The sequence below is a fragment of the Hydractinia symbiolongicarpus genome, chromosome 12, assembly GCF_029227915.1.
Source record: "Hydractinia symbiolongicarpus strain clone_291-10 chromosome 12, HSymV2.1, whole genome shotgun sequence".
In the NCBI taxonomy this organism is placed as follows: domain Eukaryota; kingdom Metazoa; phylum Cnidaria; class Hydrozoa; order Anthoathecata; family Hydractiniidae; genus Hydractinia; species Hydractinia symbiolongicarpus.
Genome location: NC_079886.1, coordinates 15,257,031 through 15,376,316, shown reverse-complemented (window position 1 = coordinate 15,376,316; position 119,286 = coordinate 15,257,031). Strand labels below are relative to the sequence as shown.

Genomic DNA, 119,286 nt, shown 5'->3' with positions numbered 1-119,286 from the left:
ATTCTTTTTTTTCCTTCTCATTCATCTCATAACATTTCAGAATTTCCTGATGTACATATCTGTTGGCGTTTGGGTTGAACACCCTTATATCAAAAAATGCCATTTGGCCTGTACACCAAAACCCACGAGCACTCACATCGCACCTTGCCTCATCAATACAATTTGCTGTTGCTTGATCAAAAGTTTCGCCTGTTAACGGTTGCAGCTTGGGTTCAACTTGAACATCTTTACATACTTCATTCAAAAGCGCAGCAGTAATGTTTCTTATGTGGTTGTGCTGAAGGCTAACAAACCCCCCCTTTTTACAGGAAAGAGCATGCTGAATATTAAATTTCGACCCACATTCACACAATTCAGGGAGCATTGAAAGCTCCCAACCATATCTGATACGAACGAGATCCCAAAACTGTTGCTTAGTTAACACATATCCTTCATCTTTTAAAGATAACGTTGTCAACCAGATTGATGCCCGGTTTTCACAATTCAAGTCATTTAAACGTTTCTTTTCTGCATCCAAACTTTCTCTAATCTGTGATAACTTCTCTTTATTTCTTTCTTCTTTTTCTGATCTGATCTTCGCTTTCTTAGCAGCAGCATCTGCAGGTGATAATTTACGAATTTGCTCTACAATATCGGATCTTAAAACTTCCGTCATCATCATAGAGTTGGAGTATTCAATTTCACAAATATCTGAAAACATTGGGATACCTAAACCACCCAATTTCGGAGGCAAGGACAGCAGTCGTCTTTCCATTTCCGAACATTTAATACCTTCAGTCAACGCAGGAATAAATTCTAACAAAATGATATTATCCACCTGTTGTAAATAACTGACAATGTTCGGAATCGTACGCATACAGTAAGTAAGTTTATTCTTGTATCCACTTACAAAGCAGCTGTAGGCTGCATGCGGTTGTATCTTTGCAATTTCGGATAACATGGAAATTTCTTTGCACCAATTTTTGATCTTATGAGCCATGTATTCATCTTTTACCTGTTATTGTGATGTTCACACTGCTATCACTGAAAACCAAATTTGCTTTTTTAAATACGTCCTTTTTTACTATTAACCAAGATTTTGTTGCCTCTGGAAAATATCCAAACTTTGATCCCAGTAAGCAGAGTTGATTTCACCAACGTCTTAGACTGAACAGCTCTCCAGCTGCAGTAACATCGTCAGCATAAGCTACTGTCTTTGTTTCGTCCACTACCTCCATAATCATGAATATCAGGGGAATTATGGCAATTGCATAAACAGCCATAGCGATGGGATCACCCTGCGTTGTCCCTTCCTCAGATTTCAGCTCCATCCCTCCTAACACAAATAACCTAGATGCTATAGCATAACAATTGTGCACGAACGTTGAAATTAGTATGAAAATTATCTTTATATTATGTAAGAAAACGTTTCTGTTCACAGAGTTGAAGGCATTCGCAGCATCCACTAATAAAACAGCTTCTGTATTCTCATCCTGAAATCATTGCATGAACCGCGGCTTCACAGGTTGCGTCATGTCCAGCACATGTCTGCAACGATCCAACCGATGAAATGATATCATCGCCTACAGCAGATATAACAACTTTGCCCGCGATTCTTCTGAGTACCTCTCCAACACCAATAAGACGAAGCCCTGGGCTCTTATCAAGAGGAATCAATCGACATGCTAAGAATGCTTCCAATGATGCAGAATTTTCCTTGCTAGAGCATAACTTTCATATGACTTTCGAAAATGATTCACATAAAGTGATAGAACTTTCTCCGAAGTTGTTAGAGGCAAGTATCTTTCTCTATCCATCCGCGTCAATTCCAGATGGTCCAGATCATCCTTTTGTCCTGATCGCCGCTTTCCTAACTGCCTCTGCATCAATGCATTCGTAACGAATTTGATGAACGATGGACGGTTCGTCTGGTAACAAAACGTCAGGATCAGCTTTCTGTGCAGTAGGATGCTTCATCCGTAGCTTGGATAAAGTATTCTCATTAAGGGGTAAAATACCATGCTGCATCTTGGTCAATAATTGGATCGCACCGTTAACATTGCTTTTTTGCATCTCTGCCGCAAATTTCTTCGATATTTCCGCCACAGATTTTGGTTTGTTAAAGGATTTTAAATTGTCCTGGATAGTTCGACTTTCCAGAAAAAATTCTGGTAAATTCCCTGCATACCACAATTGCAATCGTCTTTCCAATGCTTTTAGATGATCCTTTGCTTTGCTGTTTTTCGACGGTTTTTGCAGCAATAAATTAGGCATTACCATGATCGCCTTAAACGATATGTTTTTCAACGCCGTATTATCAAGCCAATCATTCATTAGTCTGATCTCATCTATATATCGTTTACCAGCAGTACCAGTAGGTAACAAGAACAAGTTCTTCCTCCAATATACAGTCTTTTCATATACATCCGATAATGTCTTTTCAAAGATTTTGTCATCAAATGATCCCCATTTGGATTTTATATCTTCTGCATAACGGAATGCCACAATACAGTGAGGTTCAGGTTCTATTAGTGAATGTTTTTTATTTTTACAAGATTTTCCATGTTGCTTCAAACCTTTTTCTGTTCGAAAGGTCCTCTTACAATCTTCACAGCTGAGTTTGTAAATAACGTCTGAAGTAACGTTTTTTTTTCTCTTGCAACATATTTCACAACAAACAGTTTATGAACAAAGTTAACGTTGAGTATCAACAAATATCAAGTTTAATCTTCTCTTTTTCGTATTTGTATACAGAGTTTAAATTTCGATAAAACTGCGTCATTAATATATATAGATATATAGAGACAGCACAAAGCCTAGAAGCAGCGGATAGTCAGTCCTAGTAATAGATACTGTGTACTTTTTCAGTTTATTGCATTGTTTATAGGCTAATAGTTTTCAACCAATGACAATACAGTATTAACATTTACGATCCGTCCCCAAAGTCGCAGCCATTTTCTTGTTGGTGAAAGACTAGAACTGCTATATCTGCATTAAGAAAAACGACGAAAAAGATACGTATTAATATTGAATTTCTATCTGTTAAACATTTCAGAATCAACCGAACATACCGAAAAGTTGAGCTAGGTATTACTAGCTTAAATTTTGGTGGTGTTGAACTGAATTATAGGTAATTAATATTTTAATTTAAAACTTCCCTGTAGCTACAGTATTTTTCTAACTTAACAGGGAATAGTATTTTAATTATCTAGGCTAGATATATAAATTTTAAAATATTTACAAATACAGTTTATTATTTGTTGGATTTTATTACAGCTATATATGAAATAAATGATATAAAAAACAGTCTTTCACTACCAATTCTCGACATTAAAAGAACAAATTATACATGGTAATAAATGTTTAAAAAATGTTGTTTCGGGTTGATTTCGGGTTTCTCCAGGCGAAATTTCAAGTTTTTGCGGCGTTTTTCGGCGAGTCGGCACCCTCCTTTATGCAGTTGATAGTTGGAAGAAAGCGCTTGAAGATAAGAAGTTTATAAATTTAATATATAAGTTTTTTTTCAAGTTAAATCTGATTGAAAACTATCGAAAACAGTTCTTTTAAGAACTTCGCTACCATATATTATGTTAGTATATGTTATTATTTTTTGAATCAATATATAGAGTCTGTTTTTCTTTGCTTTTTCGAGCATTATTCGGGTTTCGAGCATTATACAGGTTTTTGTCGGGCAAATACTTGAGATTAAGAATAAGAATTTTGGGGCCCTGTTTGTGGGATATCGCCGTGTATTTCACAGACGATATCCCACAAACAACTGCAATATACTGCTAACAGGGCCCAAAAAATCTTCAAAAGCCCCTTAACGTATATACCTAACGTAAATGTATGTTTTTTATACAATGAAATGCGTTATATAAAAGTAGGGTGACCCTATGGATTTTTCCATGGGTAAACTATTAGTTAGGCATATTTTGTTTGTTTGTCAGTGCGTATTTTGTCTGTTTGTCTGCCAAAAGCGTCTTGTGTAGAACCACACGAAATGTAATGCGATACATTAAGGATGGGCAACCCTGTGAATTTTTTCCATTGGTAAACGATTAGTATATATTAATAATAGCCATATTTTGTTTGTTCGTTGGACACCCTTTCGTATGTATAGGAGTCTATACTTAGCTATATTTTGTCTGTTCGTTGGACACCCTTTCCTATGTATAGGAGTCTATACTTAGCCATATTTTGTCTGTGAAATCACGCACGAAATGAAATGCAATATATAAAGGACGGGTGATATGCAGATAGAATATCAGATTATCATGGCAGAATTGAAGTTTTTAGAGAAATATAATATTCTGGTTAGATTTTATTTAGATTTGAGGAAAATAATTATTTTGAAAACGAGGCTATTCTTAGTAAGCTCGGCTATATAAAGGGTTTGAACCTAGCCTCTTATTTAGGAAGGTATGATAGATTTAGTGATTGCGTATCAAAAGGGGATGAACTGGGATTTCAAAAAAATGTTATACATAGCCTGAATATTACTTTGACTTACTCTTAAATTAGAATATCGCCTAATAGACCTTTCCCGAATTTCCTAATTATGCCAAACTCAATTAAAGAGGTCGATCCTAAAAATGACTCTTATCCCTATGTTCCTTAGCAAAAGGTAAAACAAATTACCTAATTTCGTAAATTTGTCTGTTCGTTAAGTGCCACAATTGTGAGATGAAAGTTACGGTCAGGGCTTTACCAAGTCATAAATAACCAATGTCATAAATTTAAGTCTTTAAGAGATATATTGAGTTAAAGTTGCCGAATTTCCATAAATTTTGTGTGACTTCAACTCAAAATATCTTTTAACGACTTGAATTTATGACTATGGTTACTTAATAGTCCTTTATATAGTTTTTTGAGAGCTTTCTAATGAATTAGAAGGTTTTCTCTGAAAATGAAGTAAATTTTATCCCTTTTTAGACCGGTGGTCAAAGCTATAGCCCCTTTAAGTTAACCAAGAATAAAAAAAATGCTCAACACCAGTGTATGGAGGCATAAGATATTGTTTATCTACATAAAATTATCTTTCCAGTGATACCAAATATGCTTTAAATCTGGAATTAATTCCGGGTAACACCGTTTTTAAGCCTAATTCGCCCATACTACATTGCTTACCCGCAAAAATTAATGTCGTGAAGTTTCTTAACAAAAAGTGTAGATGATGTGACATCATGGACGTATGCGAAAGATTAGAAAATATGACGTTAGTTTTATTCTATCCCCCATCGAAATAGACAAGGAATTTTCGCGAACCTGTAGTTTAGCACTGATGGATTATACTATATGTAAATTGGTTTCAGATGACCTTCAAGTTGAAAACTCCAGAATATGATTACCCCGTTGAAATCTATATACAGTTTACGACGTCATGTGTGAGGAAACTTTACCTGATGATTCCATATAACCACAACTAGTAAAACGAACACTTTCCACCGCGGATACCTCAGAATAATATTAACCTACAAAATGCAAGCACACTTATTGTTCCAAGGCTTATCTTACATCATCCGATTTCGATCGGGCGAGAGTTTTTTCAAAAACATTTAATTTTTTTGTGTCCTCGGAAGAAGTAGACGCGAAAGTTTGAGTTGCAAAAATATACACACACAAAGTTTCAAAGTAGATTTTTAATTTTTAATGTAACTCAAAAATCAAAAATATAATATGATTTTTAAATTTCTATTTAAACCAAAATTAACAATTGAACTTGAATTTCAATTTTTCATTCAAATCAAAAATCAAAAATTGAACTTAAAATTCAATTTTTGATTTAAACGAAATTTGATTTAATTTTCAAATTTGAAATACATGGAATCACAGTCCCGATATTTACTTGCGCGCGCATCTGAGTGATTACGTAATACCCGATGCGCCCGCAGAAATGGAGGTAAAATTGTAAACAAACCAAGCGGACACATTACCTCCATATTTGCGCACGCAGGAAAAACACGGCACTCTGATTGAGTGTATGAAGGATTTCTCTGGGAACTATCAGATCTGACTTGGTAGTATTTAGACCACATTCAAGTGATGTAAGCTCTGAACTCAACTGCTTTCATATCAGACAATGAAAATATGCACTGAGAATTAAGTAACAAAAATTTCACAGACTTTTCATTTCAAACACATGTTTTACGAACTCAGTATGGAGGTAGAAAACCTTGATCAGCAATACAGCGTTAGAAAACCAGATCAGCATTACCAGGAACGTTGTATGGAAGTGTCGAACCACGATGTTTTTAACACAAACATGTATGTGTATGCAATCCAAGCTACTGATTTTTAAAAAAAATCCACAAGTCATACCAGATGAAAATATTGAAAAACGGATTTGATATATCATTAAGCTCTCTCTTAGAGAGAGCTTAATGATATATTTACCAAAATCTTTGAGCTTATTTAGTACTGCTAATAAATTTACATCATATGTGGTAAAAATCCTTTCTACCTATGGCTCAAAATAAAATACTTTTTATCATTGAAATTTGTTGATTTTCGCCAGCGAAGGCGGAATCTTTAAATCGCCTGAGGAGATAGAGAGAGAGATAGATACAGCAGGGGCGGATCTTGGGTTAGGCAGCCTAGGCATTTGCCTAAGGCTAATTTTGTGACCTAGGAAAAAATTCTCTATAGATACAATAATCTATAAAAAATTAAATTTTTTTTGGCATCCGCCGATTTTAACTTCATGACGATGCAGCGCTTTATCGATTTTTGATATTTTACTCAAATAAGAAAAGATCTTAGGCAAAATGTCGATTCGCCTAAAACGTTCGCGTGTTTTAAAGTTTCGATTGCATTGAATGAAAATCACAGATGGAAGAAAAAACGCCTAAAACTAGAATATCAAAGAACTTGAAGGCTATCCAAGTTAAATGAAGATGTTTTGAATTTGGAAACCCTTTCAGATATTGAAAGGATTGGAAATGCTGGAGAGAAGTATTATGGCCACGAGTGCCATGTTGTTGTCTCAAACCAAACCTTCATCAGCCTCTGCAAGAGACAATAAATTCATTGCTTTAAAGTAAGTAATACTTGAAATATTTTAGTTTTTGCTGCTCCTAAATTTTTTTTTCACTTTTGTGTCAAGAACTATTCCTAAAAGTGGTAAACCACCAGATTCTTACAAAACGTGGGATTTAAATCTTTTTCTTATCAAAACAAAAGGTTTTAACCTGACCTCGATCAAATGCATTGTTTGTTTATAAAAGCCCAATGCTGAACGAGATAACTGAGGCAATTTATGTAAACACTGTCTTGGTGGTCAAAAGATGTTTTAATGTGTATGTTAAATTTGGTATAGAGTATTACTAGCTACCTGTATGTGTATTAGTTGGAATTTTGTTAGTTTTTTTGATTTATGTCTTAAGGTCACGGGCTTCGTGTATGCAACTGTGTATATCTTTGTTTCTGTTTGAAAGAGGAAATATTCTGGTAAGGTAACTAAAGGGACAGCTCTTTCATGAACGCAAAAGTTTAACCTTAATGTTAATAGATCTGTAGATCCCCTTTCCCTCCTCTAAACATCAAAATCAAAAAAGTTAATATTTAAATGTCGTCAGTCCTTGAAATCATAAGCACTCGGCAAAGTGTCCCTGTTAAGCAGGTAGACACTACAAGTTCAAAATACTTTCTGCTTTCTAAGAACTCGATGTTTACAGTATAAGATATACTTTAATGTCAAAGGATTCTACCTCGTCCCACCGCCAAATTTATATACTTTATATAATTTATATAGCATATACTTTTTAATTGTAATAGTCCCTAAGAACTTTGACTTTGTTGAAACTTTTAAACAGTGCATTTTATATACAACATCCCACTGCTCAATTTAAAACTTAAGAACACAAAGAGATCTTTAACTTTCCCATGCTACTTTTAATTGTAATGAAATTGCTAAAAACAAAAGAATGAAGCGATACCTAATCTAAGAATAGTCCAGGTTTGTTGTATAATATTTCCTATTTTCTTGTTGAGCAATACAACGTACATAATTTTGTTTTAGGATAAGATATTTTGATGTTACCTTGGTACCTATGATGAATATTCTTCTGACAATGAAAATCACCATCAAGTAAATAACACAGAAGATTCGTTATGAATCCTTATAATATTGAAAAACTGTAAATAATAGATTTATATTTGGTATATATAAGTTGTGTTTTATAAGAGGAACTAAGAAGGTGAAAAAAATCATTCAAAATAATTTGTACTGATAGAAAAGATTTTCACGTAAAACAATACAGATCGAAACAAGAATGCATGTTAAAGAACGTTCTGTTACAGACTGCAAACTAATGAAAATGTCATGTTTACTTTATAAGTAGGATTTGTAAATACGTTGCTTTTTGTATTAGAATATTCAGAATTGGCCTATAGTTACTAAAGATTTTGCAGTATTAAAATATTTTTCGAACATAGTTGACAGGGACATGTGAGGGTAAACAATATACATAAAATACTTTGATGTTATTTTTCTGATTTCTAACTCTTTTCTGGCTTAATAAACTGCTTACTCTTATGGGAATTTCATAACATTAAAATTAATGCTTAATAGAAATTGGTGCAAAACTATACCAGTAACCTTAATATTAAACTATCTATTTCTAACTGAATGTCTGACTATCTATTCCTAAAATTGTCTTGTAATGTAATTCTTTTTATAATGTTAGTTACTAGACTTATTGCATACTTTTGAAATAAAGCAACTCCCTAACTTATTACTTGTACTTGTATTATGTGCGTAAAACGTAAAAAAATGCTTAGATGATGATACTTAATACCAGTATGTCATTCAAAGAAACTATGGAAACGCTAACCCTGTTTCGAATCTAATTTTCTAAACGGACGCATCTTCCAGCTGCATGTTTTAACAAGGATAAAGTGTTAAAACTACGGATGTTACTGTTATTTATTTGCCTATAAAGAAAGTTTCTAACCTAGGAAGGATTTTTAATAACTAAAAATCTTCTTTTTAGGAAAATTTTAGCTCCTTTTACAGCAAAAACACCAAACGGCTGACTTACCTCGTACAACACCACAACCCTTGACACTACAAAAAATCTATCAAATTTTCCCTAACCAGAAAAAAATCCTAGATCCGCCCCTGAATTCTGCCTAGAATTATCATATGTAGATACCCAGGGCGATCGCAGGTTGGACATTGTTGTCGTTGTTTTTCGTTGAAATAGCGCTTCAACTGGACTGACTCCGGTTGTTGAATGTGTACATGATGCATTGTTTTGTTGGTTGTCCATTACGTTCGTTTAGCTTAAAATTTTCTAGTGGCACAGAGTGATTACACTTTGTGCATTGCCTTGTCTCTTCCATGTCTTTTTTGTTGTTTTGTGGAGATAACCTCACAGAATCAATTGCAGAGTCATGGATTTTTAGATGTTCCTGACACAGAAAGCAAGTGGAAAGAGATAGCGAATGAGTTCAAAGACCGATGGAACTTTCCACATTGTTTAAGGGCAATAGATGGCAAACATGTAGTAATGCAAGCACCAGCCCGAAGTGGTTCAGACTACTTTAATTACAAAAAAACACATAGCATAGTGTTGCTTGCTGTGTGCAACGCACGTTACCAATTTACGTTGATAGACATTGGTGATGCTGGGCGTCAAAGCGATGGAGGTGTGTATAAAAACAGCAATCTTGGCCAGGCTATAGAAACAAACTCAATTAATAGACCACCCCCAGCTAAAATAAAAGATGAAGGAAATAAGCTATATCCATATGTTTTTGTGGCTCATGATGCCTTTCAATTAAAACCACATATGCTAAAACCATTCGCTCGTCTGGACTCTTGCATTAAAAAGAAAATATTTAACTACCGTTTATCAAGGGCCAGAAGAATAATTGAAAATTGTTTTGGCATATCAGCAGCAAGGTTTCGCATTTTTAGACGTCCCATTATTGCACAGGTTGAAACTGTGAATTTAATAACAAAAGCAGTAGTTGCTCTACATAATTTTTAATGAAAAGCCAAGAAATCCATGGTGAGTAAAGGTACTGTCCACCAGGATTTGTGGATACTGGAAATGGCGCGGACTCACAGCTTGGAGACTGGAGGAATGAAACCAATGGATATACCTGATGAAGCCCTTGTTTGTTAGGCCATCCCTTTACCCAAACATACGATACTTCGAATCCTCCACTGGAGATTAGGGACACCCAATCAAAAAACATGGTATACTGGCTTCGTTAGTTTGTGGGCGATTATAAAAGTGAGCCAATCGAGCTAGATTGTTAACGTTTTCTTGTGAGCTTTCAAAAGTACGTCTCTCTGCCATCTTGATAATTCCTTGAACTTGTTATGAAAAGGAATTGCGCTAAAATTTATGTCACTGAAAGGATTACGCAATGTTTACATTTTTCTTGAATTTCATTGGCCGAAAAGCTTGAGAGAAAAAATACGCGCTGAAAAAGTTGAATGAGTTCAACTTTTTGAGAGAAGCTCGGGAGCATCTTTTTACGTCAGGTCAGCGGTCATTCTACTTCATTGCGCATGCTTGTGGGAAAAGCTCTTGAGCTTTTTTTCGCTCGAGCGGAAAATGCAGTCGTATGGAAACCTAGCTACCTTTATATGCCGCGAGGAGAGAATGGAGACGCTCAGGAATGTGAGTTGTACGATCTCGACGATATGGGTCAAGCAACTCTACAAAATTGTCGATCAGATGAACAACACCAAAACCGCTTGAATCAAGATGAAACCTATCGATGCAGTCAAACTCGACGAGGTTCCACAAAAAGCAAGCTACAAGCCTGACAAGAAGCCTCTTTCAGAAGATGGTCTCTACCGATATTTGGTGCAGCTCGGCGAAGACCATGGAGATCAGAGAAGACGTGCAACTGACATGATTTGGTCGAAAAAAACGTTCCGTTTGGACCGCATCGTCAACGAACCAAACAACCGAACGATGTACTACCTTGCAGATGGTCCAGAGCGTGTGTTTGTGAAAGAAGAGCTTTTGCGGGCTCCTGCAGACACGAAGCTGCCTCCTGACTCGGTTAAAAAATGGTAAATTTCACGAGCCATTAGTTCCCCGCTACGGGGGAACAGTTGATACCCATAAGCGTAGTTAATGTGAACCTGTGGCTCACATTAATACTTACCAACATAAAGTCTTAGTCATCCTCGGAGTCCTCAGAGTCGTCAATCGGATGAAGGCGGGTATAATCAGAAGGATGTAGGGTATAGAATGGATAGCTATAGACGATTCCCTTGAAAACATTTAGCTCGCTATCAAGGTCGATGATGTCAACCAATGCCCTGTCATCGATTTGAATGTTTAGTATGTCGCCAATTTTCTCCAAGTCCGCCAGATCCAAGAGCCTTAAGTCCTTATCCTTGATAATCTCGTAGCAAATTACCCCCCACTCGTTAACGTTCGCTGATACAATATGCAGACCCCTGCGATCCTCGATATCGTATTCGAGCACTTCATCCTCCTCCTCACACGCAATTGTCGCCCAGGGCTTCTTTCCTGATTGCACTCTGTCCAAAAGCTCATTATCATCCGGATGTATAAACCCCTCCCAGTAGTAGCCATTTCGATAACTAAAATTCTCCAAACACTGTGAACAATAACCGGTAGTGGAACCTGCATTGATACAGCATCGCAGAACCGGTACCGTCACATCGTAATACTTTGTAAATTGCAAGCTCTCTACATAGGCCTCCATTTTTTTTTCTTAAAGTGTTAACTATCTTTTAACACTTGAAGTGGTCACGAAAGCTTCGTCCATAGCCTTGGTGAGTAGTGTATGATATCAGGGCCTCGCCCGTCTCCGCAGGAGCACGGGTTACAAAAAAAATCCTAGATCTCGGCAAGCTCCATCAATCTCTGATTTGTATAATTACGACCTAATCGAAAGTGTTTTAGACGTTCGGGATTTATTTCGATGCATCCACGCTCTCGGAGCCAGTTGTAATGTACAATGGCATTTGGAGTTTCTGCAAGAACGACGAGTTGACCGTTGGGATGATCTGTTAACTTGTTGCGAATCTTTTGCGCTACATAGCCCTGTTGCCCACATATAGCGACATACGGATATTCATCTTTGTTATTCTTTTGGATTATAACCATCCTTTCGAGGATCTTGCGCACATGGAACATGTCGCTGTCGTAGCTCTATGATTTCTTGCTCTTGTGCGGCTATCGTTCGATCCTTGTACTCCAAGTCGTTGTTGCGCAGAACCAGCGCCGCTTCCTTTTCTTTAACAACCCAATCCAAAAACGGTTCTGCTTCAGGTCTACCACACCTCAAGAAGAAGCAATAAAGGCCTGGCTCTGTCAGCAAAACTGTGTTTGGGTGGACAGATCTGTCCACCTCATCGAGCTCAGCAACAACAGCGTCGCCAAACCGTATTTTGTACTTGTCGGGAACAAGTCTCTGAAGGGCTTTTACTCCCGCCTCCCGCTTATGGCCCGCGGCTCTCCAAACATCGGAGGCAACGATGCATTCACCTTTATAATGAACAAAGAATGATCGGACTTGCTTTCCTTCAAAGTAATCAACCACAAGAGACATCTTTCTTATACACGCCAAGGCTCAACCACAGTTTTTTTGTGAATCGCAAAAAAAGTCACAAAATTACTGGATCCAATAATGAGCACCAGGCTGAGGAAGCCATGGATATTTTTGTAGCCTCGTGAAGCTACAAAAGAGTCTCGCTAGTCTTCGAGGGCAGGCACTCCCAGGTCATACAAATCGTCGCGAGTAAGATCGATGAGTCGAATGTGGCATTGATACCGTTCCACGTGTCCTTCCTCTTCGAATCGATTGAACGCGTGAATCCCGTTGGGATTATCGATGATCACAATCTCTTCACAGTTTGGATAGTTGTCCCTAAGCCATCTCCTTTTGGTGGAGATTTTCGTCTTTAAACACGTGCACAGTAGTAGGGAAGACGATGGCACTGATCATCGTCTGGTGCAGTATGCTTGCGGTAAATCATGATCGCGTTGTCTTTTCGAGGATCTTGCGCACGTGGAACATGTCGCTGTCGTAGCTCTGTGATTACTTGCGCTTGTACCGCAAGTCGTCTATCTCTTTCTTTAAATCATCCTCCAGCACCATAAGTTGTCTATCCCTGTCTTCAAGATCTTCGTCAAGGATCGCAATGGCTACGTCTTTTTCATCGATAGCTTGCCGTTGCTCTCGTACTTCATCTTGCAGTTTTTCTATACCTTTTCGCGCTAGCCACTTGGTAAGCTCGATGGCTTTAGGTTTTCTAGAACAATCTGCAATCTCAAGAGCTCCACCTAGTGTCACAAACATATTGTGAGGATTAGCATGTTTTGGTTCTTGAAAGGGTTGGTTCACGATGAGGCGTTGTTTTTACGTCTCTGTAAGTCGTCGCAATGTCAGGGATTCCTAAAAATCTACCAAGATCAGCACGCTTGAAGCGCGGCTGCGAGTGCTCGTCATACAGGGTTTCGATCGCTCCAGCAGGCACGGCGTTGCACAGGTCAAGTTGAGAAGACATTTTTCTTATACACGCCAAGGCTCAACGAGGAATCAGTTTTCTAGTAGAGCCAAGTTTTGCTCGAAATTATCCCATACCTTCACCAAAGACTTGCAGACCATCGTGTAGAGTAGCGATGGTCTCTCTTCAAACCTTTTAACAGCCTGAATGTAATGGCGCCTGCCGCGTTTGTGGAACGAACTAAGCAAAACTGGAAAGAGACTCATTCCACTCTCCACAAGTACATGTGAGATAACGAGCCTACACAACCTCCCGTTCCCATCTTCGAATGGATGGATATTAATCAAGTCTATAAACAACCTCACCGCGTTCCATATCGGATCGTCAGTCTCTGTAGAGTAGTATCAATTCAGGGCGTCTGTCACTAACCTTGGGATTGCAGAAACAGGGACAAATTCGTGAAAACCAGCGTTAATCGTCCTGTATTTCCCTGTCAGCACGGGTTTGCCGTCCCTGTGTTTTTCTCCGCGCATCATGATCTCATGGACAGTCTGGATTTTTTCAGGCGTGAGGCGCCCGCAGCACTGCATCCAGTTTAGAGCGCGCATAAAGTTTATCATCTGCCTTTTGAAACTTTTCGTCTTGTCGTCAAGATGTGCGTCTTCAGGATCTTGCATCAGGTTCCAAGTCTCAGTTGCTGAAAAGTCCACCTCCCCTTCGGATGTGTAGGTTCCGTACGTAAACAAGACTTTCCACCCTTTTAAAAACTCCTCTACGTATGCGTGGTTTTTTCGCTTTCGCGAGAGTTTGGCTAGCGTCGCAGTCTTTCTCAAAACATTTTGGTACTCGTCTTCGTCTGCCATCCAATGCTGCCTTTTCAATTTTTCCATTTTGTTAAGTACCTGGCTCCAAGTAGGAAATGGTTAGTGATCTCAAAATGGAAGACAAGCAAATCTTATACACGCCAAGGCTCAACTAGGGATTTTGTGATTCACAAAATGTCACAAAATTACGAGGTCCAATAACCAACACCAAGCTGAGGACGCCATGGATATTTTTTGCATAACTCTTTAATATCCCGTGCCGTGTTTACCAGTTTGCTGTCATCGTCATTATGCACTGCATCTATCAGTCTGTCATGGGCTCTCAAAAGAGCCTGATACACAGCTTTAAGTACACTCTCATTATCCATCTTTTCTTACATGTCAAGAGTCTAACCAACAATCTTGTAACTTCTAGGATGCTCCAGTCTTATGTACAAGCATGCATGCTTGGACTTTTTCAATTCAGTCTTGATAGTCTCCCAGTCTTCGATCATATTGGTCTCTTCGTCTACCATTTTAATGTCGCTCCTTTCCGAGGGGTACCACATGAATAGCTGCTTTTTTGCCTTCGAAGGTTCTTCGGGATGGCCGTGTAGCTTTGAGTGAGTAACCAGAGACTGTGTTTGCGATGCCTACCGCGGATGGCAAGCTCAAGCAGGGATTGACGTTTTTTGTCGAGACTCTCGTCGGCTATCATATCGTCAATGATGAAGAGCGTCTCTTCGCCCGCCAGCAATGACGACAGTTTTTGAATCCACTCGAACAGCTGCTTCTTGGGCTCCACCAGAAACACGTAATCATCTTTCCACAGTGAGGACCTCTCGAGATAGGTCTTGTTCCAGCGGAGAGTAGGGCAGAGAATTACAATATTGTCGAAATGATGTCTGTACTCGTTCTCCAGGAGGTAGAGGACACGCTGCGTCTTGCCGCAACTTGTAGGCCCGGTGAAGATTGTCGTATGCGGGTCTTTGATAATATTGGGCAGACACGAACCTTGTAGCGCTTACTTAGGTTTTGGCACGATGCTCGCAGGTATCCAGCCTTTACTCACAAATATCTCACGGGTTCCTCTCCCAGCGCTAAAATAAGTGGTCATTTTGAGAACGTCGCTGGTATCCATCTTGGTGCTAGGGCTCGAGATGCCCAGAAACTTTTTATCTGACACCGCGTAAACGAAAGTAAAGCTCAGGTCGACGACTGTTTCGTATACCATGTCTATAATCTCTTTTTCCTGAGGGGTTACACTCATTTATTAGGGTTTATCGCATGTGAAAAATGTCAATTTTTAAAGTGTCCTTTCGGTCCTGCTGATCGCCTGGCGACCCGCTAGGCGCTGTCGGAGGAAGGCCCTGCGGAGCCTGCTTACGTGTAATGTAGTAGATTCCACCAACTGCTATGCAAGCAAGTACGATGCCTCCGGCGATCGTAAGACCTGACTGTATAGAAGTGCCTCCAGAAGAGGTTTTGACTGTAGATTCTACAGCACCTTCTTGGAACTCTGTTCCGCGTTGCTGTTGCTTCAGATCTTCCTTCCTCTTCTTCATCAGTGCCGCCAACTTGTGACCTTGCGCGACTCTCTCCGGATGCTTTACTGGCTTTGTTATGACTCTTTCTTCTTGTGATTGAACTTCACTCATTTGTTATAAGTCGTAAGACTTGTAACAAATCTGTGTACTGTGCTCTTGTTCTCCCCCTTGCTTATCAAGAGGATTGATCATCTTCGAAAGACTGATTGTTTTCTTGCTGTTCGTGCTCTCGCTTTTCATCTGTCTTGGACTTCACAGAGAGCTGAGTGTGATTAATGGTATGAGCAGCAACCAAGAGCGGAGCCGGAAATTTTCCAAAGGCAGAGTACACAAGGATCCCCAAATCTGCCATGGTGTCCTTGATAATTGGATCTTCCTCGATGTCTTTTTTCAGACCCTCCGCACTATCGAGTTGAACAACATTACCTACAGCCTTCGTGTACATGCTAATTGCATGTGAAGATAGTGCCTTGGCTGTCTTTTCTCCTTTCTCTTGAATTTCACGTTGAACGAATTCCGCATACGTTTTTTCGATCACCTCCTCAGGAGCTTTGTCGACAAAGCTTTCAGTACATTTCTTCGGCAAGAGATGCTGTTTACCTTTACTTATAGCTTCTTTCAAAGCTTGACGTTTGTCAATTTATTTAACAACTTCTGCTGCTGCTGTGTCGACATGTTAAATATAGCTGTAATCTCACTCATTTTTATTAATACCCTTCTATAGTGCAAAAAACAGATCACGATCAAGACGTACGGAAGAATTATTGCTATAGTGAGGGCTATGTCATTCAGCATGTTTTATTTTTTATAAATTTTTGATGCATCCCGCGAGACTCAAAACAGTTTAACATGGTCGGGATGCCACACTCTGGTGAGCAATTCTTGCTTGCAAACCAGACCAGGACTGCTTCCATGTGCAAAGGTGAACCCACCTTGAGCTTAAAGTCGCTTGTCATCATCAACACTCAGCGCAATTTTGTTCAGCTTTTCGGTGAAAATCTCGTGTTTTCGACTGATAAATCTCAGTTGCGTGCGATACAAATTTTGACAGGTCTGCAGGCTGTTCAAATAGTCTTCGAACGTGATCTGTTTCTTGACGACACACTTTTTTGTACCTTTTGCCTTTTTTGTCTCGTGTCCTTCGAGTGTCTTGTACGCATACATTTTTGACCTCAATGCAACAAATTCGATCATGATTTTGCCACCAAGTTCATCCTTCATTAAGCACAATTTTTTCTTGTTTTTGCCAATAGGCAAGGGACGTTTGTCTTCGGGACTGTAATTCGATGTGTCAAACCTTGATTCAACGTCACCTGCGATATCTTTATAGACATCGTCTGTTTTGATGTGGTAGACGAAACTATCTGTGTCCATGTAGCAAAGCTCTGCGCTTGCATCAAACTTCGGCTTGATGTAGTCATAGTGAAACTCATACATCGTGAGTTTGCTCAAGTCCAAGATGGAGAGGCCGAGGTAGACAGGTTTGTTCATGACGACCTTCACTTTGCCACAAATTTCTTGTCAAATCTTGATGTGCTGTGATAGTTTGGAGCTGATGCGAGCTTCTTGCGCCTCCATTCCGTTGTCACCAGTTTGATGTCACGGTGCTTGCGAACGTTCTCCATGGTCTTGCCAAAGACGCTATTATTCATCAGCTTAAAAAAGTCTTTCTCAAAGTCATTTTTGGCATCCTTTCGCAGCTTTGTGTTTATGTCAATGTAGGGTTTCAGCCAAGCACTTTGGTTGAACTCAATGACTCGGTGTACCTTGGTGAGAACCAATCCATGCTGCAGTGCCTGCTGCAATTTGCGAATGTGCAGCACGTATTTTTCCTTGTCAAACACATTGCACGTCAACTTTTCACAGTCGTTATTCAGACGCATCTTTTCAGGCAAGAATGGAAGTTCGTTGTGGAGTTTGTGCAGCTTTTTCGGGTAGTGGACATCCACTTCAAGAAAATAACCATCATCTCCATTTTTATAATTTTCTATAAAAGCTTGAGTAAAATTTTCGAGGTCTTCACGCCACTTAAAGCCGTGTGTTGGCAGCTTTTGTGACATGGCACCTCCGTACAGATTGTTGGCATCGATGTACAGCAGATACGAGATCAACAGGTTGACATCAAACAATTCCCCCATGTACGGATTGTTCACCTTAGCATGGCGCTTGATTGCTTGGCAAATACCTCCTCTGAGCCCCTTTTCAACCATCAGTAGCATGTCGATGTCTGTGAGAAGCTCGAGCATTTGCCAGTCACTTTTAGAGCTGCTTGCCATGCGAGGCCTGGAGCAGTGTAAAAATACGCTGGATCAAGCTCGTAGATGTTTTGACAAGTGTCTCGAAAATTTTCAAAAACGTCTGCTAAAAGAAGCGTGTCGCTTATCACGTAGAGACCGTGGTACTCTCCAAGGTTTTTGATGTTGAGAGCCTTCCACACCTTTTGAGCATGCTTGTAGTCGTTTTCGGTGATGTTTTCAAGGTTCAAGCTGCTGTAAAATTGTGCTTTTGGAGGAAGTGCTGTCTCTTCAAAACGCTCCCACGCATCCATGTATTCGTAGGGGTAAACACCCTTACGCAGCAAAAGTCTAAAGTGCTCGTCATTGCCCTTTGCATGCTTGAATGTGTTGGAAAATTTCTTCTTCATGGAATGCTCATTCAGTTCCACCGTCTTGTAAGAGCAGTAACAGGTTTGGCACTTGAATTGCGCCTTGTACTCTGAGTCAATCTCGATGAGTTCCATGTTTGATTTACAGTCGTTGCAGCTGACCTTTTCACTGTTGGTTCCAGCTAAATTATCCACAAGGCATGACAGTGAGCTTTGCATAAACCGGCAGCTGTCGATAAACTTGATTTTGCAGGTCGTGCTGATTTCTTTCATTTGGTTGGTTTTCTTGTTCTTCTTCATCTGCTTCAGCGGTTCGCCGTCTTTTCCTTGAAATGTGACGGATTGCTTGATGGAGAAGCTGATGTATTTTTCGCTGTTTTCACCCAGACATTCAAACTCGTGGCTTTTGAATTCCCTGGCCAGTTGCTTGATGATGATGTGATCGTCATACCGTGAGCGATTGTGCATGACCACCGGAATCTCGTTGGGGATGCGATATTTTAGGTTGCACGAACTGTGTGCAGCTCCTCGATACTGACCAGTGTAGTGACAGTGATCTCGAACTTTGCGCATTGTGATGTCTTTGTTGTTCTTCTTGAAAAGCCCATTGCAAGTGAAGCATCTATTTGCAGACTTGTGGGCTTCTTTCTCTTCGTGTGTCAACGGGATCATCTTCTTCTGTGGATGTCTGATAGCTCTATTGACTTGATCTCTCAGTCCCTTGCAAAACCTTTCCATGCAGTCTTTTCCACAATAGCAGTCGGATGATTCTTCAACTTCTCCATGTGCAAATTTGGTTATGAAGGCATATCCTGAAGCCACATGCTTGCTGACGTCTCTGGTGTGTGATTTTTCAGGGTCTCCATCACAACCTTGAACAGGTTCCAAGAGGCATTCTGTGTCTGCATAGATGACAAATTGCATTCTGAGCGACTTTTGCCCATCTTCGTGTTTGAGGACTGTTCCTTCTTTGGGTATGACAATCTCGCAAAAATCATGGTCCATGCACACTTTCATGTGATTGTCTCGTGTCTCTTGACCGCGGAATCCGTGCATGCAGTTTCGACAGTAATGATCACCTCGATGTCTAGATGCTAAACCGCGCATGAGCGCAGAGTATCTTTTAATGGCAACGTAGTGCTTTTTCCCTCCTTCTTGAATGATTAGCACATCTGCCACCTTTTTACGTGTCGTGTTGTGTTTCGAAACATATGCCTGTCTGACCTGAAAATCTTCTTCAGAAAAGTAGACATTCAGCGCCACGTTGGGGTTTTGCCTTTCAAACTTTTTCCAGTGTGTGTTGGGAGTTGGAAACTCGATGCCACTCCAATTGTACTGTTCAACAAACGGTTCGAGCTTCGAGATGCGCTCAGGATGTGCTCCAATGCCATCAAAAGGGAGGGCTGCAATGACAGCCCATTTGAAGCACTGCTCGTCTTCATTTTTGGGATTGATGATGCAGTGCTTTTTTTGCAGCCATTCGGGTGTCTTGAACCATGATCTACCTCTCATAAGGTCAATCATGTGGCAGTGATGCGTCATTTCTGTGATTCGGTTGAAGATGTAGTCGCTTTTTTTGAGTTTCTCCGATGTCATTTCAAAGCGTTTTAGCAGGCTTTTATACATCTCTTCGATCAATTCTTCGATGTCGCTTCCTTCCATGATTGTGACAGCTTCACTCCATATTGGTTTTGTGAACTTGTCAGAAGGATTTTCCCTGTGCACAAACTCCACCACGAGATTCAGTTGAAACTTCCAATTCTGTCTAGTGTTTTGCAAGTCTGTGATGACTTTCTCAAAATGTTGTTTTTGTTGATCCAGGTACTGTTCAATACTCACCACTTGACCTTCTGGTGTTCCTTCACTTCGGAAATGTCGATAATTACCATCAAATCCACCTTCCGTTTCAACAGCATCGTGATCCACTTCTTCCACTTGTTCTTCTTCCACAGCAGCGTCTTCGACAGTCTTCCTCAAGGCTTGACCGTAACCAAGCCTCTCCTTAGCCTTGTGGTATAATAAAGAAGCAGTTTCACGCACACTCTGCAGTCTCTCTGCGAGTGCATCACGTGTTGCTGCCACTGGTGCAGATACAGCCTCATAGAGACTGCTAATCATGCTTCTCAAGTAAAAGGTCATTGCTTTATTATATGTTGGAAAATTTTCTGGGACGCTGGACATTTTATTTTATGTTGTGACCCCAACCAGGGTGATAACATTGCGTTCGTACGAGAGTGCTGCAGCACAGCGGTAATTGCCCGCGGTGTTGACCCTTTGCGCAGAGGATCAATATAGCGAGGAAACAGTGCTGTCTCAGACCCTTGAAATTAGGGAAACAAGAGTGTCCTAGAAAGCTCCACTTTCATTGTGTAAAATCCACCAACCTTTTTAATTCTAAAAGAACACAATTCCTGTTTCTTATAAAAACGTATTATGCTTGTAATTTTCGAATAATGTTAGAACAATTTTTGTAACGAAAAATAGTAAAATTACCCTGGCTCCATCAGTCTTGAACTCGATACTTTGTTTAGGAAGATTTGATTGTGCCATTTTGTGTTTTATTACAGTAAGGGTAGTGTCTTTCAACTTTCTTGAAATCTCTTCTCTTTCGTTGAGTGGAAACGTTTGGTTGGGGGTTAGTTTGACACCGTAACATTGTGTTTCGTGGTCACTTTTCCCGGTTATGTTTTTGTTGGGGAATAGTCTGCCACATTTCTTTTCACAGCTTAGCTGTAAACAGCTAACCATATCTGCATGTGAACAAGAAGGCAAGACCATTGCAACTTTAACTGGGCGGAGGCAGATGGGACATGTTGTGTCGGACTCTTTTTTGCCCTCAAAACGTTTTACCAGAAACTGTGCTGACATGCTAATAACACTGGCCTGTGTAGGATGTTATTGCACAGTTTGCATACACAAAGATTTAAGTGGGCAATCAATGTTTTATCCAGGTCTGAGGGAGGAGGTAGCTGGTCTTCAGTGGGAGTATCTGCAAGTAGATTTAAAATAACCTCCCTGGTCCAAATAGCGTTGTTGCTGGATGGCCTCCCAGATTTGGTCGACTACCAGACTTGGTCAACCACCAAGGGAAACTTTACGTTTATGGTTGCATGTCTTGTGCCGCTATGCGGTTCCCAAACAACATTGCTATGAAAGGGAGTGGAGCCTTTATCTCGTATATTTTTAGTCTCGAGTGACATTTTAGGCATATTTTATCCGGGTGTAACGCCGGGTTGTCCTGTGTCACACCACTAAAATGGAAACTCTTAATGCTTTCACTAAGATCTGCTACTTTGTATGTACACTTAGTATTAGAAAACAAATTCGGCATAGTTTTGACAAACTTGCGGCATGTGTGTAAGCCATTTTTGATAACAGGAAAAAAATCTAAAAGTTGGATGTGTTTGAAAATCTTTTCTTACTGCCAGTAAAAAAGTGGCTAGAAGTACAAATTGTAACCACTGAAAGCTAAAATGTTCTTCTTTACTACCTTAGTTTTGGTTTTGCTAGGAAAACTCTTGAACTTTCACACCAGCCGTAGAAAAACAGCGTTTAAGATTTTTTTTAAAAGTTTAAAATATTCCCGCAAAATCACTCTGTTTGTTGTAGCAACTGAAGTATGCGGTTAAGACATACGTGCTGGACACACGTTCTAAACTTTATATCAAAAGTCACACTAGTTTTTTAAGTTATTGCAGTCCGTGCATACCCTACTCTTATCGCTTGGGAAGAAAATCACGGATTTTGTTCACATGTTTTGACGTATGCAGAGTCTGGATAAGGTAACGGTTTAGGTGCACTGTAATGGCTTCATTAATTTAATATAAGATACTAATCGTTGCCCGTGGAACAATCCACGGAATCGCCCGTCCTTTATATTAACCTGTCGCAACAAAGTGGATAAAAATATATCGCATGTGATATTCGTGTTTCCGTAACATCATTTTCTAACTCAGCGGGGGTTCGCGCAGAGACAGACAGACGGAATACAGCTACTATAAGAGATTGAAGTTAAAGTAGTGTTGTTGACGTTGCGTCGTAACGTTAGAAATTTAACATTTCGGACATACCTTTTTCGGCTACATCAAAGGAAAATGAACACGTACACCTTGCCTGTCACAGACAGACACACACATTCTACGTATTATTATACAGATTTTGATAAAATTTGGCGACTAAATTATTAATTAAACAAGAAAATAAATATGCGTTTCACATTAAATATATGCATTTGCGAAATTTATTTTGCGATTCGAGTGCGCATTATACAAACAACCCCCCCCCCCAAAAAAAAAAAAAATAAATAAAAAAATACATATAAACAAACTAATAAAAAATAAATAATAAAAATTATTTATAAATATTTGTTCTTGTTTTTATATATACGAGTAGGAAATATTTCTTAATACTTTGTAATGATAAATATATACAAATCTTATTGACGCTTTCTCAGTTATATTCTTACTTTACAACCTTATTCCCTTGTAGTTTGTTATTTTAAATAAAATCTTAAATACACAAACCAGGGTGGGGTTTTATTAAAGTTTTTTGTGTTGGATAAGGTTAGTGGGCGTAACAAAAAGTAATTTAAAAAATAACTTCGAAAGCTGCTAACTACTTTTGTGGTGTGTGAACTCTGCAAGTCTTCTCCAAGCACATGGCTGAATTTCTGCATCTAGTACCAGTACGAGTAAACGCAGTGCATTTTATCGAACCACCAATTGTATTGTTTAGCCCTGGCGATGGGGTCATGGGAAAAGATTTACGTTTTCCTTTGGGTGTTGAAATATTGTTCGATTCTATGTTTTGGTCATTTGCGCGTTCTATAAATTTAGTGGTTGGCTGAGAAGTAGCATTTGACATTAATTGCTTTTCTTCAGTGAGGACTTGTTTAACTGGAGATAAGTTGAGGAAGTCAAAGCTTTTTTCTTGGAGCTGTGGTGTTAGATCTCTGCTCACTAAAACAGATGTATCACAGTTAAAAATATATCTTCACAATCAAGGTTGTTTTTACCTTATAGAAGAACTAACAAAAAACCCTACATATATGCTTTTTTATAATTAAAACATTCTTACATATCACGAAAACAACATGACATAAAAAAAAATTGTGTCTAAATTTCGTCCTTCAAGATCAATAATCACAGTAACGCTTGTCGCCATTATCGAACAGAAAGCCAACTTTGTTTGTACATATTTTGTTGATTTGCGACGTAACATAGCTCAACAGGATTTGTAAGACGATGAACGAAGATTCAGTCACTATTTCATCTTCTCAGAGTGATTTAAATTTATGGCCAGGTTCAAGCGATTAAAGCAAGCTAAATTCTAGTAGAAAAACATCCTCGTAGGAAAAATAATTTCCAAGAATTTAACATGCGGAAACAGGTAAAGAAAAAACAAAAACATAAGACTGTTTTTTGTTTTGCATGGCTTTCACAAAATCACTTCCAGTACACTTCATTGCACATAATCATTTGAACTGTTGTTTTCGAAACTAGCAAATTAAAGCACCTGTGTCTTTCAAGATGTTTTAATACAAAAAATAACACAGGAAAAATTTCATTATAAAATCAAATACACGTATTTATTTTTCAAGTGATAAACTCATCCCCAAACTATATTTATGACAGTGAAACATTAATAAAAAACTATGAATAGAGGTAGAATGGAAAAAACCACGAGTTTGCTTTTTTCAAAAGAGAGGGGTGTACAGCTGCTTTGTTAGTACCACCTACCGGTACAGCGTGTTAACATGGGTGGTTCTGGGTATAATTCATGATCTTTCAGCACGACAACATCTTTAGATGCACGAATATTTTCCACCAGCCTAATCATTTTCTTGGCCGCAAAATCCACTAAATATTGCAAATAAAAAACTAGAAGAATGTCACACATTATACAATAAAATTGGATTTAATAAATGACACATCCCTTGGATCGCCGAAAAAGAATCTATAGTTTTTGAAATTTTATAATTTTAAAATTCATCAATCGCACTCCCTCAAAACAATTATTAAAATGAAAATTACTAATCTTAAAACAAACCTGGAATCGTTAAAGCTAGAAACCATGACAGTTGTACATAGGTAAGGTGGTGGAGATTTTGCATAGCAGACATACAATTGATAGGAATAACGAGTAACATAAAAACCCTGGTCAAACTTGGTGCATTCACAAAGATTATTGCCATGAACGCAGTGAAAAAAAATAAAGCATGTCCCGTAATGAGGGTGACCAATGCTAGTTTGTCCAAAGTTCCGCCGAACATTTCGTGAAGCCAGGGTAACTGCTCATGAACGGATGAGTATAATTTTGTCAGTACCTACAGTAAAGAGACAATTTGTACCGCTCTTAAAGTAAACAACTATCTCAGTATTAAAAAGGTGCAACTAAAATACATTTACAACAGTGACACACCCAATTCTGTTGTTTAATTAGCCTGTGGCCACAAACTGTGCTAGGTTTTGAAGCCTCTTAAATGACTCTGGTAAGTTGCTAAAAGAACATTTTGGACACAATAAAAACTTGAGACGTCTAAATGGAGTCACGAGGTTTGCACAAATTTAAAGCAGCTAAATGGGGCAACCAGCAATATTTTTTAAAAAATAATCTTTTGAGGAAACGATTTAAAAACACGCTTTTTTTGTAAGAATATCAAAATTCAAACCGGGCCTGGTTATTATTTCATTTCTCTATTGCTTTGCATTTATTTTTATTTTTCTCAACAATAGGCCTATTCTTTAACCTGAAATACAAGAAAATCAAACCAAATTCTTATAAAAGCATCATACATTATAACCAAAATAAACAAAGGGGCAGGGGTGGTTATCCGGACGAGTGTTAAGGGTTGGTAAAAAAAGCAAAAACGGGGAAAAAGGTTGGATAGGAAAACTTTAAATAAAGTAAGAATAGTGTACACCTACATGCTTTTTCTTTTATAAGAAAATACTTTATCTTTTTGTTAATCCACATGCGAAAGAATTGTCCGTTGTCAGACACCGCGATTATTAATCAACGCGAACATAAATCCATAAGTTATATTTTTTTACAATTAGGTAAAAATACATTTTGCAAAACCAAAGTAATGCTAATGCATACTTTTAGAAACTTGTGATCTATTCACAGAAACAATAGCAATAATAGCAATAGCAATAATATTTATTAAATTGATACGTTTTAAAATAAGTTCTGCACGTTATTTTAATTGTCTTTTCATTAATCTGCCCAATTGTTGTTTCTGTTTTTTGCACAACAGAATCGTCATTCCTTTTTTATTTTGCACACAGGAATTTTACCGCATTTTAAAAATGCTGAGATGGGCGAATACGCAATCGGACAGTAATTAGAATTTTTTCCCGTCATACGTCTTTTCCCTTTAAAGTTTACCGCGTTGTGATACAAAATGTTATACTACGAAGATCAAAATTATTTTGCTCAAATAAACCAACAGTGGTAAAAAATAATGTTTTGTATTGATTAACACACCACTCTAAAGAAAACAAAAACGAAAAAGATAAAGGTTAGCAACTCAATTACATATTAATTATTCACAAATTAGTTCTTTCACGATAGCCCAGTTGGTTAGCGCGTTGCACTTAGATTTGTTGTTCTGCGGTGCTGGTTCGAATCTCCCTTGGAGATGTTTTTCTAAAATAAAACTATGCCCATGAAAGCTCGTTGATGGCGTTGCAATTGACCGTTTGGGACATAGTCAGTTAGGAGTTAAAAACCAATACTATCGTCGCAGGCGAGATAGTAACGATATTTTTTGTGCAGTTGTCAAATGTTGGTTCTAGAATACAGACATAGGGGATTCATTTGAGTAGCTGCGAAAATAAAATCTTCTGTCAAAATTACTAACAGTGCCAATAATTCCTCTGTAGACTTAAGTAGTTTCAGCCTTAACAACGTGTAGGACTGAAATTACTTCAGTACCATGATGCAAAAAAAGGCCAGAATTTGAATGCTGATAGTGCAAAAAAACCAACTCAACTATCAGAATGTAATTTATTTACTAAAAGAGATTTAATAAATTACACTTCATATTGCTGTTCTATTCCCCGATATCATCCTACGATATCATACCATGCTGTAACAGCACAAACAGTATTAGCAAAAATAGTGAAGCTAGCCACTCAGATTGTAAAATAGAAGCATCTTTAGTAACCCTTTTTACAATTTCTTAAACAAATCTTACATCATTCATAAATGATATGGTTTCTTGTATTTCTTCTAGATTTTTTAACGTTTTGTTTTGCTTCACTTCAAGATTTTCATGGTAAACATCCAAATCATCAAACGCAAACTCTAAAACAACATCGATAAATCAAAAGAACAATAAACAATTCTTCCCTATTTTTCCTTACACGAACCTCGGATTTGATTACTTTCATGAACAGCAGATTTTGTCTTTAAAATGTCACAGAATACAAAAAAATCAAAGAGAGCAGAGTAAGCCTTTAATTTATCAAAAGCTCTAGTTTATAAAATTCTTCAGGGAGACCTTCATCAGCCCCCCAAAAAAACATTACTCAGTAACATTTTTTTGCATTTTTTCAGTATTATTTTCTCTAACATTTAAAGAGGCAGGTGAATCGATTTTTACACAGTCGCTAGCACCAAAATTTCCCGAATTATGTGTCCAATCTTCAGTACAATGTAAAGGTATTTTTTTACACACATTAAGGAATGCTTTATTTTAAAGTTCATAATTTCAACGCAACAATCATGCAGAGAAGTACTAGATTTTTATTTGAGCCATCCCTTCAAAGTTGTAATAATTTTTATTTGTGAGCACCAATCTTAATCCAGCCTTTTTCACACAAACACCAGGTAAATGACATGTGATAGGGGTGGTTGACCTGAAATGACATGTGATCGTGGTAGTTGACCTGAAATTCGGGAAGTATGCACGAAGCTTTCATTTAACAAGAGTAGCTTTGCAAATTACAATCATGAAAATTGTAGCAAGATAACTGATTATCATATAAAAAGTAAATAAAAAAATACAAACCTAATTTCTTCAAGACTTCGTCAGCTTTCAATTTAACTGTATCCAAACCTTTTAAAATTTCCTTTTCACTTTTCTTCTTGAACATTTCATGTGTTTTGATTTCTTTTACTAAAGAGGCTTAAAAAAACCACAATAACGTTATAAACACCTTAACTATAATATAACCAGAATTTGTAAGAAAAATCGACTGAAATTTGCCTCGTTATATTCAAATTAACCCCTGTCCATTTTTTTTTAATTTTTTTCTTATTTAAGAAGGATGTGTACCTTAAAATCTGATTTTCGAACAGTTTTGTGAATCTTAAAAATGAATGAATGCATTTTTTTAAAAAATCCACCTTAACACATAATACAAAAAAAACAAACAAAAAAAAAAACAGATACCCAACTGATAGTTAATCATGTGAGTATATTCTTCCACTTGTTTGTGTCTGTGCGCAATCACTCTTTTCTCTTTTAACAAAGTGTTCATATTGTCGTGGAGAGCACCATTGAGAAGATTCTGTTTCTCCTTGAAGTCTTCTTGTTTAGCAAGCAACTGATCTTGGTTTTTTGTTATCATATTAAGAGCATCGTCTGTAACTTCTTGAAGTTTTTTTTGATCAGACTAGTAAAAAGGATCAACAATTTACACTGTATACAAATAAACTGTATTTTAGTCAAATCTCAGAATTTTATTCAAATACAATCTTTAAGCCATGGAGTTTTACTTGGTATAAAATATAACTCAGTGGCGAAAAACTTACTGCGAGATTTTTTAACACGTTTACATTCTCTAAAGTTGCTGATGCTAAATTATTCACAGTCATTTCCGTTTTCATTCGAAATTCAGTTTGGCGAACGCTGTAGCAGATGGCGCGAGCTCTGTTACTGATGATATGGTAAGAATTCCAAGTGTCTGAATCCATTCCTTGTGTACAATCAGCTAATTTCTAAGTGGAAAGAACCATGAAAAATGCATAAGCCAAGATTATTTCACGTTTTGCCATTTAAATCAGTGACTCTTTTTAAAAAAAATCCAGGTAATGTTTCTTGGTGGTTTATCTTAATAGATTACATCTACAGTTAACACCTGAAACTATAGTTAATCGAATAATGCACAACCGACACTTCTACGATTTTTAAGGTAGTATCGTTTCTTGCTTTCTCAAGAATGCATCGATTCAAAATTCTTTTATGGAAAAGTCTTTCTACTTCTTGGTTATTGATTTAAAAATAAATTCACGAGAGGAAAATGTAACCAATACTCTTACCATGGTGTCAGTGCATTTGTACAGCGGCCTTCCTTCCACTGCACTTTGACAGTTTAATAAGTTTACGCTGAGTTTAGATAACTCTTCATCATTCAAATTTTGACACGATGTTTTGATACGGTTGATAATCTGAAGGTATTTTTTATAAAAAAAGATAAATATAATACAAGTATTAGCAGAATTCAATAAGATTGAAAAATACAGACACCATATAAGTGTAATGGAAGATTTTTCAGAACATTGCAAAATAAAATTGTGACTTTCCCTGGCCAGTATGTCTCAATAGATATAATTTCTCCAAATTCATAAAACTTATGTCTGTATGAAAACCAGAACTTAGCATCCAAACATGAATATTTAAAAACATACCCTTTCCATCATCAGAATAAATACTGTTCAAATAATATCACTCATCAGTTACATATAAGCAAATGTCTTCTGATGTGGCTTTAAAAGACACATTCAGGTTATTTATTCGCATTTTTCAAATTTTGTTTGAATTTTCTGGTCCTGAAAATATGACAATTTCACTTTTTGGGAAAAAACAAACAAAATGTTTACTTTCTCTGACATAATCAAGCGCTCCGAAAAATAGGGACTAACTGTTTGTGGCCACGCTAAACATGTGAGATCACAATGGTATGTGTGTTGTACTGGATGTACATCAGGTTCCGACTTATCACGTTTCCTTTTGTTACTAAAACCCTTGATAACAGCACAGTAATAAATGAAACCACAAAATAAACCAAATCTGTAGGTACAACAAGTCTAACCCCCCCTTTCGCCCCCCCCCCCCAAAAAAAAGGCTTAAACTTGCACTAAACGCCTGGCCAATCAGAAAATCCAAAACAAAATTCTACGGGCCACAACAACAAACGGTAATGTTAACTCACCAATAAATTACACTGATCAAGCATCGGTAAATTTTGAAGAAAATGATTTGCTTCAGATAAAAACTTTTGCTCTCCCACTGATATCTCAAACGGTGCGAACATGTTAGCCACAGCTGTGTCCTCCTTCACAGCATCTGATGAGTGCTGATAGTTATCATTTAAATCCTCATCATTAGTAGACCACCACCAGAATGAAAAGGAAGAGGGTAACCATAGCAACGATAAATACAAGGAATATCTCATTGTTTTCTTAATGATAAGATTTCAAAAACAAATAGTTTAACATTATAAAGTTTGGTAAAAAAATCACTAAAGCCTGATTCCCAATACCATGCCTCGATCGACACTCCTCATCACCTCAGTGGAAACTCAGAAGCGATCTTTGACCTTATTTTTAGCTATAACATCATTTTTTTACATTGTTCGTTGTTCAAATTCTTTCCACATTTTAATATTTTGGATGTAACAAAAAAATGTTTTTGTTTCTTTTAAATTTTAAAGGAATAATTTTGTGCATTTTATGACATTAAATATTCATTGAAAGTTCATCGTTATTTGTGGTGTTTATGGAAAGGTTACTTACAAGAAAATGAACTTTCATGGAACAAAATTTTAAATAAAGTAATAGTGTTAATGAGAATCTATAATCAGAACAAAAAAAGTTGGCACATGACTGCAAATCTTGAAGTCCGTTCCCACAAATATTAGTTTAGGCAATTTTTATATTGGATTTACACAATTTGAACTTGTCAATGTTAACAGCTGACTTAGGACGTTAAGCTGTGTTAATTGTCCCTGACATCGGCATGACTTTTCCCCCAATATTTCGGCTATTCGTAGGACCTGATTTTGATTATTTCGTAATTCTGGCATCTAGGGCATTTTAAACGCTGATTAGCAAACCTAGGTATATACAAAAGCTGCAAATTTGAAAAATGGCTCTGAACCAAAATTTTTCTCATCCAGATATAGTACAAAATTCAGTGGCATCGGTATTTAATACTCACACATTATTAATAAATGATCATCTGCATCGTTTTATGATCTCTTTAATCACGTTTTCTCGTTGCAATAATAACAGATAAAGCAATAAAGCAAGTTACCGCACCTTCCTATGTCAAAATCATTACAATGACAAAAAAAAAATATGACAAGATCAAGTAACGATCCTTGTTTTCAAAGACGAGTTGATACCCGATTCTACCGCGCTGAATATCTGTTTTATCATGCATCATTGGAAAGGAATCATTATCTAAAGCGGCAAACCTCTCCATATTTTATTTTGTTTTGCTTTTGTCTTTTTTCGTTGTTCTTGTTTCTTGTTGTTTTAAAAGTTCGCGCTTCAGTTATTTTCAGCTCTCCATCTAATTGCTTATCCTTTGTGTACTACTATCGAGAACAATAAAAGATGGAGTGCGATATAATAAATTCTTTGTTTGATAACTTTTTTATTTTTAATTAGTTTTAACTCTCCATCTGATTGACTTGCATGTTATTTTTTAAATGAACTATATATATAAAAGAAATACAAGTGCCGGAGAGACTATCGAATATCTCGGGTAAATATTCGATATTGGGTATCTGTTGAGATATTCGACTCTCGGCTAACGACTGCACGAATACCCAAAAATATTCTGTCAGCCGCTCCCGCCTAAGGTGCATGATAATAAGATTTATCCACTCGAATAAAATATTGTCTTTCCGCGGGTTGATAAAACTGATATTCAACAAGAATGGGCATGCAACATCTGTTTTGTTATATACCCAAACAAGAATTTATGTGAACTAAACAACTTTTTCAAAGCGATCTGTTTTTTGCTTCCAGAAATGCATATATGTTTACAAAATTTCTGCCTCATCAGTTTAAAATACTTTTAACCAATCAGGTGTAGTACTTAATTTTAAAACAAAAAAACTTAATGCTTCAACAATTTGAATGATTGATATCAACATGGAATTGATATCGACATCGAATTGTGCGATAGACGGTTTTGTTTAAAGTTATATAATAATAGTTTTTATAACTCAAAAGAAAAACTATACGAATGTATAAATTTTAATTTTACATTTGCTTTTCTTCACAAGGCTATCAAAGTATTGCGTTCACATTTTCTATAGTTCTCCAAAAGTTTTTTTTTTTTTACTTAAAGGTACATTTTCTTGAAATACCTGGTAAATATGCAGTCTAGACATTTAAATATTCAACATACTTTGGCAGCACAATGGACGTGTTTAGCACCACAGTAAAGGGTATGCAAATGAATTTTGATTAAACAAAAATATGTTATGTCCCTAAAAATATGTATATACTATTTAAATACAGACATAAGTTCCTTTTTAAAATATGCATAAAACGTTTGAAATTGTTGTACATTGTTTGTTCTATTAATTAGTTCCACAGAAAGCTTACATACGTCTTTATCACTTTTCGCTGTTTTAATGTGGATGATAAACGAAAATAATGCATCATTTGTGGAATAATCTTTAACATTGTTTACTCCAGTCATACTGTTGTCAATACATCCATTGGTTTTTTCAAGGTGTTGCTGTCGACGATGCTTTCTTCTGTTCGTCCATGTATCTGTATAAGCGCATACAGTTAAGCTGAGACCATTATTCTTGTCAAGCTTTATCTTTTTCGAACCAAAATCTTCATTGCATATGTTGGACTTCCATTTTCGTTTTTTACTAGGTGCATCAGTGTCCTGTCTAGGTGCATCCGTGTCGTGTTCAGGTGAATCAGTGTCCTTTCCAGGTGCATCAGTGTCTTGTGGAGATGTCTCTGTTTTTTGCTCAGTAAAATTTACTGCAGGATTAACACAATAACTATTGATACTAACAACATTCATGGCTAAATCATCTACCAAAACATTCGTCACAAACTCAAAACAATACGAGTTAACATCTTCACCAGTAGCATGCAAACAATTTGGTAAAGTTATCGTATACACATTGCTACGATTGCGTTTTTGTTTCTGTTTTGTTCGCGTTTTTACTGTTTTATCTGGCGTGAACAATTTAATAATACTTTCAGCAGAACCACAGATAATCTTTGAAGCTTTCGTGAACATACTCACAAGTAATTTTAAACCTGCTGCAGATAAATTCTGTGCAACATTATGACTTAATTTAAAAGGGTCTTGTACTAAAACAGCAGCATCTATGTTTAATTCGGAGCCCTCTACTTTATTTGCAGCAGTTTGACATTCTGTCCTCGATTTTTTGTTGGTAGAATGTATAACAATTCCATATGAATCAAATAAAAAATCAGCAAAGTATACGAAAAACCCGGATAACAACTGCCCTGTAAGATAGAAAGAAAATACTCATTGAAAACAGATCATAAACAATTAAGTATTTACCATCTTTTATTTTCCCTTAGATTGTCCATCTAAGTTATGCAGAATATCAGTAGTTACCATGGTATAAGTCCTTCTATTTAAACCGTTAGTTTCTATTGCTTGCACTTAAAAAAATTAAATGTTTAAAGTTACAGGAGAACGTCATATAAAAGAAGAAACAGAATGATAAAGAAAACAAGTATTAGCCCAGCAGTAGAAATTTCTATAGCACAACTATTACATGCTTATGACTTTCCCAAACGGTAAAACATCTTTCTGTTCTTGCAAAATTGGGAACAATGTCAACAATTATGAGATTTTTACGATTTAGGTTCAATTGTAACTGTTAATTGCAAGATCGATGCTCCATTACGTTAATAACAACACAATTTTTAGTTAATCTGTTAGGGCCGCCTTACCTATTGTCAGTACATTTTTACTGGAAAAAGTAGTATTCACAGCAAAACCACAATTCCAAGGGCCAATAAAATCTGCTTCACTGCATTGCTGTAAACAAGGAAGAAGAGGTGGGTCCAACTGTTGCAAATAATGAATGGCACATAGCGTCATAGCATAACTAGTGATCTGTAAACTATTTCTTCCAATTAAATTATAGCATTTAGCCCATATCCGAATTGCATATATTAAAAGTTTTGCCCTCTGATCAATTTGCAGATATGTCTGAATTAGTTTTGTGTTCTTCAGAGCAAGTCTATATAAATTAAAAGATCCTCATAAAAAAAGGAAAACATGAAAAAAATTCCTAACAGAATACAACAATTACAACCTTCAATTTAACAAAGTTGTACAACTAAAGAAGTTGCTTTACTAGTAAAGTAAACTTTGTTAAAATAAAATAAAAAAAGAAGAAAGAAATCGCAGTTTATATTTTTGTCAAGTAATATTCTCTTGATATGATTTATCTAAGCACTTCCTTATTAAATACACAACTCCTTGTATGAAGAGGAAAATGTTCACCTGTTATTCAAGCTCAAATCCACACTAACTTTTGAATCTGTATGCAAGAACTTTACAATGGTACACACTTTAGCTGACTGCACTATAGATACATTTTTACAACCAGGTGCAAATCTTTGAATGATTTCTCGAACTTCCGTCATTATTTCTTCCTCCTTGCTTACTGCCTCAGATAACAATAACGTCATGTCAACATCACTGCCTTTAATACCAAGTCCATTTACGCTGGAACCAAAAAGCTTAACCTTACAACCAGGATGTATCTCTTCCAAGACATTTTGCAGTAATACGCAAAGGAGTTTACGAACTTCTATATCGGCAGGAGACAACTTGTAATAATCTTGAAGGGCTTTAAATTGTGCTGATTGCTGTAAAAAGATATGTTATCACTTACTTAAACGCTTAACTTTATCAAAGTGTTAAATCATCTGGACACATAATTTTTAAAAGTGCGATTAAACAAGATTTTAATTTTGCAAAAAAAGTACATTTTTGAGATGTTTTATACATCACCTGCTAATCTAGTACTCCCAGTGGGGAATATTGTGGGTCTCAATCCAAGCCGACTAATACAAGAACTTACAAAAAGTGTAAATTGATCATTTCTACCTAGTATCAGAACCGTTATTAGATTAATGATGCTTGCAACACTTCCATGAAATAAATGGAAGCAATGAGCTGAGACGTTCGCATGGTCCAGGAATTTTTATTTTAGCAAAATAATAAGTATACTATAATAAAAATAATGCTAAGTCTTACATTAGTTAACTTTGAAAGACCCGCTTGTATTTCAGTTGGCAGCAAACAAACACCAGAACTAGCACAGGGTGGTGAAATCGCGTCTGATAGTAGCGTTTTGTGGTGTGTTTCTTTTTTCTCCGGAATCTCTCTTCGCTTGATGATTATTTTTTTTCCATGAAAAAGTTTGTGGTCAGCATTTACAACAACATCAACATCATTACTCTTCTCAAATTGTATGATAGCATAACTTGCCTAGCAAAAATATAGAATTTAATAAACCTGGCATCGTTCAAAAATACTTGTCCAACAATGATTTATCAAGGTTTTTTAGTATGTAATTAATCTGATCCGTAAAGTCAGGAATAACATTTTTGACATTAATGCCTACCCTCTGATAAAAACAAATCATTATGGCACTTCTGATAAAAAAGACAAAAAAATGGCAACTCTCAATACAATGAAACCGAATATGCAATTGGAGAAAAGTTACTTATAACAAGTTCATATGATCCATAAACTTTTTGGCGTAACTAGAAATTTTGAAGTGCCTATTAAAAGAACAGTATTTTTCTGTGTACATTGAGGACACGAAAGGAGAGCAATATATATACAACTTCACATCGTTAATTACTAAAGAATTAGTTTGTGCCACCATACCGTGTTTTTGTCAACATAAACATCAGACACTTTCACTTTAAAGCTTTCAAAATAAATTTTTAGTTCTTCTTCTAGTCGTTCAAGATGAGGATCAAAACATTTTACATATACACTACATTTTAAAACGTTTTCTCTTTGGTTTTTCTTGTGTAATTTTTGTTTATGTTTACGACCAGTGAGATGGGATTGAACAAACTTTTCTGAAATAAAAAAGAAATAATGAAAGAATGAAATTATATAGAACACAATTAACATTAACAGGGATAAAACAATGTTAAAAAAATTAAGAAAACAAAATATGTTTTCACTTTAAACGTCACCTGCATTTGCGGGCAGCCAGCAATCACAGATAGTACACTTTAACTGCTTTCCACAAGTGCTTTCAATAAAAATATCTGTTATTTTACTTTTCGTCGTCATTTACAGCGTAAAGTATCTGAAGAAAACAGAACTTGAACAATATTACGGAACATCACTTTCAATAAACCGAAAAAGCTTTCTACCCAATCTTAATAAAATTCAGACAAAGATGAGGAAAATTCATCTATTACATACATTATTGCATTAATTAACCACCTTTCCTATGACAAGCTTAGCTCATGTTGCCAAATAAAATTCTGATAGTTTCCCTCTTGATAAAGCACAAATTCGTAATATTGACTGTTTATGTCTACAAGATAAAATATTACGAAATGAGGCATATAAATAATAGACGTTACATAATAATAACACAGAAACCAGAAAAAACAGGTGTCGCTCAGGCCCTTTAATTCTACACTTGTAAAACAATTGTAAAATAAAACTTATCAAGAAAGAAACAGAGATGTGAAGAAAAACGAAATTGCGGGCCACAGCTGGGGAAGTCATCAGTTTAATTGGGATGAGAAGAAAATCATTGACAGAGAATACAGAACAACGGCCAGGAAGATTAAAGAAACCATCAACAGTGTAGCACGTAACAAACACATAAACAGCATCTCGTATCAACTTCCTGAGATTTGGTTACCAGCCCTACAGAAGAAGCAGTTACCTACATCTAGGTCCGAAAATGTTAATTACTGTAATTAACTGTAATTATCAGCTCGTTTCTGATCGGTTAATTTTTATGAATTTCGATCCTCTGCAATTATATAAATACATGCTCAACATCATTTTACTTTGCCCGATGATGGGAAAAGGATCTCCCGAAACGTCGCCTACTAAACATCATGTTCAAGAAATGATAAACTTTCCACAGTAATATGAATACTGAACAGACAAACCAAATTAATATCTTTAAATTTGCAAATAAAGGACAAATTAATAGATGTCCGAAACAGACTTTTATATTCAACATATGAGTTGTTTAACAGGGTTACCAAAGATTTAAAACTTCATAATTATTTTCCCCACTCGGTTCCAGCACCCTGGCAAGAATCCATATGAGATCGGCCCAGCCCCCGAATATTCTCTAACCTGTTCTTCCGAAATCCTACGATAAGCAAGCAGGACGCGAAAAAAGAAAACCAGATAAGATAAGTTTTCTATTGACTTTCATCTTGGATTTCTGCACCACAGTTTACTTTTGTTTATTCTTTGTAGATTTCTGATACTATCATTTATTTACAACTGATTGTATTTTGAAAGTTTTGACAGTTTTAGTCCCTGTATACAGCTGAAAGCATGGCTGAAAATTCAAATGCAAATGATACTACAGTTACTTCTCCTAATACAACAAATGTCGAAGGCACAAACAAAGATATGAGACAAGCAATTATTGCAGATGTACTACAAAAGAGTTCTTGTTTCTGAGCATGATAATGACAACAATGATGAAAATAACTTACCAAGGCAATCCCTTGAGAACACTATACCTGGAGATAATAGTCAGATTTATTTACTCCAAATAAGCATGGTGGCAAAAGCTACCGTCACTTGGATGCTGCAGAAAACATCCTCTTACAAGTGGTTAATGAAATGCCACAACCATTAGACCTTAGTGAAAAAATCAAAGAAAATGTTGCCACTAGAGTTACGGCTCACTTCCTGAAAAAATGTCTTATTACAGAGGTAAAAAAGAAGATAGGGAAAAGACACTTGCTGCCTGAAAATAGTGCCAAAATGGCTGTGCCGAATATGAACAAATGTAAGGTTTTACAGTCTGATGAGGGGAAAAATCCCATGAATTTGAAGGATGTTGTCATGAATTGCAATAAAATTACTCGGGTCAGTCAATACAGACCTAAATTATAAAAGAAAACAAAATGTTCGCACCTCTTTGAACCCTCAATACAGGGATATATGTAATTTCTACTTGGGGATGATTTACAAAAGGGTATGAGAGAAGCCCAGGAAACCTCGAAGGTTGCCTTGTCCTCATCCAGTACATATAGCTACAACAATAGCAGGAAATATCAATCATATCCTTATGTTGGAAGCTTTAGTAAAATCCCTAGCTCGACGACAACATTTAGGAAAGATAACCAAAATTTTTTAAAGAAGGGCAAGAAACCACAACAAAGTCATCGGAAGCCCTTCAACAGAAGCAGGAAATAACTGCAGCCCTCAATGTAAGTACCTATATATTAAACCTTAAAACTAAGCTGGCTTAAAAAGTTAAAAATTTTCAGGCTGGTGATATTTCTAGATGTTCGCCTGCATGGAAAGAATTGACATCAGACTATAAGGAACCATATCAACGAATATCAAAAATTCTTAAAATTTAATTATGGTGTGTTATACCAGTTCACTTTTCTCCCTAATGGTTTGTGTTCAAACCTTCGAATACCTTGCTTCCATCATTGATTCAGTCAATATGAGTGTATTTAACTGACTCAAAAAAGAAATGAACCACGGAATATTGTCAAAAACTACTACTAGCTCACAAATCAGTCTGAGGGAAATTGCCCAGCTTCTTGGTATCTTCGGCTCTAGTTTTTATGCTGTGTTATTTGGAAAACTTCATTATATAGATTTAAAGCTTCAGAAGATAGACTCATTAAGAAAAAACTGTGGCAATTTTGATTCATACACTACTTTGTCTGCTAACGCAATAGCAGATGTACAGTGGTGGTGTGACAATATTACCTCATCATACAGCCATATCTCATTTGGTAACCACACCGTGACTATTTCCACTGATGCTTGTAAGCTTGGGTTAGGTGCAGTATGTTCTAAATCACAAACTAATGGCTTATTCTCAGAAGTTGAGTCTTAGCAGCATATAAATGTATTAGAGCTGAAAGCTATTCTTTTTGTACTGAGGTCATTATGTGACTCAGTTTTCAACACCCACATCAAAGTATTGTGTGATAATACAACAGCTGTACATTGCATAACCAAAATGGGTAGTTGTCGTTCTGTCCCTTGTGACCATTAGACATGAAAATTTGCTTACTATCTCACACATTCCAGGGTTTCTTAATGTAAAGCTGATGCAGAATCTAGGAAGCATGAAATTAATACAAAATGGAAATTAAGGGAAAAGATCTTTCTAGACATGTTTTACGCTTTCAATATTTCCCTGATATTGATTTATTTGCAAGTAGAATCAATAATCAACTGGCTACATTTGTTTCATATAGACCAGACCCTTGTGCTACACATGTAAATGCTTTCACTATTAATTGGCATGGTCAAAAAGTCTATTGCTTTCCTCCTTCGCCTGTGTAGGTGCAGTTGTTCAAAAAGCAATTCAGGACAAAATTGAAGGCTTGATCATTGTGCCAAATTGGCCAAATCAATCATGGTATCCATTACTTCGCCAGATTGCTGTTACAAATTCTTATGTAATTTTACCTTCTAGGGAGCAGCTATTTCTTCCGAATCAACCGTCGTTACTCCATCCATTACACAAGAACCTGGAGTTTCTTGCAGTGCAATTTGATGTTTCTTACAAGGTACATGAACTTCTGGCACAAGGAAGCAATATGCACCTTATATCAAGAAATGGCTTGAATATTGCAGCACGAAAAACCTTGATCTAACCTCAGCTTCTACAGTTACAGGTGCAGATTTTTTAGCTGAGTTATTTTACTCTACCAAGTTAGAATACTCTGCCTTAAATACAGCCAGATCTGCTCTATCACCTATACTTAAACCTGACCATAGGATAACGTTTGGCAACCCACCTATAATCAAACGTTTATTGAATGGCATTTCCAAGGAAAGACTAACTCTTCCTCGATATACAATCACTTTTGATGTGGATGTCGTGTTGAGGTACCTTGACTCTTTGCCACCACCAGAAGAGTTATCTTTACAATTATTAACGCAACGTTTAGCTGTCTTGATGTGCGTTCTTAGTGGTCAACGATCACAGACACTCAGTGATTTATCTTTACATAGTTTGCATCAGGGAAATGAAATTGTTTTTTTTATTCACAGTTTGCTCAAACAAAGTAGACCGAAAAATCACCAGAAATCATTGGAATTTTATGCATATCCTACTAACGGGAAAGTTTGTGTTGTGCAAAACCTTACAGAATACCTTGCAAGAACTAGTGGCCTACGCAATGATGAGAAAAGGCTTTTCATAAGTTATGTTTTACCCCACAAAGCTGTAACATCAGCAACTATTGCAAGGTGGACCTGTGTAAAATGTTGCAAGCTGCGGGGCTGGACACAAATGTTTTAAAGGCACACTTAACTCATGCTGTCTACATCAAAATCAAAACAAACTGGTTTCTCTTTTTTAGATATTGGAAAAGGGGCTGGTTGGTCCAATGGTAGCACTTTTGCAAAGTTGTACAATAAGCCTGTTACGACCAATTTTGGACGGCATATTTTGATGGAATCCAAAATTTGATTGAACTTTATTTATGTATATGAAGAGTGGTGGTTTAATATTTTGTGGTGTGCATATATATTGTGTTATGATTTCACCATTTAGTGAGTCTTGTTTATTGTTGTTTAAATATACCCTTTACTGGTATTTAGCTTTAAAGTCTCATATGGATTTTTGCCACTATGGAGGTGTTTTATGATATGCATACCATGCTTGGAAGTAGGATATTCAGGGGGGCTGGGCCGATATCACATGAACTTTTGCGCCAGGCTGGGGATTCCATAGGGGAAAATAATTCTAATAAAACTGCACTGTGCTTGTTTAATTTGGTGAATTTTAGGAGGTTTCAGGGGCAAATTTTAAGGAAACTCTAAAAAACGTATAAAAACTAGTATATTTTGTCAAAATTTTGAGAGAAAATAAGAGCCTTATAAATAATCAACCCTATATCAGAGAGGTATAGGGTTGCAGTAATTATGTAAATATATTCATCCGTCCTGTTGCAAGATAATAAATTTGCTCCATTTATGGTCACATTAAACGTAATAGCAAAAAGTTACTTTTTGCAGAAAATGGATCATATAAACAATTTTAGGTGATTTTAGGAGGAATCAACATTTTGGGTCTAAAATTTAGGTTATTCAGGAGACCTCTTTATTTAGAGGGTTTTCATTTTTTTAAAGGTATTTAGGAGATTTATCCTGGCACGCGACGGGATTTAGAAATTCTTGTATATTTCATAAATCGGCGCTAGATAATTTTTCTTTACAAATCTTTTCCTAAACGCTCAATTTCATTAAGTATAAAATCCATGTCTGCCGGGTTAGCTGCTGAATTTGATGTTATCATGCGGAAAAAATTTCCATGGTCTTTCAATGGTTGATAACCAATCATGAGAGTTCCCTCATGAGTCATCCTCTTCTTTATTTCCGGAGGCACCTGAAACAGTAATTATTGATTTGTAGGTTGCCTTAATTCGGGATGCAATAAAGCAAAAAAAAGTTTCAAAGACTTTCATAACAAAAACTTTTACTAACCTTAGCTAATTTCTCTAACTTTTCTGGGCCATCTGCAAGGGTAGAAATACCAGGAGGAATGTAACGAAAACAAACATTAGCACATTCTGGCTAAATATATAATTTTTAGTCTTATGTAATTAAATATTGTGAAAAATCTCAAAACAAAAACAACTCATAAATACCTCTCTTAACAACTCAAAATTACTTCTAGCTTTTACTTGATCTGCAAGATATCTAAAGGAAATAGTAATTTATTTTTACATTGTTTATTATTTATTTCGGAATATTTGAATTACAGCCGATGTAAGTAAGTATGTAAATATATAGCAATGGATCACGGGAATTGAAAAATTAATTTCTGTATGTATCTGTGTACACATGTTTTATTCATTGTACATTTGTTGATGGCAACGTACGCACATATAGAACCCTGTGTACGCAATTCTGGTTTTAGAAATCATTTTTCCCATGTAAGATCCTTGGTGAGAATTGAGTTAGGAGAATTAAAAAATAACGTATAACGTTCAAGATTTAAAATTATACTATGATGATTGTGAAAAAGGTTTTTTTTAAATAAAAGTCAGAAAAAAATTATGCTCACACAATGATTTAAAAAAGTTCAGAACGATGTAGAAAAATCAGCTTCGAAAGATCAACAACTGTGAAACCTACTCTGAGTAACCAAAGCACGTTACATAAATAGCTAATCAGTCGGTAAATAATAATAAAAAAAAGAAATTCTGAAAAAATATATGAAATGTAGTAGCGTACGTTAGAAAAGCTATTATGATGTACATACTAAACACAAGACACAACATACATTTAAAAAAAAAACATCTTAATAAATTCCTTTGTGTACAAAAGGAAGTAAATTTGATTATTTTTTGTACGTATGTTTCACAAAGCTGTTTTTACCTTTCATTTCATGTTGCATATAAAAAAAGTTTTTGCATAGTTTCACCTATAAAACATGCATATAATACCGCTAAGTATAAGTACCTCGCGTTTGAAAATGCTAAATCAACGTGTTCTTCCATGCCAGCTGTACCCTATGAAACAAATATATAATAAATTATTTCGTAAAGACTAAACTTTATGTAGTCTAAAAATATGTTTTGTTCTTTTCAAAAATAAATTTATGTTCTAAAGGGTGATGAGACTAAAACGTAATCTTCACACGAGCTTTCATCAGAAGCAACAAAAACGCTCTCAGATTAGTATAATGACGCAAGAGCTGCAAGCAAGTAGAGTAAAGTTGTTTCCTACTATCAATTATTTGATCGCATTGTATGTGCATTTGATTAGTATACCTCTAACTCTCCATTTTCATTGGAGTTATCCAATCATTTGACTTTCAAAAGGAGCATTATTTTCATTATTGTTCAAGTAAGACCATTAACGTAATGGTACCTTGAACAAAGAAACATGTTATTTTATATTTACTAATAATGCCCAGGCAAGTTTTGGGGCTAGTCTTAGTTACTAAAAAGGCTCATGTTTATCTATGCAATTAAAGAATAAATTCCAACGACTTTGATGAAAACAAGAAAGAAACACATAAACACATAAACAGACAAACCATCAAACCAGGAAAAAACAGATGTTAGCAAGTTTGATTTGCTTTTGATGAATTTATGAAACTTTAAAAAAGCGTAATTTCTAGAATGTGCTAAAATCTATAGCTGCTACTATTTTTACTAATAAGATTAAGTTTTGAGACTTTCCTGTTTGGTAACAAAGAAAATTTTTAAATAGACATTTTATTTTACAGTACACTCGCAGTTATTCGAAGCTCCACCAGGAATAAGAATTTACTTCGAATAAATCAAAATTTCGAATAACTTTCGAATAAAAAATTTAGTTTTTTTCTGCCAAAATTTCATCCAGGCAGGTTTTGGAGGCGTTTGATGAAAAAAAGCATATTTTAGATACTACTGTACTGTTTTAACTAATAATAATAATAGTAATAACAAAAATTAACGAAAACAACTTATAATATAAAGGTTTAAAAAAATCTTCTATTAAAATTTGCTTTTTCATTTCACAATAGTGTTTACTGCATTTTTTGTTATATTGTTTAGTGTCGGTATTTCACCACCATCTTCATCTTCATCAAACATTGACCAGTGTTCAATCAATTCCATGGAATCCTTTTTTGGTTTTTGTGAAGGCATATCGTTCACTTCAATCTTTGCATCATTTTTGATTTCTTCTTCAACGGAGCACTTATCGTCATCACGAATTGATTCAATTATTTCTTTGTAAGTGAAAACAATTGTTTTGCTCGTAAAAATCTCAAAGTCTATGTCAACAAAGTCATCCACATGGAAGGTCTCGTCAACCAAACCAAGATTTTTAAGTACACCAATGCAATTTAAATGGGTCATTCTCATCATTAATACTTGCAGTTTGTGTTTCTTCAGAGAACCCTTTTAAAAGAATTAACTACAGTATTTGCAGATACAGCTTCCTATGATTTGACAAAAGTTCCCATTGGTTCAAGAATGTTGATTTTCGGAACCTCCATGCTAGCATCAATGTGCTTGATTTGATGCTTCATCATATTAGAATGATAATATGCTTTCAATGACCTAATGTTCTGAATATGGTATTTGGTGGCAAAAATACCCACTCTTTAGGTTCAAATTCTGAACTTCTGGGTTCGCAGGCAGTTATCATTAATAAGAACAATTTGACGACCTTAATCACGAAACAATGGGTCAAGAAAAGATTTCAGAGCCCATTCAAGTCTTTTGCTGGGCTTTGTACTGAAAAGGAAGGATTTTTACTCCTTAAAAGCATCGATAACATTGGCGATTTTTCACCAATGGCATTTTCTGCTGCAAGGCCAGTTAAACAGATTTTGCTGGATTTTCCACCAGAACATCGTCCAAGGTACTTGTTGGAGGCTGCTGATAGAATAAACTAAATTCGTCAGCATTAAATATTCTTTATTTTATATCTTGTCAGCATTGTAGGTAGATGTGTCTGCACCCAACTTGCTGTCATTTCAGGTGTGCAAGACTTTTCCTCTCCTGATATAGCACGATGTACAATGTTATTTCTATTTTTTCAGCGATCAAGCCATCCTTTAGATGCCTGAAAATCTTATATTGAGCTGTTTTACAAAATCAAAACCTTTTTCTGGCATTGTTAAGCCACTGAAGGGCACGTTTTTCTCGCGTGCGTTCATGAACCATTTATACACACCTTTATCGATGTCATCGTGTCTTTCAGTGCATAGTTTTTATCTCTTAGCGCTATATTGGCCTAACTCGTTTTACTTATTGTTGCGCTTTTGTTTTTAATCCAGTAGGTTAAGGTGTTTGGGGGGACACCATACTTCAGTGATGCGAGTTTTTGTAGTTCCCTTTTTTTTCAAGTTCTTTGCTTGATACTTTTCCTTGATGGTCAAGACAACTTTCTTTCTTGTTATTGCCATTTTAAAATGTGACTGCTTATGAAAAATGTTTTGAAAATGATGTCATTGCATTGAGATCAAAACAAAACGTAATCAAGGATTTGATACATTCAATCCAGCTTGTTGATTGTGTGAGTTTTATTTTGTTTAAACCCGGTGGCCTTTTAGTATATAAACAGTGCCATTATATTCAGACATTATAAATGAGTATAGTATAACATAGGTATATTGTGTAATTGTGTTATTATGATTTCATCATGAAAAAAAAAATCTAGGATTTAATTGATTACAATGTAATAATATCTTTATGCAACAGTCAATACCACAGCAATCGAAGAGTAGTGTAAAGTATAACAAAAACATCATGGATCTTATTTCAATGTTTATTAACTATGAAGACCCTTTTAAGATAATTCTTCTAAAAAACTTCGAAACCGAGTCAAAAGATATGGGGTTTCATGTTCATTGAACCAAATGGGAACCTGTTATTGGGAAAGTTCTTAAGACACAAATGGGCCTAGTAACAAAGTCGATAAATACGCTGTGGCTGTTATGGATGAGAAAGAGAATGTAGTGGGGCATTTACCAAAAGGAAAAGCGGCAAATACACAAAGACCATATTTTACTTTCTCATATCGGATCTGCTGAATAATTGCAAAGCAAAAGTCACAGAAAAAGCTATAAATCTTGGTGATGACAAAGGAATGAGAATTCCTTGTTTGCTCTAATTTTCTGCAAATGGAGAAGTGATTGAACTGTTAAAAAAGTTGTTTTGTACATAGTTTTATTTTTATGAAAAGGACAAATATTTTCATTAAAGTTTTTTTTAAAGTTAAAAATATTATTTTGCTTTAAATTTCGAATAACTTTGGGCGTATTGGGGTCAAAGAGGTTAGAAAACAGCTTTAAATAACTGAGAGAAATTAAGGTTGTAGTGTGGTAAAAAGTCCAGGGGAAAAAATTTCTTCCAATAACCGAAAGTTTTGAATAAGTGCAGGTTCGAATAACCGGGAGTCTACTGTAATCAAATAAACAGCTCTTTAAAACATTTGAAACAGCCTTTTATTAATGTAAAATTTATATAATTGAAACTTGGTTTGTTTTTACTACCATTTACTGGTAGCAAAATATAGTTCTTATCAATTGCAATCAAACTGCTGTGAACAATATTTTATTTATAAAAAATATAGCATAATTGGAAGCAATTAGCACAATTAAAACTTGTCTTATGTCAACATTCTTTAAAAGGATTAAATCTAATATGAATAACCTACTTTAGCCTTCCACATTAACCATAGCCTTAAGACATCATTGCTGCGTCCACATTGAAATGTTTTATCACCAGTATCCCAAGCAACATCATAAAGTTTTTTGTCTTGCTGGAAAAGATATGTAGCACCTGTACTGTTGCATTGTTTTAGAAGACCCTGAAAAATGAAATGCAACTGTTATTTGATAACACCAATCACATTATCATCTTAAAACAAGGGTATGAATCTAATAAGAAGGTGGAATATAATCAACTGTTATAATATAATAATAAGCTGTCCATGTCTTTATTTTACTTAAAGTAAGCAAAAAATCCACCCTAATCTAAATTAATAGAGCCATTACAATGCACCTATAACTGTAAGGCATAATAACTTGGAAATAGGGAGATGACATCAGTTTAAATTCAGCACCAATGACGATGACGCCATCAAAAAATCTTAAAACCTCAGCATTTCTGTAACCATTTGTCAAAAGCACACCATCCTATGAATTTTATTGACCAACGTTACACATTAGGTTAAATTTAGGAACATTTTTTTTAGTATAATAGGAAGCTCATTGGTGATGTTATCAAAATGTATTTTCCTGCATTATCAAGTGGATACTCCCACGAGCCAATCAACTATACTACTAGTTTCACAATAACAAATTTTAGAAAGCTTACATTTTCCTTTGTTAACAGAACAGAGCATTGAAGCAAGCAATTCATTAGCTTGTGAGGATTCCAGGTGATAGAATCAGCCCTATAAAGAAAATCAATTTCATTATTTCAGATGGCACGAGTAGTGTTTCAGTATAATTTTGGCCATTATTACAAACACTGACATTTTAGAGTACATTACTTTTCTAATAAAGTAAGAAAACATTTTGCAAACTGCATAGTAATTATTGTACCTATGACAACCTTTCATTAAATGCTTATGTTTTTTTGAAATTAAACACGAACCACCCCATGCAGCCTACAATTAAACAAATATTGGTCATTAAACACACAATACTTTCCGTAAAAAATGTTAACCATCCAGGTATGTCATATTTTATTTTTGTCGTAACAGATTGCATATTTTGATTGTGAGATAAACAAAACAGCAAGCTTTAATGTGGTGAGAACATCTTCCTTTTTACATGGATAGTCTGCAGAGTCAGGTAATTAAGCTAAACGATGCTCTTTAAACAGTACATTACAAACATTTACTAAACAGTAACTACTAGTATACGATAGAGAAAAAGAAAAATCAGCATTTAAAGATAACACAACAAAGAAATCGCAAATAACGTAATATGGAAAAATAACTAAAAGTAAAGAGAATAAGTGATAAACAAGCTGTAATGGATTTCATTACTTTCTTTAAAAATTATCTAAACATCACATATAACTTATTACTGCCTACACTGTGACAGCATTCTGTTGAATGTTCCATCTCCGCAATGTAAAAATTAACCTGCATATAAAAAACTAAAAAAAATGCAACATAAATTTTTATTTCCTATAATTTTTAGTTCACTTACATCAATATGCATCCAAATTTTATACTTTTCACAGACATCAGCTATTTCATCCAATGGATCATAAGCACCGCCAACAGTGGTTCCTCCTGTGGCACATACAAAAAATGGCTGCTCATTCTGAATAATAAAATACTATTAATTATATTAGTGCAACAACAATAAAATTTTCTTAGGGAGGTTGCAGATGAAAAATCAATGCTAATTACTAGACATTGGGCGTGGCTACAAAATGTGAATTACCCTTGCAATGGTTTCTTTTATTTTATCTTCTAAATCCTTTACAATAATCTTCCCTCTAAAGTTAAAAGGTGAAGGGGTAGAATTTTTAGTTATCTCAAACAAACTTTTCAATTATCAAATCATACCAGTTATATCTAGCTTAATAGATGATATAAACTTTTTGGTACTTGTTGGTTAAAAAAGCAATAGTTGTAATTTTTGAATATGGAATATGCCAATTGCAAATGGGCACAATACTGATGGCCAAATCTGAAAAGAGTGAAACAATGAATTGTGAATATAATGGTGATTTCACTACCCACTTGAATCTGTATTATAGTTTTTATTTGCCTGTCTGTTAGCCCAAAATATACCAAATTTCCTCCTAAACCATGTTTTTAATCGAACACGCTATTATAATGACATCTATTAAACGCAGTAATGACATCCAGGTTTTTGAAAACCCTAGGAAACATCAATTACAATTAACTTTAATAAGATCCAATACAGATATAGTATATAATTCTTTTTCCTGTTATATGTTTGATTAAGGAGTTTCTATGTAGAGGAATTGTTTCTTTTTAGGTTATCTTTACCAATCTGATTTTTAACTCAAGCTCCAGCTTGGGTTAATGCGGGTTATATATACTTAAAGTAGTCAGATATGGTATGTTTCTAGATCGTTTTGATGAAATGGAGTAAAAAAACTATTATCATAGTTCTTGAGTTCTTGATTTTAGCCGTTTTTGCAGACACTAATGACAGCATATCTATTTTAAGAAAGATTCATGTGCAGAAACAAAAGAGTTTTTAGGATTGAAAAAATTAAGAAATTTTCAACCAATAAAATTCATTTGTAAAAAGGAAATAACACTACTGTTATAGCTCTGCAATTTAACTTAGTGCTCCACACTGGGTTAACGGGCTAGTTAAGAACAAAATATCAAATACCTTGTCCCAGTTTTAACTTTAACAACATTGTCCATTCCTATACCAATAAGTGCTGCAGCTTTACTGATTGAATAATGTCCCTAAATATAATGTCAAAAAAAGAGCTAATTTTAAACTCTAACAATGATTAAGGTATTTTCATTACATTTTAATGATGACTGTAACTGTATGTATACTGAAATTAAATAACACATTGGTCCTATACAAAGCCTAGAATATTTTATTGTCAATATATGCAGATTTTAAGTTAAGGATTGTCATCAAGAGGCAACGCATAAGCAAACGAGTGACATTGTGACATATCTCTATAATAATACAGAGACTGTGTGTGTGTCTGTCAGTCTGTAACAGGCAAAGTGGATGTGTCCATTTTCCTTTGATGTCGCCGAAAAAAAGCATGTCTCAAATGCTTAATCGACAAACTCAACGTCGCGACGTCAATAACATTAATATAACGTTAATATCTTAATTTGAATTAATGATGCCAATACAGTGCACTTAAAACTTTGGAAACGAGGTGGCGACGTCAATGATTTCTCATCGCGTGGGTAACTAGAGACCACCTTGGACCAATTTGGGTAAGTTTCCCAAACCTGGGTCCCTCGAATCCGTTTCGAAATGAACGGGTTGATGACGTCATCAAAAAACATTCAAGCCCCAATATCTCTGCAACCGTTTGTCAAAGATCAAAGTATAGGATCATGTATCCTATACATTTTCTTGATCAGAGTTTCAAGATATATACGATGAAGGCATCAGATATATAAAAAAAATTGTGCTTTTGCGGGTCATTTTTAAACCCCTATATCATCTTACGCGTTCGTCAAAAACATATGATCCTATACATTATTTCGATCAGCGTCTTAACCTCTACTCATTACACAGGCAACGAATAAGGAAATCTTCGCCAATTTTTTCTGCATATGCACTGCTGACGACAGCAAAACATCTAAAACAACCTATTTTTCCATTGCTCTTTTGCCTAAGTGGTATTTCCACAGGCTTTATCGACTAGTCCAATAATACAAAGAACTTTCTCCAAGGCTGGTTTTAAAATTTTTAATCAGTTTGCTAAAAGTAATGAAGTCAAATTACGTTGATGTTTTTCACTTAGGGATAATTTTTTAGGTTAGGATGTTCTATATTTTGTTTATTTTTGGTCAAAAATAACTATGTATGAGGAGTGAACTTAACACATGTTTTGTAGAATTTCCAATATTTAAAAACAAGAAATTTATGTAAAATAATGCGTTTTATAATTGTAAATTTAGAGTTCTATTTAACTACTTACTTCTTCTGACACATAAGATATCAACTTTTTTGCTGCAAACAAGCCAGTCTTCTTTAAATCAGGACAATACCTAAAAATTAAATGTAATTAAAGATAAGTCCGCGCCTGAGAAAAAACAGTAGCAAACACAACTAAGTTTACCAACTTGTAGCGAGCAAGATTCATGGCTTGAATGTTTGAAATTGAACCACCTAAAAAAAATTATTCAACATCCTACAACTTTATGTAGCTTTATCAATTGAGAGGATTCCAGGGAATTTGATAAAAAGCTATAATTATCAATAGCTATATAGCAATAATTAGTTGAAAAACAATAAAATTATCACTAAATAGAAATTGATTAGCAATAAAGCTATATAACGACAAACACTGTTGAGCTATATTTCGCTAAATTGATTTGTTTTCTTTGCCGATATAGATAATAGCGCAATATGACTGCCACATACATTTTATAGCTAATTATGCAGAAAGCAAGTAAGACAAGATTTGTCTTAAATAACTTGCAAAACAGAAAAAACGGTTTGCTTGATGTTTGATCGCTGTAAAAAATAAAACAATAATTTTGTTTGTCTCCCTTTTTTGTTCTGCAAAATACCGCAGGCTGTAAACATGCAGTGCTGTCCAGACCTCTTTCATTTTAGATCCTTTTTTGGACATAATGGCTGCGCTGGAACAATACCATGGTGACCACAGAAGTTAAAATGTATATTCCAGAACATTCAAGGATTTTCCAGGACAAGATTGTTTTATATTCCAGGACAATTCCGAGACAAATTGCTAACCTTAAAAATCACAGGCCTAATAAAACCTTTAGAGAAACAAGTAATTTTTTAAGATGAATGCAACGCAACCTAGAAATATTGTGCTACCACCAGAAACCAAATATATTACAGCATTTTACAAACCTCGTTTTAAATTAACCCTTTCACCCTCGTGACCTTCGGATTAGGTTCTGTGAATACCTTATGTGAAGGCCTTAAAGTTGCCCAAATATTTCCGAAGGAGGTAAGTTATTTTCCTATTTGAAAAATATATTTGATTTCATGCTAGAATCCGATCATAAGATTTAGTCTTAGACAGAGAAGTAGTGATCAATACCGAAGTGATTCAGAGTGAGAATGCAAAGAGGATAAAGGAGAAGTACCAGTGCCTTCAGAGTGTATGAAGCCTCTTCAACAGTTTATGGAGATATAAAAGATCATGTGACCCCTCAAGGATGACAATTTGAAAAAAAACGCACTGAGAGAATCAGTTATCTTTCACACAAAAGGAGCCACCTTATAATAGATTTCGTTCAGTAGTTTTACCTTGTTCTGGGAATTGTAGCCAATTTATTCTTAGAAATAAAGTTAGTGAGAAAGTGTTATAGCTGGACTAACTTTACCTTACTTAGATATGTGAATTTTCACTAATGTGCCCACTAAAATAATACATAGGTATTAAATTAACGTTTTATTTATATCTTTGAATGAAAATTCATTGAAAAATACACCTTGTAGTCATCCAGTAAATTAGGTCTGGAGCATATTTCAGTTAAAGTAATTTAGGTCTTGTAAACAAACTTTTTTGACCATATTGATTGGTTTAGAATAAACATAATATGCAAACAAAACGTTACAGTAGGTGGCTACACAATGCAAACTTCATTTCTAGGATCTTTCATTTATATCAACAAAATTTGAATATTAATTTTCTGAGAAATGTTTGGACTAAAATAAAAAATAAAAAAACAAAATCAAAATCTTTTTTTTCTCAATAAGCAAACCTAACATAATGTAGTTCTAGAAGCTTATTCTCTTAGATAACATATCGGTCTCAAAGAACCTTTAGAATCTTAACGATCGTTATGACATCTCATTCATTGATTATGGGAAGAATAAAAATAATTAAAAATGATGCTCAATGATGTAAAAAAAGGTTTAAGCAACCTCTAAGTATTAACTACTACTAGCAAAAATACTTTGGGCAAAGTTTGTAAAAAGATTTAAATATTTGAAAGTGCAAACATTTTTCTTAACATGATTACTTTCCAGGACAATTCCTGGACATCTTTATTTTTTCGTCAAAATTCCAGGATTTTTAAAGAACTTCCAGGACAAGTGGATTTTTCCAGGAATATCCACGACCGTGGTCACCATGAATACCTTACTAAATTAGCTACCTTATAACGGGTAAGAAACAAGTTTCTTTTTGTATAAAAGTCCACGCCAAGGAATTTACAGCTTTCTAAAACTAAAACAAGTCTGAGTCAGGTGAGCTAGCTAGCTAGCCTCTAGCTATTGGTTTGGAATAGTTTTGGTTGTGATCGTTTAACTTGCCAAACTTTTAGCCAGAAAAATTATATTATATCAGAATATAATAAGAAACTACTGTTTAAATGCAATTTATACAGACAAAGTAGGGATTTTTTGTTTTGTGCCACTTAAAGCCTTGTTTACACAAACCACATAACATACAAAACACTAGTAGAAAGTCCTGTTTTTACCATGTTAGATTTTTTCAGTGCTTTCATGCCTGGAGATTTCTTTATTATGGCACAAAATTGCAGTATCAAAAATATCATTTTATATATGACACAATATAATTAGTGTGTGGTCATTCTGTAACTAATTTTTCCCACACCTGTTAAATTATGTAACTTTTTGTTAATATTTTCTTTGTTTCGTGGCAGTGAAATCATGTAACAGACAGTTCATTTATGGGAGATGGTGTCGTCAGAAATTTAATATTTTGATACCCAATTATTGGGCAAAAATTTGCATTGCATTTTCTTTTAGATTTAGAATTATGGTTCTACATGGTGAAGAGTTTTGTTTGCGACAGAATCCTTGATGGTTCCCATGGTCCACTCCTGAATTTTATAGTAATGTATTTTAACTAAAAAAAGAAAACCTTTCAGTATGAACACACAATCCAATATTTTCTCGGCTAGGAGGACCTCCTCGAAAGGCTCGAGCACCACGATGTAAATTGCTAGCACTCTGGGTTTCTATGGCTAGTAGATCAACTGAAATATGGTCATGAAAATCTGTCGATGCAAGAAAAAGAACTTGTACAGGAATATGAAATATACTTAATAAGATAAACAAGTATTAATACACTATAATAAATACAATATTTTTTCTCATTATAACTGTATGTTATATTAAAAAAAAGTGAGCAGCAAAAAACTTCTGTTCATTCCATGCATTCTTGCATTGGGCATTATGGCCTATATTTTAGAAATTTGTGTGGTGAAAAGGTATATAATTTCTAAAAAAATTAGAATGGATTATAAAACGACAGAAGTTAACTCCTAAATTTATAATTGTGAAGGTCACACCCATTCAACATGACAGTATAAGAACTACCAAGGATTATTTTAATGGATTTATAAGTATATAAGAATATATAAACAACAGATCACCAGATTAATAAAATCCAGTTAAAAAAGTTAAAAAGGAAATTTACAGTCATATTGGCAAAACTTGCATTTTAAAACAAGAGAATAGTTTCAGTATTATAATAAAAAAAAAAATTTATAAGAAAGGAATTTACGCTAGATGATCCGGCTTCTACAAAAAAAATTTTCCTAGTCGGATTGTCACGTAGTACAAATTCCGGATGAGAGAAAACACGAACGTCTCACGGCCAAACTCTCACAAAAGAAGCTTTGATTAAACAAGAACTACAAGTATCTGAATTAAAGTAAAGCTAAACTAGCAAGAACTCGCCGAAAACTACACAATATGACAGGTTTGAAGTTAGAAAACAAAGAATCTGTGAAAAAATTCAGCCCCTATTTTTGAAGAGGTGACCGGGTGAACAGCGTGTTTTCACTCAAATCATATTTGCTACCCTGAAAAATACAAACTTGTGATTGGTTTAAAAAGTATCACGTGACAGGTTCTGACCCGGAGAGTGCCCGAGCAAGCGCAAAAAAGCAGATGTAAACCAAAACTTGTTTATAGCTATATACAATGTAAAAATATAGCTATATACACATATGTATGTTTCCAATACTTCAAAATTTAGCTAATTAAATCAGCAGGATTCTCTGGTGTTATTTTAACTTCACATCGTATTTCTAAATGTCTCAAGAGACAATCAATACACGTTGCAACATTTTTCTTCTTGTATATAAACAAACGACCCGCTGAAGGATTACGTAATGTTTTTATGTTAAAATCCAGTGAAATACACATCCCGCATTGATATCAAAGGGATGCCGGAACAATAGCAATTTGAATAGAATTTTAATGCGCACTGAGTTCAATCTGCGTCTCGATTTCTACCTCTATGATTAAAACAAGGTTTTGTAAACATTCTGGGTACAGGGAATGTAATATACACTTTATTTAACATATAACAGATTTAATTGTGGAAACCAAAAAACACAAACTTGACTAGAAGCTCTTAAGCAGCTAGCTAGCTAATAAACTCTTAGGAAAAATTATTCGAGTCTGTGAAAATAATTTCATAATGTTTGCCATGCAACGACAGCGACAGGAATGTCGAAGGAGGATCTGGGACTTTATTGTAATATTACTCACACACCTATTTGATATGCAGTAAGCTAGCTAATTAGGCAATTCTCTAATTTAAGAGTAAACAAAGCAATATTTAGGTTAACATTTTTTTAAGATCTCAGTTTAACCCCTTTTGATTGAATCTATGATTTTACCTTCTTGAATAAAGGCTAGGCTCTGTAGTAGCTATGTACACAATTTAGAAAAGGCATGGGAGAGATTTGCTCTTTTTTACTTATTTAAGTGATTTTCTGTAGTAGGTGATTCGAGCCATGTACGCTTTAAAAATGGTCAAAAACAACTGACGTAACTTACCAAATTAGGATTCCATGATTTTGCATTTGGTAGCTTAATTAGGCATTCGTCCTCCATTATTTTTTTCTGCAACAAAAATGCTAGCTAAGCAAAAAAAAGGAAAAGATCGACTAACTGTTGCGTTATAGGTATAACGCATGAACAACCAATACTCCTCGGAAAAATGAAAAGAGACTGAATGTTCAATTCACGAAGGTTTATGTCATCATTCGTGCTCGTGCAAAGCACCGTTCGTTAGGGGCACATGGTATGGTTTAAATTATAGAGTTAAAAGTTCGCTTTCTCAAAGCATAGATTAGATGTCTACTTTGCGTAATCCATTACTGAAAATTACTTTGCTAAACAAGCATAAAAAGTGACAACAAAGATTTCGCATAGATGAAGAAGTCAAGCTTTGAATGTATGTTTTATTTGTGTGAATGTTAAAAAATAAAATTGTGCAAGTATAGCATGGTTAAAACATATTGTTAACAAATGTTGAAAACTGAATTTCCCCTACATTTTTAATGTGAATTTTGTTTGTTTTGAACGTTTTCCTCCGTGCCTGCTTGGTTTGTTTACATTTTTACCTCCATTACTGCGCGCGCATCGGGCATTACGTAATCACTCAGATGCGGGCACAAGTAAGTATCGGGACTGTGATTCCATGTATTAGGAGTAGTACGTCTAATTAGCAGTGTTCGCCTAAAATTAGTTTGCCCCTCGATATCAGTGGGTTCAACCAACCAGACGTTCTGCATGTGTTCTGTGTTTGTGTACTGATTGTTTTTATTTTGCATTAGCTTTTACATTATAGGCAGCCAGCTAGCTACAGCAGAGCTAAGATGGCTAGTGGATATAGTTCACAAACACTAGCTAGATAATAATTAAAAAATACACGTTTCACTCCTTTAACAAAATATCTGTCAACAATATTTATTTCGTAACTAGCTCTGCGGAAAAATATAAGTAGAGTATATCCTCACATGTCTTGTCATTTCCACTTTCTTCAAGTTTTTTGTCGATTTCGAATAAAACCTGGCCTCGCAGAAACGATGCATAGCCAGTCATTGCAAATAAAAAGGTTTCGGGGAAGTTAGTTCAGGGAAATAAAAACTAAGCCTAAACTTCACGTATGAACGCATCAGAGCTGGCTTCGCGTAAAAGATTCGCCAGTGTGTTCATTTTTTATCCAGAGACGAAGAAAGGCTAAAACAAATACACATTCCTGCGGATTGTGTGAAAAATAACTTAGCCTCTTCTTTTCAGTCACACACAATAGCGAAGTTACCACGTCAAAGCTTTTCTCTGCATCGGCTTATCATGTTTTTCTGGGTTTTTTTCACAAAGTTACTTATAAATAAATACTATGCAAAAAAAGGGTTTCTTGAGTTTTTCTCTAAAAATTAGTACTACTATTTTCAATAAATGGTTTAAAATGTTAGTGCAGATCATTATCTAGAAATTTAATTGAGCATTAAGACGTAAACTTGTTTCACTGTACAGAATCCCAGATAATGTAAACCATATCAGGAATATTTTTATGGTTTACATTATTAATAAGTAGAACGAATTAAATTTTGGAAAATTTGTCTTTATTTTTTATATCTCTATAATAATACGGAGCTTCCGTGTGTCTGTGTGTGACTTTTGCAAAGTGGATTATATTCTTCACAATTTTCTTTGATAAAGTCTATAAAGTATCGCCTATCAATTTTTTTTGTAAATTACCAAACTTTGACGTTAAAATAATTTTACCATCAAAGGAAAGTATATTAACGTTAGTGAAACCATTACACTGCACCTAAAGCTTTGAGGCCATATAACTTGGAAACGAGGTGGTGACGTCAATGATTTTTCACCACGTGGGTAACTAGGGACCAACTAGGACCAATTTGGGTAATTTTTAATTAATAACCTGCGTCACCAAATCCGTTTCGGAATGGGCAGGTTGATGACGTTATCAAAAAACCTTTAAACCACAATATTTCTGTAACTGTTTGTCAAAAGTACATGTCCTATACATTTCCTTCATCAGCGTTTTAAAATCTATACGATGAAGGCAACAGGTATACCAAATTCCTAAAAAAGAAATTTTGGTTTTTGACGGGCCATTGAAATAGCGTCAACTAAAAAATCCTTGAAACACAAAGAACGACCGATCAAACATTAATTGCTCTATTATGCGGAAGTAAATCTGTTCATTAAAGACACTGGTAAGGATTAAGATAACATCATAGGCGAGTAAATGAACGAGCAGGAATTGGTAGCACTTGTGGACCACTTAAACACACACACACACGAATAAAATACTTAATAAATAAATAAATGAATACAATTAAACCTTAAATACTTGAGTATACGAAAGAAAATCCAGTAAGAATAAGAAGATTGACATGTTGATTAGGATAGGATCATAGCACGTAAATTGAAAGAACAGGAATTGGTAGCACACCACTTATACACACACACAACAACAACAAAAACATCAAATTTTTTTAGCTATGGGAGACTGTCATAATTTTAAAAATTTATATCATTCCCCGTGCTAAGGCTTTGTCAACTAAGTACTTTTTAGTTTTGTTTCCGAATTCAGTAAATTCATCGCAATCTCTTATGGCCTTTGGTAAATCGTTAAAGGCAGTCTTTGCGTCTGCTTGAAATGTTGTAACGCTGTCATTACAGTCGACCATTTTTTCTGTGTTGTTGGTGTTAGTTTGAAGGGTTTGATGATTGATCTTTCGTTTGACTTGCATGTTGTCGGGAACAATTTCATGTAAAGCTTTGAAGGCAAGCACAGCTATCGTATACTTGTATCGCTCAAGCACTGGCAGCCATGAAAGTTTTATAATGTCTGCGATCTTCGCATGTCTTTGTAAAACAAAACCAGCCGCTGCATTTAAGACCTTTTAAAGCCTTTTAAGTAAATACGCTGGAGTCGTGTCAATGTACACCGAGTTGCCGTAGTCCAGCTTAGACAAAACCAATGCGTTTACAAGTTCTTTTTTTAAAGAAAATGGATGCAGTCGCTTTGTGAGCTTCAATGATTTGAGTGTACCAAGCAGTTTTTTACGACCGAGTTGATATGCATTTTCCAGTCGAGATGTTGGTTAAAGGTCACTCCAAGAACTCTGAGCTCCTCTGATGATTCCAGGAGATGGCCATTGCACGTACGCTTTGTATCAGCGTTTTTGATGTTGTGGGTTCGTGAAAGTTGCCTGGTGCTAAATAACATACTTTTTGTTTATTTGTTTAATATTGCTAAAAACAAGGTTGGAATTTGTTGACAAAGACATAAGGTTTTGTAAATCTTTTACGAGCTCGCCAGTCTTTTCTGCTACTTGTGTGGCTTTGCAGTGGTCATACACCGTTGTAGCATCTGCGTATTGGAGTGATCCGGATACATTCAGATGATTAGGGAGGTCGATGACGTAAAGGTTGAAGATTACTGGCCCAAGTATTGATCCTTGAGGAACACCAAAACCAGTATTGCGCATGCTAGATGAGTTATCGTCAATCTGTGTGCTTTTAGTATGTCGTCCCTTAGCTTAAGAAGACAAGTAAGCGTTGATCTGAATTTTCGAAAACCATGCTGTGTATTTTTGTATAATGTTTCGATATATTCTAACAACTGCTATAGTATGACTCTTTCGTATACCTTTGACAGGATTGGCAAGACAGATATTGCTCTGCAATCTACTACTTCGGATGGAGATTTGACTTTCGGTATGGGACTGATCCTTGCTATTTTCCACTCTATTGGAAACGAACCCTCGCTGATGGAACTGTTGATTATATGGCAGAGTGGAGAGATAATGTAATCACTCACTGGTTTCAAGAGGTTAATTGGTTCAAGAGGTTAATAGGTTATCATGTCCTGTTGAACAATCCCCCCTTATTTTGTTTAGGGCAGTTTTTTGTTGTAGGTGGTTGGTTTAATCATGAACCCTTGCGGATTTTCTGGAAATGTTTTTATTAGAACTACACGTTCAGTACTTGTTAGAGACTTTCTGTTCGTTAGTTTTTCCACAACAGTATTAAAGTGGTTGTTCAGGGTTTCAGGATCGTGCTTATCAGTTTTGTTGTTTGGATGCAGTATTCGGATTATTACGTTCCCAACCTCTTTTGGTCTTTTCAATGATAAAGCTTTTCGGTAAAATGAGCGTTTTGTTTCATTAATACACTTCTTAAGTTTGTTTCGGACATTACGAAAGAGTGTCCAGTCTGTTGAATGCTGTATTGTATGGGCTGCTATGTTGACATAATTAAGAACGTTTTTATCATCTTTTAACCAGGTTTCAGATAGAGTTACAATGTCAAACTTGTATGCTTCCACCAAAAGTTAAAACTCGGGAAAGGTTGAACATAACGATCTCGTGTTCAGGAATTTTTAAAATGAAAGGATGATCCTTTGATGCATTTTGAGTGGGTTGATCGTCTGCAGGTTTCACAAATCACCCTTTTTGAGTTTGCCTGGACAGTTTTGTCACATTTGGAGCAGATGTTGGACCTGGGGGAGCAACTTTAGAATACCATCGCAGCTTTTTAATTTGTGACCAACGAGCCAACGAACCAACATAGCCAACAAGCCAACATAGCCAACGAGCCAACATAGCCAACAAGCCAACGAACCAACATAGCCAACGAGCCAACGAACCAACATAGCCAACGAGCCAACGAATCAACATAGCCAACGAGCCAACGAACCAACATATCCAATTATCATTTTATTTTTTAGAATTTAATGAACGAAATTGGATAATGAAGGATATAAAATACATAAATATATAAGATTGATTTTCAACAAAGATATATATTTGCTTTCAAATTATGTAAGGAAACAATATTTTGTATAATGATAAATAAAATTAAAACAGAGTCTATTAGTTCTAATATCAAATAATTACAATTGATAGGCATTAAATCTTTCGATAAACTATAAATATGTTGAATGACGAACGTTTACTTTTTTAAAGTCAAACAAAGAACGACATGATTAGATACTCGAGTTTTTTTTCTTTAATTAAATAATGACCAACCTCGACCCTAGGAGAGCGTTCACATATTACGTAATCAGTTTTTTGCCTTACTCCCCCCCTCCCCCATGTAATCAGTCGTAATCATTTGGCTGACCCCCCTCCCAAAATTACGTCATCATCTACTTAACCCCCCCCCACTCCCACCCCACCCCCCCAAAAAAATACAAATATTTTAATTTTATATTTTACATGCAAGATTTAGAATATGGCGAAAACAAATGCTTTAGATATTTTCCACACTCTTGATAAAATATGCTGTTAATTTTTTTTTTGATTTGCTTATGTCATCAAACCACTTGACCCCTCCCCCATAATCAAGCGTAAGCAATTTCGATGACCCCCCTCTCCCCTACTTTATTACGTAATATCTGAACGTTCCCTAGGTCTTTTTTCACTTATTCGTATCGCCGTCCCATTAAAGAGACCAAGAGTCAGGAACCGTGGTTGAATAATGACTTCTAAAATACCCACGTTATTTAAATAATCAAGAAGAATTTACTTATCTAACATAAGATTAATTGTTGTTTCCAAAATACATTTAGGTATGTTAGCATTCTTTTTCCTTTCGTACACTTCTTTGTCCAAACCAGACTGGATAGCATGCGGCAAAGCTTGGAATTCTCCTTTAATATAAAAGGTAGAATCTTTTGTCGCGCCCGGAGTTCTTACCGAAACGATGCGTCCACAGTCGTTTTTTATCAGATCATGAACGACATTTGTGTATTCTGATAGCATCACAGATCGATACTTTCTGTCTGTTTAAAGCTTCTATACAAATTGACAGGCCCATTCGTCTTTACAATTGCATGAGCTATTTCATCCTACGATGGTGGAATTTTAGTTTTGTCTTTTTTGGTTGCAGTTAGTTCGCTTATGAACTAAATAAAATAAGAATTAATACAACAAAATACAAAAGAAAACAAAAAAATATGATGTCATGATGCAAAAGAAAATGTTCTCTATCAAAATAGTGTTAAGTTTTACTACTTACATGATGAAGAACTTCCTTTTGATCTTGTAACGTATCAATATAGTATATTGCCTGATTAAGGACTGTTAGGGTGATTTCCTCTGGAACCATAATTGGTGTGCCAGATAATAAACAACTGAAACTGTGTTCCAGTATGTGCAGTGCTACTGCTATTTTTGGTAGCAATTCAGGAGTTTTTGATTTTGACGTCGGTCTGCCATGGATTAAATCGTCATTGAGATTTGTTAAAAACGAAGTTTCGATTTCATTGTAAGTTCTGTAAAATATATAAAAATTTAGAAATTATAAAATGACAAAATGGCAAGAATTTGATTAAAAAAGTATGAAGGATACCCTTATTTCTCCGACGAAGCTATGATAGCTTCGTCGGAGAAATAAAATATGGTTGGATTGGTGGAATCAATCGTATCATGAAACTTGTAAAGTTCAACGAGAGAAAACATGTATGGTCTCAGATCTTCTTTTGCTTTAACCTGCTCGTGGGGTAGTGGGCGCAACGATGCTGGTATTGTGATTACAAATCTATTGAATAAACCATTACCCTGATCCATTCGACTGACAATGTGTGCAATCATTTTTATTTGTGTAGTTCCTTAAAAAGAAATTATAATTTGATATAAATGAGAGTAAGCAACGGTAATAGGATTAAACTAAAAATATAACTGTAACAGAAAGTGAATAAAAATTACCTAATATACACAGCGAACAATTTTCATTGATGCTGTTGCGGTTTTCAGTGCTAAAATTTATGTTACAGCTTTCACCACTATAAATTTTGCATAACATTTCAACCTCACCAGATGCATTTTCATCATTATTTTTTAAAATCTTCAATAAATATTCTTGAATCTCTGGATTCACAAAAAAACAGGACTGAGTTTTTGATAACAAATTGGTAAAACCCGAAGCTGTTGAATTAGAAATAATGCAATCAGTAATCTCAGTATTCTCGGTCTGTGTGCAGTAAAATGTGCAGTAACTAGCAGTCTAGCTACTGCACACTTTAAAGCAGGGCTTTTACCAGTTATAGGTTGTCCAACAAAAATAAGTAGTGTATTTAGATTCAAGAAATATCCATCACGAATTTCTACTTTACAGCCTTTCTTTGCCGCAAGAAAATTTATACTGAAAGAGAACTACTTGACTTACACGCATTATACTCGCCCGTCATGATCAGAGGTCTGATCGGGGTGAAGCATTCTCTGTTGAGAATGAAATACGGATGTGCTATGATAAATATTGACCTATGTAAGAAAATTTATGGTCGTTAGTATCGACGGTATGACATAACCAACATTGGTACCATTTGGCGTGGCATATGACTGTACAAATGAGAGTAAGTTTGTCGATAAAATTTTCGAGAAGTCAATTTTCTAATCAAAGATTTTTTTATTTTAATTTGCCCAAGTCTCGTCCGTCAGAGCATTGATAATGGATTTTATTGACATTTTAATTTTATCTTTAACAGCGCACGTTGCTTGCAGTGGTGAGCGGCGAGTAGTAATGATTAACGGACATAAAGACTTTGCAATGTGAAAATTAGTCAAGAAACTAAAATATTTGTTTAAAATACGGAGATGTACGAGATAGGGACAAACTTAGATTTTAGATAAAGGAAATGCACTGACCGGCTTGTTTTTCTTTTGACAATGTAGTTATCCTTCGATAAATAATAAACGCAACTTTTAGGGCTGGAAGTAAACGACTTAAAATCATCATAGTATAGAAATATACATATTCTGAAAATAAAACGAAGACTGTTATAAGAACACCAAATGCGGAAATAATTTTAGACGTCAAACAAAAAAAATATTCATCCAAGGATACAAAAGTTTCTTAATAATTTTAAGAAATTCTTGTATTAATGTAAAAAAATTGTATATTTAAAAGAAAAAGCAAAATCAATATTCTAAATCTCTAAATGTATCATCACTGTACAATAGATTAGTGGCAGAGTGATGGAATTTTTATGTTTGGAAAGAAAGAGGTTCCAGTTTAAAACAAGTGGTTAAATGTTTGATTTCTTTAATTAAAAAATGAAAGTAAAAATAACCTCTACACTGAAACGGAATTTGGATGCGAAGTAAACTTTGGTATTAAAATTCTCGCTTAACCTTTCCTGTTACAAACTTTAGAAAACTGATTTATATTTATTAATTTGATTTCGAAATTTTGTGCATGATAAAAAAAAGTATTTGTGGCCTGAAAATGTCTTGTGTACAAAATTATTAAACATGCGTTGTGTCGCAAGCCAGTTGATCTACTCATTGAGACGTGTGTCATTGCCACTTCATTTAAAAATAATTGATAAAGCTACTGTTGTGCTCAGTGTCGAGAGTCTGGCCATGTATCAAACCGTGAAAGTTGTAAAGAAAGAAGATATGCCGTCTATTTTAATCATATGCAAACTCGCTTCCGCAGATGAATAAAACCAATCTTATTGTTTATGGTCCCAATTACGCAGAATCCACTTTATTTGTATTGGTCTTTTTCTCTAAGTTATCTTATGACTTTTTCAGTGGGAGGATAAATATATAGGACTAAATAAATAATTATCAGTAAATAGCATTAACTTATTAATCTTCTTCTGCTGCTTCATTTTCATCAAACCTAGGAGGATTGTATATTCTCCTAGATCTAACATAACAAATTCATTGTCTTCCATGCATTGGATACGTTTTCAACATATAAATTCATTTTTTCAACAGTTATCATAGGAAATGATTCCATCATTCAAAATACATGATAGTCAATACACATAAAGTTCTAACAATACAATTAATTTATTTATAAGAAAACATTGCAATGCGTAAACAGAAATTGACGAAAAGAACGAGAAAAATAAAAAGGTATCGTAATAGAGGCGTACAAACAAATTCTGCTAAAACATTGAGAGTGTTTAAACACGGATGTAGTCAAACTGGGATTACAACAGGGAGCTATTCGAGGAAGTATTGTAGTGATTTTATAACATTTCGTGGTTTGCTGAATGATATTATACCTTCAAAAGATGCAATTATTGATTGGTGCTTTCCAGTTGGTTTATTGGCAAAAAATCGGTATTGCAAAAGTTGTGAGCAAACAATGAAATTACAAACTAAAAATTATTCATCTGATGGAGTGGCATGGCGATGCAGTAATAAAAAACATAATGATATATCACTTAGAAAAGGCTCGTGGTTTTAAAAAAGTAATTTAACTTTGGAAGAGATAATCGAGTTAACTTACTGGTGGAGTACAGGTAATGTTGTATTTAAAACTACTTTAAGTACAGAAACGTAGGACATAAAATTTATAAACCCTTTTTTGGCCGGTGCAGGTATGCTCTTGGAACATTTCGCGACATAAAATTTAATAAACGAAATTAGCGAAAATTTCTGACCGCGAATGTTTATGAACGGAAGATGGTCGATCGTTCTCTAAAAGGGGCACCTTGTCCATCCACCAACTCAATTTCGCTATAAAGAAGAATAAACATTTGAAATTATGTAGAATATATATTTATAGTGAATGATTGTTATAGGAATGGAACAAAATCAAATTGTTATGTAAATGAAATTATCCAGTGCAACTGCTGTTGATTGGGATAATTTCATAAGAGAGATATGTGACGATATTAGGATGCAGAATAGCTCACCCATTGGTGGAACTGGAATAAGATTGACGAATCGGAATTCGGAAGAAGAAAGTACCACAAAGGTTATTTAATGTTAAACGTATCTGCATTTTCATACTTGGTATAATTTAATAACCATAAAAATAGGTATGACAAATATTGAAATGTTTTACTTTAGGACATAAAGTTGAAGGCCAGTGGGTATTTGGTGGCATATAAGAAGAGAGTAGAAAAATTTTTATGGTACCAGTGGAAAAAAGAAACAGAGAAACATTAATTCCAATAATCCAAAAATTCATACTCCCAGGGACCATAATTATTTCAGATTATTGGAAGGCCTATGATATTCTGGATGAAATAGATCACGTACATTTAAAGGTTAATCATTCCTTTGAATTTGTAAATATTGAAGGTGACAATACTAACAAAATTGAAGGACATTGGCGACAAGCTAAAAGTAATCTTCCAAAATTTGGTATTCGGAAACATTTATTTGGCTCCCATCTAGGTGAATTTATGTGGAGGTATGCTAATAAAAATTGTGTTAAGTGCGCGTTAGTCATAAAAATAAGATTTAAATAATTGAATATAGTCGTTGTCATTTATTTTGTGTGGTAATATATATTATTCGGATTTGACATAATACAAATTCTGCAGATATTCTTTAGATAAAAAATTTTTTTTTACAAATACCATGTTTTTTTAAAAAAGGTGTGCACATAAGTGGATGAGTAGGTTGTCAATAATTGACACCAACCAGTCAGGAATGATTTGTTGAGTAGAAATAATAATAAGAGTTTATAAAGAGAAAATAAAAGTTTAAATTGGCAAAAATGACTGTTATTTAAAATTGTCCTATAATTTATACTAAGAGAATACATAATAATTCATCAAACGTTATGTTTAGTGATTTTGTGTTATTCGTATCTGCGTTAGCTTGGGGACTACCACGCGTAGGAGGGGACGGGGACTAGGAAGTAGTCATTGTTGGCTCGTTGGCTCGTTGGTGGATTTATTCTAGGTAATCTGATAAATTGGTCGTTGGCTCGTTAGTTCTCATTCTTGTGTAGATCAATTTTTGCGATGGTATTCTAAAGTTTAGCCGGCCTGGGTTTAATTTAATGTCACCAGATATGAGCAGGCGAAAATGTGCACAGTGTTTCGGATAACACGAGATGGGTGCAGATCGTCTTTGGCGGCTGGTCGAAAATTTCAGCGATGAAGGTTTTATTGCTAAAAACTGCACTTCATGAACTTCTTTGTTTAGACGAGTCAGCACAGCTATCAATGATATTAACAGGAACCATGGCCAGCAACATAACATGCGGCTTCATTTCAATGATGTGAAAAACATGAACAGAAGGAACTTCATAATTTAATTGTGCGATAACAAATTTGGAACATAAAATTCACGCAAAAAATCGTAAAATCTACAGAGCATAATTGTAAAAATAATGCCACGTTACTAATCTTTTTTTAAACTAGTTTATGATAAGGCATTGTGATGTGATAATGCATTCCACTGAAATTTAACAAACAGAGTTAGTGGAACATGTAGGCAATATTTCTGCAGATATAGTGTGGCATCTCTTTGTTTTGCGTCTGTGTTTAGCAAATTGTGATTAATTCATCACCATGGCTTTTTGCAAAATCTTTAAGGTCGGAATGGTTAATTATAGCGAGCTTAAGAAATAACGAATGAATTAGTTTACTCTTCTACGCATGCGCTATCAGGGGAAGTCCCTCATAATAACCGTTCAATAGAATTTGAAGACTTCATTTTTCTCATTCGCCGTCCATGCTGAAACTCCAAAATGGCTGCTGAATCGTGCTCCAAGAAATCGTAAGTTTATCGTTTTGTGCATTATTGAGTAGGAAAATAGTGATAAGTACAGCAATAAGAATGAATAACCAATACAGTTGGATCGGTTGTTTATATTTTCTTCTTGAATTATCTATATAATAATACGCTTGTGTGAGTAACCATGTGAGTCCACGACACGCAAAGTACGGGTCACTTTCTTACGACGTGGTGTTACGCTAAAATTTACCAAGTTAAAAAAACGCAAATCAGGGGGTTACTATTTTTAAACATTTAATTCTCTTTTCTTATTACTTTAAACAATAAAACTCTTTTATTTTATTTTATTAAAACTAATTTTTATTTCATTTTAACTGTTTTTATGGGGTTTTTTGTTTTAAAAGCCCCGTTGGTCGTTATAGATAGAATACTTAATTTTACCCCAGGTTTACCATGTGCGCGCCGTATCTCACGGAAACAAAGTTTATCAACTGAAAAAAGAAAACCGAAGCGAAGAAAGTTGTCTCTTTTTCAAAGTTATCCTTAAAAAAGTTATTCCGAACATTTCACTCATCATGAGGTTAGATTAAAGCTTTTTTGTTTCTTTTATCATTTTTGTGTTCTGGGACCGAGGTTGTATCGCATTCGAATATGAATGTAATTCGAATCTCAAATGTACAAAACAAAACTGTTGTTGCAGAGCGACTGTTGTTTTCGAGCGAAAATAAAAAAGTTTATGTTGTTGTCAGAAATATTTGTTATAAAAAAGAAAAATGTAAGATGATATAAAGTCAAAAAAAGAACTGATTGGAAAAGTATGAGACAATTATAGCTAGCTATACATTATCAATTTGTTTTCTTTGGGATGAAGCGAAATCAGTAATCGAAGTAAACTTTTATCCAGAGAACGCTAGCTAGAGGCCTACTGAGAAAGCGAAAGAAAATCAGGTGTGTTGTTTAGATTATCTGGTAGAGAAATTAATTTAGGTGAAAAACGTTTTTAAGCCGTTTACATGCTTCCAGCTAAACTTTCCCTTAAATATGAAGTTAAATATGTTTTGTATTCAGCCTGAACATATTTTCTTTTGTAAAAATATACTCAGCGTGAGTTAAGAATATCTTAAGAATATGTCCAACCTCAATTGTTTGTTCTAAATATAAAAAGAATTTGCCAATAGCTACAGCAACTTATAGCAAGCTTTATTTTATTAAGGCATCATATATTTTCAGGACATAAACATGCTAAGAATAAGACTATATATACTTTAAACAATGGGTCAGAAGTTCAGAATATTCTAAGAATATGTCTAATCTTGATTGTTTTTCTAAATATAAAGAAATTGCCAATAGCTATAGCAAGATATAAAAATTTGTATGATGCACAAATTTTATTAGAAGTTTACTTTTTTATTGTGCATATATCTCACAAACCAAAGCAATGGGAAAGTACACCAGGGAAAGTTAAGAACATGAAGGCTTAAATGAAAAAAAAACACTTCGTAACTTTAATGTTTGCTATTGTTTACATAATTGCAAACCTTCCAGGACCACTATTCTTATCAAATACAGCGTCTATATCTTAGAGAAGAAATTATATAAATGTAAAAAGTAATTTTTCCGTTGTTACTGCTTTTAACGCTACGAAATGGTTGATGTCGTTATAACAAACCCTAATGTAAACAAAGTTAAAGCAATGTTTACATCTGTTACGTTACCGTTTGAAATATATTCGATTCTTAAATTCGAAAACACTGCATTGTTATCATGCACGGCACGTTTGCGCAATGGGAGGGTTGCTGTATGCAATAGACTAAATAGCTAATTTGGTATTAATGGCTTATTAACCGTTTAGCCGGTCTATACAGAAAAATATAGACCGAGGTCATGACGTCATGGACCGAACGCAGTGAGGTCCATGCGAGTGACAGAGGTCTATATTTTCCCGTATAGACAGGCTAATAAGGTTAATAAGTCATTTATTACCCCACTGATTATTTCATAACCATTAATGAAAAAGAGGTTTTAGAGTCCAGCGGTCTTTAACAAAAACAAGGCTTAGGTGGAAACCATGTAACTTTCTTTATATTTCGAACGTACACAGACATTCGATCCACAACTCGTTCAAAAATAAACATTACAATACAACTTTTAAAAATAGAATATTTTCAAAACAGTTTTAAAATTCAATTCTTTGTCGTTTCGCTGGTGGAGTGTTCGTATCAAAATTAAATGTACAATTGGTAAAATTTCCTCCGGAAAAAAATGAAGAGAGGGTTGAAGACTGCGTGGAACTGGAAGTATTAAGAGCTGTCGATTGGTTATGTACGTCAAGTTGGTTATTATTTGAGCTCAAGATGTTTGACATTTTGTAACGGTGAGTGGTACTAGCTGATTTGTAATTTCTTAACGAATCAATATTTTTGTGACCACTGTGTTGGGCTACATAAACTTCGGGGACATTTGCATCCAAAAGCTTTCCAATCGATGTTTTTCTAACAGAATGATTTGCCACTTTTCTGCCTGTAAGCCCGTGTTTTTTGGAACTTAAAAATTCTCCAATTTTATTTTTCCCGAGGGGAGTTTTCAAATACCAACTGTCTTCTCTTGTGTAGTCAATTTTTTGCCTCAATGTAAAAAAAAAGGCGAGTTTTCCATCAGCATATCCTCCGGTCGATGTTTTTTGAACTCTTTGTAAAGGGAGACTGGGCATCTTTCCGTTACGGTGGCATATGCAGTGGGATAGAAAAATCTTTTTTCTTCCTTTTCATTTCCTTTTCTGGTTTTCGTACCTCTTTCCTTTACCAAAACTAAACATTCCCCTCTTTCTGGATCGTTTTCCAACACAATGTCTCCCCAAAGCAACTTTCTGGCGTCATCTCTTGCACGAAAGCCAAAATGTAATGAGATAACCCACCACATTGTTCTTTGCAGTGTGAGAGCATCCTGTTTTCCAAAAAAGCCAGTCTTGTATAATTTTTCAATTTCATGTTCCTCCAATTCCCTTGTAGCATTTGGCTTATTTCCGTACCCAAGTTTTGTCAACTGTTTTCGTTTTGCTGCTAACACTTTTCTGGACTTTTCAAAATCATCATCAACGAGGACGTTAAAAGGAATTTTCATACTGTCTAGATGTCTTTGTAAGCCACGGTATAGTGATGTAAGGGAGTCAGGTTCATATTCTTTTCCGTTCTTTTGTTTGACATTAATAAATAGTTTGCACAGTGTGTTGTTCAGTTCTTCTGGTGGTATGAGATGAGGTGGTCTATATTCTTGAATGCTTCGACAATACCTGACAAAGGTGTTTGCTGCAAACGTATTACAATATTTTGTAGCTTTTGACTGTTGTCCTGCTATGAATTCGTCTATTTCATTTAAATCGTCAAATAAACTATCGTCTACCAGACGAAAACAAGGAGTAATTGACATTTTTCTACCACTTTAAATTAACTTTCTTGTATTGTTTTTGTTTTGATGTCGGTTAATACGGCGTCATATAGACTGGTCACGTGAAAAAAAAAACCAATCAAATTTTCCGAGAACGTTCGAATAAACGTAAACATACGAAAATACTCAACAGTGGGGTAATAAGATGCATTAGAAACTGTACGTTGTGAAAATTTTGCAATAACCTTTTTTGTGTGACTTACGATTTTTCCTAATGTCTAGTATACTATTTTATCTGGTGTTCTTCTGGCATGGCAGAGCAAGTATTTAGTTTTTGCAGATTTAGCTTTTTACATAACCGTTGTTAGACACCTTCGATTGTGTTAGACCTTCTGTTGTTGAACCTGCTTATATTTTTACACGTTTTGTATCAACGGGTATAAATATAATAATGGAGATTGTAAGCAACCTCAATCCCTGTGCTTTTTTTCTCTTTTATTTTTATTTTTTTCTGCACATGCTAATTTTTTTGGACGTTTTGTTTCAGCGGTTATAGATATAGAATAATGCAAATTGTGACTTTTAAAAATTCAAATTACTGTGTTCTATGTTTTTATTTTGCACCCATCATATGGACTCGATGAGAGATTCAGTGGATTCTTCCACGGGACTTCGGCTAGTTTAGAATAATTTATATACTGCAAGCAGCAAGTAAAAGCTAGGTATATTTTTGAAAATTTGTCTTTCTTTATACAGTAGCTTAATGGAAGCTTTTTATATATTTAGTAGTCCAATGGTATGGAATGATGAGAAAGATGTGTTGCTTTGTAGGGAGATGCTGGTTGTAGAGTCATACCAATTTATAATATCGATATAAAAAAAAAGAATAGTGCTGAACTGAAAGCCACAGGAATAAGTCCTAAAATATCTGAGCTAGGATGGAAATAAAAAAAAAAGAACAAGATTGAGAAAGATTAGGGAAGGATATACGTCTACAGGCATTGGAAACATTTGCCGAAACACGGTCGAGAAAACCAGAAGATGACACGAAACCTTGTAAAAAGAGACAAAGAACTTCAGGTAGTGAAACAATTTCTTTTCTGAGAGAAAGAATGGCAAACGAAGAAGCCATTCGAGAAAGAGAATTGAAGTTAAAGAAAATGAATGGAGCTAGAAAATCAGAAAAAGTTACAAGAAAGTGTAAATCAAAACCAAAATAACATGATGGCAATGATGAACAATTCTATGCAACAATTGCAGCAAATTACAGCTGGATTTATGCAAGCCCAGTCTGCACAAAAAGCTTTTTAGAAAAAAATTCTAAATGAAAACTATCAACTTTTATAAAGAGAAAGAGATGTTTATTTTGGTTTTTAATTTAATTATTTTGTATTATGTTTGTAAATATATCAACACTGGCTGCTGAAAAGTTTTATTAAAAAAGAGAGATTTATTTTGTTTTGATTTATTTAGATCGCATTTTAAAAGTTTAAGAACGAAAAGCGGCGATAGAAATGCTTTTTAGATCGCATTTTAAAAGTTTAAGAACGAAGCAATTATTTTGTGTGATTTGAAAGGAACTCGCTATCCTATTGTGTTTTTGAATGAAAGCAATTATTTTTGCAAGTTCGGCGTATGCGCACGCTCACATCTGGTCAGTACTGTAAGCAGCATTTTACAAAAATACTCGAATTTTTTGTGAAAACAACTTTTGCTGTATTTAACTTGCATTGTATTGTTCACAAAAACTGGTTAAGAATCTCTGAAACAATAATTACATTTTGAATATTTTCTTACAGCATGCTATAAAAATAAACTTTTGCAACATTATTTCAGTTATCGGAGACAAGAAAGTTAAAACTGAGAGTCGTTAGTTCAGACGCTCAGTTTTCTGGGTTTCACGAGTTTAAACGTCCCCCATTTGTCTCCAACAAAAAATAATAACACAGGAAAAATTAAATCTTGCAGGTCACAAAAAAATACAAATTCTTGTCGAAAAACAAAGAGCTATTGATGAACAAGCCAATGGTAATTGATCTATGGTGTTCCCAGGCCACATCTAGATAGTGGTTTACTTCGTTACAAAGTGCCGAAATAAACACCTGGGCCCACAAAGGAATAAAAAAGATAAAATGAATGAACAATAAAACCCAAGTTAATAACCACTGATGGGGACAAATTCTATGCCTAGGTGTGCTGCTGACATAAAATTAAATGGCAGAAACTACAGCAACTCATAACTCACCTGTCTAATTTTACTGACTGTGCCTGATGTATTAACAAATTCTAATAAATTTAAATTGTAAAAGTAACCTGGAAAAAGTAGTCCATCTCCATTTTTATAACCAACATATTCTTGAAATTTATTTAAAATGGTTTTTTCCATCATAACATATAATGGTGCCATCTCGTAGGTATACCTTAAATTCACAAAATAATAATAATTATTATAATCCTTATGAGTTGGACCCTCCATAATGATGTTATTTACCTGAAATTTAGTCCTTTAAAAAAACTTCCTTTGTTTCTTTCATTAAAAATATTAATACTAATCATGAATTGAAAAATGATCCTGCCTCTCTAATATTTCCAAATGTGACATTGTTAATTAATCTTTTTAAATATTTATTAAATTACCCTAGAATAAAATGCCAAAAATTCTTGACCTCTTTCAAAATAATGACGTCATGAGTAGAAACTACAAAATTTTAGACCTTACTTCTTTTATGAAGTTGATGATCTTAGAGGGAGGAGGCGCTATGAGGCTCTAAGTAGGATGGACAGGTCCTGAAATAGCTTAAAAACCTAATAAAATATTTATTTTCAGTGCTTGAAGACAGCAAAAACATGGAGTACAAGTTCAATTGGCCTACCATCTTGCTGATATACATCGACATTTATATAGTTTTAACTTGTTTAAATTAAGATAACATATTTTTCAATTGCACAGAGTTTATTTTTAAAAAGATTATTTGAATTATGTGACATGATTTTTTAATTTTGCTATCTTTTAAATCTAAAATTCAAAACAATAGAACATTTTTAAAATGACCGAAGTGGAATTTTGTAAAGATCATTATTTAATAGGTAGTTGTGTTTGTGCCAGTGTCGTCCCATGTAGCGCCATAAATGTTAATTATTAATGTATACTGTTTTAGTTGTGCATATAAGTGATGCATGTCATGTTGTACTGTTTATCTGTTAATCTTATGTAAACATTTTTGTATATATTTACTGCACTCATATTGTAAGTATCTGTAACTATGTAAATTTGAAAAACAGTTTACATCAAATAAATGTGAGACAACCATTACAACTTGAAGTATTCTTTAAAAACAAAATTAGTGCAGCTACAATTTGAATAGCCAAACTTAGGTAATTATGTGGAGTTATTACGAAGTTACGTAAGTAATACAGTTTTGTTAGCATCTGGCAAAGCCATGAAGACCCATGTGTCTGGGCCAGACAATGTCCGATTATCATTTTCAGGACCGCAGTTCGGGTTGCAGTTGGAACTTATTAAGCAGTGGGAATGATTGACATGGTAACTTAATTCTATACAAGAAACGTAGGCTCAAACTGGCAAAACATATTTAAGAAACATGGACAGGATCAAAAAGGCAAGAAATAATTTTTTTCTAACACATAAAGCTAAACAGAAAGCACTAAAGTCAAATCAAAAATGTTTCCATCATCTGCACCCTTTTCTACCAGCATATTATTCTCTTCATGTTTTTGAAACAATTGAGAATAAGAAACAAATAAGAAACAGTTGAGGCTTATTTCTCAAAAAAACTAAGAAACATTAAGCCTAAGGCCAAATGCATCTTTCTTGTTAACAAAACGTGTATTTTAAGCCTTGATTAAAAAAGAAAATAAAGCAGACAAATGTACCTACATTGATGTATTGGTAGTATTAGCAATCCATTGTCCCATTAAACAATTGACATCTACACCAGCCCAAAGCTGATTGTAAAAACGAGGATGAGCTACAAAAAAAATATCCAACTAATTTTACTTGTAAGGCACGCATCGCAGGTCTCCCGTTATTTTCAATGTAGAAAAATTTGGATACTTAAAAATTTATTCATAAATAAGTTCCACTCAAATTAATGACTTTCATCAACTAGAATTAATGACTTCCATAGCACAAAACAATTAACATGCCTAAGTTAAAAAAGTTTTACCAATTTCCAACATTAACATCCGTACGAATGATTTTTGTTTTTAAAGAAATGATCAATATGATATACTCACATAGCTGAGCAATAAATTGAAAAATTTAACATACTACCAACAGGTGTGTGCATGCTTTTTTGTTTTTTAGTAAAAAAGATTGGTTTGAAGAAATAGGTTGTGATCCTCACTGGCACTCACATAAATATTGATAAAAAACAACAACAATTTTTTCTCCAATTCTGTGCTAGAAGTACTATCATTACTTTGTGTAACAAATAAATCTACAGCTATTTTAAGGGGGTGGTATCTGTTCACAGAACAAACTCCATGAGTAGTGGATCCCAAATACTTCACCCCTATCAAATAATTAAAGTCATTATTAAGCATTAATTCGTTACCCTAGGTAATAGTAACCTGTCTTCTTTTAGATGTTGTAACTAATACTTCTATCTGCTTATGGCTTTAAAAATAAAATATGAATTATATCTTTAATAAGAAAAAGTAAATTTTAATACGTTTGGATAAATTGTTTTTTCTTCTTGTTATTTATTCAGAAAAACCCTTGAGCATTGCTACCTGTCAAGGTGAAAATCCAAACTAAATTCATGCGCAAAAGACTTAATCAATGTAGTCTTTTCTTAACATCAAAAAATAAGTATAACGGAGGAGGGTGTTACGACAAGCATATAGGGACGTGTTTTTTGTAAGAATATTAAAAAAAACAAGGACAAAATCTATTTTACAAGAATGGTGTTTCAGCAGTCCATATACTATTTTGCAATATTAACTAGAATTATCATAACGGAGGAATGTGATACAACATGCATAAAGTCTAGAATTTGGCAGGTAACACGGCAGTAGTATTGAGGAAATATTATAGTGAGCATTGACTAGCTACCCTGCTCTAAATTAATCTTTCATATGTAAATTATCTTTTCATAGTATGCTTAAAATAAGAATAAAAAATAATAAATACAAGGTAAATGAAGAAATTATGCTAGCCAAACATTTTATATGATTTTGCGTGTGCTGATCCCCCCTCTAGCCGTTTTGCTGTGCATAGGCGTGTGCGCGTTTGATCGGATACCTCTCATGACAAGGCCTGGAAAGCTATATCTGGAATCACACAAAGTTTTAACAAAAAGTGGAAAAATCACTAGAAACTACTCGTGCAAATTATCAGGTCTTGTCAAAGTACCATTCATTCATTCGTATAAACAAATTTCATCATCATCATCATTCTCGGCTTAATGTCCGTTTTCCATGCTAGCATGGGTTGGACGGGGTATATTAATGACCTTCTTCCAATCTGATCTAGACTGTGTTAGATCTAGAACTTCCTCAGTATCAAGTCTGTCCTTATAACCTCCTGCCAAGTCTTTCTCGGTCTGCCTCCGGGCTTTGCCCCAGAAACTATCAAGTCTCTACACTTTCTTACCCAATTATCACCCTCCATTCTTTCCAAGTGCCCCAGCCAATTCAATATTCTTATCTGGATAACATCTTTAATTCTACAGATACTTAGCCTGCTTCTTAGCTCATCTGAACTCTTTCTGTCTCTCAGACTGGCGTTACACATCCACCTAACCATTCTCATATCATTCCTTCCTAAACGGTTAAGATCTTCCTGCTTCACTGCTATGTCTCACTACCGTACAGCATAACACTTCTTACACAGGCCTCATACAACCTACCTTTTAACTCAATTGACAAGACTCTGCTAGGCAACAAAGGAAGTAACTTTTTCCAAGCAGAACATATCCTGCAAGTAACACTTCCAACACTTCTTCCAAATTTATGTAGCAAATTCAGGTCAGCTATTAACCCATTAATAAATTCATTTATTCAATTATTCACTCATTCAGATAAACAAATTCATGTAGCAAATTCTGGTCTTTCTAAGAATACTACAATGTCAAACGCTCCAAGCTGAAATCATTAGTCCCTCATAGCAAGATATCGGTTCAGTCATCTAGACTCTCTTCCAATGAACACCTTTACATTGTGTCTGTGTCATCCTGTAAGAAAAAGTTCTATTCATTAAGTTTCTGGTTTTTTAAATTTTATGAAATTCAATACTTTAAATCTTCTACAAATGGCAGAAATAGCACTTATTCTTCTTTCCTATTTCTTTTAGAACACCCAACACCCTTGCAGTTAGTGATATTTTCCTGATATTTTACTCAACAATTTGCAAAACTATGGGCCTACTTTTTTTGTACCTTTAAACATCTGCCTGCCGCTACCACTGGTACCAACAAAATCTGTGTCTGAAAAAATCAAAACACAGCCAACTGACAGTGTCGCCATTTTCTGCCATTATGAAGTTTTAAAATAATCCGTATTATTAAGCCCTGTAAAAATGTAAACAAATATGTGATGCTCTCTAGGAAAATCAACCTCTTCTATTTTTAATTCGCATTTTTAAAACAATAGAATTCCATATTTTGTATTTTTAAAAATATGATTTGCGTATTTAAAAATACGCGTATTAAACCGTAAAAATACGAGTATTTTAAATACGAATTTCGTATTATTGAAATACGCAATTCGTATTAAAAAATACGCATATTTCTAAAAATACACATTTCTAAAAATACTCTGTAGATTTAAAATACAAACACATAAAAAAAGTAATCTCTGGTTGGGGATCGTCTCCCAGATCGTTTCATTGTTAATACGAATTGAAACGACGAATTGAAACGACGAATTGAAACGACGAATTGAAACGACGAATTGAAACGACGAATTGAAACGACGAATTGAAACGACGAATTGAAACGACGAATTGAAACAACGAATTAAATGTTTTTATTTTTTTCACAAAACGATTATATACTTTACTATGAAAATTGAAACTATTTGATAGGATTACGATGAGAAACGTCCCTGTGAAGCTTTAAAGTTGCCGTATTTTATTCTAAAATGGCGAGAAAACGAACCTGTGAAGCTTTTAAGTTGCCGTATTACATCATCATCATCATCATTCTCGGCTTAACATCTGTTTTCCATGCTAGCATGGGTTGGACGGGGTATATTAATGACCCTCTTCCAATCTGATCTAGATCTAAACTCAACTTCCTGTGTATCAAGTCTGTCTTTATAACCTCCTGCCAAGTCTTTTTCGGTCTGCCTCTGGGCTTTGCCCCAGGAACTATCAAGTCTCTACACTTTCTTACCCAATTATTCTCCTCCATTCTTTCTAAGTGCCCCAGCCAATTCAATCTTCTTATCTGGATAACATCTTTAATTCTACGGAGACTTAGCCTGCTTCTTAGCTCATCTGAACTCTTTCTGTCTCTCAGACTGGCGTTACACATCCACCTAACCATTCTAATATCATTCCTTTCTAAACGGTCAAGATCTTCCTGCTTCACTGCCCATGGCTCACTACCGTACAACATAACACTTCTTACACAGGCCTCATACAACCTACCTTTTACCTCAATTGACAGGACTCTGCTAGTCAACAAAGGAAGTAACTCTCTGAACTTTTTCCAAGCAGAACCTATCCTGCAAGTAACACTTCTTCCAACACCCCCTTCACTGCCCAACATATCACCTAAGTAACAGAAGTTCTCAACTATCTCTAACGAGCCACTGTTGTACATCATTAAATCTGGAAATACTTCATTCTCTATAATCTCACCTTTGCAACGCTTGCATACAAACTGTATGTCAGCTCTTAACCTTCCACTAATACTACTGCACTTCTTATGTACCCAATGCTTGCAAGTCTGACAAAAAATTGAGTTACTACCAACCCCTTTCCTGCAAACTCCACAAGGCCACTTTCCAACTACAATGTCACACTTGGCTGCAATGCTACTAATCATGACTTTAGACTTTGCTGTGTGTACCTTTAGCCCTTTCTCTTCTAGTCCTTTATCCACTTCTCAAACTTTTCAACTAATTCTTACATCGACTCTGCTATGAGAACCAAATCATCTGCATACAATAACTCCCATGGACAACCTGTTCTGAACTCCATCGACAGTGCTTCTAAGACTAGGATAAACAACAAAGGACTAAGTACAGAACCCTGATGTACATCAACATTTACACTAAATTCATCACTAAGTGAATCGTTAATCCTGACACGACCTCTAGCATTGCTGTACATAGACTGTACCATCGTAACTAGCCACTCATCCACACCTAATTTTCTCATAGCCCACCAAATAACTTTACGTGGCACTCTATCAAAAGCTTTCTCTAAATCTACAAAGGCAAAATAGAGATTCTTTCTCTTTCCTAAATACTTTTCCTGAAGCTGTCTGAGTAAAAATTACAATCTAAAATAATATTATACAATCTAAAATAATATTATACAATCTAAAATAATATTACAATCTAAAATAAAGAGAAAACGTCTCTGCGAAGCTTTAAAGTAGCCTTACTTCATTTTAAAATGACGAGAAGTAATTTTTCTATTTAGTTAATTAACCACTCACTTGATACACGTAACATTTTTAAAGATACGAAATTCTATTTTTAAAATATTTTTAAAAAATACGAAATTCGTATTTTCTATCTTTAATACTAAATACGAATTTCATATTTTTTAAAAACAGAATTTCGTACTTTTTAAAATACGAAAATTCGTAGTATTTCTAAAAATACGCGTATTTTAAAATACGAAATCCGTATTTTTTAATACGAAATTTCTGTATTTCGTATTTTATAATACGAAAAGAGAAGTGGTCGATTTTCCTAGAGAACATCACATATGGCTACCGAGTAAAATAGAAAAACAATTTCTTTGCTGTGTTATTATTTAGAGGAAAACAATGTAAAGGAAAACATCTTTAATATTACTTTCGGGATTTCCAGCTTTTTAGCAATATCCATCACAGCTAATTGTTTCCAATTCAAAATCCATTTCTGAGAGTGGAGGCTTGTTAAGCACGTTTTTGTTTTGTTTCTCTGTCATCCTGTCTGTTTACACATTTTGGTACAAATAAATGATGTTGTCATATGAATCACATAATTATGCAGATGTATGATGAAACTTTTAACATAGATTATCTAAGTGTGTTGTGAAAACAATAGTAAAACGGCAGCACTGCCAGCAACAAGGTAGGAAATTCTACTCTGTGTGTGTGTTATCGGTACCAATACCTTCTCTCCTGAGCAGTGGCAATATTATCTGACTGTCTTGACATGAAAAAATGGGCTGTATAAACTACTAACTACAACTTAACAACAGCAAAATACCAAATTAAACAAGATCTCACACTAAAAACAACCTAGCCTTATTACAGTAAGGTAGGTAATAAAATAATGCAAGGCCACAATAAACTGATTTTGTGTTTACAGCTTGTGTTCATCGCATACTTTAATGTTGTTTTAAATTTTCATCAACACATTGTTAAATAAATGTCAAAGAATTGCAAGAAATCCAAAAAATCATATATATATACAAACTTCATCTGTGTTTTAAAAATAAGTTTAATTTTTTTAAATTTTTAAGTAAAATAGTTTTAATTTCATTTATCAATACTAGTTATTCATACTACCCTATTTAGTTATAGAATTAATTTTACAAATGTAAAACATCGCTGAATTTAGTGTCCTGAAACTACACTACTTTGAACATTGTAATGTTCAGAGTAGTGTAGTTTTAAAGCAAAAAAATTAAACAGGTTGCTTAATAAGGAAACTACTTTCAGCAGTATTTTAAAAACACATACCTGTTTTCACAACATAATGTAAAATATTTTCCACTTGTTCCAAGATTCCACCCAAAGATGTACCATATTCAGGTAAAGTAAAATCAAAACATGCTTTTATTTCTTCTGGAGTTACAAAATTTATAATTTTGGAATTTCGGTCATTGGAAATAGCAAGAAACTGAACAAGTTTTTTCGCCACATCAGTGACAAATTTTTCAGTCACCTCTTCCTTGTCCGCATATGGTAGTAGATCTACAAATAAAAAGAGTGTATTGTCATAGAAATCTTAATAGTTACACACTACAGTATTCAGCGTTTGCATTAGAGGACCTGTCTTGTTTCAAATTCACAACAACACAATTTTTACAATCACATCTTTTAAGCAAAAGATGAAATATTTTTCTGGTAAATATTTGTTAAAAGGATTCCTGCACTAAAAATTACACTTTATACGTTGTGGAGAATAAATAAAGGGGCGGTGATGGTTATCTGGAGGAGTGATGGTTGCTAACAAAAAGCAAAATGAGGAGAAGGGTGTCCCTGAGTAGCGAAGATTTAAATTAAGTGAGATTAGTGTACACCTACACGCTTTATAAAAATAAGATTTATAAGGATACTAGTATATAGTTGCAACCACTTGCCGCCCCCTCTTTACTGCAATACGACAGTTGTTCATTCAAAGCTGCACATATGCCCCAACACCAACCTTGTTGCCAGAGCTGGTTTTCTCTTTTTATATCGGTAAAACCTGCGGTCGAGGTTGCACCAACACATGAAGTGCACAAGGAAAGGATATGCTTAATTTGATCACATGTGCACATCCTACCTCCGCAAGCTTCTATGCCAGGTTCAAATCTGCAATTACATGCACATTCGATTTTGCTTCTAGTGGGTTCAGCAAACAGTCCATAATTATTAGAATTCGGAAAGAATAAAACAAAATATTCCCAGTTAAGTTTTTTAAAGAATTTTTTGCACAGTATTATTATATACAGTGAAATACGACTAAATTTTTTGTTACATTCTACCTAGCTATAAATTGGAGTATATCTATACCATTTTGCATGCACAATTAATCGATAGTTTCAAAATGCTTAAAATGCAGTTTGTGTAGCAATTAAAATAAAATTTTATAAATATTTAAAAAAGGAATTAAAAAATCGCAATCAAAAAATAAGATTTTAGGACAAATAACATTTTGTTCATGCATAAAAAATGTAAAAGGCTTACATAGTGATATCATACAACATAAAAATATAAAAAACCAGGCTAACGGTAATATAATGGTAGACCTGCAACAATTTGAATTCAAATCTATAGGTTTGAAAATTTAAAGGCATATATAATCTATAAAATCATTATATTGGGTCTATTCAAAAAATGCTTATGAACTATAAATCGTCAATCTCATACTCCCTTCCCGATAATCAACTTGGCAATTTTTTGCCAATATGACACTCGTTTGCTTGTCCCAGGCCTCCTTATTTTTTTCTTTGCAATCAAATTTTGTAAGGAAACATATAGGGCCTATGCAAGCTTACCCAGAAAATCTTATTGCAAACCAAGTTACAGATCCACAGTTATTAGGTCATTGAAAAAAATCTAAGAGGCCTGAGACTAGCAAACGAGTGTCACATTGGTCGAAAATTTCAAGTTAATCAATACACCTTTATAAATTTATGCATTAATAAAGTTTGATTGCACATCCCTTAACAGGTCTAAAGTTACTGACGACAGAAAATGTCAAGGTCTGCTATTACTTAAATATGACATCATAATTTATGCAGATAATTAAATCTGAAATTCTTTAAATGTGATTATCTTGAGAGCGAAAAGAGCTTTTTAAAAAAATTAAAGAGACTTGTTAACCAACTTTTTAATCTCTATAAGATAACTCCAACATCATCTTATACCTGGGGTTCCCTTTAATCTTATATAATAATACGGAGTGTATGTGACGGTCATAGTGGATATCGTCATTTTCCTTTGATGTTGCCTAAATTTTCTTGAAGTCGCCGAAAAAGTATGTCTCAAATGTTAAATTTTATGACGTTACGCCGCGACGTTAATAACACTAATTTAACGTCAATATCCTATATTAAATTAATGAAGCCATTACAGTGCACTTAAAACTTTGAGGCCAAATAACTTGGAAACGAGGTGGTGACGTCAATGATTTTTCACCTCATGGGTAACTAGGGACCATATAGGACCAATATCGGTAATTTTCCCAAACCTGGGTCCCCGAATCCGTTTCAGAACGGACGGGTTGATGACGTCATCAAAAATCACTTAAACCACCATATCTCCGTAACCGTTTGTCAAAAGTACATGATCCTATACATTTTCTTGTTCAGCGTTTAAAGACCTATACGTTAAAGGTAACAGGTATACAAATTTCTAAAAAATAATTTTGTGCGTTTTCGCGAATCTTTGCTGACGTCAGCATAATTTTATACCCTCATATATTATTAACCGTTCACATACATTCTCTTCATGAGCGTGTCGAGCTCTACACAATAGAGACAACCGATAAACAGAATTTCGTCAATTTGTTTTCGCATATGCACTGCTGACATCAGCAAAAGGTCTAAAATAAATAATTTTTACATTGTCCCTCCTGCCTAAGTGGACTTCTCCACGGGCCTTAGCGACTAGTAATTATTAATTATAACATGTTACTTGAAAAATGAACAATTGGGAAATATGGAAAGTGTAAAGTGTCAAAGTTGAAATAAGCAACACATTTTTTGCGAGCAAGATATGTAAAAACACTGCATTAATTAAGCGTAGTAATGTAAGCCCCTTGGAAGACTCCCTTCCCCTTGTACACTTTGATACGCTTTTAGACTTCCTCTCTGACTCCTTTTTCTTTGAGCATGCTAGCTTCATTACTTTTTGTGAATGACCCCATTTGTTGCTGCAAAGCTAAACTCGCTGTGAAAAATTACTGGCACAAATGGAGATACGCACTTTTAAAAGAACGAAAATTTTCTAAGTGTATTTGGTGAGGTGAGTGCGGTGCAGGGTTGCAGTTATTTTATTTCATTTTTTGTGTACATTATCTAAAGTTTAACCAAACGTCAATTGGACATTTGGATAAATACGAGTGCTCTCTCTTTCCCAAAATCCAAACCTACACAATTTGTTTGCACAGCTGAAATTGAGGGGTGCCTACTTTACAAGACTTTGCGGAACTTCACAGAAAGAAAAACAATTAAAATACTGGATAGTATACATATACATTACATAGACATAAAGTTACATACCTCTAGGGTGGCTAGGCTTAGCAGTGTTCAAATGATGAGTTTCAGCATGGAAATTGATCTAGCTAGCTATGAACATTATCAACAAAGTGTAATGCAAGAATGCATAAAGTTGTTATCATTAAAAGATTCTTCCAGATCACTGTTATCACCGCATCAGTGTCAGTTAAACAGTGGTACTCACTCAAACCTTTCTTACATTCGCCGCCATGACAGTTTGATAACACAAACCTTGCTTTTAAATACAGCTTCACAATTAATTATTCTGAAGTTCTATTTGTTTATTTTGAAGTTTGTGCTACTTTGAAGCGCTACTACTTAAGTAGTTTGTTTACACAAAATTAAGTAGCACAGCACGAAAGGCAAGATTTCGCTCAGCACAAAAATCTTTTTTCTTCAAGCCTGGCAACAATCATGTTGGGATTTTGGGTTAAAAACAATAGGTCTATTGTTTAAACAATAGAGAAATAAAGTAAAATGACCAGCCTGGTTAGCATTTTAATATTGAGAGTGTGTATACTATGAAACATCATATTTGTGAAATTATTTCCTCAAAAAATTATGTTTTAAATATCGGTGGTTGGAACTTGGCATTTAGCTGCAATTTGCAAAACTTATTGGCTACATCTAGCCTGTTTTAACGTCTAAGACTTTCAGTCATTTAATAGGCTTCAAAACCTAGCAGGATTTGTGGTCACAGGCCAAGTAGCATACAACACTTTGGTTTTTTCAAGTGTGAATTAAACAACAGAATGTATTGCAGGCTTGGACGGAAATGGCGTTCCATCACACGCGCACGCCTTCACATACGCCATTATTGTTTTTGTCATGCGTATGATCGCACACCTAGGAGTCTTTTTCAGGAATATTTGAATAGGTGTGCGATGATTTGCACGTGTAAAACGCACGTGCAAAGAATGTTACGTCTGCGATACTGGCTCCAAGGTTATTTTTGTTGCGCATTCATTTTGCAGTAGAAAAGTGAGGGACGTTTTAAATCGTGAACCCCAAACACGATGATCGAGCGTCTACTAGTATAGCGACTCTCTCAATCTTAACTTCCTTTTCTACATGTCAGAAATAGTATGCATGACTATACTGTCATTTTTATATTTATTGTTTATATTTCAGGTCTTCACAAGCAAAGAAGCAAAAATATGCTTTGTTTTCAAATTAAAAAAAATCTTTATCCACGTGGCTTAAATAAAACTTCAAATTTCATTCAGAAAGTTCAGCTACACTTTAACAAAATTTTTACAGAAAAAAATTTAAACCGCCCGTGGGTTTCGTTTTGTTTTACAGGCATAAAGAAAAAATCCATTAAATTGGGACCTGCTGCTATGGTTTCCAATTATTTTGTCAAATGAAGAAATTATCTACAATTAAATCCATGATAAAATGTCTATTCCGCCTGTAAGTGCAGTTTTGCAGACTTGCTTCATCCGTGCTCCATCGGCGTTCACCTCTGCATTAGTTACCAACCACATGACTGGATTTCTTGTGTACGACCTGGTTACCAACGACAAATAGGCAAAGCAATAGAGATTCATGTCTACGTAGTTTTTTTAACTAAGTCAGGAGTCGGTGCATTAGCTAGGATCAGGTTGGCTATGAATAGGGTAACTCCTGGATTAAAAGGACCAGTACTATTCAAGAAATCTGAGATCTAAGCAAATGGGAGTGTTCGACCAAGTGTCACAGCTGATGATTGACCATCAAGTGATTACTAAGTAGCGATGGTGTTTGGGGTTCACCACACTTCTGTAGGTCTCCCACCTCTTAAAATAGCTAAAGTCTTGCATCAATTGCGAGATAAAGAAATTCAGAGGTCCCACTTCCGTACAGTTTTTAAATGATAGAAAAAAAGGAAGCACGCAAGTATTTAAGGCGTGTACTATGCATGCCTAACTTCACTTTATGGCATGCGGTCTGTTGCATGTGCCAAAAGATTTTAGGTGTGTGATGGCCTGCAGGCCAGAGCTTTTACTCCTGTCCAAGCCTGTATTGTAGTTGCCCCTTCTTAAAACGAGATAGTTTATGCAACTTCTGCATCTTACATGGAACATATTTAAGTTTCAAAATTGAAAAAAAATTTTAAATGGAATACCTAATATATCCTGCCTGTTCCGCTTGCCAGTGCACACTATGCAGAGTTGTTTTATTCGTGTCCCATTGGAGTTCACCTCTGCATCAGTGAAGGATCGCAAGGCTAGGTATCAGATGTGATCCGCAGTTATCAACTATAAAGGGGGCTGTTTAATAATATCTCAGTCTAAGTAATTCTTTATCTGATTCAAGAGTCAGTGGATTAGCCAGGAAGTACAGGTTGGCTTTGAATAGGCTTTCATTGGTTGATTTCTTTACGATACAACAAAAATGATAATTCATGAGGTGGATGATTATAAAGTTTCTTAGAAAATTATATTTACCAGGATTTTAAAACTAACAATCTTACAATCGTCAGGTTTAAAACTTTTATTTGAAGCGCCGATATGGTCGTCTTTTGAAGAAAGATAAAATAAGCATAAAAGGCATTTTTGATAACAACTGTAATGTGACGATTTTAGGGAAAACAGTAACTACCTATATTTTCGGTAATATTAGTAATACCGTTATACCATTAAAATTACCTTTATTACCAAATAATATTTATACTTTTACTGGTAAGCTTAAAACGGTTGAGTTTTCATAACATTATAATGAAATATGGTGAAGTTTGTGCTTCAAACGGTCAGGTTTTAGTCATTTCAGAAGAAAACGCAAATATCGAAGCCCCGTACAGGCTCGTAATGTCATTGTGGAACAAAAGAGCAAGATTTTAAAGCTTTGTAAGGCTGTGTTTTCGTCATTTTAGAACAAAATACAGTGATTTTTAAGCTACACATGGCCAAGCTAGTGTAACTTTATAACCACATACAGATTTTTTTTTCATGTTAAGACAGAAACACTAAGATTTTAACACCTTTATAGCACTTAAAATAAACATTCGATTCTTGGTGGTCAGTGTAAAAGCTGAGAATTTAATCAAGTCAACTTTTTCAGCATACAAAAAAAATCAGTGTAGTAAAGCAGGAGTTTTTGTAACTAATATGGGACAAATGTATTAAACATATATAATCCCATGCGGAAAAAAACGTGCACATTTTTGCCAATAAATTGTATTAAATTGTATTGGATTAAAAATTTGCATTTACAATATTTTCTGGAGAAAAAATCTAGTTACAAGGGTTAATTTGCCATGATTCTTATTACAGTGTCAAAATTTATTTCTTTTCTTTTAGCCTAGAGTACAGTCCAATTGTAAGCTTCTGCATACACGCAACTTGCATAAATAATTACTTTCATAATAGACTATTGTCTTTTAGAAAAAATAATTACACCGCGAGAAATTGAAAAGATCAGGGAAACTTATTGTACAAATAACAATAACCTACGTGTGACAACGTTGATAATACATTTGGTGCAAAGTCTATAGAATTTGTAAACAAAAGTAATTAAAATATAAAAATAAACTTTACTGTACTATCTTAATTTTATTTTGAAAGAAGATTTAAAATATCTTCTATTTTCAGAACACAATTTCAATACATCGTTTATTACATACATTGCTTTAAATTTTTTGTAAAACTGTAATTTGGATCAGTAATCGTGACGCCGATCTGAAAAAACTCGAGAAAAAAGGAAGATACGTGTTATCGTCATAACTCCCTCCTTCGTTATGGTTATTATAATATATCATACATTATATAATGGTGAAATACGTATGCTAGCTAAAATGTAATACTTCTGACTATTGCTTAAATAGTCTGCTTTATAGGAAACAACATCACAGAATAGGTTTCTCGTAACACCTTCCTCTGTTATGATACAACATAATTTTTGCCCATACAAAATTCCTTAAAAAATTTTGCACATGTGGGATATAGATGTTTTTATAAGACTGCACGAAAAATTAACTTTTAATTTTTTTTTCATAACCGAAAGGAGAATAATTTGCTGTTGTATAAATTTCCAAACAAAATAATCTTAAACTACTGTATAACTTTCAAAACAACACCATATTCTGTATAACTTTTGAAATAGCAAAGAATAATTCTTGTCGCATAATTTTCAAAACAGCACAGAAAACTTTTCTTGCTGCATAACTATTTTACTAATTCAAAAGAATGGAACAAATTTATTCAATTTTTTAAAAGGGAGTGAATTATTAAAATTTTTTTGCAACAAAATAATATCGTACACAGAAAATATGCTTGTCGTAACACCCTCCTCCATTGTAGAGTTAGTAATTAAAGAAATAAGAATCGCACGCCTTGACAACATAGAAACACTTTTGGGCATGCAAAGTGTTGCATGCCTAGCCTCTTCATTGACTAGACTGCCAAAACAGGTAGTTAACAAATCATTAAATTTCATTACTTGCGCTATACCTAAGGGGATTTTATTTTCAATAAGTTTTAATAATAAAACTTGATGTTATGAGAAAATAATTACAGTATTGTTTTATCGTTAAACTTTTGTTATATTACTCGCAACATAGCTCTCGCAAAGATCATTAAAATAATTACGATAAACAAAAGATTAAAGGGCTTCCGACTTGCAGAAAAAGGTGTTGTAACGGACTGTACTGTAGTAGTAGTAGTATCTAGTAAATTTGATAGGTAGTATTGTATCTAATGTTTAATTTTCTAAATGTGATATTTTAAGCTTTTACTACCCCATAATTTTATAGCTTTATTTAAAGGGATTCCTGCGTCCCAAACAATAGTTCGTTATTGAAATCAAAATACGCCAAGAATTATGAATTTAGTAAATATCTAATACAAAAGTAAATAAAAAGCTCACAAAACTCTCACAAATTTTTCCAAATTCCCTGCCATTTTGTTGCCTTCTTGCCGCTTTAGTTCCACTCTTCAAAGACGTGTGATGTAATAAGAAAGTATAACCCAAGTTAGCCATTCCACCAGAACAGAAATTACAATAATGCACGGCAGCGAATAACTGAGTTTAGCAGAAAAAAAATATTAAAATGGCAGAAGCATGTTCTACTTCGTCTTCTTCTTCAACCACAAAAACATCAGAGGAGATTTTACCGTATCTTTTCGAGCCACTCATGGTTTCTGATGACTCGGACGATGGCTGGGCCGATTGCAGCAGTAAGGAAGAAGAAAATGTTCAGGAGCAACCACACATAAGAGCCTGTCGTAATGAGGTGCCAAGCGAGATTTGGTTACCACGAAGCCCTTTTTTTTAAATCCACAGCTCCCTCAAAACAAGTAGGTTCAAAATGAGCAGAACAAAGCCTTCCAGACTTAGGTAATTCAGTGTGACCTATTGCAGCTTCCCATTGTTTAAAAACTTTTTGGTCCTTTGGATAACTATGAAAGAACACTTCCTTGTTGTTTTCTGTCTGGTTATTGCAGTTAACGGCAACGCAAAACGGCATAGCTTGTGTCTTCTACCGTCCCTTGTTTTTACTTTTTTTATAAACTTTTTGCCCTAAATTAGACTTGTGTCTAGCGCTTAAATATTTTGGCATTCCGAGCCAGCTTGACATAGCATATAGACCCTTTTCCGCGGAGGATTTTGAGTTTATTAATCTTTGTATCACTCACAATATCTGACACTCACATTATCTGAGGCAGAAACGATAGATGCTTTCCAAAGAAGACTTCCACAAACATCAGAGGGCCGACGACTGCAACGAACAAAACTGGGTACAACAACACAAAAGAAAGAAATGGAGTGACGAAATACGAGAATACAAGATAACTTTAAAACAGTTAAAACAGTTCTTGAAAGAAGAAAACATGAACCATATCAAGCTCGAAATAAAAACAATTTTAACCTGGTTTTTCTTGAATTTACTTAATATTTATAAATGTGATGCTCTCTAGGAAAATCGCCCGCTTCTATTTTCAATTCGTATTTTTAAAACAACAGAATTCCGTATTTCGTATTTTCGAAAATACGAATTGCGTGTTCAAAAATATGCGTATTTTTTTAAAAACCGTATTTCGTATTTTCAAAAAATATGGAATTTGTATTAAGAAATACGTGTATTTTTAAGTACGAAATTCGCATTAAGAAATAAGGAGAGGCGTGCGATCGTACGCGCACGGCTTGGGACATGCCTAAATTGTTTAAGGCGTGTGATTAATTGCACGCCTGAAAAATAAATATTAAGTTTTGAAAATCAACCTATAAAATCCATTTTGTAGCATGCGATGGCAGCCCTCGAAATAATTTTTGGACACCCGTCAGACAAAATGTCCGCCACATTTCCAGTCTGGTCAGACATCTTCGTAGCTCGTTTCAAACTTTTACAATACATAAACTTCTGCCTTGGTCTGACACTTTTAAATCTCAGAATTATTAAATAGTCCTGGTCCTTTTAATCCATGAGAAAGCCTATTCATAGCTAACCTGACCATGTTAACTAATTCACCGATTCCTGACTTAGTTAAAAGAACTACGTAGACATAAACCTCTTTTGCCTGGCCCCTTTGTAACCTGGTCTTACAAAAGAAATCCAACCATGCGGTTCTTAACTAATGCGGAGGTGAACGCTGTCAACAGACATTTTATCACGGATTTAATTGTAGATAATTTCTTCATTTGACAAAACATTTAAAAACCATAGCAGGTCTGAATTTAATTTAGTTTTTTTTATGGTGCAAGTGTTATTTATATTCAAGCAATTTTAAAAACAAAACCCAATTGAAGCATATTTTTGCCTGTTTGTTTGTGATGACCTGAAAAATAAACAATAAACTTATGAAAATGACAGTATAGTGATGCATACTATTTCGGACATGTAGAAAAGGAAGTTAAGATTGAGAGAGTCGCTATACATAAACGCTCGATCATCATGTTTCATCATCATCATCATTCTCGGCTTAACGTCCGTTTTCCATCCTAGCATGGGTTGGACGGGGTATATTAATGACCCTCTTCCAATCTGATCTAGACTGTGTTAGATCTAAACTCAACTTCCTCTCTATCAAGTCTGTCCTTATAACCTCCTGCCAAGTCTTTCTCGGTCTGCCTCTGGGCTTTGCCCCAGGAACTATCAAGTCTCTACACTTTCTTACCCAATTATCCTCCTCCATTCTTTCCAAGTGCCCCAGCCAATTCAATCTTCTTATCTGGATAACATCTTTAATTCTACGGAGACTTAGCCTGCTTCTTAGCTCATCTGAACTTTTTCTGTCTCTCAGACTGGCATTACACATCCACCTAACCATTCTCATATCATTCCTTTCTAAACGGTCAAGATCTTCCTGCTTCACTGCCCATGTCTCACTACCGTACAACATAACACTTCTTACACAGGCCTCATACAACCTGCCTTTTACCTCAATTGACAGGACTCTGCTAGTCAATAAAGGAAGTAACTCTCTAAACTTTTTCCAAGCAGAACCTATCCTGCAAGTAACACTTCTTCAAACACCCCCTTCACTGCCCAACATATCACCTAAGTAACAGAAGTTCTTAACTATCTCTAACGAGCCACTGTTGTACATCATTAAAGCTGGAAATACTTCATTCTCTATAATCTCACCTTTGCAACGCTTGCATACAAATTGTATGCCAGCTCTTAACCTTCCACTAATACTACTGCACTTCTTATGTACCCAATGCTTGCAAGTCTGACAAAAAATTGAGTTACTACCAACCCCTTTCCTGCAAACTCCACAAGGCCACTTTCCAACTACAATGTCACACTTGGCTGCAATGCTACTAATCATGACTTTAGACTTTGCTGTGTTTACCTTCATCCCTTTCTCTTCTAGTCCTTTCTTCCACTTCTCAAACTTTTCAACTAATTCTTCCATCGACTCTGCTATGAGAACCAAATCATCTGCATACAATAACTCCCATGGACAACCTGTTCTGAACTCCATCAACAGCGCTTCTAAGACTAGAATAAACAACAAAGGACTAAGTACAGAACCCTGATGTACACCAACATTTACACTAAATTCATCACTAAGTGAATCGTTAATCCTGACACGACTTCTAGCATTGCTGTACATAGACTGAACCATCGTAACTAGCCACTCATCCACACCTAATTTTCTCATAGCCCACCAAATAACTTTACGTGGCACTCTATCAAAAGCTTTCTCTAAATCTACAAAGGCAAAATAGAGATTCTTTCTCTTTCCTAAATACTTTTCCTGAAGCTGTCTGAGTAAAAATATTGCATCTGTAGTGCCACGCCCTGGAACAAAACCAAATTGCATCTTATCTATATCAATTCTTTCTCTAAGTAACTTATCAATCACTGTTTCAATAACTTTCATTACTTGATCAACCAACTTCAAACCTCTATAGTTACCCCTTTCTAATGCATCACCCTTGCCCTTGAAACAATTCACTATTACACTCGACTGCCACTCACTCGGAATAGCACCATCCTTTATAATCTGGTTAGCAAGACTTGTAATAAGCTCAACTCCAATATATCCAGATGCTTTTACCATCTCTGCAACAATACCTGATACTCATGCAGCCTTGCCAATCTTCAATTTCCTAATAGCCTCCACTACCCATTCTGTCTTGATCTGCATAGCTGGCCCTTCTACGACATCATCATCAGACAAATTATCCTCGTCCCAATCAAACTCAGTGTTAAGCAACCTCTGATAATGATTCTTCCAAGCTACCCTTTTCTCCTCCTCTGTGCTAACCAAAACACCTTCATCATTACGTATACACTTCTCACCTACAATATCTTGATTAGTCTTCTTCATTTGCTTTGCTATCTTGAATACCTCATTGTGCTGGTCTTCCCTTCTTAACACATCTGCAAATCTGTTTCTCTCTGCTTCTGATTTTGCCTTATACACTGCTGTACGGGCGCGACGCTTAGCTTCTAAGTAAATATTTTTACTACCACCTGACTTCCACTCTTTCCAAAGTTTTCTCTTTTCCTTTATACACTAGTCAACCTCATTATTCCACCACCAGGTCTGTCTATGTCTAGCTGGTCCTTTCGTCCACCCACAGGTATCATCAGAAGGTTCTAGAAGACAATTCTTCAAAGTAGTCCAAGTACTTTCAACATTGTCACTATCACATTGACTATTGTAGGCTAATTGCTGAACTTTTGCACTAAATTGTCTTGCTACAATCTCTTCCTTCAGCTTCCAGACTTTTCGACGGGGCATGTACTTTCCCTTGGCTTCTTTGACACTCTTCAAGATAATATCACAAACCAGCAACCTATGCTGGGAAACACAATCTTCCCCCGATATAACTTTCACGTCCTTCACCACTTTCTTGTCTGACTTTCTAACCAAAAAGTAATCTATCTGTGTCTTACAACCACCTGACTCATATGTTATCAGCCTACTCTGTCTCTTACTGAATGATGTGTTGCAAACCACCATGTCCGTTGCCATTCCCCAAATGTTTAAAAGTAATCCGAGAAAAATAATACTTCAACAATACTTTGTTGCACTTAAACTTCCATAAGAAAGAAACAAAGTTTTAGCATATCAATTTCTTAAATATTTTTTCTTGTAATGTACAGTACTGTGAAAAGCTTTGTTAACATCGTGTGCGTGTAACGAGCGTGGTGCACACGAACCACGATAAAATCGTGGTCTTTATGTATAATAAACATTCAAACATTCTATCGTGGCCACCACACTAATATTATTATCTCCACAAAGGATCGTGTGTCACACGATTATTTTTGCGAGCTCCACGATTTTTATAACCAGTATATTTAATTTTTTTTTCTTTTCAAAAAAGTCTTTATTAAAGTTTGTTTGTTTCAGGTTTTATCAAGCTAAAAAAGCATATTCGTAGTTTTTGCTTGGTGTATACTTTTTTCGTTGTGGACGCGATTGTATTTTTACCAAATGTCATTTGTCTAGAAAAGTTAAATTTGTCTGCGCCGATAGAAATGCTTTTTTAGATCGCATTTTAAAAGTTTAAAAAGGAAAAGCGGCGATAGAAATGTTTTTTTTAGATCGCATTTTAAAAGTTTATAAACAAAAAGCGGCAATAGAAATGTTTTTAAATCGCATTTTAAAAGTTTATAAACGAAAAGCGGCGATAGAAATGTTTTTTTAGATCACATTTTAAAAGTTTAAGAACGAAGAGCGGCGATAGAAATGTTTTTTTACATCGCATTTTAATTCATGAAAGATTAAAATCTATTATGTAGGTAGCTTTATGACAACGAATTAAAACAACAAGTGTTAATTTATTTTTTTGCCGTCAGTTTTTGATTTAATTGATGAACTAACGGTCTTTGTTGTTTTACATTAGAACTTATCATCGTGGAAGCCACGATGTAATATTTAATTTTCGTTTGTGTAGTCCACGAAACATGATCGGGAGGTCCACGATTGTTAAAAAAATACGCATCGTGGGCTATCGTGGTTCGTGCGTAACATGAAATAAACACGAACCACGATGTTAACAAACCTTTTCACAGTAGTGTAGTGATATCCGTAAATGTTTTTTTTACCTGCGACATTGGTTTAAGATTTATACATGACTAAAAACTATGAAATTTAAGATATTTAAGATTTGACTATAAATATATAAGTACATCTGTATCTTTTTGTAAATATCTTCCTTCTCTGCTAACGCTGGGCGGATTAACCTTATAATATATTATCACGCAGGACAGGGACTGTTATTGAAAGAACATGTACCATCATTTTAGCAAATTTTTATCTACTCTTTCATATGCTGGGAGGAGGGACAAACAAACTGATCTGCCCAATGCAATTTTGTTGTTTGTTGATTAATGTCAGACCACAGTAGCCTACACTACAACCTCGATCTCAGGGTTATTTGTCTTCCTGACATCAAGCTGGCAACGAAATTCATCTTGCTGTCGCAATACCAAAAAGAGACAAAATTCCCTGGAAACGAGGTTGGTTTACCCTATAGACTCGCTACACTGCTGCGCAACGCCAAGGAAACCTACATTGATAGGGTCTACGTATGGTAGGGCTAGGTTTAAATCACTAACACTAACTAGCCTTTCATCGACCATCAACTTTCTGCGTTCCTCTTCTGAGCTTCACTTTCAACATTTTTTTATAGACTATGCTTTTGATGAATTTTCGTTCAAGATCTCACAAATCAATTTTCAAAAATAACTTTGTAATGTGTAACAAATTTTATTGCCTATCTGGATAGCAAAATATGTCGTGTCTAACTTCGTAACAGAAATCAGTCTGATAGACAGCTTTTTGTATATGAACTTTATTCGATAGATTGTTTACGTATACCATATGTCTTGTTATAGAAACAGTATTTTTGTGTTTAAAATTAGGCAAGTTGGTTCTAAGATGGTAAGAATTCCAGCAACCACTCAATATCTTTTCTTGGTTTATAACTAATAAATAGATATGATGGTGCAATGTTTTACAGTAGTTAACAAATCAATAAAACGTTGCAGGAAAAATCCACCACATTTCACCATCTTACAAGCAAAGGAGTGAAACCCAGATAATGATAGCAACTCCACATTTAGTGCACTTTTCCCTGTAGCTTGCTATCTATATTAGTTTACTGGACGTTTGCTGAGGAAGTCAAATCACTAAATTAATTATGGTGTATTGAAACAGTACAGAAATCTTGTCAGAGGCTAACCTTTAAAATACAGATGGCAAAACGCTTTTGAACTGCTTTCAGCAGATGACATCATACAGAGATCTTGATCTTTCGAACCCAAAGCAGAAAACAAACCTTTATGCTGTGCTTTTCCAGAAGCTCAATATTTACCGCGAAGCTTTTACACGCGATGTGCCATCATTAAAAATAAAACGACCCTGGGGTAAAGTTGGTTACAGCCCCAGCGCGCCCTTGGTGCCAATGCAACAAAGATCAAAAACACCCTGTTTTGGTTATGTAACACCCGGCAAAGACCTAGCAAAGTCATAGTATAGATTTTATATTGGAGGTTAACGATGCTACCGATGTTCACTAGAAAACCAAATGAAGCTACTACCATCAATGGCGGATTCAGGGTATGAAGCTAACATAGACATTTAACCTGTTCTTGATTATTATAAAGCAGTTTCTTACATGTGTGCTTATTTGTCGAAAGTTGAAGATGAATCTTCAGAGGCAATGAAAAAAGCTGCATCGCAAGGCTTAGAAACTGGTGATTCATTATTATTGAATTTCCGCGCCCGAAGGCGTAGGAAATTCTTTAAAACCGTCGTTTTTTTCTTTCGGAGCATTTTTTGAGAAAAAATCGACCCTGGGATTTCACGTTGGTCTGTCACAGATGTAAGCTTCGTACCCAAGCTCCTTAACTACTGGGAAGTCCAGTATTGACGCTTCAGGCCAAAATTGGTATTTGTTTTCGACAAAATTTGGCACAGTTAACAAATAAAGTATGCTGAAAATGTTGATGGTACAAAAGTTTGATTTTTTGTCACCTAAATGTCATTTCAGGTCAAAATTTATCTAAAAATTAAAACTGCTTTATTTTCGACAAAAATTGACACAGTTAATAAAAAAAGTATGCTGAAAATGATGGTCACATCAAAATTTTGATTTTTTGTCAACTAATGCCGTTTAAGACCATAAACGTTTCAATCGCAAGACTTTCAACCATGAATGATAGGCTGTATTTTTTGTTAGCAATTTCTTTTAAAATGTGAGTTTACTATGACACGTTTCGTTTTGTTTGCGTTTGTTGTAAGATATAATGTCACTGGTGTGCTTTATCTTCAGAGGTTCATGCACCAAACCCCTTCGAATGTTTGGCACAATAACACAACGAATTAGCAGGTTTTCATCAAATAATTTGGTAGCGCGTGGAAATTCTTAGAGCCCCCAGGGCTTCTTGTTACAAATGAAATCATTTGCAAACGCGTATCGAAATCATCGCGAAATGTCAGTTCAAGAAGCAGTTGCTATTATAATGCCAGAAATAGGGTTACGAAAGACATTTTCTGTTGTAGTATTTGCAAACCGTAACATTCCTGAGAAGAGTTATAGGGTATGTCATAACAAAGAAGAAATTTCAAGTTTGCCACCAGACAGTACGGATATTTTTAAAGGAAATATCTTGAATAGATAAATGGATAGACCCGATTTAGAATTTAAAAAAAGGAAAATATTCTATGTTGGAACATATGTGCTATGCTGAGTTCTTGTCAAACTACTCTATGAAAATAAAACCGAAACCAGAAGATGAAAATGACAGCCAACCAGAAGTACTTGAAGAAATAATAGCTGGTTTTAGCACGGAAGGAAGACTCTAACTTAAAAATTAAATAGTTTAAATTTTTGGGAGACGAACGGTGCACGGTACTGGCCGATAGAACCATGTTTCCAGGCCCCCATACCAATTTTCAAGTCCGTAGCTACTAGCGCGGTGTTGGCATAAGGTTGGAAAGATGGTATACTTTCGCCAATTTTTATGTTTTTTTCAATTTTGTGTGTTTTGTTCGACGAAATAACTCGAAATCCATAACACACATGTATAACATCTATATAATAATACGCCAGTTCCGTGTGTCTGTAACAGGCAAAGTGGATATGCTCATTTTCCTTTAATCTTACTGAAACTTTCTTTGAAGTAACTGAAAAAAAAAGATCTATACGATGAATGCACATGTGTACGAATTTGTGAAGAAATTTTTTTTGGAACTTTTGGTAGGGACTTTGTTGACGTCAGCAAAATTTTTAAACCCTTATATCTCCTTATGCGTTTGTCAAAAACATACGATACTATACATTATTTTGATCAGCGTTTTAAACCCTTATATTTCATTAATCGCTCATCAAAACCACACGATTATATACATTTTCTTGATCAGTAGTGTAAGCTCTACGCAATGCAGGAAACATGAAAACAAGTTTCTCCATTTATTTATTTTGAATTTGCACTGCTGACGTCAGCAAAAAATCTCAAACAACCTATTTTTCCATTGTCCTTCTGCCTAAGTGGATTACTCCACGAGCCTTATCGACTAGTCTCGTATAATAATACGGAGAGTCTGTGTGTATGTAACAGGCAAAGTGGATGTGTTCATTTTCCTTTGATTTTGCCGAAAAATGCATGTCTAATATGTTAAATTTTCTAACGTTACGTCGTGACGTCAATAACACTACTTTAACGTCAATCTCCTATATTAAATTAATGAAGCCATTACAGTGCACCCAAAACTTAGAAGCCAAATAACTTGGAAACAAGATGGTGACGTTAATGATTTTTCACCGCGTTGGTAACTAGAGACCACCTAGGACCAATTTGGGTAATTTTCTCAAACCACAATCTCACCCTTGGGGTAGTCAACAAGCTTATTCCGTATTTTTTGAGCTACATACCCCTGTTGACCACAAATGGCAAGGTATTGGAAGGGATCATCGTTGTTCTTCTCGATAATCACCATACTATTATCCTTTCCAGGATCCTCCAGGTGGGGCACGGCACGTTGCTTTAGCTCCTCAATTTCATCCTCCAACGCCATGAGCTGACTATCTCTGTCCTCAATTTCATCGTTGAGAAAGACCAGAGTATTATCCTTCTCCTCAAGGGCTTGACGCTACTCCTTGAGTTCATCCTGTAATTTTTCAACACCTTTTTGAGCTAGCCATTCACTGCTTTGGTTTTTCTAGAACGGTGCGTAATTTCAGGCGCCCCGCTTAGCGTGACAAACACATCATGCCTGTTCTTCCCTCCCCCTAGCATACCCGACCGGGTGTAGTCGCCCTCTTGGCCCGGTATACTCTCTATTTCTACTCTTGATATTGTCATATTGCGATCAAGACCATACTGCCTAGCATTTGGAATACATAACAATCTCTCGAGATCGGCACGCTTGAACAGGGGCTGATTTTGCTTATAGAACAAAGTCTCAATGGCTCCTGCAGGTATTGCGTCGAATAAGGCGAGCTGTGAAGACATTTTCTATATACCAATGCTTAGCCAGAGGTTTTCATCGTGGTCATTCGAGGATTTTCCAAGTCCTGGGATGTTCCAGTCTCACATACAGGCATGGATGCTTGGATTTTTTCAGATCAGCCTTGATGTCATCCCAATCGGAGATCATGTTGGTTTCCTCGTCTATCATCTTCATGTCACTGCGTTCATTAGGGTACCACAAAAACAGGGTCTTCTTTTGCCTCCTCAGATTTTTAGGGAGAGCAGTATACGACTGCGTTAAGAGCCACAAACCGAAATAGCCAATTCAAGTAGGGATTGTCGGCGCTTATCGAGGCCCTCGTCGGCTATGACGTCGTCAATCACAAACAACGTGTTCTCGGCCGCCAGTAACGACGACAATTTCTGCATCCATTCAAACAGCTCATTCCCGGGGTCTATCAGAAATACATAGGGTCTTTCCAAAGTGAGGCCCTCCCAAGGTATGTTTTATTCCATTTCAGGGTAGGAAATAGTATCACGATATTGTGGAAGTGCTTCTTATACTCATTTTCCAGTAGGTTCAGGACACGCTGTGTTTTCCCACAAGACGTCGGGCCTGTGAAGATTGCTGTATGGGGCTCCTTAATAATGTCCATTTACTAATAGTTTGACCACTTCCTGTCGTGAATTTTGGGGTATAGCGCGGCACATGCAGAACAAATCCATACACCGCCGTGATTGATCACTAAAGGCCCACGGCAGGCAGGGCAGTGCTTGGTATTTTGGGTCTTGTATTCGAGGGGTAGTGGAGTATACATTAACTTTCCTTGCAAGCATCGCAACACACCTTGCGGTACCTCTTGATGAGCAGTGCCTTCTCCGTGCTATCTCCGATGAGTTCGGTGTACTGGGGTATAATCTTGTATGCCAGTAAGGTATAGAGAAGTAGGTAATTCTCATCCTGTTTAAGACCTCTAATTTCCTTGTCAATATTGACAGGGTCTACTTCATATTCAACGTCCTTGATGTCTTTCTTTTTGACACCCCGCCTCGCTTTTGCTTTATCCAGGCAATCCATACAGCTCTTGGTTCGGCCATTGCCCCTGATTTTAAATTTTTTAGGCGTTATAACGTGCCTGCATCCTCTACAACGTTTGATCTCCATTTACTATTGCGGTATACGTCTTGTGCAGTGCCTTGGCAACATCAGCGAGTGTTGGAGACCTCCCTGTCTCCTGGTACCTGAATGGTGTCTTATGATGTGTATATAATTCGAAGTTCTCCCATGCATAAACCTCATTGAACTGGGCTTGAATATGATCCCGCAACATAATTATGAGCTCATGCAGAGGTTGTATAGATGTACGGCCCTTGCGACCTTTGACAGTTTCTTTTTATCAAGACAGGAAATGCATGTACTCGTTGGCTGACCGTCTCGTTTGATTTTGAACTGGTTTAAAGTAAGAGATTTTAAACACTTGGAACACTTTTTGGCCTCCTCCATATTGCTATTTTCCCTAGGGGACAAAGAGAAATATTATCGAGTGGTCTATTTTGGAGGTATCAGTGACTTTTTGTACCACCCTTGCTTAATAGCGTATTCATCGAATAGAATCGCCGCCGTCATATAGCCTGAAAGCTTCAGGCCGTCCTCCAGGTCCACCTAGCCCCGGGTGTAGAAACTCCCAGAGCCTTATTTGCCCACATAGCTATAAGAATTGTATACGAGACAAGTGTGACGGACTCCCAGAGGGAATCAATGACCACCGTCTGCTTCGGGGCCATATTGCTGTCATCCATATGCTTGCTTGTAGTCATTTACTAAGTGTCATTTTTTGAAAAATTCATTGCATCTTAAAAATATCGATATTTGGCCGGGTTTTGCCCTGTTGGGGCTCTGGGTTGCTGGCTTGTTAGATTCATTTCCACCCCTGCCAAACATATACCAAACGCCTACTCTTATGGCACGCACGGCCAGGGTCCCTGTGCCGTACATGTATACACCCATCGACTGTACGAAACTGGTCGCAGAAGAGGTTTTGACTGTGGGCTCTACAGTAGCCTCTTGTTGTTTCATTTCTTCCTTCCTCTTCTTCATCAGTGCCGCCAACTTGTGTCCTTGGACCACACGCCCCGGATGCTTTGGTGGTTTTGTAATGGCTCTTTCTTCTTGCTTTTGTTCTTCTTCACTGATTTTATTATAGCACCGTTTCCGCCTCCTGTTCCTTCTTTTAACCCATGTGTCTCGCGGTATGACCTGCCACCAAGATGGGCGTTAAACACCTCCCAATGGTACAGTACACCAGAATACTGAGATCTGTCATAGAGTCTCGGATTATATCCTCTTCAATATCTCGACGCAATTCATCAAGGTGCCCTTTACCTTTCCTTAGGACCTCTTTCAAAACCTGGCGTTTATCGATAGGTTTCTCTATCTGTTCGTATTCTGTGGAGGCATTGTCAAAGACCCTTGCAATATCGGACATCTTTATTAGTAGTCGTTTATAACGAAAAAGTATGTAAGCGATCATGGCATAGGGTAGAAGTATAGCAATATACAAACACATCTCCATTTATACCCGGGTAGACGCCAGACGGTAATGGCCACTGGCAAGTGTTGTAATTTGATCGCGTTGCACGAGCCTCTTATCATCCTCCCTGTTTAGTGCTAGCTTGTTCACCTCCTGGGTGTATATTTCATGCCTCTTGTTTTGGATCAATACCTGGCTCTTGTAGACGTCAACGCCCTCTTCCAGACACCGCTGATAGTCGTCGAAGGTGATGGATTTTTTAGTCACACATCTTTTGACGCCCTTGGCTTTGCGATCACCGCCCTTTTTTGTAAGGCTCTTGTAGGCATATAGCTTGGCCCTCAGGGTGATGAATTCGGTCATAATTTTCCCATTTAACTCATCCTTCATAAGACCCAAGACCTTCTTGTTCTTCCCTACAGGGAGAGGCCGGTTATCATCTGGATTATAGGCACTTGTATCGAAGCGTGTCTCAACATCCTGCGCGATATCTCTATAAAAGTCCTCTGTTCTTATATGGTAAACGAAGCCGTCTGTGTCCATGCAGCTTGCTACCATATTTTTGAGTGCATGAAATCGTAATGGAATTCGTTCATGACCAGCTTTGACATATCCAATATAGCCTGACCAATGTATACGGGCTTGTTCATCTTGACCTCTGTTTTACCCATCTTTACACCTGCTAGGTGCTTGCTAAACCGGCTTTCGCCCTTGAAATTTGGCTTCCTCACGAGTTTCGTATACCTGTCCTCGTTTGTCACCAGCTGAATATTGCGATGATTTCTTATGTTTTCCATGGTCTTGCCAAACACGCGTAAATTCATAAGCTTATAGAAGTCCTTCTCGAACTCGTTTCTGGTCCCTGTTCTCATGCCCGTGTTGTGATCGATGTACCACTTCAACCACGCCTTCTGCTTAAACCGGATCACCCTGCGCCCTCTCTTCAATTTAAGCCCATGTTTTATAGCCTCATGAAGGGCCCTTATATGGACCACATATCTACGCTTGTCCTCCAAGTTTGGCACCAATTTCTCGACTTTGTGGACCACCGTGCGTTCGGGTAGGAACGGCAACTCATTATGCTTGTCGTGTAGTCCTGTCCTGCTACGGGTACGTATAGTATAGTCTTTTCACTTCATCCTCTAGGTGGTTAACGAATCGGGTGACGCAGTCCTCACCCCTGTATACTGTTAGGAGATCTGGTACATCCCCATAGGCAAAGGTACTATAGGTACACCAGCCAGTTGGTACGTGCCTATTTTAGTCCTGGTATCCCTGCCCCTCAACCAAGGTCTTCACGTTGGGTCTCACCATTCCTATATGCCCGTCGACGTCTGCTCCTCCTATGCCGTTAATTCGGAAACTTCGGAAGGTCCTGCGGATGGCATGTTTATGTTCCTGAGGTGTAAAATCTTGCCCCGGCTGTTCATATAGATTTTGGATGTCCTATATATAGTCTTTCTCGGTCTCTTTTTCTACCTCGTCATGAAGCGTGGGTCTTGTGTTCGCTGCCCTGTTATAGGCATCCCTCACCCTACGTTTAAAAGCTGTATAGGTTCTCTTGACCCCCTCTTTTATAGGCTTTGGAACAGCGTCCACAAGCCATATATACCATCCCTGCATCTTATTCCTTACAACAGAACGATTTTTCGACAGTTCCTGTTTCTCGAAAAGATCCATCTCGGATGGGGGTAAATAACCAGTTGTGCCATTCCCTGATTTTACCCCCGATAGTTGGACGGGCCTTCGCCATCTCCTGTCTCTCGAAGACGTCCATATCCTCAGGCGTTATAGGTTTAGCTGGTTGCTTAGGTAGCCTCCATTTGTACCTCCGTGGTACTTCATCCAATACAAAAATCAATTCAGCCTTGCGTATGTAGTAATACCTGGTTAAGCCACGGGTTTTCGCAATATCACGTAATTTTTTCACGGTGTATGTATTCATTTCTTTATTGTATAGAATTTTACTTTGACAGAGGATTTCATTCTGCTCGACTAACACAGTTATTCACATCTTTACTGCGCATGCGTTGATTTTTAGGGAATTCCCCCCTGTGCTAGAATTTTACTCCTATTTGTATGGTTTAATGACGTCATCACTCACTAGGAACTTTACCCTACTCAGCACCGCATTATTAGGACTTACCCCTACTCAACACCGCATATGCACTGCATGGTACTGGAGGGTACTGAATTATCAGAGACTTGCTGTGACGTCTGTGCGTGCGCGTGCGCGACTGTGCTAGAAGGAACATTTCCCTATCTCTAAACGTGCATCACCGACAACTTATTTATATATTTTTGTTCACGCCGACAATTAAAATTTTAACCACTCTTGAAAGACTATAATAATAATAATAATAATAATAATAATAATAATAATAATAATAATAATAATAATAATAATAATAATAATAATAATTATATTTATTGAGTAGTACTATTCTATCATGAAATTTAAATTGCCATAATTTTCTTTCTATTTGATTAAAAGTTGTAACCTTTCATATATGGTGTACTTATAAGTTGTTTATTTCATATACCAAACGAATTTGTCTAAAATTTATTTAAACGCTAAAAAATTAATACCATGTTAGAATAGTACTACTACATTAAATTGGCAATAAATTCTTACCCATAATCCCTTTCACACTCAGATTATATTTTTTGGGGTAAGTTTTAAATGTCCTTTAACACTACAATAAAGATTTGGAGTCTCTTTTGTTTTATTGTTATTATTTTTCAATTTGCCGAAAATTCAAGTAAAACATATCTCAGCTTACTCGATGCTCAAAATCACGGAAGCAAGTTTCAACATTTCAGCGAAAATTCTTCCTACGTTGAAATATAGTAAAATAATTAAAAAATAATGTTGGAAATAGAAGTAACATGACTGCAGCTGTATAATGATAAACTTTTTTTTATATTATTTTTCCTTACAGGTACCTGCTGCGACGCATTTATCTCTAATGTTAGAATAATACTACTCAAAAAATCGAAAGTTTGTACAGTAATATTTCTCTGTTAAGCTATGCAATGGAGGTGTAGCTTATTTTGCAGATGAGTTCAGAGACAGGAGAATAATCGACAATCTAAGTTACAATGCCACGTGACCAGCTAGCGCTATTTTGCGGCTAGGTTCAAGCTCGACCCCAGCACCTTTTACCGTGGCGTCGAAAAGGCGCTGGCACAGGCTGGTCACGTGGGCATCAAATGAATCAGATTCTGGTTCATTTTTAATTTATGCAAATTCTGCATATTTACGATTTTGGCGATGGGCTGGGAAGATGTGGTACGTGTTTTCAAGCGGCTGAATAATATTTTCGAAATTTGAAATTTATTTTGAAACCAAAACAAGTTCAATGTTTCGAGTATTTAGGAGAAGGACACTACGTTATAGCTGTTTTGCCTACTGGGTTTGGTAAATCGTTAATTTATCAACTTTTACCCGACTTTGTTCCAGAACGAAAGGCAGGCAATATTGTACTTGTTGTCTGTCCTTTAACATCAATTATTCAAGATCAGTTAGTAAATTTAAGTAAAGTAGGCATTGAATGTGGTTTCTTACAACTCGAAGACCAAGCTAATAGCCAGAGATACGAACCCTTGTTTGAGGAAGATTTGAATGATGCATCAAATTCTGTTTTTAAAATTTCAAAAGCGTTGTTGCAGGCAAATGTAAAATTTTATTTGCACATCCAGAGTCACTGTTATCAGATCAGGGAAGGAAGATATTACGATCAAAAATTTATGAGGAAAATGTTGTGGCTTGTGTGATAGACGAGGCACATTATGTGGAATTATGGTGAGTATAGCTAGCTAGCTAGAACTATCAGAAAGCGCAGCGCCGTTGAGAAGCAAATAGTCCTGGGGACGAGGTTGGGCTACGTTTTCTATATCAGTTATATGAATTTTTATCCTTTTTTGTTACAGAGCCCTGTTTGAAGACAACGTGATATTTAGAACTAACTATCAATGAATATTTCTTAAGAAAAAAAACTTCATTCAATCAAGTAAGCATTCAGAATAGTTTTTAGGTATTCGCATGGCTGTTTGTGTCATTTCAGTCAGTTTTGGGATTAACACTATTCGGTTCGCTCCCTGACAACCACCGCCCCCCCACCCTTTCCCCCTCTTTTTTTTGCTATGTAGCATAGCTATGATACTTTATGAGTTTTCGTATTTATCTATTAGACACCTGCCTACCAAATATTTAGGTCACATACCTCCCAGAGCCTTAAATATTAAATACCCCGAAATTTCTATGAGGTCCTCAAGATCCGTAAAATATAATAACTTTCGCTACGATGATACTTGAAACTTGTGCCTAACAACATAACTTTCTTTTGTTAACAAAAATCATTCTAGAAAGTTTTCACACGTGGTTAACAGGATTTTTTCGGATTTTACCCAAAAATCAGAATACGAAATATGAAAAAACGAAGATATGTTGTTAAGCAACTTTAATTTAGCTGTCAGAAACTTTAAACAGAATGTTAAAATTTAGATCTAGTAATTTATTTCTAAGCAGAAATGATGTTACTTCAACGAAAGTAACTTTAGCGAAAGAAATTTATGGCCCCAATCGCGAAAGTTTATTCCCGCAAAATATGTTGACACAGCCTATTCGCGAAAGTTAATCCTCACGAATTTTTTTTGCTGTGTAGCTAATTTCTTTTGTAGAAACATGTACTTCACTGAAAGACAAGAAACAAAAATAGGAGAAATGCTGTCGACACCACCGCCCATCGCAAAAGGTAATTCTCACGAAAAAATTATAGAAATGACAGATCGCGAAAGTTTTTGCCGCGAAAATAAGTGAAGGGTGTCATTCGCTAAAGTTTTTTCCCTTGATTTTGCGTTTTTTGACTCGCGCACTTGGTATAAATTATGTCTGTCATATGAAAATTATAATCCATGCCTTAAATGATTCCTATCAGCATTACTTCTTGCTGACGTCAGCATATTTTTAAAAAGAAGATCTATTGTTCGACAGATATTTTTATCAATATTTGTTTAAAATTATTCAAATAAAGTATTATTTTGATACTTTAATGACATTCAACTATTTAATCACTATTTATCGATTTACTCAGGTGCCAGACAAAACGTCCGAAAAGGTTGATTCAATTTTTTAATGAGATATTTCGTGTATTTTTGGTCGTAAATGGGTGTGACTGCAGAAAAACATTAACGCCCCAGGGAGTTTTTTAACCTTGAATTCCAAAATAAAAAAAATGAGCTACTAAGAAATTCAGGGTTGTTGGGTTAGCTAATCCTTAAGTATGCTAGGTAGAGCTTGCATTGACGTAAAATAAATGGAAAGGTGATACGATATGTATGTTTTGTATGTTCAACGATTGTGTTTAATATGCATTGAAAAATACAAAGTGATCTCCTTTACTAAAGTTGTGAAGTTCTTAGCACTCGATTCCTTTCGCCTAAAATGCATGGCAAAATCAAATGTGTGTAAAAAAGTGTATCCAAAAAGACGTCGAAACATCGTACAAAGAATTTATTATAAATTGTCTGTGCAGGAAAGGTGTCATCCTCTGTTTAAACACATTAGATATTATAGACATACTTTGATCTAAACACTGAATCCGACGATAACGCCAACGATGTAAGTGATGTAGATTTTCACCATACCAAACATTCTGGAAGAGAAATAATAGAAGTAACTTCGATGACACCTTATCCGACAGCGAGGTCGAGGCGAAAAAATCCAATACATGAAGAAAGATATTTTCAAGTAGTGACATTAAGGAGTTGCAAGCAAATGTGCTAAAATAATAAGATTTAGGCCAATTACAGAGTATAAAGTTTTAGAAAGCTTGGAAGGTTCCGAATTGCTGGAAAAATACTCATTTGCTCAACTGCGTACAAGACTTACTTACGAAAGGAAACAATAAGTTCTTTCCACATTTAGGTCCAGGTCAGTTTGCGTCACATACTATTCAAATAGTAACGATAAAGAACTTTTTAGAAAAAAAAGTTGGTTTATCAGACTAAAAAAAAAAAAAATTGCACCGCCAGCCCTTTCTTCTATGCAATTCATTTGTCTGCCGCATTGTTTTTCGCCATTTTCCCACCAAATAACGAAGTTTATTCTCCGTGAAAAAGTCCATAAATCGCAAACTATTCATCCAATAAAGAGCCTACAACTGCTATGTTTAAAAACAAAATTTTCTTTTCAAACAGTGTTCCTGTGACCTCCTGAAAACTAATACCTGAATAAGTACAATGGTCTATTAGAACCACACATCACAATTCAAGATAGGTGACACTTATATAGGTCTGTTGTGTTTATGTTTCCTGCATAATTTGTGAAAAAAAGAAAAATGATTTTTAAACTTTGCTGAAAGCGGTACTTAGGTCACAAAAAATGAGTTTTTATTGCCATCATCATGTTCGGCATACTTTTTTTTTGCTATGCTAATCTTTGTCTAAAAAATCATTTTCAAATATTTCGACCAATTAGTGCCTAAAGCGATACTTAGTTGAAAAAAACACATTTTTTTGTTTACTATTCCAAATTATGTCGAAAGCAGACATTAAGTCAGATCCAGAAACAATTCAGGGCACAATTTTGTACTTCACAATCTGTCAAAGTTACCCTTTTGAAATGGATGACGGAGAGGTCTTATTATCACAACAGGTTAGAATAATACTACTTTATGTTAGAATAGTCCTGCTGATAGAATAATACTACTCTGTTAGAATAGTACTACTAAAAGGTAGAATAGTACTACTATGTTAGAATAGTACTACTAATGTTAGAATAGTACTACTAATAAAATAATAATAATAATAATAATAATAATAATAATAATAATAATAATAATAATAATAATAATAATAATAATAATAATAATAATAATAATAATAATAATAATAATAATAATAATAATAATAATAATAATAATAATAATAATAATAATAATAATAATAATAATAATAATAATAATAATAATAATAATAATAATAATAATAATAATAATAATAATAATAATAATAATAATAATAATAATCTCTTATAATAATACGGAGAGTGTGTCCGTCTGTCTGTGACAGGCAAAGTGGATGTGTTCATTTTCCTTTGATGTAGCCGAAATTTCCTTTGAAGTCTCCGAAAACGTTATATCCATTTTGCCAGCGGGTTTACTTTGTTTACATCACGTGATCTAAATGAAGCAACTTGATTTGCTGAAAAAATTTTAACGGCTAACCCCCGAAAAATGGTAACCCTCGACACAAAAGCAACAACAAGAAAACAGCCCCTTCGTCTTGAAAAATTGCAAAAAGTAATTCAGAGAAAGAAAAGTCCAAGAAAGGAAGTGAGAGGTGGTAGCTAGAGCTAGAAGTAAAGTAGTAAAGTTAGAAGAAGAAAATAGAAGCTAGAAGTTGAAGTGGATTTGAAATCACAAATAGTAAGAACTTTGATGTTTTTAGACGTTTAGTTTTTATGTCACTGGAGCAAGCAGACTCGCATTTTCCAAGAAAAGCCTCAAATTCTTGAAGTTTCATATTTTAGCGCTTTTTTAAAAACAAACCTAGCCACCATATTTGTTTATGTTTTTGTTGCATAATTAATGTATCCCCTGCACGGTCGTTCAAAACCGCGATTTTAAGGAAATAAAGTGTGCGCATGCGCCAAAATTTTTTTTAAAAAAAGCGCCTACGGCATAAGATTATGACGTCATCGATATTGACCTCACTCTCTATTATCTTGTTTTAGTTGCCCAATAAAAGAAAATTTAACATTTTTTCCTTTTAAAACTAAAGAAGGATGACCATAGATTACTATTTCGCCTTTGGTTGCCACCGGGGCAGCCTAAACAGACGGCAAGGTCCAACAAAAGCCCAGATGGCTAGTTCACAATTTACCAGTACAGGAGCACTCTTGTACAACATTCTGACGCAAGGTTTTGCCTAAAAATTACTTTTCCTGTTTGCATGTATCCCTTATCGAGCGTTCCATCGTATTAGGTAGTAGCTGCCACTTTTTTTACTACTAAAATTTTGAGCTTTTCTACACCATACATTTCACTTTCGTTTTCACAAAAAAAATGGTTGACAACTACCTTAAGGGAACTTATTTTGGCGGGAACTAATTTTGGCGGACGAAGGAAATCTAAAAAAAATTTAATTTTGGCGGGAACTAATTTTGGCGGATCAACGAAATTTTTAATTTTGGCGGGAACTTATTTTGGCGGGTGGCGGTTTTTTTTAATTTTGGCGGGAACTTATTTTGGCGGGTCAGCGGATTTTTTAATTTTGGCGGGAACTAATTTTGGCGAGTGAAGGATTTTTTCAAATTTCAACGAAAATTTTCTTTGGTAAAGATGTAGAAATAAGCATTACAAAGCAAAGAATTTTAAAACAAATACTAAAAATCTACTCTTCTTCATCGTCTATGATAATGTCAAATGCATTCCGACTAAAGTCTATGTCATCCTCGTCACGCGTGTACTCCTCTTCTTTGTCATCGTCATTTTCGACTCGCACGTTGATGAAGCTATCCTTTAATAAATCTGGCGCATTGATTATGTCGGTTATGGGCTGAGTAATTACACTATTGCTTTCTGGCAGCGGTGATAGATCTTGAAAAGGGTCAAGGGATTCAAGTGAAGTGGATCCCATGCGAACTGCGTCGTAAATTCCAGATGCTTTCCACCCATTCAAAACGACTTCACGGCCATCTGCCGAAGTGATATGGTTATAAAACTGGAGGAGCCAACTTGCATGAAGAGGCTTGATGGTGGTCAGCTTTAATTGAATATTTATATCTTCGATCTTTTTGTTAAGGGATAGCTCTTTCTCGATCTGTTTTGAATACCATTCAGTGAACAAATTTCTCATGAATTGCTTGCAATGATTATTCACAGTAAGATCCAAGGGCTGGAATATATGTGTCATGTTACTTGGAACCAAAACCAGGAAGATGTTGTTCTTCTTCAGCAATTCGGTAACTTCCTCAGTAATTTGTCCTCGAAAGACATCGAATATTAGAAGAGCAGCTTGCTTTGGGTTATTTAACTTCTTCCTCTGGTCTTCAACGTGCTTTAGAACGATCTCTTTGATGACTTTGATGGATTCTTGTGTATTGCTGTAGTGTTTGGGATTAACGCTTAGTGAGAACGATTCGGGGAATTCAAACTTTGGGAGGCTTTGATTTGTTTTCCCCCCATATATCAGTTGCATTGGCAGAAAAGAACCATCAAGCGTAATAATAAAGGTACCAGTAAGGCATCTTTTGTCGGAAGATCCAACGATAGGGACGGACGATGAACCCTTTTTCGCCATGGTGTGATTCATTCTTGGAACAAACTTAAGAGGTGTCTGGTCCAGATTCATAACAAGTTGGTGAGGGATGCTGTGTTGTTCGATGGTCGAAACAATATCGTGAAGAAATAGTAATTCGCACTCCTTTTTGGCTCCTTCAGTGATTTCAACTTTGGAGGTCGTTTTCATTCTTTTCTTGAAACCCATTCTCTTGAAGAGGCTTTTTGCCCAACTGTTATCAATTTTAATATGCCCCAACTCAAATTGAGGGTTTCGTGATATTAGAGCTTTCGCTGCAGCGGTTGCAACTGTTCTTGAAACAACACCTCCTCGATTTCTCAGTGCAATTAAAAATCTTTGTACCATCTCATCTAGACTGCCAAGGAACAGAGGTCTACCGCGTTTCAAAGGAACAAATTTGGTTACCACGCTACGTTTTTCTCGGGTTGAATCTTTCAGCTCTTTTTTGTAAAGATTGCCAAATCTTCGAGCTGTACTCTCACTTAACGGCCTGTCTTTGGTTTGAAACTTTGTGATTGCAGCCGCACCACCATGAATCGCAACATATTTTCCGATATCAAATCTTTCTTTTTCTGACCAACGGTTGTATGATTTTTTGCCACTGGATTTAACATTTTCAGTCGCGTCTGTAACAGCTTCGTAGTCTAACGAACCAAGGGATGATTCTTGCTGGAAGTCAGTTGGTTGTGGGCCTAAAATGAATAAAACGAACCACTATGTAATTGCGAATTTTGACCAAAAATTAAAAATTTTCAAACAAAGAAAGAAACTTCTTCGCAGGTAGGTATAACAAAAAAAAACATCAAAGAGAAATACTTACTTTGTTCCCTAGAACTGTTTGAAGGTGTTTCGTCTGAAGTTTTTTCCTTTTCAGCGGCCCTTTGTTGAGCTTCTTTCTCTTGTAATTTAGCTAACTTCCTGATGTAAGACATTTTGAAAGCCGGGAGATAAAAAAGGAAACGTAAGTTATCTGTATCCTGTATATTTACTCGAACATAAACATTCCATTCACTTGGCCTATATTTACACTAAAAATCGAACAAAAACATTCTTTTTTTCTTGGCTAAGGCCCGTTTAGACTACCCAATCGAACAAAAACATTCTTTTTTTCTTCGCTAAGGCCCGTTTAGACTAACCAATCGAACAAAAACATTCTATTTAATTGGGAAAGTTCGGTCTACACTGACAAATAGAACAAAAACGTTCTATTTTCATGCTAGGCAATTAAAAAATCGATCGATTGACATTTTTGTTTTTCATCAGAGCTAGAAAAGAAAAGACGTCCATATGGCTTACAACAAGACGTTCGAGTTTACAGCTGCTGTCAGAGGATTCCATTATTATAAAACTTATTGGAAACCTGAGGAAAATCAATCACTGGACTGCTTTCATGAGAACAACAATGTTTTCGATAGATTTGCAATCAAAGTTTGTGAATTCGGAAATGACAAACCAGTTGGCCATTTACCCAAAGAAATCTCAAGGGTTACAAAATTTCTTCTGGACAGAGGAGCGTCTATGAAATCCACGTTGACAAGTGTACACTATCGAAGATCACCTCTCGTTCAAGGAGGCTTGGAGATCCCCTGTAAAATAACTGTTACTTTACCAGGGACAGTAAACAATCTTTTGGTTCTTGCAAGATACCAACAACTTGTAGAAGCCTTGTATACAGAGCCGAAAGAGGAATTGATTCTTGGTTCGTTCTTACATATTGCAGTTATTTTAGATGTCGTGGTTCCAACCGAAGAGAGACCAAAGCGTAAAAAAAATACAGCCAAAAGCCAAAGCAAAGAGACGAAAAAGCAAAAAGATATTCGAAACTTTTTTGGAAACACCTCAGCTGCACCAGCCCCAAAAAGGCAAAAAGTTAACAACAAACCTAAAAAGTCGTCACCATCGTCAAGCAAGGACTTAGAAATCATAAATATTGATTAAAAATTATCTTGTATTAGAGGTTTATTATGACATAATATTTCTAGCGCAAAGGTATATTTCTAAAAGATATAAAAAATTGAAAAAAAGTTGATTTTTGTCGATTTTTTAAGGGGAACTTATTTTGGCGGATCAACGAAATTTTTAATTTTGGCGGGAACTTATTTTGGCGGGTGGCGATTTTTTTTAATTTTGGCGGGAACTAATTTTGGCGGGTGAGTAAAATATTTAATTTTGGCGGGAACTAATTTTGGCGGATTTTGCCCCAATCCGCCAAATCCGCCAAAATTAGTTCCCGCCAAAATAAGTTCCCTTAAGGTATTAGAAATGTAAAATAGACGCTAATAAACAAAGAACAAACGATATTATACTTCTAAAATTAAATTTTAAAAGGAAAAAAATAATTCATCTGATCTGTAACCTTAGCTAGCTCTAAGGTTGGTAAATGTGAGAAAGCTAGCTTCACTCAGACTCAGTGGACCCCAATGGAAATAATCCACTAACAATAGGTTTTTGTGATTTTCTGGGCTAGAAACACTTTAAATATTTATCATTATTGTTGTTGTTGTTAGACTAGCAACTGATTGCAAATGAAAAAAAATTGTACAGTTATATATGTGTTAAACGAAAGCTAACAATTTACACATTTTTAGACATTTCAGCCTAGACCATTCCTTAATCGTGAGATTTTTCACCACGAAAGTCAATCTGAATTATATAAAAATAGTTTACAAATTAGGCTATTACAAGTATTTTTTATTTCAATTCATAATCTGTATTTAACGAATACATTCTTATTTCAAACACATCCAACAAAAAGTGGTAATCGAGCAAATCGGCAAGCTCCTCTGTTTCATCATTGTTCCATCTTTTTTTTTAACCGCCTCTGTCAACAAATCTTCACATGCAAATCACGTTTGAATGACGCTTGAAATTGTGAATTGTTGGGTCAAAATTACTTCAATGAAATCGTGCCAACATGTTTTGTATCATAGAACAATTTGGCACTGGTGCCCTAAAATGTGAACAAACAGAAAGTACAATATAAGCTACCAGAATCACCCAAAACCACGAAGCGTGCGTGTGCAATGTGTGGCAATCGTTTTCAATCTTTTATAATTCAATAATTTAACGGACCAGCCGTCAACGTTCAATGGACCAAAGGCACAAACCTCGTACAGCCGACTTCCCGAAAAACAAAAAGTTTCTTTTTCAAATCCCCATTATAAAATGTATTTTTTTGTACGAAAAAGGTTCATAATTCCCATCTTCTTACTAAATGTCCTCCTTTTCGATTTCTTAATTTTGGCTTGGAAGGTCTTCTACCTAACAGGAGTCTTTCCCTTTAAAGTCTATGGAATACACGTTCGATATGGAGCCAATTATTAAGGCACTATATACACCAGCGTTTTTTCCTAGTTGTTTATATTTTTTTCAAATGACTGATTGGTTCGTGTTAATTCGGTCTGTTCCTAGGTCATTCTAACAGATTCCAGCTGGTTCTGGGTGATTGTGGATAGCTCCAGAGTTTACCACAACCGCAGGCTAGGTTATTTTTGGTTTGGAAAACAATGATTGAGCAGACGACAGGGCGCTACAAAAAGCTCTTATCTTTTAAAAAAACCTGAGGCTCTCATAAAAAAGCATGTAAAATGATAGCAAAGTGTGCATAAAAATGTACAGACATGTGAGTTAATGTTTAACATATTCCTGTGAAATCCCTGACTTTTTTCTGATGAAACTTTTTTTGGTGAGATAAACATAAATTTTTCATGATTTATCAGACACCACAAACTCGGCTAAGCCTCAATTATATAAGTCAAAATTTTTTTCCAGGGTACGAACAGATATGCTGTCCAAATAAATGCACAGGAGCATCTCTGGTTTAGTGTTACTTGTTGTTTTGTTAATTATATACATATTATAGAAAAATATTATCGATTTTTTTTTGTATGAGGTTTTTCATTAACAAACAAACCTTCGCTGCGAAAAATTATTTTTAGCAGAACTATTAATAAACCCCTAACTAACCCCTAACCCCTTTTGGGGAACTGTAAACAGTCAGGGTAAACACCTAATTAGACGACATGACCTAATTAGGCGAGTCATTTAGTTAGGCGACATGATGTAGTTTAGTTGGTAGAGCAGTTTTTTAAGATGTTAAAAAATAAGAACGACAAAATCTACGACATATCCAAATATATCTTTCAGCAAGCTTTCGCCAACGCCCAGGTTGGCATGTTCACACTGTTTCTAAATTTTATTTTACAAGTTAGAGATAAAATACTAAACAAGATATGATGTAGTTTAATTACGCTACCCGTAGTCTAACTAGGCGAACAAAAACTTTCTGTTGTAAATACGTCGAAATCATTGCGTTTCGCACTACAATTTTTATGTGAATCAAATATGTCCACTTTGCAGACAATTTTGACCAATTATCGTCTTATTTGCATCGCACATTGGCAACTTATGGCCCAAACCTTGTGTGGCAATATTTGTTGTTTTAAATAATGGATTTCAGCCATCGACGCCACAGGAAAAAGAATATGGCGGACGAAAACGTGGTATTGTTTGACTAAGATTTTAACGATGTTAAAACAGGATGTGAATAAAAAAGAAACGTTACAAAACAAATTGTTACCACATCCATCTTAAAAAAAATAACTTTTTTTTTGCGTTTTTTGTGAAAGAATATCTTCATTAAATTATTGCAGATTTTACTATCGTCACCTAAATAGGTGACAAGTAATATTTAATTTTAACATAATTCTCACTTGCGTGAGCATATCGAGGCACGAGTGACAATTTTGGAATCATGGTTGCGTAGACTATTCATTCTGAACAAAGTGTTTTTGCGATTTTTTCTTAGGAATGTGTGAGAAGCCATTAAATATTGTAATGTCTTAACTAGATTACAACATTTTTCACATCTAACACTGGTTTATTGCTTATATTTATCTTATTGAGTGCACAATTCTCATTTAAAATAATGATATTTACCGATTTATGAAGTCTTGTGAAAGGTCATTTCCAAGGACCAGTTTCTTTCAGAAAAAAAGTGGCAGCCACAAACCACTGGTTTTATTTGATAAAATAGGCTATCAGCTTTCAGGAAAAACATGTCTTAAAGCATGACTTTGCGTTGGAAGGCAAATATCTTCATTTTCCACCAACATATAAAATTTTATGATCAAAACATTGCTATTCTTTCTGTCTCCTCCAAACAAAAGTGAAAGTGATCGGGTAGTGGAATCCAGAGTTTTTGTATAGTCCAAGGCCTGCTCTACTAAAATAAAATCTTTTTAAGAGATTATCTCTACCGCAGAGGCTCGAAAAACGTTTGTTTTTAAGGGAAATTTAAAGCACGTGCGATGGTGGCCATTATGAATCGCTTGCGGCAAAAAATTTGATAACAAATAATGGCGCATGCGCACACTTTTTTTCCTGCCGTAAATGACCGTGCCTGGTGCGTAACTAATGTGTTTGTCCTAAAATTCAAAATGCTACATAAAGCTGTTAGCTGACTAACAAACGGAAAACTTTGGTTTGTTGAACTTACTGATCACTGTAATGTTATTATTTTTACATTACTATTGTTTCTCTTTATATGTGTTTTACTAAGCATAAATAGCTAGCTTTAGTTTTAGCTAAGTGTTCCCAGTTTAAGTATATTTAACTGGGGGTCTTAGCTACTGTTAGCTAGCTAATGTTGTCCTCCATCGGCTAGCTCTAACCTATGACTTATATTGTTATTCCTCTTTTTTAATTATCTATAGCTAGCTACCTTAGTTTCCAAACTTCTTTTCTTTTATGAGCACGAATTATGATGTAACAAGCTAGCTAGCTACCTACCTACAAAATCTTTAAAGACTTGAACTTTTGCAGATGTATTTTATATTTCTTTTCGCATTTCCTGTAAACTTTACAAAGGGACCATGTGCAATATGAAAAGTGAAATACTTTTTTTCCAAAATTTAAAGCTTGTGTGTTAATTATTTTTTATTGTTTTGTTTCTGACATCCTGTTTAACTTTCGTCAGCCTACATGTAAAATGCCAGGTTATTTTTACAGGGGGGTGTAGCTAGACATTTGATTGGAAATTTACATGGGTTTTTGACTTTATTTTAATTTATGAGAGTCGTTCGGTTCGGGAAGGTTGTTCGTGTTTTTGTTTGTGTTGCAAACTGCTGTTTTTTAAAATTTTCTGTAAACTTTTGTGGGAAAAAGACCACATGCAATATACTGAAAGCACAAATTTTGTAGAATTGGCCTCCACTAAAGGCTGTTGTGTAAGCTAATGGCTTTTTCATAGTTCGTATTATAAACTTTTGTTGGGGAGAACTAAACTGTATGTGATGTCATTTTTGCTGGAAGAAAATTCCATGGTTTCACGTTTTTGTTAAGAATTTTATAATTGTGGTAATATATAACTGTGTTTGGTGATGATGAAATAACTTTTTTGTTTTTTATATTTTATGAAATGCCTGATTTTTCTATAATTTGATGTGTTTCATAACCTTTTTGTGGAAGATTTATGGGCAATAGCAATATAGAACATGCTAAATGAACTGATTTTTGTTGATTTGGATGTGCTCCTCAAAAACCAATCTGTTTTACATTTTGTGTTAACTTGTGTGAGGACGGACCGTATATACACTCTGTTTTCCAAAAGTAATATCTTTGTTGATTCAAATTTACTCCTTATTTATTTTTGACATTCACGTTTAAAATGGTTGGTAAAGGTTAACTACTGATCATCATACAAAGGAAAATTTTTTTGTGTTCTTAACCTGTTAATTTTTACAATTTGTGTAAATTTTTGTGGGAGAGGATGGTAATGCAACTAAAATGACTGACTTTTCCAGATTTAAATTTTATGTTTTTTAAACTACGGCTTTTTCATATTTTTGTATAAGCGTAAGGGAAAAACAATATTTAAAATGTGTAAAAAACTTATTTTTGCTAACTCTTGGAGGCCTCCTTTTTGACACTTCAGAATAAAATACTGAGGGTTTTCAACATAATCACTTATAAGATGTAAATATTTGAGATGCGTTATTTTTAAAATTGTTATTATCCGTGTTGTGACTGTTGGTGTTGTAACTGTCGGTCTTCTTACTGTCGGTTTTGTGAGTTTAGTGTTGTGAGTGTCGATGTTGTGAGTGTCGTTGTTGTAACTTTTTATCAACTAGATTTTACACCTTGCAAGCTGTTCTTTTTTATTTTGTGTAAGATTTGTGTGGAGGATTTAATGTGATTTGATATTTGACATTTTGTGTAAGATTTTAAGAACATTTTTTTGTATATACACTGCTGACGTCAGAAAAACATCTAAAAGAACCTATTTTTCCATTGTCCTTCTGCCTAAGTGGATTTCTCCACGGGCCTTATCGACTAGTAATAATAATAATAATAATAATAATAATAATAATAATAATAATAATAATAATAATAATAATAATAATAATAATAATAATAATAATAATAATAATAACGGTTTATTTCAGCTACATAATTGTACAAAATGGCTCTTCTCCTGAAATAACATATGATATTCGTATGTGCATAAAGGTTAATATATGAATAAAAAACACACAAAAAAACAACAAAAACGAAAGCCAGTTCATAATATAGTATGTTTCACAAAAGCATTAGAAAGAGAATTATAGAAGAGATCAAGTAGTAGTAAGATGGATAATTATGTGAAACATACTAGCTATATGTTCTAAAACGAGTTGTTGAAAATGCGAAACAAAAACAAAACTGGCGGATTAGGAATGATAAAATATAGAGAAAATAGTGACTTGGAAAAAAGAGAGATTCTGATAAAGTAGGTAGTCAATAATCTTATTGATTGTGCAGATCTTATAAAACATAGTCATATAAATCTAGTCATATAAATCACTAACATAAATACTGAAATTCATGTTTTTTACAGTTTGCATTAAAACCCGGTAAGTACTAAAACAGTTATAAACAGAGGCAAAGTTGGACTGGGTTTTAATGAATACTGTAGGAGCCTGCCTATGGTGCTCAATGAAAAATAGTAGTAGACTAGTACATGTGACCATTCAGGGTAGCTAATATCATTTAAGGGAAAATTGTTAAAAATTTGTTAAAAATGTCAACTTGGTCTTCTGGATAATTGAAGGCGTATACCAAGTTGAACGGAAGATTATGAATACATTACAGTGCACCTAAAACAGGTAACAGGTATACAAATTTCTAATAAAAAATTGTGTTTTTTGGCGGGCCATTGCCGTCGATAACATTTTTTAAACCCATGTATCTCCTTAGGCGTTTGTCGAGAACATATGATCCTATACATTACTTTGATTAGCGCTTTCAGCTCTACACAATGAAAGCAACGTGAAAGCAAGGTTCTAAATTAGTTTTTTTGGATGGGTTGCTAACGTCATCAAATTTCAAATAACGCTTTTTTTTCTTTTTTATCCTGCCTCAGTGGATTTTCCCACGGGCTTTATCGAATAGTCTATATAATAATTTTATATTAAATAATTATAAACTTTGCAAGTGACAAAGAAATAACTAGCTAAACAGCAAAACAAAGTTCTCCGTTTCCCAGACTGATATAGTACAGGCGATTGTGCGTAGTATTGACAATCAACATCTACTTTTATTAACCTTCGTTTTGTATTTCTTGATCCTTGAATACAGAGTATTGCTGAACGCAGTAAACAAAATGATAATTTCGTCCGATGCCAGTTTGTAACGGTACTTTATTTCAGATTTCTTTTTTTCCGCTACTTTATGCGACAGAGTGGAGATAAAATGTTCTGTCTATCGACTGGATCCCCCATATGGTGTGAAAATCAGCGGTGTAAATAATCCGTGTTCTACTTCTAGCACTCTTTGTCCATATGTACGTTTCTTGATGTTTTCATTCGATTTGAATGCATTGGGCAGTTTCTGATTGAGGTATGTCAAAGCGAATGGGTTAAATACCCTTACGGAATGATGGAATCAACATTGTAAAGATGAAATTTGTTACTGCAAAATATTTGCATTACAGTAACAATTGTATCCTCACAAAACTCGTCCTCAGGCTCTATAATCTCCCTCATGATTTGGCTTCTTGGAGATTTGCCATGTTTAAAAAAATACTCTTCCATTTTCACACCATGACTTCGCATAGACATCCAGTGAGTGGTGATAATTAGGAAGACAACTGATAACATCAAACTGTTCCCTCAAGGTTAGAGCTGTCTGATTTTTGTATTCTGATACACATCTTGCAATGCTATCGTGTGTTTTTGATCCAGAAGTCATATTTGATGGCTGATTCCCAAGGTGTTATATAACCAAGTCCATTAAGATTAAAATAGCTAAAAAATAATATCAAATACTTCAAAGTCATTACAATACTGAAAATCAAGTTGAATATAAAACTAGTGAGAATAGTGAAATTTGACCTCAGCAAAAATGCACCCTCAGCTATATTTTTTTAATGGATGATACAGGCTAAATACACTAAATACACATCTTTTATCCATCATATGAAAATAGCTTGACTGAAAATATTCATGTCCGTAGTAATATTTTAATACTCACTTGAGTTCGTTCAAATCTTTACTTCTGGAATTGGATGAATTCCACTGAATGTACACAATGTAGCCCAGTATCGATTGACCTGTTCTGCCAATCTTGGAATGCGCCTTGTCTTAAGACTGGCCAGGTCAATCTTCCGACAGTGACAAATTGGTGACCAGTCTTAAGACTGGACTGCCCAATCTATGGACGTACATGCCCAATCTTAGAACAATTGTGGAAGACAAACAGAACAATAAAATTTTTAGAATTTACCTCTTAATAGGAACTTTAAATTGAAACTTTTCTTGGAAAATCAAAAGCCAAAAATTTATATATACCATGTATTTTATGTATAAAAAATTAAAACTACTCAACCATTTTAGCATAGTCTATAAGGTTTTTCTTCTATAGACTATGATATTAGCTAGCTGGCTACAGGTCGCTAGCTGGCTAAACATCTGATCCAATGAAATTAACATCTAGCTAACTAATAATATGGTTGAATAAGATTTTTCTGATTCTTCATAAATATAAACATTTTATTTTTAAAATTCAGCCACTACTACAAGCTGTATATAAATGCTAAATGTGTAAAACCTGCTCTAGCTACGATTTTCACTCTACTGTGTCCAAAAAC

General features: G+C 35.2%; 4 protein-coding genes across 8 annotated transcripts; all 4 read right to left on the bottom strand.

Moving 5' to 3' along the window:
• Nucleotides 1-22,827: 22,827 nt before the first annotated feature.
• LOC130622238 (protein brambleberry-like) lies at nt 22,828-30,430 on the bottom strand. The gene is made up of 9 exons (XM_057437680.1): nt 29,547-30,430; nt 28,654-28,782; nt 28,147-28,332; nt 27,785-28,007; nt 27,401-27,517; nt 26,585-26,694; nt 24,433-24,709; nt 24,123-24,242; nt 22,828-23,342 (listed from the first exon to the last, which is right to left on the bottom strand). Exons 1-9 carry the CDS (start codon nt 29,787-29,789, stop codon nt 22,999-23,001), a joined length of 1,749 nt encoding a protein of 582 aa, XP_057293663.1. The 5' UTR covers nt 29,790-30,430; the 3' UTR covers nt 22,828-22,998.
• A 1,367-nt stretch (nt 30,431-31,797) lies between these two features.
• LOC130622236 (speckle targeted PIP5K1A-regulated poly(A) polymerase-like) lies at nt 31,798-38,470 on the bottom strand. Of its 3 annotated transcripts, none has more exons than XM_057437676.1 (8): nt 38,330-38,470; nt 35,819-35,933; nt 35,584-35,699; nt 35,264-35,463; nt 34,625-34,858; nt 33,866-34,233; nt 33,307-33,599; nt 31,798-32,850 (listed from the first exon to the last, which is right to left on the bottom strand). In XM_057437676.1, exons 3-8 carry the CDS (start codon nt 35,681-35,683, stop codon nt 31,856-31,858), a joined length of 2,190 nt encoding a protein of 729 aa, XP_057293659.1. In that variant the 5' UTR covers nt 35,684-35,699; nt 35,819-35,933; nt 38,330-38,470; the 3' UTR covers nt 31,798-31,855. The 3 variants fall into 3 exon arrangements, with proteins under 3 accessions (XP_057293659.1, XP_057293661.1, XP_057293660.1); XM_057437678.1 differs by having other exon boundaries at nt 35,840-35,933; XM_057437677.1 differs by lacking the exon at nt 38,330-38,470 and having other exon boundaries at nt 35,840-36,391.
• Nucleotides 38,471-40,745: 2,275 nt separating this feature from the next.
• Nucleotides 40,746-94,257, bottom strand: LOC130622240 (acidic amino acid decarboxylase GADL1-like). Of its 3 annotated transcripts, none has more exons than XM_057437683.1 (16): nt 94,092-94,257; nt 79,216-79,449; nt 73,242-73,332; nt 71,657-71,763; nt 49,856-49,901; nt 49,711-49,780; nt 48,420-48,499; nt 47,490-47,544; nt 47,250-47,366; nt 46,635-46,699; nt 46,405-46,483; nt 45,743-45,895; nt 42,047-42,096; nt 41,230-41,281; nt 41,066-41,155; nt 40,746-40,967 (listed from the first exon to the last, which is right to left on the bottom strand). In XM_057437683.1, the coding sequence occupies exons 1-16, from the start codon at nt 94,144-94,146 to the stop codon at nt 40,794-40,796; spliced, it is 1,518 nt and encodes a 505-aa protein (XP_057293666.1). In that variant the 5' UTR covers nt 94,147-94,257; the 3' UTR covers nt 40,746-40,793. The 3 variants fall into 3 exon arrangements, with proteins under 3 accessions (XP_057293666.1, XP_057293667.1, XP_057293665.1); XM_057437684.1 differs by having other exon boundaries at nt 94,188-94,240; XM_057437682.1 differs by lacking the exon at nt 94,092-94,257 and adding an exon at nt 79,904-80,224.
• A 13,915-nt stretch (nt 94,258-108,172) lies between these two features.
• LOC130622239 (uncharacterized) lies at nt 108,173-110,116 on the bottom strand. Its single transcript, XM_057437681.1, has 2 exons — nt 109,981-110,116; nt 108,173-109,852 (listed from the first exon to the last, which is right to left on the bottom strand). Exons 1-2 carry the CDS (start codon nt 110,090-110,092, stop codon nt 108,252-108,254), a joined length of 1,713 nt encoding a protein of 570 aa, XP_057293664.1. The 5' UTR covers nt 110,093-110,116; the 3' UTR covers nt 108,173-108,251.
• Between the last annotated feature and the right edge of the window lie 9,170 nt (nt 110,117-119,286).

What these genes read in the sequence shown, in the direction of transcription:
- LOC130622238 (XM_057437680.1), bottom strand. Translation starts at nt 29,789, where the DNA reads ATGAGATATTCCTTGTATTTATCGTTGCTATGGTTACCCTCTTCCTTT. An exon ending in TTGATCAGTGTAATTTATTG is followed by an intron (nt 28,783 to 29,546) that starts GTGAGTTAACAT and finishes AAATACCTTCAG; the next exon opens with ATTATCAACCGTATCAAAAC. An exon ending in CCATATCATTTATGAATGAT is followed by an intron (nt 24,710 to 26,584) that starts GTAAGATTTGTT and finishes TCTTTACTGTAG; the next exon opens with GTACTGACAAAATTATACTC.
- LOC130622236 (XM_057437676.1), bottom strand. Translation starts at nt 35,683, where the DNA reads ATGACGACGAAAAGTAAAATAACAGATATTTTTATTGAAAGCACTTGT. An exon ending in GATTTGAGCTTGAATAACAG is followed by an intron (nt 33,600 to 33,865) that starts GTGAACATTTTC and finishes TAATTTATATAG; the next exon opens with ACTTGCTCTGAAGAACACAA. An exon ending in TAAAAATGTACTGACAATAG is followed by an intron (nt 32,851 to 33,306) that starts GTAAGGCGGCCC and finishes TCTATCTTACAG; the next exon opens with GGCAGTTGTTATCCGGGTTT.
- LOC130622240 (XM_057437682.1), bottom strand. Translation starts at nt 80,018, where the DNA reads ATGTGCACATGTGATCAAATTAAGCATATCCTTTCCTTGTGCACTTCA. An exon ending in ACATTATGTTGTGAAAACAG is followed by an intron (nt 73,333 to 79,215) that starts GTATGTGTTTTT and finishes TTTTTTTTGTAG; the next exon opens with CTCATCCTCGTTTTTACAAT. An exon ending in TTCTGTTAACAAAGGAAAAT is followed by an intron (nt 45,896 to 46,404) that starts GTAAGCTTTCTA and finishes TTCATTTTTCAG; the next exon opens with GGTCTTCTAAAACAATGCAA.
- LOC130622239 (XM_057437681.1), bottom strand. Translation starts at nt 110,092, where the DNA reads ATGTCTTACATCAGGAAGTTAGCTAAATTACAAGAGAAAGAAGCTCAA. An exon ending in AAACAGTTCTAGGGAACAAA is followed by an intron (nt 109,853 to 109,980) that starts GTAAGTATTTCT and finishes TATTCATTTTAG; the next exon opens with GCCCACAACCAACTGACTTC.